We start from the raw sequence: 144,179 nt of genomic DNA on the forward strand, positions 1-144,179 counted from the left end.
CCGGCTTTTTTGCCATATTCAAAATGTTGCATGTTTTGGACAGACCACTGTGCCTTAATTTTTGTCTCTAATTTTCCTCTATAGGCCTGCCGTAGATGTTCAAGATCTTTATTGACTTGTTTCATTTTTTCATTTGAGTACTGGGGATTATTTGTCCTTTCGTCCTCCAATTTGCTTATATTATTTTCCAAGTTTTTAAAGGTTAATATTTCTTCTCTATTTTTTGAGCAAATCAAACTATGGAGTTGACCTCTTAGGTTTGCTTTAAAAGCATCCCAGACATATTCCAAGGAAGTGGAACCCAGATTAAATCGGAAATAATCTACTGTGGAGGCTTTGAGTGCATTAATAATATCAGTGTTAGAGAGCATTGCCCTTTTTAATGTCCATCTAGGACTGGGGATTCTCCTTCCCCCTGAATATGAGAAAGAAAAAAATATAGGTGCAAGGTCCGAGAGGATGGTGGGTAGAATCGAGATATAAAGAACATTCTCCAGGACAGTCCTGTCAACTAATAGATAATCAATTCTTGAAGAATGACCATGTTTCTTACTGAAGAAGGTAAAACCTGTCTTGTCTCCTTGCTTTACCCTCCACACATCAGCCAACCCGAGCTCATGCATCATATTAATCATCCCCCGACGAATATTAGGATTTCCAACATAGTGACTGTTATTGGATCTATCCCGAATGGGGTTAAGAAGGACATTAAAATCACCTCCAATAATGATTGGGGAGGCGGTTTCTGTTAGCTTAGCCTGTAGTTTATACATATATGCTGGATCATCGAGATTTGGTCTATAAAATGATGCTATGGATAACTCCCTCCCTTCAATTTCAATCTGTGCAGTAATCCATCTACCCGACTGGTCTGAGGAGACTGATTTAATACTCACTCCAGTACCCGTTCTAATTAGAATAACCACCCCTTTAGTATGGCCTGCTTGCTCAGATGGATAGAACGACTCAACCCAACGGAATTTACTAAAAGAAGCCCTGCTTTCCAAAAGACTCAAATGTGACTCCTGAAGGAGGAAGACCTGAGCTGTAATTTGTTCAAGATATTTCATTACCAATCCAAGCCTCCGTGGGCATCTGAGTCCATTAACATTCCATGAAATGAAATTTATACATCTATTCATTGTAACTGCCCCTTTAACCGAGCTTTATTCAGATAATCCATATGCTGCTTACTTATTACCAAATTTACCAGGTTTCTTTGAGAATGAGGATATTTTTTTGGATTTTTTCCCCTTGCAACCCCATCTGTGCTCCCCATCTCTCCCCCACCCCCCCTTACATCCGTGCCCCTATCATGCCCCAATACCCCTACCTTGCTACCCTGGGAAACCCTCCCATCTCTTCTGAGCATAAGCTCTTAGGGCAAGATCCCTCTGACACTATATACACGTAGAGAAAAAAAATATATATATATTAATTTCCTGAACCTCTCTGTGAGGTACTCAGCAAGAAATAGATGTAAGGGTGACGATTGTCGACAATTGTTACAAGGAAGCTTCTCCCTCTTTTTCGCTTCTTATTTTCCCGATAAGGTCATCAACTTCCTCAATCTGATGTATATTATACATGTGATTATTCCACATTATTCGTAGGAGAGCCGGGAATCTTAATTGAACCTTAACACGAAGGGTGTTTAAAATTGTCATCCTTTTACCTAGCTCCCATTGTCTCATAGCCGTAATATGGGAAATATCGGACCTAATGGTGTAAGAAAACGGGCTGGAGTATAGGCTGCACTTCACTGGACCTGTTTTCAACGCAAGTGATAACATTTTCTCTTTAGATGTATAGGTAAGAAAGTTTACCAGGATTTTCCTCGGTTTTGGCCTTGTAGGATTCCTTCTATAGGGATCACGGTGAACTCGTTGTATATCAGAGGACAGGTCCAGATCTGGAACATCCTTAAGGATTGTTCCCTTTAAGACTGCAATCACGAATTCTTTTATATCGCTACCCTCCAGGTCCTCCGGGACATTCAGAATTTTCAGATTATTCTTCCTGGCATGGTTCTCGAGCCGTTCAATGTTATCTTTTAATTCTCTATTTTGGAGGGCTAACTTATCCATTTCGGCAGTGGAGCTGTGTAGGGCTTCCCTTAACTTGGGGATTTCCCCTTCCAGAATATCAGTCCTCTTAGAGACCTCTTCAATCTTTTGTGCCAAGACCTCACATGAAGATTTAATATCGGCTTGGTTAGTCTCGGAGATTGAGAATCTCTTTCCAATGTCTTCCTTTAAGGCCAATAATATATCCGCTAATGCCCCAACTCCTTCATTCCTATTCCTAGGAGCTTCACACTCTGGTAGACGGGGCATTTCAGCAACAAACATCGGCGTTGTCACGACTGAGTCGAGTTCCATTACTGTTTTGACTGTTCCTGGGGAGATCTCCTGATTTCCACAACTGTCTGGGCTGCCTGGAATTTCTAAGGCTGAATATCTGTTTGACACACTAACCGAGGGGTGTATGTCCCGGGCGTCTGTTAGGGGTACTACACTATCTCCCTCGGCTAGTATCAACTGAGTATCATTCTCTGAAGATAGAGGTGAGGGTGACTTCTCGGATCGTAAAGTCCGTTTGTTAGGGGAAGCCATAGTACTTTTATTGTTTACTTATTTGCCTCTGTCTAAGGGGTTAGATAATACCTTATAAAAAGACTTTAGAGAGGGAGTCACTCTGACTTTAGACAAAGAAGCTTTCTTTGCCCTCCCTCTTCCTTTCCCTCCTTCTCCAGAGAAACCCTCCGTGGCCACTTTTTTCTCTCCCTGCCTAGCAGAGACTTTGATCTTAACAGCAGGGGGAGCACCAGCATTAGGGTAGACAGAATCCATATTTATATCCAGTCTCGCTGCTCTGTTTCGCAGAGTATATCTACTGACCGGAGTTATAGTATTATCGCGATTGGCATTTAAAGTTGTAGAACCCTGCTGTGAAGTAACACTACAGAGGGCACTCCGGAGGCCACGCCCCCTGCTATCCATACACCCTCGAAATACAATGTTTGAAATAATAGCTCCTCTCGCTTCCTTGAGAGCAACCCAACCAGGTTCCAAAGAAGCAAAAAATATACCGTTACTCAAGGAGTCAGATTCCTGAGCTTCCTGGGCTTCAATTGCGGGGGTAGCCTCACCTCGAGCTTTCCGTTTCCCCCAGCACACCAGCCCGCTCGCATACCAGGTCTTCCTCCTCCACTCGCCGTAGCCGAACTTGCTGGTTCTGTCTCTGCCAGGATTGGCCTGGAACTGGAGCTCCAAGGCGCGCTTCCTCCACTCCCGTACTGCACTGCCCAGCCTAAGCTGCAAGATCTCCGAAGGCTCCGCAGGCACCATCCAGGTATAGTGAATCAAAAAGATTAATATTTAGGATAGGGAGAGCTTTCAAGAAGTTTCCGTTAAAAACGGAAAAAATGCATCTTACTGTGTTGCACGCAGGTCCAGGGATGAGTGTCAGGGGGAGCTCAACCACGGCCGTTAGCTTCCGGCCGCCATGTTTCCCCCCTGGACTCCTCTTGTCCTGAAAAGCTTTGCAAAATATGGTACAAGGGAGCATAGTAGGATCACCGTGACTCCTGGGAACATGTGAGTGGGGGAGTGACCCAGAGAGACTTTGGAATGTGCTCTATAAGTAGATGTAGTTAGGTACCTATCGCTAGTAATAAGGCCGCAATCACAATATAACGTCCAGTCAAGGTCTCAATTTATTATTGCTCAATCGTTGGTAGTTGACTGCGAGCAGGCAGGCTTAACTTAGGAGACAGGTCTGTAAAGCATTTAAAAACACCAATACTTTCAATAATCAAGACACAACATACAATAAAAATCCAACACTAATTTATAAAAATAGGAAATATAGATATGATTAAAATGACACCAAAACAACAAATATCCAAAGTAGGGAACCGAAAGTATGAATTTTTAAAGATTAAATACTTTATAATGACTAAAAACGAAAAGCGCCAAATTGGGACATCTGGTCATGCCTGATTAGGACAAAGTCAAAGTTTGAGGCTGACCGCGATGTGAGTGCAGGTCGGATAAACAGAGTGGTAGGCCCCGGTCAAGTTTTTCCCTTTGGACTTAATCGTTTTTCTGTAGCTTTTTCTATCGAGCAAGGCACCTCATCAGGCTGGGGTTTGAGTCGTCGACGGAGACTTGGTTCAGCTCGAGGCCTCGGTGAAATACTGGAAGTCCTGAGCTTCAGAGCTTTCAGCAGGGCAAACCTGAAATCCAGGCTAAGTCGTGGTTTTGCCGATGGTGGCTTCACAACTGTGACTTGACTCTCAACAACAGGTCGGTCAACGTATGGAGCATTTTACCAAAAATTCTTGAAAGTTCTCCAAAGTTTTGAAACTTCTTCCAGAAGGTCCTTTTGGCATTCCAGAGTGTCCACAACACCAATCCAATGTCCCAGAAGCTCTGAGCTGCTCCTTGGGATGTTGGGTCTACGTCTCCCACAATGCCCCGGCCAAAGGCATAAAAGCTGGCTTCTTCTTGGTATAGATGATGCTGATGGTGCTCTTTTAATCTGTTGCTTTCAGGGAGTAAAGCCCTTCAACTTTCAAAGCAAGGCAAAGTCCTCCGTAGGCTGAAGACCAAAGTGTGTAGCAGGTGATGTTTTTATGAGTGCAGTCCTCTCTTGTGCAGTCCAAGGGCCCAGCAGGGCAGTCTTTCTTCTTCTTGTAGTTTCATGGCAGGGATCTGAGTTGCTGGGCAGCTCTCCCATATTTATCCAGTGTTCCTGAGTGACATGCAGGTGGGCACCCCTGGCCAATGGGGTATAGAGTACCACCCTCTGGGATGACAACTTACTCCAAAGTGTGGCAGATTATTGGCCCAGAATGCACTGTCCCTTTAAAATACAAAATGGAGACACTCTCTCTTAGAGCTGGCTATCCATTCCCCCGGATGTGGCTAAGTTTCCCTAACACTCCCTTCCCAGCCCCTCTGCTAATTGAGTTACTGAGGCTCCTGTCTACCTGGGGGTGCAGGATGTGGGGATGAGCCTATGTCCTGTCCGAACTGTCATTCCCTCTTGGAAGACCAGTTTGGCTACTCCACCCCCATCAGGCCTTTAGCTCTGCAGCTGCAGATCTCCTCCCACCAGACTTCCTTTGAATCTATGCAGGTCACTTGACACCTCAACAAAGCTGTTTGGCTAAGCCTGTCAAAGGCTGGCCAATCAGCAGAGGCTGCTGGAAGGCTGGATTTTGGCACATAAGAAAAGCAGGTTGTATAATTTATTTTCTGTAAAAGTTATAGTAAATCTAACGTAGACAAGTTGTTGCATTTTTTCTAACTATCATTTGTAGTATATTTCTAGCTCACTCTTATCATTAGCTATACTTTATTAAAGTATTTCCATGTTAGCCTATGGACCCGAAATTGGCAGTTTTTCCGGAACCAGGGCATATAAAACATCTTTTAAAATGTCCCTGTTTATTTGTACATGGCACCTTACCCTAGGGGGACCTAGGGTAGACATTAGGAGTGACCAATATGTATAAATAGGGTAGTTTAAGACTTTGGGGGTACCTTTAATTCCAAAGTCAAATTTGCATGTACTTTTCTTTTAAAAGTAGCCTGCAAAGCAGAGCTGCCTTTAAAATGACAGCAGACAACACAGAAGTACACACTTAAGTGCATTAAATTCTCTAAACCTACATGCTCTAGCATATACTAGGGACTTATAGGTAGGTGGCAGCGGCAGCTCCTCTGTTACGGTGCAGGAGTGTCACCCAACCTGCTGCGAGTGCAGCAGGTACACACACAGGTACACACAGAGTAAGAAAATTGTCAGAACCGTACCATTTTATTATTTTGTGTGCAGCTGGCTGTGCTAGCACAAGTGTTATGGTAGGGGCGGAGCAGACAGATTTCTGAGTATTTTAGGTAGACTGCTTCAAGGGGCATGACAGATTGGCCGGCTGTCTACAGCCAACCAATCTGTCATGCACACTTCAGAGCCTGCAAACCCAGTGCTGTAAAACAGCTAAAGGATTGCAGGCACAGGACCCCAGCCTCAAAATGAGCACTGGTTTGCTGGACTCGGAAGCAAGAAGTAAATCATCTTCCTTTCCTGCTTGTCGTCATCGGGAAGGGCAGCAGGCAACGAATTGGGGAGTTTTACGACACGCCACGCCCCACCGAAGTTGCCAAGTGCCCTAGATTGTCTGTATCAATTCTATTTATACCTAACTAGCATGCAATTTTAATCAGAGTGCGGGCCCTGGGTCTGTTTAGCACAGCCCAGGGCACAATCAGAGTCTGAAAACCAGCATCTAGTGGTCAAAAAGGGGGTAGAAAGTTGGGGGACACTTCAAAAAGTCCTGGTTTCTCACAGAGACCTCCCCCCCCCCGGCCAAAATTGCTAAATAGACTTTTGTTTGTGACACAGGTACTGTGAGTATGCGAGAACAGGTTGTGATGCAATCAGACTTTAGTCTGGGGTTAACATATCTCCACAGACTATATTCTCTGTGTGTCTAGGCCAAACTCTTCTTTTTCGGGATCCTTCTTAGAGAGATAAGCATGTTACATTTAGAAGTCTTGCAGTTAAACAGTTCAATGTCATATGTAACATAATGTCGTTTTTTTTCCAAGCCGGCAACACTTTGCATTGTGGTACTTGTAGCTTTGTTTTTATTAATATTAATATTTTATTATGCTGTTAGGTAGAAACTAGGCCTGGGCTAAAATTTCGTTCCGTTCGCGGAAATTGCGATAATTTGACATTTTCGCGTTCCGCGGAAAGCGCGAAAATGTCAAAATTTCCGCATTCCGCAGCTTAGCGATAATTTGGTTCTTGATCGCGCTGTAAAATAATACATTCTCGCGCGCGCGCGATTGCCTTATCTGAATCCCTGCGTTCGCCGACAAGTTTTCTTGATCCGGTCGCGTTCTCCATGAGATGTTGCATTGTTTTTAGCCATATGCGCTGTCTCGCGACAGTTCGCGCCCGCAGTGACGTCATGCGTCGCGCGATCATGTCTTTCTTCTCGCGATCATGCACCGCGAGACAACTGAAAACAAGATGCCGCGCCCGCGAGCAACCACATGGGTAAGTTGGCGAGCCGCAACCATGCAGAAAATCTCGCGAACATGCGGGAAAAAAACTTCCACATCTTCGCGATATTTCCGCGTGTTTGTGATAATTTTTAACATTTTCGCGATAATTTGCGAAAGTGGATTTCGCAAATTCCGCCCACCCCTAGTAGAAACCGGTGGTTGCTGCAGGTGTCACACATAACTATGCTTCACTGGCAGATATGCAATTTGCTTGCTGGGATTTTAAACCCACGCTTACATCGGTAACAATGACAAAGCCGTACAAGACTACATCTCCCTGTTGAGTAAGCAGACGTTATTGGCAAAATGTGTTATACATGATATTGTGGCAGTTGGCAGCTATGATGTAGTGATAAATAGTTTGCTTCCCAGGGTTAAACAGGTTCTGATATTGTTCTGGGCATTGTGAGTGGTGTTGCTATTGTTCACACATTCCAGAAGCAGCCTATCAATCAGGGTACGCTCATCAGAAGGTAACAGCAACTAGCAGCCCACTTCATGAAGAGCAAATGTTCCTCCACCAACACTCATCCAGAATGTCCAAATGCCTGTGTTATCATAAACCTCCCAATCTGGGAGGCACACCTGGTTAGATCTCCTCAGTCCTAAGAGGATAATGCATGTCACACCCTCCTTTCAGAAAAGAAGAATGTACATTTGTCTGCTGGATTTCATTTTAATAAGCAACTTTATTGGTGTTCAATAGTATATAGCATACTGGACAGGTATCCACAATACATTTAAAGAAAGTGTACAGTGATGGGAAGACCTCATCAATGCATAACAAATCTGCAACTGTTCCACATGTTATGCCCCAAATCTTGGTCTAAAATGCCTGGATATCATATAATTGTGCAGCAACAGGATCCTAGACCCCACCCCTTGTTTTAATTTCACAATACCTCTATGTTGTTTTTAATCGTTCCAAATTTTGTGGGGTTTCTGTCGACAACCTCTGCTTTTAGAAATCTGTTTTTTCAGGGCAGTCCATTCCACTTATACTGCAGTCCAGGCCTCTGTTTGAACATTGAGCTATTTCTATGCTATGTCTCTTTTGCCAATAATGAGGCCAAAAAGGTATTTTGTGTATCTGCTAGCCTTCAAGTCAGGAAGGGTACTAAGTATGGAATCTTTGGAATTAACTGTCAGCAATTCCTAATGCCTCCTCTAGACATTGAGAAACTCCATGTCTCATGGGCTCATGGACTTTGACACAGACTCAGACTGTGGGCAATAACCCTATTAGGTCTTTACATTTGAGGTATTCTGGAGAGATTCCTAATCGCTGGTTGTTTTGGAGCCGTGAGGTACTGAACCAGGGTCCTCTTCTGAATGTGTAGAATGTTTTGATAAATAAGTATATGTTAAAGAAATGTTCACCCAGATTCACACATACTTTGAGCTGGTGCAACATGACACAAAGAGGTGCAAAGTCATGCAAGTTTACTTTCTAGCCCAAAAGTTACTTTGTGGTAGAAAGGTGCTCTTTTCTTAGCATAATTAGCTGTTTGCGCTGTTTTGCACCACTTTGCATCAAGGGGGCACAACTTGGGTGACACACACCATTTGGTGGATCTGCGCAAGCATTCATAGTTTTTGCAAAACCTGATATACAAAGATAGCCAGATGGGGATTAGCAAGAATAAAAACAACACCTCTTTGAAACAGATTCTAACAAGGGGAATATTTTTAATTTCTTCAAACATTCACTGCACTGGATGTGTGCGGCACTGCACATCACACATACAATGCTTTGACTGTTTCAGTATTTGTCTAGGTGCAGGATTTTATTCTGGAACAGTATACTTCCAATTAAAATCCTATGATAGACAACACATTCACAACTCTGCACCATAGTGCAAAGGTTGTACATGGTACTAAGCAGCCCCAATGGTCCATCATTGCAGAGAATGTCAACAGACCATAGGCTATTTTAATAAATATGGCCCTGCACTGCTTCCCCCTTGCTTAATGTAGCACAACAAATGTGGTTGCTGTGATGCGGTAAATAGTGATAAATCGGTGTTTCCAAATCTTTCCATTTCTCCCTCCACTATTGTGGCTTCTAGTAGATTAAATTCCAGGATGTCGGCCAAACGATTTATATGGGTGAATATGCATGACAATGCTGCAGATCTCTGAAACCCTGGTGCTTAAGTACATCAAATTCAAAATTAAGAGTAAAGAGTGAAGAGTGTTATGGGACATGATATCTCCTAGTTTAGATATATGTCATCTTAGCCTTTAAAGCCCTGCAACTCTAGAGGTGTCTCCATTCCTCAAGAACCCACATAGGAGGAAGTTGAGAAAGGTAAGGAAATGACGAGGGATCTTTTGCTAGTATAGTTTACCACATATACAGATGGTTTGAAAGGGAGACTATATTCATGATGGCATTACCCGAGGGATCAGCATTTATCGGGCATGAAAGGTTTCCACATATAAATAGGGAGTAGCATGCATATTTTGTCTCAGTGTTTACTAGCCATTTTTTTACCCCTCACATTTTAGATTAGATCTGGTCTGCTGATGTTCAACGTCAGGCATTAGAAAACTCTGACTGACTTATAATGGGGGCCCTGCCCAAACAGGTATTTGAGAAGGAGTCGCAATTTACTATGCCACTTGTAATGAAGGTCTGGCTTAAAATACTTCTATTCATCCATCCTCGAATAACCGTGAAGACTTGGCCACCCTTGTCTTGTCTTCATGTACATTAATCGAGAGCCGCATGACTACGTGAGTGTCTATGGTATAAATCGAACAATACATTTCTATTGCAACTCTATACTTGCATCCAAACAGAAAGAAATGAAGCCAATTTAAAAAACTACCTGATACAAAGCAGCTTCAGTAATCCTGGATATCCTTGTGTTACTTATGCTGAGAATTGCTCATTGTACATAAATGAAAGCTGGGAGGAGTCCAGATTGCTTATCGCCCAAAATTCCATTATACTCAACATGATCCTGAAATTGATTGGTTTCTGCTTTTTCTAAGCTCTTACAGAACAATGGAATTTTAGAAATCAGATGATAATTCATGGGATTCAAAACCTCTTGGCCTGACTTCTGTGTCCCTCCCTGAAAAACAGTTCACAATGTCTCTGACGAAATGCTTTAACACCTCAAGACACTCTTCCACATATTTAGAAAAGCATGAATCTCACAAACAAGAACTTGGTTTAAGATCCTCCATAATTGATAAGGTCTTTTCTATGGAAATATCCATGAAAGAAGCTATAGAAAGGCTATACTCCTCGCTCATCGGATCCACGCTTTCCACTATGTACCTAACTACTGTGGTTGGAATAGTATCTCTAATTTTGTTGATAAACTGCTCCTGAAATACAGCCCACACATTAGCTGGCAGATCCTGGAGCAGCACCAGCATTTTGAACCATTTCCTACCTTTCAATACCTGAAAGAGGGTTTTCAATGAGTTTGCAAATCCTCTAACTTGTTCTTCATACTTCTTGGCCATCCAGGTTGATGTTTGATGTAGCTTTCTTGTGCTCTTTAATTCAATTTTAAGTGCCTCACTAGGATCCCTCTCCTGTGCACATTCTACTCCTACTTCTTTCTGCATAGCCCTTAGATCTTTATTGAACCGTGCTTGAGATGTGTTAACCCTATTAGAACTGTTGTTTTTTAAAGGGGCAAATTCATCAAGAAGAGAGGTGAGGATGTTGTTGCACTATTGCACAACACCCATCTGAGGCCAAGTTCCCCCTTTTTTAAGTATGTTTGGGCTAGGGTGGACTACAAAGAAACCTTTATATTTGTTTGCAATTAACAGGATTGGAGTGCTACGCATAATACCAAGGCAACTCAAGCAATAGTCTGAAAAGTCCACCCATATCATTGTTAGCTTAGTAAAATAAAGCTCTTGCAATGGTAGCCATCCCTGCATATGCCCTTTTGGGTGTATGGTGCCTCTTAAGTTTTGCAGAATTCCTTAAGCCTAGATACATGCAGCTAGGCTTGTGTCAAACCTATATGTTGAAACCCACCCATAAATTAAACTCACTTAAAATTAAAATTTAATTCGGGCTTTAAGAAGAGAGGGAGACAAATGTCTATCAGTCTATGAACTCCTCTTGTTTCCATGCTGTGATCAATTATACATGTTTTAATGATGGGTTGTTTTAGGCATTTTATTCCACAATACTATTTGCACTTTATATTTATTGCACAATACAATTTGCACTCTATCTGCCCGCCTTAAAGCTTAGATTTAGCATTCTATGTGCATCATTAATATTGCCTTGTTTTAGCACTTTCACCCAAGGTTTTAGACAGTTCAGACACCCTTAAATAGAAATTGTATGTGAATTGATGGTCTGTTTTTAACCATCATGCAGTGTCTCTGATTTCAGTATTTATTGTATCCTCTAGCCACTTTTATGGTTTTTGATGGCCGAATAAAGATTTCTTTAACTGACTGTCTAGCAGGTCATTTTCAAAATCGTTCGCGAATTTAAGGGGGCTATAAATAAGTAGAAAATCAATTGACTGTATGTCAGAAGTACAGAACTGGATAACCATATGTTCAAAAGCATTACTCAAGCCATAATTACAAGTTGTGGTATTTCACCCAGACAATAACACTGGGTGGAATACCCCAACTCGCAATTCCAGGTGTCTTCGAGTCCAGAGAAGCCAGCGCCTTTTGGGTGCTGCAGCAGGGCTGCAGAATTATTGGCCCTCCGTTTCCCCCATCCACCCACTGCACCAGCTCAGGGGGAGCAGACAATTCTTCAGTGGGAAAGGCCCACATCTGTCCTTCACCACTGCCCCCACGTCCCACTCCCTCCACCCCCATCCCAGCCTGCCGACCTGCTGACACTTTCTGATTACACAGAACAGGTGGAAAATGTCAGTAGTGTTTTTATTGGAATCAGGAAAACTCACCTAGTAAAGTACTCAGTATCTCCCAGCCTCTGTGTGTGTGTAACCCATTCTGGAGAGGAATATCTGGAATGTGATGTGGGGGATACCAGTTACAAATCAGAGAATCCATGTATCCCTACTCAAAATTCTGTCTAAAATGTAAAGACGGCCTTTGTCTTTGGATGCCTGTACATCGTTTTATTATTTTGTTTAAATAACTGCCAGACCACCCCTCTGTCATGACTGATAATCTATCATCATAATAAAGTCAAATTGTGGGATTGCAAACATGAGATCTGGTCACAGAGAATGCCCTAACGACATTTCAGTTAAACAAAATAAATCCAGAAGATAGCTACAGGTTGTGTTAAAGGCTTCAATTGTATGCGCTGGCAGAGGCCTAGCTTTAATTAGGGAGCTAGTGTAACTACCTAGTTTGGCCTCTGCCCTCAATTAAGCTTCCTAAGGTTTGTGAATTGACTCTCCCTCTTTCTTGATGTCTATCCGTGAAATGAGAAAATTTGCTTTATATATACCAGAATATAATGTTCTGGCATGAAAAGCCTGCGACACATGCCATGGGTTCCATCTTGCTTTTCTTCCATCTCACAAATCCATCAGTCACACTAGGAAGTACTTTCGGGTAACAGCCTCTTTCCATTGCACGCTTTTGACATGATTGATGAGTTCAGAGAGGATTGTACTACTGAATATAAACTAAAACAACATCAAAGTTAAAATGTAGAAAATAATACTAGCAACAACACCATACTTATTGTTAAAATATTAAATCCAACATATTCACCTACAAAAATATCGGCATATAAAAAATATCTAAGACAAAATATTAGAGTACAATACTATTAATACTTTGCGATCGCGCTTCTTTCCTATCTTACTCCCTCAACTTATTCTAAACTTTTCTATACACTCCCACCTTAAGCATTCTCTCTTCACTATATGAAACGAGCTAACAATGGGGAACTGGCATAAAGTAAAAATATACTAACAAGAATACCATGTAGCCCAAGGGCGTCCCCTACAGACAAATGATATGTATGCCATGTTTAGGAATAAAATACCTGATAAAAATACTTAAAAAAAATAAATAAATGCATTCTAAAAATCACAAACATTTCCAAAAACTAAATATATTGTTAATAATATATATGTATATGTTAAAATATAAAATGTATTTGATTAAAATTAATTCAAAACTTTAAAAAGTTGCAATCCTTTTTACAAATATATTTTATATTATTAAAATAAATGTGTCTTGTAATTAGTCTTTAAAAAAGATATGCTTTAATTTACAATTAACAAAAACATGGTATAACTTGTAGAGTAAAAATTATTTCATTTACAGTGCATAAATGATTTTGTTTTAGAAAGATCAATTTAAATGCAAATATAGTTAAAATTAAATGACATGCTTATTTATAAATGTTAAACATGTAAAATCATTACATATAAATGTACAAACATATAGAACAAATATTTACCATATTTAAAAGATGAAAAATGTGCGTATATATTGGTTGGGTAGTCATATATATCACTTCCACTCAAAACTAAACAACATTGAGGAAGGGGTTGGCCTCATAAGGGGTCAGATTTACTATTCTCACTCCAAACTAAGCAACTTTGATGAGAGTACTTGACTTTGGCAGTTGGCAGATTTTCTACTCCCACTTCAGCCTAAACAGCATTGAGGAAAGTATTAGGCATCAGAGGGTAGAGGGGTCACATTTACTATTTACAATCCACATGAAGCATAATTGGGGAAAGCATTGGCTCTAGAGGGGTTTAAATTACTATTCACATTTGGTAAACGGTTGGTCTCTGTGGTGGCTTAGATTTACTATTCCGACTCCAAGCTAAGCAACATCAAGACTACTGTTGGACTGGGGGTGTTGAGATTTACTATTCTTGCTTCTAACTATGCAACACTGGGCAAAACGTTGAACCCTGGAGCGGTTATATTTACTATTCCTATTGCAAAGTAAGCAATATTGAGGAAAGTCTTGCACTGTTTGGTGTTGAGGCCGATTTACTATTTTGGTTCTAACTAAGTAACTTCAGGGAAAATGTTGGACTCCAAGGGGTAAATCCCACTCAAACTAAGCAACACTGGGGAAAGCATTGGACTCTGGGAGGGCTGATTTACTATTCCCACACCAAGCTAAGCAACATTAAGCAAAGTGTGGGATGTTAAGTTTCGATGGAAGTCAGACTTATTATTTCCACTCCAAATTAAGAAACATTGGGGAAAGTATTAACTCTGGAGACGTTAGAATTACTATTTTTGCTCCAAACTAATCAAAATTGGGCTATGCGTTGAACTTTATTATTCCCACTCCAAACTATGCAACATTGTGGAAAGTGTTGGACGGTGTGGCTGGGGAGGGGGTGTTAAATATACTAATCCCATTCCAAACTAAGCAAAATTGAAGAAAGTGTTAGAAGCAGGGGGGTTTGGTTTAGTACTTCTTCTCAAAATGAAACAACATTGGGGAAAGGGGCAGACTCTCAGTGAGGGGGTCATATTCACTATTATCGCTACTAACTATTCGACACTGGACACAATATTGGACCATGGAAGGCTCTGATTTACTATTCCCACTCCAAACTAAGCACCATTTAGTAAAGCATCAGGTGATAGGAGATGGAGGGAGGACAGATTTACTATTCCAAATCCAAATACCCCCCCCACACCGGAGGGGTTAGAATTACTATACACATTCCAAACTAAACACAATTTGGTAAAGAGTTAGACTCTGTGGGGGTCAGATTTACTCTTACCACTCCAAACTAAGCAACACTGATGAACGTATTGGAGTGTGGAGTAAGGGGTTAAATGTACTATTCCCGATCTAAACTAAGCCAAACTGGGGGCAGCATTACACGAGCGAGGATGTCATATTTAATATTCCCACAGAAAATTACACAAAATTGGGGGGAGCATTGGACTCTGGGGGAGAAGTCAGATTTACTTTTAAGACTTCAAACTAAGCAAACTAAGCAACATCAGTGAAACTGTTGGACTCTGGGGTTTAGATTTACTATTCTCAAACCTACCTATGCAACTCTGAGCAAAATGTTGGGCCCTGCAGGGGTCAAATTTAATATTCCTACTCCAAACTAAGCAACATTGGAGAAAGCATTGGATTCTGTGGGGAGGATCATATTTACTATTCCAGCTCTAAGCAACATTGGGGAAAATGCTGGACTCTGGAGGGTTCAGATTTACTATTCTCATTCCAAACTAAAAAACATTTGGAAAGCATTGAACTCAGGGGAGGAGGCAGATTTACTATTGCTACTCCAAACAAACAAATTTGTGTAAAGCGTTGAACTCTGTTGGGTTTCAGATTTACTGTTCTGAATACAAACTAAGCAACATCAGGGAAATAATGGGATTCTAGGGATTTACTATTTTCACTTGAAACTAAGAATCATTGCAGCAGACATTCATTCTGGAGGGGTGAGAATTACTATTCCTTCTCCAAACTAAGCAACATTGGCTAAAGCTTTGGACTTGGGGACAGTGGGGTAGATTTTCTATTCCCAATCCAAACAAAACAACATTGACTCTGGAGGGCTTACAATTACTATTTCAACTGCAAATGAAACAACATTCAGGAAAACGTTTGACTTTGTGTGGGTCAGAGTTACTATTTGTAGTCCTACCTAAGCAATATTGGGTAGAGCGATAGAGTTTTGGAGAGTTCAATATATTATCACGACTCCAAACTAAGCGAAATTAAGAAAAATGTTAGATGCTGGGGTGTCATATTTACTTCAAGTGAAACAAAATTGAGAAAAGCATTGACTCTGGAAGGTTCTGTTTTACTATTTCTGCTCCAAACTAAGCAACAACTGACTGCTCTGCCAATGCTGAACAGAGTGCGGCAGATAAAAAACTAAGCAAACTACTACAAATAAAATGGAGCAAATGCATATTCCTGATACAACTGGTCTAGTTTCAAAGACATTTTCCGATAACACTTTTGGTTCATAATTAGGCTGTCAAGAAATCGGATAAACCTGATTGCAGCATAGAATGTCAATCCTCCCTTCGTCACAGACCAAATATCGCAATAGCACATTCACTCAATACATTCATTGGTGGGGCCCTTAACACCAACATTGCTTGATCTGTTCTCACGGGAGGGATAAGCTTTTCCAAGCGCTGTAAATAAAAGGAATACCTTTTCACCTAAAGAACCTTATTTACATAAACATATATTGAAATACCTTTATAAACTCTGAATCTCTAGATATTCCCTCCATTTGGTCAATGGATCAATTAGTTGATTTTGATAATTGGTGACTCAATTCTTCTATTTTATACTCAATCTTAATCTAATTTCTTCAATAAACAACTCAACACATTTGGTTATTATTCAAATCTTCATTTATCTAATTAATTGCAAAATTGAATAAATCATTAGTCAATCTGCGGAACATCATATTTACCTAATCTGGCTAATAGTCGTCCTCTAAGTCAATCAAGTCGTGGAAAAATCTCTAATTCATCAAAGTCAGATCGCCATTCAGTCTGTCAAAGATTCAGGGAAACAGCTGTCCAGCAGTGTCACCGTCCTCTCCGTCAGCGTAACGTCAGGGAAAAATCAGCGAGAGCGTCAACTCAACTATTCTATCGTCTTTTATAATGATTTTAATGTCAAAATGTATCAAGAATGTGTTTTAGACAGTTCAGATTGGTGGGTTTGGGGTCGTTCGGTGAAGTTCTCACATAGTCTATTCCATTGAGTCATCACACTTGCTGGTTTCGGTTTTAAAGACAGTCCTTTGTTTCGTGGTCCTAGCAACTCTCCCAGGATGACCTTGGTTGGTACATCTTGCCTGGGGTCAGGACGAGGCCATTGTTGCTTGCTGTTGCGCAGGAGCTGTAGTTTTCTGCTGCTCCAGTAGATTTTTACTCGAGCGGCAGCGTACTCAACGCGAACTGGTAGTTTCTCATCGCGAGCGGTCGCGAGCATACGCGACCACTCGCAATGAGAAACCTGACCTCCTCGCGTTGGGAGTCTCGCCGGGAGGTTTATTTTCCATGCTCGCGATCGCCAACTTGATGTTGCTGATCGCGAACAAGGAAAAAGTCTCGCCGGGATGTCATTTTGCTTGCTCGCGGTCACCAACTTGACGTTGAGGACCGCGAGCAAGCAAAAAATGACCGCAGCACTACGCAACACTATGCTACGCGTGTTCGCACTGTGCTACGTGCAGTTCGCGTAGTACGAAGTAGCGCGAACTTCGCAAACTACGCGAGCGTAGCGTAGTGCTTTGCCCAGGCTTACAAAAAACACAATTAAAACATAGAAATGGCTAATTAAATGTTAAACCCTCACTAAATCCCCTATGTGTATGTAATTACCTAGCATAATAGCAACATTCAAAGCGTTTATATTCACCCAGTGATGTCATCTGGTGCGACTTACAATTACGTCACAAAGCAACATATATCATGCAATATTCTAATTTTCTAGCATTAGTATGCGCACTTATATTAGTATACAAATTAATTTAGCCATGCAAAATGAAATCCCACGTGTAACTGTTGATTAATTAACACTGCAATCAGATTAATAATATTATAATTAATAATTAATAATTTATTCGGATTAATATGAACATGCAGAAATGGGGGGTATACAAAATTTTTCACTACCCGCTCCATCAGTGCCCGACAGTACCCTACCCGATGAAAATCAGCTGACCCAATTTAAACCGAGTGTCACTGATTTTCATAGTTGTTGCACCTCTTAGCCACTTGATGGAGGCAAAGCATTACAAAACAAACTGCAATTTTGGCCCGAGAAGGAAGCAGCTCGGAACGTGGGTCACCCCCATTAAATTAGGGGAGACACATTGGTTGGCAAGGTTGGTGGGTGGGGCCAGGTCCTATTGAAATTACTGACCGGACTTTGTCTGGCCCCACACACCTCACCACACTTCAGACGACGACGAGATGACGACCACCAGTGCTCCAAGGCCCAGCAGGTAAGCTCCCTGCAGGCTGCCAGAGGGAATTACCTTCCTCTGTATGCCCCGAAAGGTCTCCACCTTGCCTTGCCCTAAGCAAGGCCCACGCATACTTCTTCCCCACCCACACTGGCCTGCCTGTGGTGGCCTGGGGCGGAGGGATCGGGGGAAAACACTGTTGCTGGGCCGGTCCGGCACATGGGGAGCTGAGGTGCTCCATGGGGTTGTAGTGTATTTAGTGTAGAGGTAGGTGAGGCGGACATAAATATACCTGGGTGTGACGAGAGGTATTTGTGACGCCGGTAATGCTACGTGACTGAACACCTCTCTCGCTGCCTGCCATCAAGAACTCCGGGATGAATGTGTGTGTGAATGTGCAGCCATCGTCTTGGAAAGTGCTTGTTATTGTCCCAGACCTGTACTTGGTCGTGCTTGGTCGTGGCTCGAGGCAATCACAGCCTGCACAAAACACATGTGTGGCTCTCAGGCGTCTGGAGTGTTGGAAGAGGTACGAGGTGGAATGAAGGCCCAGCATCCCTTATATCCACAACCCCATTGGCCTGCCTGTGGTGGCCTGGCACACTGCTGCTGGGCCGGTCCGGCACATGGGGAGCTGAGATGTGAATGGCCCAAGGGCCAGAGCAACACCAGGCCCCCTGCCTGGCTCACGTGGGGGGGAGGGTGTTACTTAGATGAAGATGGGGGACTGGGAGGACAGGTGTCACACATTAACAATACATGAAATTCAGAAGAACGCAGATTGTTTAGCCTAACATGGTTGAACCGGTGCGAGCTTTGTTAAAAAATCTGTCACTATGATAGCCTCATCTCAGATATTCTCCCAGACATCCTACTGCAGGTCTAGAACAAAGTAGACACAAACTCCTGCAGATACTCCTGCATAATATCAGCCTCCGAAAAGAAAATAACAAGGGAGACATTCCTTTCATGCAACTAGTCTCTGCTGGTCACAAAACTGGGGCGGCTTTCTCATATATATATATATATATATATATATATATATATATATATATATATATATATATATATATATATATATGGCAGCTTATCTCCAGGCAGAAAGTCACAAACAGCTAAAAAACACTACAACCTTTCAGAGACCAGACAGAATGTGTCTATGAAATTACCATAGGAATAATTATGGAAGACCAATTAAGGGCTTACACACACGAAAAAAAGTTTCAAATTATATTTTGCTAAATGCGCACGGAGAGGTTACATTTAGTTCATACCTTTTTTCAATAACTCTTTCACTTCCCTAGTGCTCACTGTGCGCCATGCCCACCCTATTCTTTCAGCATACAATTCCTTGTTTCCGTGGGAAAAGCTGTGTGCAAAGTTAGGTTCGATACATGCATTCTATTTTTTAATGCAGTATGCCTTAGTAGAGGAGCCACCACTGCTGGGTATACTTATTGCTCTATGAGTTTTTTGCTCTGCAAACCTTTTGCTATATGAATTGGTTGACCTGTGTATAATCATGCTCAGTCTGGGTTTGTTGATTAGTATGGCTTTGTTGGTCATTGTATAGTACTTAATGTATATTTCTTTCTCAGTCCGTATTTAATGCATTGTGAGAGTTGCTGTTTTCTGTGTGTTTTACTAATTGTTATTGCTCAGTGTTTGTTGCAAATATTTGTTGCTCAGTTCATGTCTGTTGCTCCATGTGTACATCTTGCTCAGTATACAGGTGGTGATCACAGTGTTTTGCTTGGTGTCTTTGTTGATAACTATGGAGTATTACCAGTTGTATGTTTGTTGATGCATATTTGTTTCGATGCATGCTTTTCTTGTTTAATGTATTGCACAATGGCCTTGTTGCTTAGCATATTTATTATTCAGCATGTGTTTGTCTGCATGTTTTTGTTTCTCAGTGTGGTATTCTACTCATTCTTTGTTAATGCTCATGGTGTATTCGTTGTTGTGTGTGTTTGTTTCCTGCTTGTTGCTCAAAGCTTGTTTTATGTTTATTACATGGTTTGCATTTGTTGCTGGGGAGCCGAGGTGTGAATGGCCGAAGGACTAGAGCAACACTAGGCCCCATGCTTGGCTCACGTGGGGGGGAGGGTGTAACTTAGATGAAGATGGCCCAACGGATGCTGCTGTACTCTCCCCATCTCCTCTGCCCCAGTTTGTCAGCACGAGGAGGGGAGTGGGACAGGATCGCACAAAAGGTTCTGTGGGATGTTTATAAATCCACTTGTGTTATTTTTTTTATAGGCAGGCTTTGTCTTGTGTATTTAAATATGCCTGCTTTGCTACTCTGCGTTATTTTGCGGAGCGTGTGCCCCATAGATGTGTGAGCTTGCACAAAATGTTTCACACCACTACTACAAATTGGGTTCTACCCCCACTCATCCTGGATCTAACCCTTCCTCTCTACATACCTTTCTGCATCCCTACTATCTTTTTGACCAGGGCCACATGCTAGGCCACATGAATACCACCGAACTAAAATGCACCATTGGAGCCTGCTCCTACAAAAGCCACTCACCTATGGCGAGTTGTAGACCCTACGATGAAACATGCCGTCTTAGGTGGGTGATAGTCCTTTTTCCATTTATTTAAACGTTTCTTTTGGGTAAGACAGGGTACATTAGGTAGGATCTCTCATGGTCTCTTGAGTCCTTCCTGGTACTTCACACTGCCTGCAGTCATGCATCCTTTATATTTGTTAATTTATCTTGCTGGTTGCAGATGGTCAAATAAAAACACATTCAGATGTTCAACTTTTATTTGGCAATGAACGTAAACAAGTTTGATAAAATCATGAAGACCATGAAAATGTTGTCTCTTTCATTATTTTGTCAAAAGTATGCAACAGGTTCCTGAGCGTTTTTTTGTATTGATCTAGTTTGCGCAGAACAACATGCCCCACAGAATAAAGACGGCAGAAGATTATGCGCTTGAAAAAAAAGATTTCACGTTTGAAGAAGTGCGTGGGCAAAAGATGTTAATTTGCAGATTTTGCAGAGTGACTGTCCCAATAGTAACTGGGAAGAATGCAAGCCGAATTACTGAACATCTTGTAACCAAGACCCACTTGAAATTGAAAGAGACACCTAATAGTGACAGCCTATGCCAGATGTCTCTTGCTGAGACAATGACATGCTTCAAAAGAAAACGTGAGGAAAAAAAGGATGTGGTACTTGAATTTGTACGTGCCCTAGTGCAATCTGGAACCAGCTTACACTAAGCCAATGGACTGGTTGGGAATCTGTTCCGCAAGCGTGCACCAGCATGCAAAACATTACCAGAAGCAACACAAATGTATGAGAAATACCTACCAGAGGTGTTCCTTGCAGATATTGAACATAGATCAGAGTTACTCCAAGGTGATGTAAAGATCTCTGTTACCATTGATGAAACTCCAGAGATGCGTGGCGACCCAGCAGTGGGAGTGCTAATCACATTTTGTGATGCAAAAAATGGATGGTACAGACATACCATCATGGCAGATCTAGATGTACTGGAAACATGCAACAGAGTGTCACTTGGAATACTGCTGAAGAGAGTTCTAACCAAGCTTAATAAAGATTGGAGTGATATTATTTGTATTTGCAGTGATTCTGCTACGTATATGACAAAGATATGTGATGACCTGTTAAAAGCAATACCGGAGCTGAAGTGTTTCCCTGTAAGAGATTCTTGCCACTTGTTAGATGGTATGCTGAAAGCATCTTTACAATCTTCGGATAAATGAAGAATGCCATTGATTTTGCAGTCCATTACGGTGCACTGTTTCGTTATGCGAGGGAACGAAAATGCAAATATTTCCTTTTTTGTGTTTTGTGTGGCAGCAAAGAAAGAGTCATCCAAACTGTGTCATTTCGTTGGTGGTTCTCAGTCCTAGAGGCCGTTATTGGAATATTTTCTATGTGGCGACCGTTTACAGAATTTTTGCTTAGTTATGATGCCAAAGGTAAGAAATGTGAGGATCTTCGGGTGCATATTGATAGTGATGTGAAAAAAGTACTGCATTCTTAGATTTTTAAAGGAAAACATGACTGCTGTAGTAGACATAATCAAATAACTGGAGTCTAAAAAAACCCTTATCTACCAAATGTTCAGCATAGTTGGTGTAGATGTGGAACATCTCCTTGAGAGTAGGCTAGGTGACACTTTTAGTGACTTTGGCACTGCAACATGTTCTCTGTTGGAATGCTTGCCACTTGGTAAGCAAAGAAGTGTTGAGAACCATTTCAGGAAATTTTATTTTACATGCATGAGAAATGGCTAGCAATGATGCATAGAAATGTCTCTTCACCAACCACGGCGTTTGAAGTCAATGAAGCCTCACTGTGGTACTCTGCACAAGTGTTAGATCCCTTCTGTAAAGGGGAATTTTCTCCAGACTTTGAAAAGTACAGCTTAATTTTTGACCACTTTAATACCTCTGAGGGCATATGTACCCAGTTCAACGCATATGTTGCAGAACCTGTCCCAGAGAATCTCAACCTTCAGGCGCACCAGTATTGGCATGGAAAGCTACGTCAGTGGCCAGAGTTGGCAAATTGCGTACTGGCTGTTTTGGCATTGCCAGTCTCAAGCGAGGGCCTTTTCACAAATAAATGTTTACATGGGAAGGAACAAGAAAGAGCGAATGACCAAAGACTTACTGAAGAAATTTTGTATGGTGGACTACAATAAGTTTGACTTGTAAAACATTTTTTGGACCTCATATACACTGTCCGTACACTGTCTATATACCATGCATCAATGAAGAAAGCAAGCAATAATAAAAGCAAAGCATTCCATAAGCACCGGTAAAACACTGTTTCAGTTATTCTTTTATGGCGCAAAAAAGAGTAACCACTGAAAAGCACTTTTTTTGAGGTATTGAAATGACTTAAAAACACTGAAAAAACCCCACCAGAATTTACCAAAAATAGAAACTGAAAACAGGAAAGCCTATTCATAATGAACCATTCAATTCACTACCCAGAAGTTCTGCCAAGGCACCTGTACACTGCCAATGTGCCCTAATCGCTGCTTTATCTATTCATAGTAACTGCAGTTCCCATGCTGCTCAACAATTCTGCAGGTTTACCATTTTCAGTACCACAAGCTATTGCTTTGCATATTAAGGACCTAATTATGCGTTTGGCTGTTCGCTAGACCACCAAACTCGCAGTGAAGGTGCAGTGGCGGTCAGGGACTGCCACACCAGCTGTACAACTGCCTTATTAAGAGTACGGCAGTCGGACCTCCATGGGACTGGTGCAACCATCAGGGATCTACGATCCCTTGCATTGGCACGGCTATCTTGAGGCCGCAATATGCTTGGTGCTGCTGCTGCGGCACCGTCAAGTATATTATGAGTTTACTCACTAACAGTAGTCTCATAGCAGTTAATACGCCATGAAAATGCTGCTGGTTAAAATACCTATGGGGCCCCACAGGGCCTCCTGTTCCCTTGGGGCCTAGGGATGCATGTAGGGGCGAACATTGTGTGTCCCTTGTCGGCATGAACCCACAGTTCCAGCACAGCATGGACTTTACAGTCCTTGCCGTACCGGAACATGCTTTGGCGGGCCCACGGCGCTGCCTTTTTAAGGCTCTCCAATGAGCCTTTGAAATGCAGTGCTGTAGGCCTGCCACCTTAGGACCGCTCATCCGGATTACAACTTGTAATCAGGCGGGCAGCTGGCAGGGGATTTGGTGGTGTGGGAGCAGGGCAGAGGCGTGGTGTCCCACTCTCACACCACCAAAGTCGTTATCAGGTCCTAAGACTGGTTGGGACCAACTGAAGCAGAGCAAGCCAAAGTGTTCTAATTTGACCCTAGCTCCACCCCAAAAGACTGAAACAAAAGGAGAAAATTGACTAAATCTGTGGGGGAACAACCTTTACAACGCAACTTTTACAACGCACTGCCATTACAACGAAACTGTTACAACGCAAATGCATTGACAACGCATGCCATTACAACGCAAGTCTTACATCGACTTGCACTAGATGGCGTGCTAACATTAAAAATAGTGTAGTTTACTATCCAAACACCTTCCCTACTGTTACGTGGACTGGAGTTAGAATAGTAAATTACACTTTTTTAATGTTAGCACGCCATCTAGTGCAAGTCGATGTAAAGACTTGCGTTGTAAAGACTTGCGTTGTCACTGCATTTGCGTTGTAAAAATGTTGTTGTAACAGCATGCGTTGTAAAAGCATGCGTTGTAACATCATACATCCAAATCTGTGTCACCGGTGACTTGTCTCACTGACACTTGGTGCCAGTCTGATTGAGGAACTAAAACTTAAAACATTTGCCTACAAGTGTTTGAGATCTCATTTCATCTTTTTCACTAGGGCTGCACTGCGGGAATAACTTTAAGATTCCTGTACCCGAATTTCATGTGCATGTGTTTGCCTTGGAGAATGATTCCACAGGACCAATGCTGCATGCATTTGTTAGACCTACCCCTATCAACCCCCTAAAAAAAACATGACTTATTCCATGAATGTGTGAGCATGGCTATGCATACTTTTATGGTGGTCAGGATGAGGATTAAAGATTGTAAAAACCATTCATTAAGATTGAGAAATCTGTATGGCAAAGACCCCCCTGGGCAACGTTAAATCAACTTGAGGCAATTAAGAATCCATTTCCAGCTTAAGGAAGAATAATACAAGTTGATATTGCAGAGGAAAACGGTGAATAAGAAAATAATACCTAAAGACTTAAAACTTTCAGTGTTCACTGAGGACCATAAGTCATTTTGTAAAATAAATAGTTGTTTGGGGTTGTTATAAAGCAAGCCAAGCAAGTCAACTTCATATTTCTGAAAAATTGATGGTTCTAACATTTTTCCAAAATACATTTGATATAAGGTTCCGAAAGTGCAAATGGCCAGCTCGCTATGTGAATCTGCTACTCGTATGTCAGAATATAATATGTTGCCATTCATACTTGATTTGGATCTGGATGCATTGATGTGAAATGAGGATTGGCTTGGGCATGGCTAGTATGACTAATGACTTGTATAGAATAAAATGTCAACTATGGGGACCTTACAGCGTTTGGATATCAAGTTCAGCAACACAAAGTGTCAGAATAATTTGATTGTATTGAGTCTGATAGTCATCCAATAAAGGGGCCTATTGAAAAATTGGCTAATAATATTTAGATTTAATTAATCAATGCCATTGCTAAAATGCTGTGATGGTGTATGCGTGTTACAGCAAACAAATGATGGACGGAATGCTGACAATGCAGACATTCTCCCCCAGTCAAAAGATCTGGGTTAAATCTATCGTTCTTTTGACCACTACGTCACCCCAGTTTGGACCTTGCCATATGCAAATCAGTCATGACCCTGTGACCCATGGGATCAGTCCAGACCAACTGCCAGGCCAGGTCCTCCTTGGCCTGGCAGGAACCTGGCAGCTGTTCCAATGTTCCTGGCAGCAACTGTACAATAACTGACAGTAGAGTTTCGGTTAGTAAAAGTATATTAGAAAAAATTCCCAAATTTTCATTTGAATGTGAAAAAAATAATTACATTTGCCCAACGTGTATCAAACGTCATATAAACCGTGGGCTGAATTTCAGGTCTACACAATTTTAAACATCAACTTTGTTTTCTGAAAATTTCTTTAAATGGAATTTTCTTTTTTTATTAGAAACCACTTAGGTTATGTATGATGATAAACGTAGTCACTTCAAGTAAGGATTTTTTTGTGTTAATGCAGTTCAACATTTCTAAGAGTGCGTTTTGGCGCACATATTCAACTGGCCTATTGAAGTGAATCAAACTCGTTCACAGAGCTTTTTATTCAAATTAACTGTTGAGTGCTAATGCGTTTGCCCACTTGACTCAAAGGATTGCTTCAGAAAACATTTTCCTGATGCCTTTATTTTTTTTATCTGATATTTTGTAGCTATACTTACCCAGTAGACTTGCATTGCTTTTGCCGGTATAAGTAACCACAGTGTTTCCTTGTTGAATATTTATGTTAAAAAAATCTGATTATATTGGCTTGTTTTCTTCTGCTGTAAAGTGTATAGGATTAAAGAAGGTTAGATTCATAGGAGCAGTATTACAACATCTAGTGCCAGGTTTGCATCATAAGTGACGCAAACTAGCGCAAAATGTTTGTGAAGGATTTACTTTCAATCAATCAATCAATCAGGAGTTTACATAGACAGGACTAGGCTTGGCAGTTCAGGCTGAGCTGATCTTATTGAAGCAGGCTCAAGGTTGATTTGCATATGGTTGGGCCTAATCTGTGCTGGCATTGTGGGCAGGAAAATGACGGACTGGGATCTGACAGAGAGTATTTACCACTGGCTGAGATTAATTCAAGTATCCCATCATCATTTTTTCGTTTACGTCAGAGGTGGGCCCCATGCTCACTGTGGCACTGGAACCAAGCTGCACCTGACTGAAGAGCCCCAACTAGGGTGAAACCAATCCTGGGTTGCTTGTGTTCCAGTTCAGAGAGGTCCTGGCTTAGCAGTTCGGACTAGACTGTTCCTATTGGACCTGAGATTAATACAAGTATCCCACCCATCACTTTTCTTTACATGCATGTTAAAATTATGGACAATGATATTCAGCACCTGATTCAAATTCAGCAAAATAGGGGAAAGACCTGAGCTTTATTGTGAGACAAGTTTCATCAGGGACTAGGGGCCATATGTAGGTAACCTAGAAATACCGATTCCTAAATACCGAATTTTACCGAATCGGTATTTAGAAATCGGTATTTGCTATGTACCTAATTTTTCGGTAACACGTACCGATTCGGTAAAAATCGGTAAATGTTTACCGATTCTACAATACCGACCGGTGTTTCTGAATCGGTATTTACCGAATCGGTAAATACCGATTAGGTATTTTCCGAATCGGTAAATACCGATTCGGAATTTACCGAATCGGTAATTCAACTGAACAGCAATTGAGGAATCAGCCAATCCTGTGCAAACCACACCCCACCCAACCAGGAAGTGGCCACACCCAGGCAGGTGCACACAATCAGCAGACTCTGGAGAGGCTGGGAGTGCAGAGGAGAGCAACAGAGCCAGTGGCTGAACTTGCACAGGAAAACTGACACAATGGCCAGCCAGGACACAGAGAGAGAGGGAGGGGAAAGGAAGAGGAAACTCAAATTCAGCCCAAAAGAACTGCAGGTACTTGTGGAGGAGATGGTGAAGCAGCACAATAAGCTGTTTGGAAAGCAGTCCCTGCAAGTGGCTGAATCCGAGAAAAGACGGATCTGGCTTGGAATCCAGGCGCAGGTAAATGCCATCGGAGTGACCCCCCGGGACATTGATGTGCTGAAGAAGCGCTGGTACGATATCCATATCATCACAAAGAGGAAGATGGCAGATTTGAAGAAAGAGGCCAGCCGGACAAAGGAGGAGGCAGGAACAGGGCACCTGCCCTGACTGAACTTGAGGAGCTCGTGGAGACCACGATTGAGCCCGAAAGTGTCTTGGGGTTTGGGGATGCAGACAGCTCTGCCAGAGCTGCTACCAAACAAGGTAAGACGCATGCAGAGCAGTGTGCCCCCCCCTTCCCCTATCCCAAATCCCCAACTGTGCAATGTGAATCCCACTCCAGTACAGGTGTTTGTGCATACCAGCAATGCATTATGGGAGATGTAGTCTGTGAAACCCCTATCATGACAAGATTCGCACAGAACAACAAGGCATGTGACACACATGAGCGATAAGCAGGCAGAGGACAATGAGATAGTGAAGTAGAAATGTATTAGGATGTAAGCAATGCAGGGCTGCAGGTACACTGAGCTGATGTTGAATTTCTGTCCACAGGCGATACTTTGCGCAGGACTGCTCAGGAGAAGGGAGAGAGGGCACCCCGGAAGGACAGGACTGAGAAGGCCACCACGAGTGCTGGGCAGACAACAGCACCACAGCCAGCATCACCACCACAGCCAGCCACGCCACCACAGCCAGCCTCGCCACCACATCCACCCTCGCCACTCCTGCTGGCCTCACCCGCATCAACACCGCCTGCATTAGTGAGGTCTAGGAGGCGTGCAGTAGCCAGACTGCTGGTGTCAGAGTCCTCATCAGAAGACTCGAGGGGGGAGGACACATCCACTGTGCCACTGGATGGTAGCAATGCCGGTTTGCCCTCCGCCTCAGAGGGTGCACACACAGGGGCCAGACGCCGCCGCATGGCTCAGGTGCGCAGCCCACCTCCACAGGGTGAGAGCCATGGTGTGTTCTTAGGGCTGGAGGCCACCATGGTGAAGGTGCAGCGCCTACAAGGCAAGGCAATCCAGTCAGTACAGCGCCAGATGAAGGGCCTAAATGACACAATGGGCAACATTGACAGGGGCATAAGCTCAATGGCTGAGGGCATGAGGGAGATGGCTGCGAGCATGCAGGACATGTCCCAGTCCGTCATGCTGCTGTGCACAAAACTCGATGAGGGCAGAGCAACACGGTGGAGGGAGAGGCAGAAAATTGATCACCACACAAGGGCAGTGAACCGCCTAGCAACTGCCACTTCTCTGCTCTGCAGGCTCTCCGTGTCAATGCAGGAGGGGCTTGCGCACTGCAGCAATGATGTGTCAAGGGGGCTGGTGAGGGTGACCAGTGCACTGGAGGTGCTGCTTACAAGCCACTCTGCCACCACTGGTGCTGTGGATGCTGGGGACAGCGAGGACACCACCAGTAGGAGCAGCATTACCCCCCCTGTCACATGCACACGGAGGAGCAATAGACAGCATGGGGCTACCACTGGTCCCACAGCCAGTGAGGACACACAATCACTGGCATCCCGCACTGTAGTGCGTGAGTGCAGACGCTGATGCTGCACACAATCACAGGACACAGTTGGGTGAAGGAACCCTTGACTTCCAACTATGGATGTCACCAATTTGTTAGGCCAGTTTTGCCGTTGTGTCGTGGCGTAGTGCTGCATAAATAAAACTACGTCATAGCATCCAACTACTGGCTGTGTCCCCTTACTTACTTAGAAATAGTTGCATGTGATCTCTGACCGTCTCACTCTCCCATCTGTTGCTGCTGTCACTCCTGCTGCGTTGGGCTCTGGCTGTGCAAACTCATCATCATTGTCCTCAAAATCTGTTATTTCCACCTCTGTACCTGTCTTTGTAGCAAGGTTGTGCAGCATTGCACAAGTGGCAATGATCTTGCAGCAGATGATGGGTGTGTACTGGCGTGCGCCTCCGCTTTTGTGGAGGCAGCGGAACCTGCTTTTCAATAGTCCAAACGTGCGCTCCACCACGTTGCGTGTGGATTTGTGTGCCACGTTATATCGTCTCTCACTCAGGGTTGATGGGTGGAGGTAGGGAGTGAGGATGAATGACCGCACGGCATATGCACTATCGCCTAGGTGAGTAAGAGAGTAACATTAGTCACATACCTCAATACACATTGATATGCGGTAAGTATTAGGGAGTGTCACAGTGATTTACCTAGCAGGTTTCCTTCTCCAAATTCTCTGGCAACCAGGCGTGTGTAGATCCCACTGTTCTGGAACATGTAGGAGTCGTGGGTGCTCCCAGGAAACTTTGCTACGATATCAGTGATTATGTTGCCTGCATCGCAGATTACCTGCACATTTATGGAGTGGGTGGACTTTCTGTTCCTGTAGATGTGCTCAGTGGCTGCTGGTGGGCAGATTGGAATGTGTGTGCCATCAATATAGCCTATGACATGCGGGAACTGTGCCATCTGGTAAAAGTCGGTCTTTGTTTTCAGCAGTTCAGCCTGTGTGTTTGGGAAGCTAATGTAGTATTGCATTCTCTGCATCATGGCATCCAGGAACTTCCTGAAGAAACGGGACAGGCAACTCTGGGATACCCCGCCTACCGCAGCTATCACCCCCTGGTAGCTGCCAGATGCCAGTAGATGTAGGCTACAGAGCACCTGCACATGTGGTGGTATGGCATGCGCCCTTGTTGTTGGCTGGTCTAGGAGTGGGTGCAGGTCCCTTATCAGGTCCATGATGGTTTGGGGGTGTAGCCTGTACCTTTCATGTATCTCAGCCTCAGTCTGTTGAAAGAGTGTGATGCGCTGTCTGTAAATGCGTTCCTCCCGTCTCCAAATCCTCAGACCTGCTGCCTGTAGACGTAGGTGCCTTGCAATCACATACAGAACCGCCATGGTGTTCAAGCTGTTGCATTTTGGGATTGCTTATATGCACTGTGGCTGATTACCACCTGCTTTCACTCTGTGATAATTACCGACTCTTAAATACCGAATTTCATGGAATTCGTAAATACCGATTTTACCTACATCTCTGTTCTCGTTTTACCATTTCATATTTACCGAATCGGTAAATAAGAATTCGGTAAATATGAATCAGTAATTTAGAATTCGGTAAAGATGAATCGGTATTTACCGATTCATAATTACCGAATCCTTCTTTTTGGACTCCTACATCTCAATTGCCTAAATACCGGTCGGTAACGGTATATTTACCGAATTTCGGCCGTTACCGACCGGTATTTAGCTACCTACATATGGCCCTAGATGGGTAAAAGTGTATGATTAATTTTTCTCCCGTGTAACTGAAATGAGTACATAATTTGGATGGAAATAACCTACAGAAACGAATGATAGGCACATGAAGTATGTAATTACCAGGAGATAACACATATCCAGCAACATTTCTTGAGTACAGAAAATATTGGGAGTGAGGCCTCCCTTTGAGATGCAGACTATTGAAATAACCTTACTTTGCTCTTGTATTTTTGTTTTTCCTTAACTCATTATTGTTAATTGGTTCAGACTAAAAAAAACATTTTGGCCATTGGACGAGGGGATAAATGTCAAACACTTTAGACATCACTTTAGTCAGTCTACCATCTTCAAAACGAACATCCTTTTCACTGTGCAAATCATAAATAGCTATTTTTAGTTAAAGATCTTAACTCGTGAGTTGTTTCTATTTAACGATTAACCTAATTATTCACCTACGGTATGGAGTATTTTAGTCATGTCTTATGTCACAAACTCTTTTCCCTTCTAAATGTTATACATTATATAAAAAAGCATGGTCAGGTCTTTAATTTGTGGCCACAAGGCTACTGGATTGGCCAATGCTTGTTTGCGTTGGCCTATATAGAATCTTGTACCATTCTATGATGGCTAGTGCACGTACAAGTAAAGTTGCTATTTTTAAATGGTTTTATACTTTGAAAACAAACATTTTAAGTTTGCTGTATGTGCAAGTGTTTGTGGCCATTTTGGAATTGTTTTCGTTACAGGGAATAGTTAAAAATGGAAAGATCGTCATCTGTACATCTACACACACTGGCACCAATCTCAGAATGGTTCTTGATATTCTTGGTTCCTATAAAAAATGACAGAGCTCATTGCAAGATGGTCTTTGCTAGCAGTGCCCATGCAGGACGCAATACTTTGCAACAGAAGCGAGAGCCTTGAAGTATCATCTGGGAAGGTGCTTTGACTTCACACAAGTGACATAAATACATAAATAAATCACAGCTGTGAGGAAAAGGTTGCTTTTTTTCTTTTTTTACAAAGCACACAGTTTTGGCACCTAAGGAGACTATTGATTTGGTGGATGCGCACCTTGTGCCCAAGCAAAATGTCCTTCCTCACACAGAGGGCAGCCAATGACTAAAGTGGGCTGGCCCATTGCCCCATGCTGTATGTTGCTATGGGATTGGGAGGAATCAATGTGTGAATGACAATCTAACAGACCAAAGTAAACGACTGATGACCCAAACCCCTACTTCAAAGGTCTTCAAACTTTGTGATGCCCCTCCTGCGCCTATGTAATAAAATACATGAGAGCCCCTCTTAAAGACAAACATATTTTCTCACAATTATGCTATAACATTGGCCGCTTTGGACATATTTAAAAATTCAAACAATTGAGTTGTGTTTAGTTATCCATTTTAGAAATGCAATCAGATACATTATTGCCAACATGCTATTCATAGTTTGGTTTCCCTAAATGTGTAAAAGTATCTACAGTGCAATCCTTCATCGGAAATGGGGAAAGGGACTTTAAGGTTCATTTGGAGCACACTCTCCGGCCTGCCTCGGCCCCCTAATGTGGCACCTACTCCCACCAACGAACTTGGGGAAATATTAGCAAGGGCTGGCGATATAATTATCGCCGTTTTAGCGTCCGTTTTTGGGCGAAAAGCGGCGATAATTATATCGCAATATCATCAAGGACACGCTAGTGCGTGTTTCCTTGATGTAGAGCCCGTTTTTTCACAGCCTCGCCTCGCTAATGAGATGCAAAAGAGGCGTGGCTATGAAAACAACACATGTTAATATCGTGAAGGCGGCTTCGCGATATTAACAAGGAGGTGCAGCGATAAAAAAAATCACGCTACCTCAGCCTTAACTCAGGAATTTAGCACCTGTTAAATTCCTGACTAAGGCATACTTTTAATGGGATATGGATTATGCTGATAGGACCACAGGGTCCTATCAGCAATGTTATCACTGTTTTCAATGGAACATCGCTGGAAAACCGGCGATGTTCCATTGAAAACACCGCTATCGCTGAAATATTATCGCCATAGCGCTATGCGTTGTAAATATAGCGTTATCATGGCGATAATATTCCGCGATAGCTGGCGATAATTTTTCTATCGCTATGAACGGCCAGCGATAATTATCGCTGGCCGTTGATAATATGCCCCTGAGTGACAAAAGATGTTGATAATGGACTATTGCAGAGATGCTCACTGCCCTTCCGTTGCATTTCAATTAAAACACAGCCCTGCTTTCAGCATGATGCTAGTCTCGGTTTCCCAGCGGCATTATAAATGCTCTTCCTGGCCAAAGTCTGTCGTACCCCTTCAGATCAATTCAGGCCCCCAGGTTGCCCTGTACACCTTTGCCAAACATGTATGTAAATTACATATATACATATATTTTTGAAAGAATAATCTGCCAAAACCATTGTGGATTAATTTAACGAAACAATTGAGGTTACCTCAAAGGTCAGAGTTAAAAAAAATGGACACTTACTGGCCTCATTCACTTAGGTAAACTTACACTGTTGTGCAAGTTTATTCTTTTTTCAGTATTCACAAACTACAATTGAGCAGTAACTTTACGACTGCATAGACTCTGCAGTCAGGGTAGCCCTATATTTTTATGTGCAGAGTTCTCTGTCCCGACTGCAGGCCTGATTCACAAAGGTAAAATTACACTTTTGTGTAAGTTTACTCTTTTTTGGTATTCACAATCTACAATTTAATAGTATCTATATGACTGTGGAGACTCCACAGTCAGGGTGAGCAACTCAGCACATAAAAGGTAGGTCAGTCTTGTTTCTATTAGATAAAGTATAAATGGATTAAAGTGCATTCTGCCATACATTAAAAGGATATTGGTGGTCATTGAGGAGTTCTGTGACCATATAGAGAAACGATTCCAAAGGCCGAGTTAATTATGAGGCCATGGACTCCGAGGTGTCTTGCAATATTCTTTTAATGGACAGCAGAGTTTTTTTTATTTCTTATAATACATGATCACCATTCCAATAAACAGCTAGTCTCTTGCTTTTTCAAGTTTCATTGCAGACAAGAGCAAGAGCTGAATGTGTACTGAGCAATTAAACAAATCACAGTTCAGAAGCTGGTGTCGGGTGACTGGCGGAGGGACTCACCCTGGTTGATTTAAGGAGTGCACAGCAGCATCTGCGGGCCCTCTCTCTTGTTTGGTGATGACGTTGGGCCAGTGATTGTGGCACGCTTGGATGGTCTGATCCCAGTGGGCTCAGCCCGGGATTCGCATAACCTGTGTCCCACTGAGTGGGTCTGCGGTCGACGCTAGAATCTGTGCCTGAGGCGCGGCTTCAGGGGCCAGGCAGATCGAGTGTCATCGGCGACTGGGGTCTTACAGCGTGTCCTATGCTGTGGTGAGCCCACTGGTGACTACAAGACTATGTCGAGGCCGCCTGAGGAGGCGAGGCCGGCAATAGTGTGAGAGACGGGGGGCCATCCCTGGCCTGTCTGGTGGGGGTGCTGGAGCCCCTGCAGGCCCCCTACTTTGCCAGCAATGACGTGGGACCAGTGATTGGGGTAGTCCGGTGCAGTCAGCGGAAGGTGATAAAGCGGCTCCAGTTGGGCCTCAGTGGTCACAGTTGTCCGCGTAAGTGCCATCCTTGTGCAGTGAGGCTCTATAGGGTGTGGCAAGTGGTGACTTCCTATGAATGTCCTTCTGCCTAGGTCCATTTGGGAAGTTGACTGACCAGCGGTTGTAGTGGGGCACGCTGAAGGGGTTTCTCTGTGTCTGCCCTGATACTTTTCTACTGTGCCTTTTAATCTGTGGGGTCCACGTGTAGTGCAAGCAGGACGTTTTGAACTCATTGGGGCGTGTGAAAGGGGGAGAAATCGCAAAGTGCGCACCTGTGGAATTTGGTGATCAGCGACAAGTCACGGGGGTGGCTCGCAGTGGGCCTGCACGGTGGTGAAGTGACTCTTTGTCCCCAAACATCGTGAACCTGATCATGACAAAACTAAAGGGGGCCCGGCAGCTGTACAGATTAATAAACTGGATAAATATGCTGTACCATGTCAGCTGGAGTCCGAGGAGAGGGCGACTGGAGACAAGCCAGCCAGAGAGGAGCCATCCCTTGGTTCAATTACGTTGGCGATCCAATCCTTGGGAACGACTCCGGAGAGGAAAATTGATAAGGTTACCATCAAGATGAACTTGATGAGGGCAGACATGCGAAAAACCTCAGAGAGGGTCACAGCGACTGAGGAGAACTTAGGGGAGCTCCAATCTGTGACGCGTAAGCTGGAGGAACGCGTACAGAAATTGGCGCACCAACATAAGCTGATAGCCTTGAGGTTGGCCGACCAGGAAGGGAGGGCCTGCTGCAATAACAACAAGGTGGTAAGAGTGCCTGAGGGCACGGAGGGCCCCAGCATGGTTCTCTTCATTGAAGACCTTTTCTTGAACCACCTTAATCCTAAGAGACTGTATACCCTGTTTACTGTGGAGAGAGCACACAGGGCTTCGATCCCCAAGCTGAAACCCAGGCCCCTCCTCGGACAATCATTGTGGGCCTCCTGAACTCCAGAGACCAGGAAGCAATTTTGCAGGTGGCTAGAGTGAGTGGCGATCTCCCTTACGAGAACTCAACAGTACGGTTTTTCACGGATTTCATTCACTATGAAAGTGCAGCAGGAGAGGCGCATGTTGGATGGGGTGAGATGTGCCCTTCGAGAGAAGGGAATAAAATACATGATGCTTTTCCCGGCCAAGCTCAAGGTCCTAGACAACAACAAATCCTTGCTCTTCACATCGCCTGCAGAGGTCCAACAATGGCTGGATGGGGGACCCCCCCCCCCCGAACACACAGGCATCACGATGAAGTGGACTGGTGCGGGAATCGCTTCCCCACTCTTGAGTCTCCGCCTCGACACAGAGATGGGGGAGGTCAGAATCCAGATCCAGGAGCTCCCCTCTGCAAGCCCCATGAGTGAAGCAATGTATTCTGGAAAATAAGGGAAAGGACTCTCCTTTGCGCACTGTTGTATGATCTTTGATGGGCTTAAGGTGCAGACGTTAATGTCCGCTAATAGAGCTCATCTTCAAGTGACAATGAAGTCTGGGACACGTCCGGACGGGACAATGTTTCGTATGCTCCAGCTTTACTAGATGTTGTGGGGTGAAACTGGGGGCCCGGGAGAGGGCGCTATTGGGTGGTGGTGCCAGGCAGCCCTACACTAGTTATTTGTTCATTAGGGCTACAGGCGCTCTGCTATTTGGGATGTGGGTAGTTCTAGACCTACAAGACAGGGTTGCAGGGTGAGGGGACACTGTTAAGGGTTTTTGTATTCTTTGTGTTATTCAATGTTTGGTTCTTGCTTCAGATCTGATGCTTCAACAATTGTGTTAGGTGACGTGTTTACGGGCCGGGTCGTGCCACGCATAAGGGGGCTGGTCTATACTTGCTGGGAAGGTGGTTGGCATAGGCTGACAATATGGCCACACGACCTAATAAAACGCTGACAATCCTCTCCTGGAATGTGAATAGCCTGGGGGACAAAATTAAATGCACTATGGTTCTACAATATCTGCACAGACACTCTTCAGACATTGTCTTACTTCAAGAGACACACCTCAAAGGTAACCATTACTTAGCCCTTAATAGACATGGCTATACACTCCAGGCACACGCTGGTTTCACGTCAGGGTTCAAGGGCACGGTCATACTCATTAAAAATGCGATACCTCTGGTGATACAGCGCACATGGTGTGACCACCTGGGACAGTATGTGGCTCTGTCAGGAACTTGGGAGGGACAGGTGGTAAATATATGCTCTGTGTATATTACCCCCCGACTGCATGAAATTACGTTCCCGGACCTTAGTAAGCTTATGCTGGAATTCCCACCTGGACTTTTGCTTTTAGGAGCGACATAAATGATAGGTTGACGCCGGAAATGGATAGGGAAGTTCTCCCCCCTGGGGTATAGGGGACCGGTCCACTGTACACATTTGAGCGTGCACAGGGACTGGTGAAGCTATGGAGATGTCATGTTCAGGGAGGGTGCCATAAAGCGCGAGGGATATCAAACCACTCACCGGTTGTGATGCAGCTACATGGGCCAGTACGCGATTGGTCCCTCCCTACGAGACTGGATCCCTATATGTTTCACGATCAGGAATTTTGGGAGCGCTTTGAGGAGTGCACTGACCTATACTTTGCTGAAAATGTCAGTCCTGTAAGCTCCACCAGAATCCTCTGAGAAGCCTACAAGGTAGCGGCGAGGGATTTTGTACAGGCGGCGAGCGGTGCTCAAAGTAAAGAAAAACGAGTCCAGTGTGAGGAAGTCAAGCAGGAGATACAGAGCGCACATTAAGCATGGAATCTGGGGGGTGTCGGTGGGCTCAAGCCTTCGCTCAAACTCAAAGATAAATCCCTTCGGGACCTAGCGGAAAATCCAGCTCACGTGATCGCCACACAGCGCAGAGTGTATGATCTGGGCAATAAAGCCAAAAAACTGATCGCATGGCTGGAAAGGAGGGACAGGAGTCGCAATTGGGTTTCTGAGATTCGGTCCGCAGAAGGAACACAGGGTGGTACCAGGGTGGCCCTGACAGAAATCTTTGCCAAGTATTAAGAAAACATTTATCAGCCTCAATCCATGTGGGGGGAGTCTGATTGTACTGAATTCCTACGTGACATTTCTCTACCGTCTCTCGGGTCAGAGGACAGGGAGGCGCCAGATTCTGACTTTCATCTGGAAGAAGTAGAAAATGCCATGAGAGACTTGCAGTCTGGGAAAGCGGTGGGCCCAAATGGGCTCCCCACCGAGCAGTTTAAATGTGTGGCGGGCAAGCTAGCCCCTTACATATTCGACATGTTTACGGAATGGGACAACTCCCCGAGGACACGAGAATGGCGACTATATTGGTACTCCTTAAGAAGGGCAAACCGCATGACCTCTGCAGCTCCTATTGCCCTATCTCCCTCTTAATCTTCGAGGCCAAGGATCTAGCCAAGATTATCACTAAACGTTTGAGCCCGGCCATGCAATCTCTGATTCACCCAGAACAATCTGGCTTTATGCCTCATTAGAGCGCGAGTCTCAATTTGAGACGCTTGTATAGAGTCATGCACATGACTCAAAGGCAGCCAGATGTCCCAGCCACTCTCCCTTCACTAGACGCAAGGATGGCGTTCGACAGCATCAAATGGTCATACCTTTTCGCTGTGCTGGAGATGGAGGGTATTGGCCCGCAGTTGCAAAAGTGGATACGGTTGTTATACACTGCCCCGATGGCTCGCGTTAGGGTTAACGGGTTCGTCTCCAGAGCCTTTGCGTTACAAAGGGGGATGCGCCAGGGGTGTCCACTGTCCCCGATGTTATTCGCGCTGGCGCGGGAACCACTAGCGATGTGGATCAGAAGAGACCTGGTAGTGAGGGCCATAGATTTAGGGAGGGCTGGGAAAAGCGCATCTCTCTGTATGTGGATGATATCCTTCTCTATGCGCACCGGCCCCGACAAACATTTCATAGGCTCATTCATATAATACGATCTTTCGGTTCCTACTCTGGATATTGTATCAACTGGGACAAGTCATTGGTATTTTCATTTGCCGGGGACCCTCTGGTTCTGATGCCAGCATGCTCGGAGATGGTACTGCAAGATACGTTTAAGTACTTGGGCATCTGGATTACCAAGTCTGTGGAGGAGTTTACACAACTGAATCTTCAGGTGCAGTTTACCAGGTTAGGAGATGATGCGCTGCATTGGAGGGGGCTCCGGATCTCCCTGACGTGAAGGGCAGTCTTCTATAAGATGATGGCCCTCCCGTGTTTACTTTACGCTGTCCAGAACACTCCTTATCGCATTCAGAATTCATTCTTTCGAACGATTGAGTCCAAGCTACGCAAGTTGCTATGGCGGGGGGGGGGGGCAGTCCCGGGATTGTGCTCAAGAAGCTACAGAATAGGGTGTACGAAGGGGGGCTGGCAGTCCCGGATATTAGGAAATCCTACTGGGCCACGCACCTCATCAATGTCAACGGATGGGTTTTTTCCCCACTTGAGGAACCAGCCTGTAGGGTGGACAGACTGGCCTTGGGGGAGCATAGTCATTTGGGTGAACTGTACCGCAGGGGTAGGGGCTCCTCACATCTGCCGCCACACACAAAGACAGTCATTGACATTTGGCATAAAGCAACTAAAATGATGGGGTGGGAGTGGAAACTCACTGAACAGACTCCACTATGGGAGGGAGACTTTCTGAAAGAAGCATAAAGACTGCAGGGTTTCCGGAAGTGGAGCCTGATTGGTATTGACGTGCTTGGGGACGTCTGGAAAGGTGGTAAAATGGTGACATTCGATAGCCTGCAGGAGGGCTTCCAAATGGGGGTAGGTGAATTTCTTAGATACCGACAGCTTCGTTCGGCACTCCATTGTCAATCGAAAGAAGGGACTGTGATTCCTGAATATTCCCCCTTAGAGGATAGGCTCCTCTTGGATCCCATGATTGAGAAACTGGTGTCACTCACTTACAAAAAACTGGTAAACAACGCCCCGGATTGCCTGGGTTCCCTGCGGGAGGCCTGGAAAACAGATGTGGGTCTTTTGGAGGATGATGATTGGGCAGAGACCCTCCAGTGCCCCAAGGGAATAGCTATCAGAGCGCTCTTTAGAATTGTTCAACTTTGCATCCTTCATAGGTCTTATGCCTCGAGAATGGTGCAGGTCCATATTAATGGCGGTGGCTCCGAGTTATGTTCCAGGGGAGATGGTGAGAGGGGGTCATTCTTCCATATTTTGTGGTCCTGCCCCAGGATTCATAAGTACTGGAGGGACATCACCCATAAAATGGAGGCTGTGGTGGGTGAGCAGGTCCCGTTGAAGTCCAGAAGGCACATCCTCGGCTTCACGGAAGAGATCACATGGCCACAGTGGGCCAAGCTGTAGCTACCTTTAGCGGGGGGGTTGCTTAGAGAAACATTGCATGTGCATGGGGGGCGACAGAGTCCCCGACAGTAGCAACATGGTTATGTGATAAGGACTGGTGTCATAATGCGGAGCAGGTAGTCTATCAAAGTCGTGGATGCCCTCACAAGTGGGAGAAAATATGGGGGCCTGTGATGGGATTCATGAGGTGCGTTGTATAGGCTATCCAGGGAGTGTTCAGTAAAGTATTCCATCGGGTGGTGTGCAGAATTGCATAACATCTACTTGTGTATTGCGCGCTACAATGGCTGGTAATTGTCCTTCGACATAAATTGTATATGTATATTGGGATTTTCTTGTATCTGGAGCTTGTTCTTTGATTCAATAAAAATAAATTATGAAAAAAAAGATTGGTTGGGGCTAACTTGTGCTTGGCCCTGTTTCATAATAATGTTTATTGGGGTTGAAACCTTGACAAATATGCTAGAGGACTGACTTTACTCAGGATCTTTCACACTATACTCTAATTTTGAGTTGTGCCATTGAATTTTGCATTCATGTCAGACACTAGCTTTTTACATATAACATGTGCACACTTTAATTCACTTATTCACCGTCACTGTGTCGTTACTTAAAGCACCTTCTGACATACAATGTGTCTATATACGTCTATATACGTCTTTGTATATTTTGTATATATTTTGAGAATAGTCTCATTATTGTCCATAATAAACTAAAATAACTTCCCCATAACAAGCAATCAGTTGGCCTTCTTAATATTGCCAAGGAAGTAGAGGCCTACATTCCTCAGAGGGGATTATTGTTTTGTTGTATCATTGCCCTGCCCCAGGTTCCCAGGGTTCCAGGGTTGCCCCTCGTAATTTGCACACATATACTAATATACCAAGACCGGACTTTGCTTCAAATTGTTTTGCCTCCGGGTAGGAGGGGTTTAACACGGGAAATATGTTAATTTCTAAAATAAAAACTCATTGTTTGCGTGCTGCAGGCAACAGCACACACTTGAAGCTTGGGATCCTTCTGAAATATGTCTGGGTATAGAAATTTTCAGAACAAATCCCATGCTAATCAGCACACGCTCAACTCTGTTCCACATTGTCAGGTTGTCCATCGCCCAGTCTTCTTTGAACGCCACCTAAGGGAATGACAGCACCAGCAGGCCAGGCTTAGTAGGTATACCTCAGGGTCGTGTTTACCCCTGACACAGCAAATGTGGTTGTTACATTGCAAGAAAAATTAGTTAATCTTGCTGGCATGTCAGTCACACAATTTCTCTCTCTCTCTCCCTCCTAAATAAATGTATCTGATGATTTGGCTTCTCACACAAAGATATTTTATGTTCCAGAATGTGGTCGCTTTTTATTATAATGTAGGATTTCCTTGAGTGAAAAACCATCTGCCATGGAGAGTGACAGAAAAATGAAAAATAAATTGCCCGCTTGACTAGCGCCAGAGTGTTTAAATACAAAACATGCTCCTTCAAATAAATCTGGCACTCTCGCTGAGTTAATCTTATAGGTTCCTCACTGGGTTCCTGGTAGGATATTATACTCCTGCTGAATTTTCAGCTTCTCTGTTTACTACTGACAATGTGCAAATATGATGCTTTGTCAAGAAATGAAAGGCACTATCAAAAACAATTGCTTTTTTAATTGAAACTTGAGTCTGAAACAGTTGCTTTTCAAAGGAGAAATAAATGCAGAAGTTTGAAGCCTGAGAAAGTACATTGCTGAACCGAAATTAATTGAAGGAAAGCGCTTCACCTCCCAGCGGCTTTTGAAGTCGTCAATCAGAGTTTGCTGTGTCAAATGATGCTGGTTTGAATTAAACATCAATGGGCCCCCTCTGATTATTTTTTCACTCTAAAATAAATCACAGGGTAGATGGGTAAGAATGAAATCAGTGACATACCACAAAATGGTGGGGCACCCCAGCAGAATGTGATGAGAAGTCCCCGAGTCTCCCTGTCTCACAGATGGCTTTAGCCTGAATGGGGGCCTCTCATTGGTTAGAGGCCCCATGAATGTTTGGAGGCCACGCCCACTAGCGAGAGTTGAAAGATTGCAGGTGGTCATTTCTGGGTAAAGTGGAAATCTCCTGCACACTTCACTAGGTCTCTCTCACCCGTTGGAATACCTGGGTTAGCAGCTAATTCGGGATTACCACGATGCTGGTAATGACGCAACACTGGTGTAAACTGTGTTTGATTGGCTGACATAAATGATTTTCGCTTGAGTACTTCAGAGTTTATTTGGGGCTTGATTTGAGCTTTTGTTGGCAGATTTTGCAGGTGTCAGTTTGACATATTTACTTTCTACACTTCTGCTGCAGTTGAAAATACACCTCACTTCACCTATACTTGATGCGTTGCACCAGGGATTCATAAACTCTTACAGTTTTTCTTTGCCATCTTCACTGGTTCCCATTAATGCTGTAGTGAAGATCTGTAGTATTTTTCCCCTCCATATTACCATGTTGTCACACACATAGCGAGAACCCTAATCACCAGTTTCTGGTGCAGGTGGGTAATAAATGGTTTGAAAACTGAATTTTGCAACTAGCTTTAAGTGGGTCGTCTTACAGCACAAACCAAGGACAAAAGTAGAAATCATATTTGTGACTTTATTTATTTGTTTATATTTTTATTTATAGCCACATTGACTCTTTATAGAGTAGAGCTTTACTCAAGATTGTTCCCCAATAATGGCAGATTTGATCCCACCCACTTCTAAGACACATGTCAGAATCACAATGTTAAAAAAGGAGGAAGGTTGGTTGTTATCTTTAGGTTCCACTTAATAGTTAAACCTTTATCTAGTTACCGGTACCTCTATGATTCTCAGAATTGTTTAATTTATATATATCAACCTCTAATGCTCCATGTGCTTTCATAGTTTTTTTTGGGGGGGGGGGGGTTAGTATCTCGGGGGCCTTTTCTCAAAGGCATATTTACACATGCGCAAATCTATATGTGTAAATTTACTCTTACACTTTGGAGTAAATTTACTACTTTTGGCTATTCACCATTTCCAAGTGAAAATTTACTCCAAAGAGTATACTTCCATGTCTTTTCCTCCTGAAACCTGGGAGATGGATCAAAATTTACGAGTGTAGGTTTTCCACTTGTAACTTTTCATACATAGGTGAGATCTCTGCCGCCTTGGTGGAGAGATCCACCATAGTGGAGATCTCCATCATCTGATTGGATGCCCTTCATGTATATAGGAACTACTACTATCTCTAAGAATAGATTACGTAACCACATAGCCACATATGCATGCTGTCAGAAACCTTTTCAGAGGTCCAAACAAGGGCTACTGAATCCAAGCGATGTGGTTGATGTCTTTTACTCTTGATGTCCTTGAGTCCGACCTACTATGGATCCTGAGCAACTAGACCAGTTACCCCTTCTCCACTTCACTCTCAGTGAACAGGACTCATAACTCAAAGTGCACACAGTAAAAACAATAAATCAATGTCCAGTCCAATGTTTACTTTTCCAAGAAAAATAAGTATTTGATTTCTAACTCTACACATTCAAAGGAATAGCAACATTCACAAGCAATAGCACAATCCCCTTGAGGTCAGGGCTCCAATAGTTATCATGCACAACCTTGTCTTACCTTCGCACTTATAACGTGGTCGGGATTTATCCTCCATTCACTGGTGGCTTCACTAATAGGCCATACTCAAGAGTTCCCCTTTGACTCTTAAGAATTAGTCCAAAGTATCTATGGTGCCACAGAAGCTTCTGTAGTGAATCCCCTGGGGCCCACAGGCCCAGTTTAAGTTTTACCCACTCCAGCAGCATGGAAGCATTCGGCGTTGCAGCAGGTGCCTGAGCACTTGCAAGTTCAGATGTTACTCGGAGAAGTTAGGGTGCTTGCAGCCCATGTGGCAGCACCTGGCAGATGCAGGCTTACTTGCCGTAGTGTTATGGCTGTATCTTCCCAGCAATCAGAGCAGCTCCCAGCTTGTAAAGATGCAGTAAATCAATTTCTCCCCAGGATGGGGTAATTCTATTCTTTGGCTCTGACTGTAGTCCAGCGGGGGCTCAACGTCCTCCTTGCTCTCCTCTTGGCCCTCGGAGGTCAGTCAGGGCAGATCAGATCTTATTGGGTGAGCTTGACCTGCTAGTCACTGCCTCTCTCTGTCCCGGGAGATGGCCCAAAAACCTTGGCAAGTTAGTAAGGGCAGCCCCTCCTGGCAAATGGGGTTGCAGGGGTAGCTACAGACACAGAGTAGACTACTCTAGTGCAATTGCCCACACAACAGTGGTCCCTTCTGGTACACTGGGTCACCACTAAGGCATTCATGAGACCTGGCAAGCGGGTCACACAAATATTTCCAAAGTGGCCCGCTCTAGCATATGGGGTCCAAGGTGGTACGGGATTGATGCTCTTCTTACAGCGCTCGTAGCATGGCTCAGTCTACAGCAGCTCACTCCGGGCATACAGGGGTTACCAAAAACAATCCTGCACACAGGCTACAACCCAATCAGTGCACATCCGAATTCTCACACCTCCCACAGAAAGTCCTCATGGTAGGGCTCCCTACTGAACCTCACTCCCTCCAATGCTCTCCTCTTCTTCACAGTGCACACTGGTCTTGGCAAGATAGCAGGCACTGGTGTTCCAGGCTCCCGCTTAGAAGAGGTTGGTTTTCCCTGGGTGATGTACCCTCACCCATCAGGGAGGCCAGCAGGCCTTGGCCCCCAGACCTGGTACCAGGCAGAAGTCAATCAGAGCTTCCCCTCCTTAGACTGCTTGGCAGATGACAGAGTTTTGGAGTCTCTACATCTCCTTCTTAGAGTCCTTTTCTGGACATCTAATGTGATTTACGGTCAGATTCTTTGAAGATGTATTTTGACGTTCTGCCTCCTTTAAAGTGTACATTTCTTCCTTTCTTCTTTCCTTCTGAAAGGATGTTTGTCACAGCAGGCGAGACTCCAAAGCTGATTGACCCACAACACTATTCATGGGAGCGACCAGATGTCAGCCACAGTGAGACCTTTGACCCTACCAGGTAGGTCGCTCCCCCTCCGCACAGCACCGCCTGTGTGTACCTGCCCCAGCTGCCGCTGCTGTGGAAGTTCGAGGCCCTCCTCCACACAAAGGCTAACACCTGCGCCTCATCCCTGGTGGCCAGTGGCAGGCAGTAGGTTTGTTCATCTCTGCTTTTTTCCGCTAGTTATTGTATTGTAGTGTATTGTTTTTATTGTTTTCACTGTATTTCCTGTATTGCCATTGTCTTCATTACTGTGGCTGTGACTGCTGTTCCCCGTCTTTCCCCGCTGCCTGTGCCATTTTTCCCTCTGTTCCCCTCGCTGCCCCGTGCCTCTCTGCCCATTTTTGCCTTCTGTCTCCTAGTTGCCCCTGTATTTCTGTGCCCTCTTGCCTTCTGTTCCACTCATGTCCCCCTCGTTTTTTAAGCCCTTTTGCCTTCTGTACCACTCGTTCCCCCTGTATTTCTGTGCCCTTTTGCCTTCTGTAACACCCATTTTTTGAGCCCTTTTGCCTTCTGTACCACTCGTTCCCCCTGTACTTCTGTGCCCTTTTGCCTTCTGTAACACCCGTTTTTTGAGCCCTTTTGCCTTCTGTGCCACTCACTTCCCCCTTGTTTCCTGTGCCCTTTGCCTTCTGTAACACTCGTTTTCCCCCTCATTTTTTGAGCCCTTTTGCCTTCTGTGTCTCTCACTTAACCCTTGTTTCCTGTGCTCTTTGCCTTCGGTAACACCCGTTTTTCCACCCGATCTTGTGCCCTTCTCTTTGTTCCCTTCGTCATCCCTCTCCTCCCCGCTGCTGTGTCCCCTGCAGCCCCGCCCCCCTGACTGCCCATTCGCTGCCCCCGCCTCCCAGCTACTCCTCCCTCCCACCTCCCCATATATGCCGGGCGCTGCGCGGCTGCGCGGCTGCGCGGCTGCGCAGGGGATGCGCTCAGCGGGCGCGCCGCTGCTGTGCCGAAGGTGCGCCAAAGGCAAGCCCGTCTGCGCCCGTCCACGCCTGGACTGCGCCCAGCGCCAGAGGCCCTGTCCCCCGCTCCCGCCACGATGACCGCCACCGCTACGATGCCAGCACACTCCACGCTCTCAACCCTGGACGGACCCTCACCTGCTTCAAGGCCACCACGAAACGCACACACGGTCCCTTCACCTGCCGGAACTACAGCTACACCAGCCTCAGAGCCGACGGACCACCCACCAAGAAAGACCGCACCCACCTGCGATGCATACTACTGAACACCCACTCCGCACGCAAACACGCCGTCGAGCTCTGGGACTTGCTCAACACAACATCCCCGGACGTCACCTTCCTGACAGAGACCTCGTTGAACGACTCCTCCGCACCCGACATCACCATAGCCATCCCAAACGGCTACAAGATCACCCGCAGAGACCGCACCAATGGAGTCGGAGGAGGAATCGCCATCGTCCACAAGAACAGCAACAGGGTCACGACTAGCACCGATGACACGCTTAGCACCGCCGAACACATGCACTTCCAGATCCACACAGACCCCAACTTCACCCTCAGAGGCACCCTCGTCTTCCGACCCCCCCGGACCCTGCCCCCAGTTCAGCGACTCCATCGCCGACTTCATCAGCATGCACGCCCTGACATCCACCGACTACATCCTTCTCGGAGACTTGAACTTCCACCTTGAGAACAACGACAACAACTCCATAACCCTAATCGATAACCTCGCCAACCTCGGACTGAAGCAACTCGTAACAACGCCCACCCACTATGCCGGCCACACGCTCGACCCCGTCTTCTCCTAAAGCCCGCATGTCTCCATCAGCCACACCACCGAACTCCTCTGGACCGACCACCGCTGCATCCATTTCACCTTCCAGAAACCCACCACACACCACTGCACCCAACAGATCCCCCGCTGCTGCTGGAGCAAAATCACCGAAGACCAACTACATGCAAACCTCGCTTTCAGCCCACCCACCGAACCCTCCAACACCGACGACGCTGCCCACAGCCTCAAACGCTGGCTCGAGGACTGCGCCAACACCCGCACCCACAGAGACACCAGCAAGAGGGCCAGCTGGTTCACCCCAGAAATCCTAGCCTCCAAGCAAGCCTGCCAGGAACTTGAGAAGAAACAAACTCCGGACAACCGCGCCGCACACAAGGACGCTATCCGCAACCACCACCACCTCATCTGTGCTGCCAAGAAAACCTTGTTCAAAGACCGCCTCGACAACAACTCACACAATAGCAAGGAGCTCTTCAACACCGTGAAGGAACTCTCCAACCCCAGCTCCAACACCAACGACATCCGCCGTCGCAAGCCCTGTGCAACTCCCTCACCACCTTCTTCCACCGCAAGATAGCAGACATCCACGACAGCTTCAACATCCAGACAGCCCCAACAGACAGCAACACAACAGACCCTCCGCACACCATCGACCACGACCTCCTGCTAGCCTGGACCAGCATGAGCATCGATGACACTATCAAGACCATGAGCACAATCCACTCCAGCTCCCCGTCAGATCCCTTCCCGCACCACGTCTTCAACAAAGCAAGCAGCTCCATTGCACCCCACCTGCGCAACGTCATCAATCTCTCCGTGACCTTCCCAGAGAGCTGGAAACACGCCGAGATCAACGCCCTACTAAAAAAAATCAAGGCAGACCCAAGAGACCTCAAGAACTTCCGGCCCCTCTCTCTGCTCCCCTTCCCGGCCAAGGTCATCGAGAAAATCGTCAACAGACAGCTAACCCAATACCTCGAAAAAAACAGAATCCTGGACCCTTCCCAGTCAGGGTTCCGCAGCAACCACAGCACCGAGACTGCCCTCATCGCCGCCACCGACGACATCAGGACCCTGCTTGACAACGGTGAGACCACAGCACTCATCCTCCTAGACCTCTCCATCGCCTTCAACACCGTCTGCCACCACAATACTCGCACGCCTCCACGCCGCAGGGATCCGAGACAAGGCTCTGGAATGGACCACCTCCTTCCTCTCCGGCAGAACCCAGAGCATCCGCCTCCCCCATTCCGGTCCAAAGCCTCCGAGATCATCTGCGGCGTACCCCAAGGATCCTCCCTCAGCCCGACACTGTTCAACACTTACATGGCCCCGATTGCACACGTCGCCCAACAGCACTACCTCAACATAATCTCCTACGCCGACGACACCCAACTGATCCTCTCCCTCACCAAGGACCCCATCACCACCAAAGCCAACCTCTACGAAGGTATGAAGGCCATCGCTGACTGGATGAAGACCAGCCGTTTGAAGCTGAACTCGGACAAGATGGAGGTCCTCATCCTCGGCACCAACCCTTCAGCCTGGGACAACTCCTGGTGGCCGACGGCACTGGGAGCAGCCCAAGCACCCACCGACCACGCACGCAACCTGGGAATCATTCTCGACTCAATGCTCCCAATGACCAAGCAGTTCAACACCGTCTCCTCCTCCTGCTTCAACACCCTCCGCATGCTCCATAAGATCTACAGATGGATCCCGACAGACACAAGAAAGACAGTCACCCAGGCCCTCGTCAGCAGCAGACTCGACTAAGTAAACGCTCTCTATGCGGGAGCCCAGACCAAGCTCATCAAACGACTACAACGCATCCAAAACGCCTCGGCACGACTGATCCTCGACGTGCCACGCCACAGCCACATCACCCCCCACCTGAGGGACCTGCCCTGGCTCCCCGTCAGCAAGAGGATATCCCACTGAGCCTACGACAGACCCAAGACCTGCTGACCTTCAGGAGGATGCTCAAGACCTGGCTGTTCGATCAGTAGCAGCCCCCCCAGCGCCTTGAGACCCTCCCAGGTATGTAGTGCGCTTTACAAATGATTGATTGATTGATTGATTGAGATGTGCATCAAAAGATTAATCCCAGGCTCCTAGCTCTATGTTTGATGATACCCATATCAGCCCATCTCCTTTTCTGAGATGTGTCCAGGCCCCCACCTTGTGATCAACCACTGAATCAAAGAGCAACCTTTTGAAGTGGGAAGGGAGAGTCTCTCTACCCCCCTGCCTCCAGTGTGTCCCAATTAGCTCACAGGAATTAAGCAATACCCAAATCTCTCTGGGGGGATTCTTCTCCTCCTCAAGTCTTCAACGGGCAGGTCTGGACTTCCTAAAATGGAACCCAGGGTCCTCTATGTAATGTACCATTGTAAGCAGACTTGCGTTCAGTGTGCTTTTCCAGCACACTTACTCTCCAGCACTGTAACCTCCATTTACTGTGCCATAGCAGTCACACATTCATTCAGCAGACACGTTCAGTCTGTGTACACTGCTTAGTACTGCAGCCATTCTGTATTGTACCAGAGTCTGCTATTCACAAACACACACTCTGCCAGTACATAGACCCACAATGTGCGCTCTGCACAACACTTCACCCTTCATTATTGTACTTCACACAAGCACACATACATCCAGCACATGCTTCCATTGCACATGCACAGCACAGTGCTACATATTTCATGTCATATATTTCTCACAGGCATACATCCAATGAATGCATGCACTAATGCCACATGTCCTACAGAGCACTGCTCTGTCTCTGTATGTACCCTTCCCAGGCACAAATACATCCAACACAGGGCCACTACTTCTGCACTGCACAGCACTCCACATCTACCTGATGTAGGCCAATGGTGAGTTAAACACACAGCAGCAGAACTTTTATAAAGGTGAGTGAGGTTCTGGGCCTCACTCCAGTGACACAGGTTTAAAAGGACCTGTTCACTACTAATCACTACAGGGTATGCTACCACCACCATGCTTGTGCATGTCAGTAGCCTTCCACCATTATGAGGCTAGTGCTTTGGGCACCCCTCCTGGTCCCAAAAGACCTAAATCTATGAGACAGGCCTATGTCATGTTGCAAACACATATTCTGTGTTCGCCTATGAAAAAAACTCAGCATTTGGGAACCAGACAAGTGTACAGTTGGGCATTCGGGCAGGGGTACACTTCATCAACCAAGAAGAGGACTTCTCTGTCCCAACACATGCTTAATACAGGATAGCTGGGACAATAACAGGGCAGTGGCTTTGTTTGGCTTTAGGTTCTAGATAGCATCAGAAACCGCTAACACCCATAATGTCATGCACTGGGGCATGAACGGAGGGATGATATCAGTCTGGCCAATATCAGTCCTTATCAAATTGAGGTACCCTGATTTATTGTGTCACCTGCTATCTTCCTTTTTATCCTCCTATGAACTGCTTCAAAGATTCTCTGTCATTCGTTGGACCACAATCATCCAGAAAATTTCTACTACTGTTGCGTAAGTTACGACTTTGGTGCAACTCTACAATGGGTGCTTTCCCATCCATAGGTGACACAGGTGAACTTGGTTCACTGCACTACAGATGAATGTAAATATAAAAGTTATTGTAGCCCTGTATTATACTATGCAATGTGTAATTGACATAGAAGTATTCCTTTTGGGTTAGTAACAATCCCATATAGGGATCAGGGGCCCCATGGACCAGCAGCAACCCTTGTTTCGTTATTCACAGTATCCCACACGCTGTACTAGGAAGAATAAACACTTTTACGTTAAAGATATTTATTGCTACAGGGAGAATCTGTTTATCAGAATTTAAGGGGCATATTAACAAGGAACAGGGAAAATTAACGCTAAGGGCGCTTCGCCGCTTAGTGTTAATGTTTTTAGCGGCAGCTATCGCTGGATAATATCGCTTGGTTATCACGTTATTGACAACGCTAACCGCCTAGGCGATAAAAAATCCAGCGATAGCTGCATTTTGGGAGGTTATCGCTGGTAATGCAGCGATAAAACTACAAGGATAGGGATATCCTTGTTGATAGCCCATGGTGGACTTAGCCATGTAATCCACCTCCCATTGGATTACATGGCTAAGTCTGAAAATTAGCAGACGTAAAAACGCAGCGTTACCCGTGGTTAGCGCTGCTTTTTTTGTCTCTAACAGGGTTAGGGTGAAGCTCGATAATAGGGGAATTCTCGCTTAGCGACATTTCTCCTATTATTTTTAACGGTGGGCGCAGTGCTCCGCTCTGCCCGCTCTGCCCGCGGAGTGTGCGTAGTGCTGCCTATTTCGCGCTTCGCAATGTAGGCGTAGCAGGCAGACTACGCACACGCCACAGCGGAGCAGAGTTGCCCGCCACCCGCCTCCAGCCCACCATCATTTTACAATTACTTACAACCTTAAAAATAAAGAAAATTACTTACCTGAACTGCGGCGTCCCGGGGCTCCATTCCTCCTGCTTCCTCGCTAACTTCTTCCTCACAAATGCACATGCATTTCTCGGGAGAAAGTACCTTTTCCTTAATAGTTATCATATTTTAAATGTTGCCTTTAAATTCAATTTGAAATAACTATTAAAAAGAGTGATTGAATTTTATTTCTAGCTGTTTTCTAACCAAAGTTAGTATTAAGAAATGTAAGAATGTAATCCAGTGCTTTTTCTATAGAAGAACCAGCCTTGCTAGAGTGAAATAGCTTCTGGGGCCTTTTTCATTGTGAGGACATGTGTAACATTAAATTTCTACATGGCCCATTTTGTAATATCATGTACCCTGTTGAAGGGATTAAAAGGCCTACATAAGGGTGATTATAATATTTATAAGGAAGGTTTTGACCTGTCAAAAGGGTTTATTTAAAACAAATGTCAAATTGCAGTTTAAAACTGATACAGCCAGGCTACAATGGTAAATCTGCAGTTATGTTTTTACTGTCACTGTAGTGAGTGGCACAATGGGTTCTGCAGTGCACCAGTGACATATAACTTACAGGCCCTGTGTACACATGTGCCATATACCAGGGAATTGTGGGTAACTTAACTGTGCCAATAAGGGATGTAAACAATTTCAACATGTTTAGGGGCCAGAGCACATGCACTGGGGCCTAGTTACCAGATCTCCAGTGTGTAGACTGAAAAAAAGCAACATCAGTCAACAAAAAAGGGGGTGATCATGCAAGGAGAGGCACTTTCCTACAGGCACAATTTTCTTCCACCATGCTCCCATGCTCATTTATCTCTTTCCCACCACTTATAGTGCTGAATTTTACCACCAGCTTTGACATCTCCCCTTTAAGATTGGTTTTGAGCTTGGACCACATAAAGCCCTAAGTAAGACTGGATTAGTGTAGTCTTCTTGTTTTTCTCCATTCTGTTTAGACCCCAAAACTATTGGATATGATTCTCTCATAGATTGTCTACTTTTTATACAACTATTTAAAATAGTAGCCTCAACAGTTAATTTTCTTTCTTCGTGGATCTTGTAGCTGAGGCTGTCACTGTCTCTTCTGTCAACTTGGATTCACACTTCTCCCAGAACCTCAGTACAAGAATATCTTGTAAGTTATCTGGTGTATCTAGCAAGACTTCCATTAATTTCAATATATTTTCCCAGTTTAGAAGTTCTGTAAATTGGAGTGCACCTTCTCTGAATGCCTCCATTGAATTATTCTTGAATTTTGGTTGGCTGGCCCCCTTAAACCATCCTATAGTTGCACACCATCCAGCAATTGCACAGCAATTGCAGGGCAGAAGCTTGTTTGTGCAACGGCCTATCCATTGATTTCGGGGGGAAAGCTTTAGATTCTGGCCTGAGATTTGCCAATAATATATGTCCTTCTTCTTCGAGTAGTATTTGACCTATGGCCAATCGTCTATGGAACAGATGGTCACATGAAGTACCCACCAACACTTTGTGAGCAGTTTTATTGGCATTAGTCATGTTAGTTACAGCAAGTGCTTTTTCTTTACCTGCCCTCTCATTATCCTGAGATCATTGTCCTGTGCCACTTCAAATGTCATGCTTTGGATGATTGGAGGAAAAGCATTGCTTCAGACACCTCATGGGATCCTATTTATGTGAGTGTGCAACATACAATTGTCATTGCATATAAGGCCTGAGTTGTTACTACCACAGGGGTCAGAGTTCGTGATTTGGTTAATTGTCTCTTAGAGATGAGGGAGTGCTTCAAGTATTTCTACTGTAACATTTTTCCTTTTAGATTTTAGTGCTTTAACCATAGTTTTCCTTGATTTCTTCTTCTTGATTTTATATTTCTTCAGTATCTTGAGGTAAGCTCCAAGAAGTGGTGTTCTTGATGTAGCAATGAGTATTGCTGATTCCAACCTTTTTATTTCTCTCTAGAATGTGGTCATTGTTTTTTCTCTATGATGGAGCCAACCCCAACTACCAAGGATTTGCAATACCAGCAACCATTCTTGATCATTTCTGTGCAAGCCCTTAAAATGGCTTGAAATATAGTGGGCACTACTCCAAAATTACTGATATTATGGGCTGTACATTTCATTTTCTTGAAATGCTTCCTAGATCACTGCGTGTTGTGTATCACACTCAGTAACTACTGTTTGTTGTTAATCTATGTAAGAAAGATATAATGCACAGCAATTCTTACCTGAACTACATTCATATGAACACATTGTCTCTCTCAATTCTTTTCCCTTTCTGTGTTTCCCCTGTCTCAAAGCTTCCTTTTTAGCCTCCTTCTCTTGGTTAGAAGCCATTTCTGATCAAATCCATCAAGAGTCTGAAAACACGTTTGATATAAACCTAGCTAAAGACGATCAAATCAACTGTGTAGTGGAGGTATGCTTCTTGCAGCTACACATCCTGAAAAAAGAGTATTCATCTGTTGTCACTGCAGTCAAGAATACAGATGTAGAACACATTCATTTCTGTGAGGATGGGCTACGGTAATGCTGATAATGCACTATAACTTGATATTCCTGACAAGGCATTAAATAAGCTCCAACATGTCCAGAACTTTGCAGCTAGACTGATATTGGATCTTTAAAAATTTGACTCTATCACCAGGCTTAACCAAACTTCACTGACTTTCTGTAAGGCAGAGACTTATGTTCAAATCTCTCTGCTTGGTTAACGAATTGATTTACGGTGAATGTCTTAATGCTTCATATCTGAGGTTATTGTTTTATAAACCGAAATACTGGCTTGAATCAGAAAAAGAGTTTGTGTGACTGTTCCCTGACTCAAACAAGACACTCTAGGCTGTACTCCCTTCTCAATTGCTGTGCCAAGACCACCTATCAAGTTGTGAGCTGTATCTGTTCTGCTGAACTTCAGGAAGCTATTGAAGTCCTGGCTTTTTCCAGAGCAATAGTCACCCTTGACCTTACCTACGTAGTGGTATTATTGATTTCCCACGTAGGAGTTCGAACAAGGTAAGTTGGGGTGAATGATGTGCTTTATAAATATTAAAATAATACAGTTTAAGGGCTACATTTCTCAACCAAATGATCTTTAGCTGCTAGAGAGTTACAAAGCAGGATTCTCTGATTAAGTTACCACTGTTATCCCATTTTGTCTGGTAGGTCTTTATTGGAAGTTAGGAATTTTGTGGATGTCTTACCACCTTGGGCCCTAATGAAAGGTTCAGGTAGGTGATATAGCTGTCTAGTGAGAGATTCTCTCGTTCGTTAAGGGCACAAAAATAGCACTATGCTAAACATTGGCACTATCCATGCCCTTAATTCTAATCACAATGATTTACTGTAGAATAACCTAAAAACTCTAGCATACATTTTATTTAATTCCCTTTTCGGGTAAGGGGTAACTTTAATCATGTCCTGAATGTTACTGTTCACATGTTGACTTTACATTAGAATGTATTACTGCGTTGAATCAGTCAAGAACTCTAACTTTAATCTAATGGGTAATATTCATGGAACTCTTCCACTGGCCTTCACCAGCACATGAATAGAGACTGCAATGTAATCGCATTTTGAGCTAAATTAAACACCTGAGGGGAATGATTCAACATGAATGGATATTTGATATTTTCCTCTGATATATATGACTGGAATGCTACAGGGGATGGTCAGCAAGGCAACCAAGGATACCACTAGGGGCTCATTAATTTCTGTGGAAGAAAAAGTTGAAAGGTGGAGTATCAATGTTGTCTTTACTGTTGGGCTACTTAATATATTATTAAGGTAAGATTAACCTCATCCAAAGTTCCTAAAGATGTTAACCGTTTAACCAAAGCGAAATATGTTTGATTTGAACTGAAATTCTCAGCTACCAAGCACAACTGCAACAACATCTATCAGCTTATTAGTATGAAATAAGTAAGCAGTTTCATAGAAGCTCAGGTATACAAGTGAACAAAGTGGAATGCCTAACATAAATGACCAGAAAACAATGCCACAAGAGGAAACCAGGCGGGTAGCAACACCTATAGCAACAGATACCTAGCCCAGATACAAACACTGGTTACTCCTTTTTGATACACAACCAAGACAGAGCATTGTTAAACTGCCAAATGGAAAACTGCAGGCGATTGACAGTAAGGTTTTGGATAAAGCCCCATTAAATGACTAGTTTGTTGCTTCCTTTTATAAGGCTTATAAATATGTATTAATATTATATTTGGCTAAAACAGTTTACCAGCACAATATTTAGATCAATACGTGTTGCACAAATATGTGGAGGTTTTGTTGTACTATCAACTGTTCTGAGGCATCATAAACAACAACTCCTGACAGCCCTTCCACTTATGTTTAGGAAAGGAATGGTATCCCAACATTCCCCAACATTGTGGATTTCAGTATACTTGTGTGTTGCCTTAACTATTGTTTGTATCAGTAAAAGAACCTTAATCATGTTATGTAAGAGAATTTTACAGTTCCCCAGATCTGGTTCAGAGTGAAAAGAGGATACATGATCAAACTCTAGCACAGACAATTCTTTCTGTTTCTTATCATGTTGTTATGTATACATCTCGTTGAGCGCTGTAAGTGTGAATTACTGGATTCTAAATCCAGCAATTCATTACTATAACATAGCAATAGTGAGTAACAGAACTGGTTAACCACTGTTGCTATGTAAGGCACTCTGAAAGCCTGTCAGAGTAGCACTGAAAAGCAGGGAGTACAACTTTCTAGAGGGGAGAGTAGGGAAGGTACAGGGAGTTGTGGGGGTGGATAGCAGGAGGCTATGTGTTTTTCGAACATTAGGCACAAGAAGGAGAGGTCATGTTATGTATGGATCCCACATTATTCCTGTGCCACTGTTTGCAACTTATATTAAAGTTGCACCACTTTCAAATTGTATATTATCAAATAAGTTCATATTAAGTCCATCTGATCAATGAAATTCCTTCTTTATTGCTTTTTATTCTTCTTTTTCAATGAACCACAGCCAACGCATTTCGTTCTGAAATCAGAACTTCTTCAGGGAATTTATAATTTTTACGGCGCGGGTATAGTGTTTGGGTCAGTACAATTCATCTCCAAATCGATGATTCTTATATATAGTAATGATGTAGTCCTATGTCTGGCAAATTGTATTTATATTTTCAGTCCAAAGTCGATTCCCTTCGCAAGTATAATATCCTGATTTGATAGTCACTTTAAAAAAATTACTGTCCGGATCTATTTCGGACCCATCATTTGTCGTGCCTTGCAGAGGAGCCCATACGCCCGACTCAGCGATACATCCTTTCAAAAAACTCACCAATTCAACTCGAATTGGCGCTGTGGAAATTATAAATGCCCTGAAGAAGTTCTGGTTTCAGAACGAAACGCGTTGGCTGTGGTTCATTGAAAAAGAAGAATAAAAAGCAATAAAGAAGGAATTTCATTTATCAGATGGACTTAATATGAACTTATTTGATAATATACAATTTGAAAGTGGTGCAACTTTAATATAAGTTACAAATACGTTTGACCCTGAGGACAGGGTGGTGCTCTTGGACAGAGAGCGCTGTTAAGGTTTGCACACGGAAATACGTTGTCCTAGATAATATATTGGCAATATTTCTGATTTTGGTGCATTTTTCTAACAAATTGGTCCACTGTCCTGTCTTTGTGTGTACAATTCCTGTGCCACTGTGTAGAAATTGATACCAGGGGCAGATGATTTTGTGGAGCATACATAACATAAAATTATAGATGCATGAAAAGTTAATTACAGGGTTGTCTTCCACCTTGGGGTTCTGAGTGACATCATAGACAACTCCAGCTTTACTCTTGTTGTCCATTTGATGTCACATATTTCCATCTATCATTCTATATGTAGTCAGAGGAAACAACATTCATGAAATGTATAATCATACCCTAGACATGCCTATAGGGTGTCTCTGAAACCATATTGAAGAATTCAGCACATAGAATGCCATAATTGTATCAATCATATTATCCTCAAGCTGTACATCATTCTATAAAGCTATGTCACAGGACCACCAATGGACCATATGGTGTCTAACCCTGACTATATGTTAGCAGAATATGAGTTTAGGGGGCTGCTTTTAGATGGATTATCTTGCACACTCTTTTTTCCTGCATGCTTCCCTCCCATAGCCTTCATTTTTTATTTTTAAAAAGCGATTGCAAATGTTATGCTGCAGAAAGATTGTGCATCATTTACACGTTTTGCAAACCAGTGAGCTTTCCACTCATGATTAAAAAATATTTTTCCCACGTAGATTGCGGCAGTGGTTGTCCATGTCATCTATGAAGAGAGAAACACAAGGAAGCGGGCATATGAAACCCTCATTCAGTCATTTGTTTGTATTGGATGCATTACATTATGAAAATGTTATGTTATGTCATGTCATCCTATGTTATGTTATGTTGAACTTATTTGCCTAACAAATATATCCCTAAAACATGACATGTGCCGAACATGAAATTACCCTGGAAAAAGTAGTTATTTAACCCTCCCCCATAAAGAAATGAGGGGCATATTATCAAGGAAGGTGTTAAAAATTAACGCCGGTTTAGCGGCAGAAAACTGCTGCTAAAGCGGCGATAATGGGCTTGATAATATGCCCTTGAGAATTCCAATAGAAGTCCATGTTCTGGTGTGAACATGGGCTTCTATTGGAATTCTCTAAGGCAAATTATCAAGCCCATTATCGCCGCTTTAGCAGCAGTTTTCTGCCGCTAAACAGGCGATAATTTTAACGCCGTCCTTGATAATATGCCCCTTGGTCGTTAGATGGTCTTATGTCAAGTGGAAGGTCACCTTTCCAGTAAGCACTGAAAAGCTTCTCTTCTCCAGTCCTACTCTGCTTAACTTGCTTATGTAACTTGCTTGCAAAAAACAGAATTTATTTAGCATTACACATGTATCAAGAAATTCATTACATTATTCACATAATGCTGGGATTTCAGTTAAGTGATTGCCTCTGTTTTTATAAAGCAGCGTTGAATAAACAAATGATATCTAATTATTCAGTTTAATATAATTCGATTACAGGAGGTATTTTCTCTAAAAGATGAGTATGTTGCAAGCAGTTTTCAAAAAATGTTCTACATCCTTGGACCAGCTCTGACTGTGTTTACGGAACAAAGGGCCTGATTACAATGTCAGTCGGTCAGACCGCCGACCACTATTGCAGCTGTCAGGAGACCACCCAACAAGCAGACTGCGGTCTGACTGCCGAATTACGATACGACCCCTGGGCTAGCGGTCGTAAAGTGCTCCTTTACACAGCGGCTTGTGCTGTGACCCAGCAAAAGGGCTGCAGCACAAACCGCCCGGTAAAGGAGCACTTCCTGCACACCATGGACAGTATGCTGTGCACAATGTGGTGCATGGCGCATGGTGCATGGAGGTGTGTGGGGGCACTACATGTGCAACCATTGCCACTTTAAAGTGGCCCAAAATGGAAGGGGGCCCTGTTTGGGACCCCAAAATCCATTCCCGACAACCTTTTCATGGCAGTCTTTCCAACAGAAAAAGGCTGTCAGAAAGGGATACTGTAATTCTGATGGCACCTTCATTCTGGATTGTGATTCCGACCCTGGCCCCAATGAGATCCCTGATCCTGTTAGAGGTGGCGGCCTTCCTCCCCCAACCATTTCGGGTCCAACCGCCTGGATTGGAATCCTGCAGTCAGACAGAAGGGCTGTCAGTCAGTCGGACCGACACCAACGGTCTGTTAGTGGCAGTCTGACCGACTTCGTAATAAGGCCCAAAGTTTTAAGCATGAATACAATGGATTACATTTGATATTAATAGCACTCTTTTTGGAGCATTTAGAGATTAGAAAGCTGTATTATACCATCATTTATAAAACATATTATTATTACTGCCATTCATAATTGTTGTTGTTATTTCTAATAATAACAATATTATTAGTACGTTTAGCAACTGATGTTGCTGGGTAGCATGCAAAGTTCTTGGGTGAACACAATGGAAACTCTTCATCAGCCCTTTTAAAAGTGCACAGAGAATCTCAGAACAGAGGTTATTTGCCAAGATCAGGATACACTTTATCGTGGTTGCACTTATGGTTCTTTATGACTTTATGGTTTATTGATTCTTTAGAGATTTAGAGTTTGTTTTTCATTGAACTATATAAACCAGTGAGAAAATCCTGCACAGTCCTTGGTCCAGTAACAACTCGTGTTTGTCAATATTTAACTTGTTTCAGGAACTTTGTATTAGAGGCAACAGCTCATGAATTATTGGAGTGCTGTTGCTACACTCCCCTGGAGGCTGCTTGAATTAATTGAGCAACCCCTTGTTAAATGACAACTAAAAAATCTTGAGCAGTAATACTAGCCATCATTGGTGGAGATCCTCTACCGTAAACAAACCAAGGAACCAAATGAAATCAGGACGTGGGTTAAACCCTTACTTCCTCTACTCCCCTGTATTGAAGCTGGTGGAAAATGACTCAGAAATAGCAGTGGGGAGAAAATAGCAGAGGTTACTACAGTAGACCCACAAGAGCATCAAGACACCCAGCAGCCGATCTTCCTGAGATGCCATTGTGTAAAGCACAATATATTAAGATAGACCTGTGCTGTGACCTATGCCTGAGTCTCCGACAGAGCTTAATTTGTGTTGGTATGTACTAATGGTGATTATCAGGACACTTCTATGGGGAATGGAACACTTTCTAATCATTGACCATCAACGATAATCAATGTGTTGGTATGTACTAATGGTGATTATCAGCACTCTTCTATGGGGAATGGAACACTTTCTAATCATTGACCATCAACGATATTCATTTGTTGGTTGCCATTTTGAAGTTAGAGAAGCTCAGTGGAGTCATAATGTGTGATGTGGTGACACAAGACTAGAATAGATTTACTACTTCACTCCAATCCAAACTACATTAGGGAGGGTTTGATATTGAGGGAGTTAGAGTTCCCATTCCTACTTCAATCTAAGCTACATTAGGGACGTGTTGGATTTAAATGGGAGTAGATTTACTATTCCCACTCCATTTAAAGCTCCATTGGAACACACAGTTGGAAATTGAGAGGGGTATATATTCACTACTCCCAGTTGAAATCTAAGCTACATTGGGGAAAGTGTTGGACTTTGAGGAGATTAAATTTACTATTCCAACTGCAATAGAATCCACACATAAATAGCACATTAAAAAATAAATGTTGTTAAAAAATAATTTTATTACAACTATGTTGACAATGTAATATTTATATTTATCCTCTAGTTTTAAAATCTTAAATTTAAATAGTTACAAAAAGTATCTTTTCAAATATTTTTAAAACCTAATATCACCACTCCAACTAAAAATTATTGCCCTCAACAAATAAAAAGCATAAATTATATATGATTTAAAAAATGGTTTCACTTCACAAATAATTTTCAAATAAAGATATCAACATAAAAATAAATATATATTTTCATAAAAAATGAACTTCATTAATTAATAAACTAAAGACATCATGTAAATTAAATAAAATGTAAAAACATTACCTTTACAAAATTATAAATACCATGACATTAATTTATAATAATATGAAAATTAAATATAAAGCAAAAAATATATTTTTATAAAAATGTACACAAATAAAACGATATTCTAAACCACTTACCACTCTTGAACCCTTTTAGACTCTACTTGCTGCCATAAAAAACAATTAAACACAAACATTCACACAAAAAGGAATATAATATAACCAAATATTTAAAAAAATCAATTAGCCAAAAATAGTTTACATTTACAATTAAAAAAAATATTAAAACATATTTTTTAAATTACTCAAACCCTTACCCTATTAACAAAGACTCTGCTCCTAAAATATGTAAACATTATATAAAAAAATATAATACATATAGCATTACAGTAATACAGAAAAATATTGCATATATCTATATCAGTAATGTGGCTCTCCTGACCTGTACATGCAGCCCCTTGGTCAACAGTAGCACTGGTCTGCTGTTTTCTCGACTCAGCACTGACATCAAGAAATAAGTTTGATAAACAGACAAGCCTTTATTTAAAGGTTAATTGAATGTAAAGGAAGTAGCTAGGTTATCCTGCACCGACTTACTTTAGAAACACCTTTATTTTTTAAGACATCTTGCATCAAAAGTATAAAAATATGATAAGGTTTCTTCAGAATTCAAAAAGTGTATTTCATTAACATGCAGAAATATTTCACCTTAGTACTTAACATTATATCAGTACATTGAGAAGTATTTTTTTAAAGCAGTAGTTTCCAAACATGAATTTACAAACATTCATTTTTCCCCCCACCCTGACAATATTGTCAATAGAATCCTAAGATGCAAGTCACTTGTAAAGTAAACTCTTTAGGCTGGGTTTCTAATATACATGAAAGCATTATAGTTTATGAAATCAAACACAAGAGAAGGTTTTGTACAATACACATCCAGAAGTCATGTGTTTCAATGTCCTTTTATATATGATGATGAAGAAAAAGGATGGAAAGTGAATTTAAACAATTGCCTAGGATCATACAGTTTGGTAAAGTGGGGAAGCCGGGATTAATCTCAGGTTTTCTGGTTTTACATTGTGCAATTTAGCCACTGGATGTATATGCTTCGTTTTTACTACCTCCACATTACCAGCACAGCCCCCCGGAAAACCCTGCCCCAAGCCCCACCCTGCTGACATCAATGTGGCCCTCTGTCACATCACAGACAAAACCTTTTGATCCCTCGGAAAATGTTCTTGAGTACTCACGATCTTTATTATATACAATATTATTGAAACCAATATTGAATCCACAAGTTAAAAACAATAATAATATCTGTGCTATTCCAAGCAATTATATTTTTGATATCACAATATAAAGACAACAATATCATTGTTAGACAATATTTCCTACTCCATATTTTGTCCATGTGGCAAATGCAGTTCAGTGATGTTGAGCCCTATGTGGTCAAGTGATAGCTTGCGAGCAGCTCCGCGACCTGTGAGCCCTTTTTCTGTATAATATAGGAAAGATATGTTCTTTGAGTGCAATGGACTAAAGTTAAATATGTACCTAGCTCCTACAATGTCCCTTCAGGACATATCATCATTGAAGATCATAAATCTTTGGTGCATACAACATGCCTTCACTTAGCTCTGTACTTATGTCAATTTAATAGAAGTGTTGAGTGCCGATGTCAAGGAAAGATTCAGCAAAGGTGGGTACTGCACCTAAAATACACTTCCAACCTTTCAGGATATGAAGATGCATATGGTGTTCACTGGTGCCCACAGTGGAAGTAGTTTCCCACTTGGTAAGGGCCATGGGTTCTGTGCTTTGGTGTGATATTAGATAGTCCAAGAATCTTAATTTGCATTAATGTCCTGATCACAAGTTTGTCGGTCCCAAGACCACTGTGGTGTCGACGTCGGATCGACCACTGCACTGCTGGTGGTCTGAACCCCATATTTCAGACATACCGCCTCGGTTCCGCCACTACCACCAGGCAAATCCGACTGTGGTGGTATCGGAATAGGCCAATGAGTCTATCAGAGGCTTGCACTGCCACTGTAACCGCCGGCCCAATTACAAGTTGCCTTACAGACGGCGTTACCGTGGCAGTCCAACCACCAATTCTGAGCAGGCAGAAAGGGAGGGATATAAGGGTAAAACTCACCTCTACTCACTTCTCCACATCTTGTACCACCATGGAGCCAGTCGTACACTTCCTCCCACTGCTGTACCTGCTTGACACAACTGGCTGTATGTCATACTACTACCTGTTTTCATGGACCCCTCAGCAAAACGATATCCCGCCATGGGCCAGGCAAGGGTTTTGGGGTGGTTTGGTCAAAAATATTTACTGGGACCCTGTTTGCTATTGTTTAAATGTATAACCAAAATACATCTGTATGATGCCCTCTGTGCCCAAATCACTGTTACTGCACATGCACATTGTATACAAATGGGCATGTGTATGCAACTCATAATCAGTGATAGTGATGTGTGGATACAATTGTGTCATACAACAGCACCTCCTCACCAATATCACACCAATTAATCTATGTGGCACACTCACATGCTACACATCCCAGGTCCTGTTGTGCTGTCAAAGATACATCTGTATGGAGGTGTCATTAATGTGAGACACACCTTCTCTTCTACAACTCTGTATTGGACTTTCACCCTTCACCCACATGAAAATGCAATGTCAGTAAATGGGATTACAAAATATATGTGTGAGCAGCATTCTAAGGGCACAATGGACAGATTCTCTGCAGAATAGGTATGCCTCTATCAGGCGGAAGGCTGAGGTCCAGGGGCACAGCATATTTTACACATGCCTAAAAAGCTCAATGTACACTGGGCCTTCTGAATTGAAGTAGATCAGGGACAACCAATTGTATAACCAAGTGCCATGCATGTGTAGGTAATGTGTAAGTGCAAGTTATGAAAGCAAATACAGCACTAATAGCCTAAGTCACACATCTAGATAAAGTAGGAGTAAGGTGCACACACGAAAATGGGCACATCTTCATACAAAACTCTACAAAGGTACGACAATTTAACACCCTCCATGTGTGAATAACAAATATCTAACTCGAACACATCAAACACTTATACAACCTACATCATAGGGGGGATGTTGTTGACACTGGCCAGGCCAAGCTTAAATACTTACCATCATATATGTCAGCCAATGCTATGCCTGACCCAATTTGATTTCATCCCACATAGACATGCATCCAACATTTCCCCCTGTCCTGTTTAAGTACATCACTGGGTCCCAGGTCACATCATACTAAGCACTTCAACTGGTTGAGCAATCAGGGATGAAACAAGCACAACTGTAGTCAGTCACATATCACTAACTATACAATAACATCAAATAGTTAGAAAATTGATAGTAGGACCAATGTGTACAAAACTATGAAAAGATCTTAATGACAGTATGTCACAACAGGATGTAAAACAAAGGCCAATGGCCAGTCCATTGTTGATCCAGGTGCCACAACACAATGCTGTGCCATCAAACTTGCCATGCCTGACACTGCCAAGGAACCTCCTCCAAAAGGGGCATCCATTGGGTATAGCAAGCACCTTCAAGATGGTACTTGAGGGTGGGGCTGCGGGTTAGGGCGGGTGGGTTTAGTTTTGGAATGGGTTTTCTTGGTGGTTTTGGGCTGGGTTCAGTGGGGGTAAGGATTCGGTTTCTCAGGGGTGGAGCGGTATGAGGAAGTGATGGGTTTGTCTTTGGGAGGATTTTTTGTCTTTTTTGGTTTTGGGCTGGGTGTTGTTACCCGTCAGGCTTCCTGCACCCTGTCCCTGTTTCCTGTCAGAGCACTACCTCTCCCCTAATGCACTGTTTTGGAGATAGGGTTGTGTGCCATCCCATGCTGCATTGCAAGGAAGTGTCAGCTACTTCAGAGGCTTTAATAGGAGCACGTTCCTGAGCTCTGTGCTTGGTTTACCACACCCTCTTATGTGGATCGAGAGTGACCGAGCAAAGTTTTTCTGCCCCATCCTCCGTTGACCCTTCTCTGGAATTTTGTTACTTCCCCCCCTTTATTGGATCGTTATTCATCTGGATACCTGTTCGAACGTCGTAAGGAGCTGAGCTCTCCTAAGCATCTCAGCCGTGAGTTTCTGGCTCCACCTGCTCTGCCGTGAGGACGCGCCGAGCACTCATTCTTCCCTTTCGGCTGGTATCCCAATGCTGAGTGCTTAGAGCGGCTTCCTTCTGTGTCCCCCTTTTTTAGAACTACACACTGGCAGATTTCTTCCTGCAGCCGCGAGGAAGTGCTGCATTATACTACACCGCTGTCAGGGCATTCGCTCCCCTTCCCTGAGACTGCATAACAGTGAAACCTAATGTCGGATCATCACGTTGGTTTCCTGATTTTGGGGACTTTGAATCTTTGTTATTTTTGCACTAGCATGAAGCGCTTTGGTTTGTGATATTTTTATTTTTGAGCACAGTCTGTGGCACACCTACCAAAATTACAAGAAGAGACTACTGCCTTTTTTCTTTGCTCTATTTCACTCAACTTTATTGACAAGAGCATACTTTGCTGGAAAGTGACTTTCAGAGCCTATTAATTTTTTACTAAGCGCAGGCAGTTTTTGCAAGATAGGCAGACGTATGCTTTCGCCTTATGTTTGATGCCTCTCATGCTCTTCAGCGGGATCAGTTTCATCATTTTCCTTTTGGCTGTTTACTGGCCTATTTACTTAAGAGACTTTTTGTACTAAACAGAACCCACTCGCTTTCGCTTGTAAGTATGAGATGGTACACAACCTAAATTCTTGGCGTTTTGCTTTATCCCTGTATCTCTCTTGTTAAAGGTAAAGGCAAATTTTGTTAACCTTTGTCACTGCTTCTTTTCTCTCTTTTTGTTATTTTCGTGTTATACAGTTCTTGGGACAGAAACTCCTGATCCTCACTCTATTGATTTGCCGGCGCTGCGGAAGGTCATCCTGGTGGTCCTGTGATTGTCTTTTCTCTCCTAGGGGGTATTAGGCACCATTCTGGTATCCTTTTCCTTGACCAAAGATGACTATACCACAAGGGAGAGTTGGGGCCCCATCTTCGCTCCCGAGGATACTGGTTTTTGCTACTCTATTGGGAGTAGTCCCGACAGAAAGCCAAACCGACGTAAACCCATATCCCCTGAGCGAAGATAGATAAGGGAGCCACATTTGATGCACTCATGGATGGTTCCCTGTCTATTGAAACACCGGAAACGACTATGAACGAGTTGGCCGCCGCTGTAGTAAATCTACAGACAGAGCTTAGAATTCTAAGAACGGAAAAACCAACGTCTAGTATCAGAACTAGTTGTCCTGAAAACACAAAGACAGTTAGAGGCTAGAGTAGCGGACTTCACCCCTAAGCATACGAAGAGTTTCATACAACCTGCTCACTTCCATGTTCCTTCTTCCTCTTCTGTTCCTACTCTTATGGGGGTGGTGCTCCTCCTATCAATGTGACTGTGATGACGCCTTCTCCGACACCCCTAGCCGTGCCTGAGAGGTTCAATGGGGATAGCAGCAAATACAGGGTGTTCATGAATCAATGTCACCTACAGTTTCTGTGTCGAGCCGCCTCCTTTCCAGACGATGCAGCTAAGGTTGCTTTCATAATCTCCTATTTAAGTGGCAACGCCGCACTTTGGGCAGTACCCCTTGTCAAGAATGACGACCCCGTTCTATATCATTTATCGCAGTTCAAGGATAGAATGAAGAGTCTTTTTGCACGTCATTCATATATACAGGCAAGCGACAATGAGTTACTGGGACTTAGACAGGGCTCAAAGGATCCGCTAACTTACATTACTACCTTCAACCGACTAGTCACAGAAACTCATTGGCCTGAAGAAAAAAGAACTTCCCTGTTCTATAGAGGCTTGAAAGACGAGTTAAAAGACATTTTGTCCCAGATTGTTGATCCTCCCAAAGATTGTTCGTCGTTTAAAGATCTGGTAGTGAAATTAGATCATCGTCTGACTGAAAGAAGGGGAGAAAAAACGAAAGGATATTACCCCCGTTTTTTGTTGGCAAGGGGAGAGAAGAAAGAATCGAAAGACACTAGTGAGCCGATGCAAATAGGGGGAATTCGAGGTCCCTTATCTAGTGAGGAGCGCATAAAACGCAGAAAGCTTAATCTTTGTCTTTACTGCAGAAAGGGCCCCGTTAAGCCAAAGGTGATATTGAAAGTCCCTACGGTAAGATCTGGGTACGCTACCCAATCGGAAAACTGAAATACTTGGGGGACACTGGGATCGATCCTCCAAGTCCTTTTCTCTTACAGATCTCGCAATTTCTAGCTAATACTCTGACTCTTGTGCCTGAACACTTTACCCTAACTATAGTACTGATCCTGCCATCCCAACACAGAAAAACCATGCCCATACTCTTGAATTCCGGAGCGACTGGAATTTTTCTACTAGAAATCTCTTTGGCCAAGGCACTTGGAATAGCCTTTTTTCCAAAGCCTCAGCCTGAAAAGATAAGAGCGGTTGATGGTACAGCATTATCGTCAGGCTTACTGGCCTGTCAAACCCCCGACCTCACTATGGTATGTGAGAATGGACATTCAGAAACTCTTAAATTAGATTTGATAGATACCCCCAACTTCGGTGCAATTTTAGGGGTAGCTTGGTTACAGGTACATAACCCCCACATTTACTGGGTCTCCAGAAGAGTAACTTTACGTTCCCATTACTGTACGTTACATTGTTATCAGGAAGCCTCTAATTCACCGTCTCCCGTCTGTTGTGACTCAGAAGGGAATGCAGCTTTCAATCTGCCCCCTGAGTACAGTGATTACAAGGACGTGTTTGATGAAGCGAAAGCAGGGGCCTTACCCCCGCACCGATCCTATGACTGTAGAATCGATCTGGTCCCTGGGGCGGTTCTGCCTGTCAGCAGGGTATACGCTCTCACTGAGCCCGAAACTACGTATCTTTATGAATATCTGCAGGACATGCTTAAGACAGGGTTCATCCGTCATTCGACGTCATCAGTCTCCTCCCCTATTTTTTTTATTCCTAATCGGGAGGGAGGCTTAAGAGCCTGCTTGGACTATCGCGCCCTAAATAAAGTTACTATAAAAAAACAATACCCTCTTCCGCTCATCTCCAACCTTCTGGATCAGGTGAGAAAGGCAAAGATATTTACCAAGCTTGATCTTTGGGGGGCCTATCACCTGATTCGCATCAGAGAAGGAGATGAGTGGAAGACGGCCTTCCGTACTAAATTTGGGCTTTACGAATACTGCATAATGCCTTTTGGCTTATGTAATGCCCCGGCGGCCTTCCAGTTTTTTGTAAAGGAGATCCTGAGAGAATATCTTGACCTTTTTGTAAATGTATATATAGACGATATACTGATTTACTCACAAACTGAACAGGAACATGTGCAAAATGTCAAAATGATTCTCCAATGTCTCAAGGACAACCATCTCTTTGCCAAGCTTGATAAGTGCCTCTTCCATACTACCAAGGTTGACTTCCTGGGTTTTGTCATCTCTCCCGAAGGAATCCATATGGATCCTTCCAAAGTGCCTGCCATAACCAACTGGTCCAGTCCCACAACAGTGAAAGAAATACAATTCTTTCTTTCTAAGGTTTGCCAACTTTTATAGGAGGTTTATAGATCACTTTACTAACAGGCCCGTCTCGCCAGGAGTAGCCCCTGTGCTGAGAGTGATTCCAGAGGCTGTGGATCCGGTCTGTGTTTTGCATTCACCCCAACCGCCAGTTGCGAGTAGAGCAGAGAAGTGAGTGGAGGAGGAGGTGGTGGATGGGGGATTGCTTAGGAGTGCGGTTCCGTTCGGCTCAGAAAAATCATTTAAAAAAGCCGAGACGAGACGCCGAAACTCGCGGTCATCCCGCCACCCGAGGATACCCTCGGCCATTGCCCATGAAACAGAGCCGACGTGAAGCTACACCCGGAGCTGGACCTGGAGCAAGTAAAGTGTGCAAAAAGTGAGCACAACGAACTGGAGTGGTGGCACCTTATTATCCCGCATTACACAGCCATTACCGGTGCAATTTTAGTGGTACCTTGGTTACAGGTACATAACCCCCACATTTACTGGGTCTCCAGAAGAGTAACTTTACGTTCCCATTACTGTATGTTACATTGTTATCAGGAAGCCTCTAATTCACCGTCTCCCATCTGTTGTGACTCAGAAGGGAATGTAGCTTTCAATCTGTCCCCTGAGTACAGTGATTACAAGGACATGTTTGATGAAGCGAAAGCAGGGGCCTTACCCCCGCACCGATCCTATGACTGTAGAATCAATCTGGTCCCTGGGGCGGTTCTGCCTGTCAGCAGGGTATACGCTCTCACTGAGCCCGAAACTACGTATCTTTATGAATATCTGTAGGACATGCTTAAGAAAGGGTTCATCCGTCAATCGACGTCATCAGTCTCCTCCCCTATTTTTTTTATTCCTAAGCGGGAGGGAGGCTTAAGAGCCTGCTTGGACTATCGCGCCCTAAATAAAGTTACTATAAAAAAACAATACCCTCTTCCGCTCATCTCCAACCTTCTGGATCAGGTGAGAAAGGCAAAGATATTTACCAAGCTTGATCTTTGGGGGGCCTATCACCTGATTCGCATCAGAGAAGGAGATGAGTGGAAGACCGCCTTCCGTACTAAATTTGGGCTTTACGAATACTGAATAATGCCTTTTGGCTTATGTAATGCCCCGGCGGCCTTCCAGTTTTTTGCAAAGGAGATCCTGAGAGAATATCTTGACCTTTTTGTAATCGTATATATAGACGATATACTGATTTACTCACAAACTGAACAGGAACATGTGCAAAATGTCAAAATGATTCTCCAATGTCTCAAGGACAACCATCTCTTTGCCAAGCTTGATAAATGCCTCTTCCATACTACCAAGGTTGACTTCCTGGGTTTTGTCATCTCTCCCGAAGGAACCATATGGATCCTTCCAAAGTGCCTGCCATAACCAACTGGTCCAGTCCCACAACAGTGAAAGAAATACAATTCTTTCTTTCTAAGGTTTGCCAACTTTTATAGGAGGTTTATAGATCACTTTACTAACAGGCCCGTCTCGCCAGGAGTAGCCCCTGTGCTGAGAGTGATTCCAGAGGCTGTGGATCCGGTCTGTGTTTTGCATTCACCCCAACCACCAGTTGCGATTAGAGCAGAGAAGTGAGCGGAGGAGGATGTGGTGGATGGGGGATTGCTTAGGATTGCGGTTCCGTTTGGCTCAGAAAAATCATTTCAAAAAGCCCCGACGAGTCGCCGAAACTCGCGGTCATCCCGCCACCCGAGGATACCCTCGGCCATTGCCCATGAAACAGAGCCAACGTGAAGCTGCACCCGGAGCTGGTAAAGTGTGCAAAAAGTGAGCACAACGAACTGGAGTGGTGGCACCTTATTATCCCGCATTACACAGCCATAGTTCACAGTGGAGGGCGAAGGTTGTGCAGGAATGCCGGATAGCTGTACATTGTGAGTACAGCAGCTGTTAGACAGCGGCTGCTGAGAGTGGGCTGCAGATGGTTGCGGAGGCGGCCCGGTCAGACCTGGTCAATCCCAAGCGCAGCCTGTACCCGGTCCGCTGGCCACATGCGCTCTGCTCCGGCCCCGCCCTGGTCCCACGAAAATTACAGGATCTAGGGCAGAAACAACGTGGGACAGACTAGCGCACAGAACCTGCTCCTGCAGCACCTCTCACAGTATCACTGCAACACATTCCTATTTTAGTATCATCATCAGCCCCTGAGGGTCTGGGGTCGGTCTCCACTCGGATATAAATAAAGGATAAAGGAAGGGTGTATAAAGAGAAAAGCCTCCAGTGCAGTTAAGAAAAGTTCACTAAGGATACTAAAGGATAATAAAGGACACTGTAGTCAATAAGGCATGCAGCACAGTCCCCATAACACTCAAAGCATAAGCCACGCGTTGGGACTGGGCTAGGGCCCGGCTTGGAGAGCCCATTCAAAGTATTTGGCCCCATCAAATGGAATAATAATTAACCAACGTTGTTCAAAACTTACCGCATTTTGCTTTTGCCAGTTTCCAGTGGACATAGCACGCTGCCCTTTCCTTCTGAGGACTTCAAAGCCCAGGAACCTGAGCGCGTAGTGGCAGGAGCCGTACGCGTCACGGCAACAGCGCCAGCACACCTACAAAGTGTGCTCCACCCACCACTACGTGGGACGTGTGCGGGCACGCCGGGAGAAGCCCGGGCCAAGGGTAGGCCCGTCTGATCCCGGAGGAGACTGGGCTGGGCCACGGTATTGACATTTTGAACTATTTGTATTTCTTAGCACTTTGATTTCCTGGACTTTGGGTTTTATCTTTTAATCAGGACTTTAAGCCACGTACAGAATTCTGGGAGTAGAAAGTATGAGCAAACGCAAGTCGTTAACAGGCCAGGAGGTAGTTGGGACCTTAGATGCCTTCTTATTGAGGGCGGAATCAGCTCTGATTCATAAAATTTCCCTAACGGAATGTAGACTGTCACTTGATCCCCTAACCTCTCTGCCCCAGACGCAAAATGCCATGCTCGCCCCTTTAAGTAAAACTACGGACACAGTTAAAACCCCTCCAACTGACATGGGCCTCTCTCTAACTACGGCCTCTGTGGTTAATGTATCGCCGGCCTCACCGGCACCGGCTGTGCAAGAACCACGAGTATCAACTACCAAATCGAATATAGTCAATCGGGGTCAAAAAGTTAAGATTAGTCAGGGGAAAGGCTTTGCTCTCCCACCCAAAAAGAGGAGGGGGCAGGGAAATAACAATAATAAGTCAGTACCTACCCGGAACAAACATCTAGGCCTGTGACCGAAAATGGAGTAAGTGTACCAATTCAGGAGCACCCCTTGATTCTAGCCGATAGGGGGCCCATGAGAATGGACCATGTGGATTTCTGGGATAAGCTGGAGGACACCATATCAGTACTCCTAAGGCCGCTGATAACTACGTTATCCTCCATTGAGGAAAGGCTAGTCATCCTGGAAGGGATAGTTAAACGCCCGACAGCTCCTCTGCAAGTTTTAGCTCAAAAAAGATGCGAGGCTGGACCAACAGATAGTAGAGGAGGCTCCATTTGAAATAATCCACAGGGAAACCTTTTAACTGGAGGGTTGCAGCACATGCAAGTACCTGACACCTCGACCTCAGCTAACCACATGTTGAGACCTGGGTTGTCAGGTGATACTACCTTGGCTCAACAGCAGAGTCGTCCAGAGCCTCCCGCTAGCAGACAGGGTGGAAGTAGAGGGGAGGATTGCCCCAATCGCACCTTAAAACAGGTAATTACAGCTGGGGTGAGTCATAAATCTAACTTGGGGAGGCAGACCCTTAACAGCTTAGCTTATTCAAACTCGGTGAGGGGCAATTTTTCGGAACCCAGACAGCTGCACCTCCCTCCGGAAGCTACACCATACACAGTGGTTTTAACTATTGTCCCTTTACTCCCGTATGGAGAACTTGAGCATTGGTCAACCCTGAAAGATAAATCGTTACACTTTTTGAGCATGAAGAGAGGTTTAACTAACTTGTTGTTCTCTGAGTTTAAGATGGTGCGAAAAATTCCCTGGGTTGGAAGTTCTACCAAGTCGCTGCCTGGGGATTGTGTAGTGATTACATTTAGGTCCCCAAGTTTGGTTAAAAATATATTTACTGCCCGGTTAGAAGCGGGGGGATAAGTGTAGTCCCCCTGGGTTTCTTCTATCAACCCCCCTTGGCACCACAATATTTCCCAAAGGAATGAAACATCTTGGGTTCATTACAGCGAAGATATGACGTTCCAGTGCACAACTTCTTTGACCCTCTTTACACCTTGGAAGAGGTTGACTGACTGGCATTCCCTGTAGTTAGGGATGGAGGGTTGGAAGAGGGCAGAGTTATCAGTCTTCTAGACTTGCCTTCGAATACCGGTGCACACATAACGGAAGAGTCAGAAGGGTTTTACCTCTGGTGGGTGTTAAGGACCATGCAGGGAGGGGAGGTTGCTTTGTGAGTCCGACTCACTTGTTGAAACAACTCGAGCATCCTACTGGACCGCTTGTGCTATCTAGTATGGCTCCACCCACCGCCGCCACGCTGACTCAGTCAGCCTTTCGCCTTTGCCGGTTACCACTACCTGTTCTGTTATTTCTTGGAACATTTCAGGGTTACGTACTAAGTTACAGAACCCAGTCTGGGTCGAATCTATTGGGAATACTGATATCTTATGTCTGCAGGAAACTTGGGCAATCGAACCTCTCCACATAAATTGTTTTAAGACCTTTCACACCCAGGCAGTGAAGGGTGTGTAGGGAAGACCAAAGGGTGGTATCTGCACTTATATTTCTAACAGATTGACTCTAAACAAAATTAATTTTTATACGGGGAATGTTATTACCATCTAATTGAACTAACATTAAATGCAACCCACCACATTATACTGATAAATTTCTATAACAATGCTCCCCGTGATTGTCTTGGATTAGTGGTAAAGAATCTAAATGAGGCCCTGAAGGCCATATGCACTGGGAATGCTAAATATACAATGGTAATGCTGGTGGGGGATTTTAACTGTGCTTTGTGTAACTATGTGGATAATAGAATGTGTGGTTTGCCCAATGAAGAAGAGAACAGTGCCCATTTTTGTCACACAAGGGCGGGGGATTTGTTTTATGAGCTTATTTTTACAATAGATCTTGGTTATGTTAATGATTTACTGGCCACCCCATTCTGTATGCCACACACTTTCAATGGGCGAGGGTTTGCAACCACTATTGATTTTATACTAGTCTCAGACACCAGTGCACACATGGTCCTCTCCTTTAGGGTAGGGGACATTAGTCTAAGTGATCATTTCCCCCTTTGTCTACTGCTCATGTTATCTACTCGCAGACCCAAGAAGTTTACCTTGCCTACTCAAGTGTTGGGGAACATTGTACTGAATAAAACAAACGGCTACACCTTAAGGTGGGCGAGCATAGACCCTGATTTACTGACCAAAAAAGTGATATTGAATTGTAAGTCTGCATTTGACATACATTTGAGTGATTCAGCGTCTGACGCTGGTATTGTGCGCTCCTTTAATGATATCTCTAAGGAGGTTAAGAACTTGTTGATGGCTCAGCATCCTAACCAATTGAAAACTTCTGGGTGGTTCAATAAGAAATGCACAAGTGCCTATTCTAACTTAATAAAAGAACTGCATAGGCAGCCCAGATCCCAAACCAAAATAAGACAGGTTAGAGCAGAATATAGAGGGTTCATTAAAGAGAGGAAGCATACATTACGAAATGAAACTTGGGAGGCCATTCATTGTGTTGCCCAGCTGAAAGATAGGACCGCGTTCTGGAAGGTCCTGAGGACTCCCTTTCTATCTCCCAGTAATGGCCCCTCTGTTGAAATAGCAATGTCAGAAGAAACCTGGATTAGCCACTTTTCTAAGGTAGTGGCAAATTACTGATACCTTGACAAATAATAGTGATCGGGTTGATCTTCAAATTACATTAGAAGAGATGAATAGGGCACTGGCACTCAGCTTGGGTGGCAAAGCCCCTGGACCCGATGGGGTTCAAGTTGATATGTTCAAATGTAATGTTCCTTTATGGGGGCCTATTTTACCTCAAGTTATCAATGCCAGCATTAAGTCAACTTTTCCAGAGACCTGGGCACAATCAACAATTATTCCAATCTTTAAAAAGGGGGGTTGCCAGGATCCAGGGTGCTATAGACCGATCTCCCTTTTGTACTCCATGGTTAAAGTAGTAGGGGGGGGGGGACATCCTGCAGCGCCTACAAGATTGGGCAGAAGAATCCCAGAATTTATCAGACTTACAGTACAGCTTTCGTGCCGGGCTTGGCACAACAGAACAGAGTCCGAATTTGTCCATCTTGGTAGGCGAGTAGACCAGAGTAAAAAAACGGGTGTCTATTTTTGGCTTTCATTGACCTCACCGCGGCCTTTGATTCTGTAAGACACAACAGGCTATGGGAGGTTCCTTGAGGCAGTAGGGGTTGATCCCCAAATTATTGTTTTTCTAAGACGGTTGTACAGCGGAGCTGCCACAAGTGTCCGGTATGGTTTGGGGGGGAATGCACCCAGGCCTTTCCCATTAGGAGAGGGGTCAGACAAGGCTGGCCCCTTTTCTTTTTAATCTTTACATCAACGGACTAGGAGAAGCGCTACTTTAGAAGGGCAAAGACTTTCCCCAAGCTGGAGGCCGGCCCGTACCCGCACTCCTTATTGGGATGATGCTGTGCTAATGGCACGCACGCAAAACGGCCTCCAGAGAGCCTTGGATAGTTTCAGCGATTTTATGAAGGATTTAGGTCTTAATACTAACATCTCTAAGACCTACATCATGAGATGCAGACAAGGGACTCAGAGGACACAAGAAATGTTTGTAGACAGGAAGAAGTTAGCTTCAACTAGAAGTTTCTCCTACCTAGGTATTTTATTCAATCCGCATGATTCATGGGTCCAAGCCATTTCTGCTAAAAATTGGCATTTACTAGATCAACATCAGCCCTAGTAACATTTGCCAAAAAACTAGGCAGGAAACCACCCCTAGAACTCCAGCAAATATATAAACCTAAATGTATTACAATGACAACCTATGGGTCAGGGGTGTGGGGTTTTGCAAACACCATTCCACTACAAACGGTTGAAAAATCTTTTCTAAAGTATATTCTTTCTGTACCCCCGAGTACCTCTTTGTATGTCTGCCATGAGGAGCTGGGTCTCCATTATATTGCCGATCTTATACAATTAGAGCCAATACTCTTGTGGCACAGAGTTTGGTGTAAAGATCAGACTAAGTTAAACAAGGAGATCCTGCAAGATACCTTGAGGTTGGAGGGGGCTTTAATGATGCATTGGATTAGATTTGTCCATGACTTCATTAACGATCTGGGTCATCCAGAATATTTTTCAAACCCAACCTCCATGTTGGAGATTCCTAGAAAGACTTTAAAAAAAGAGGGCCTCCATTTACTGGATTCCATCAGAATGGCAGAGGAAATCTCAAAAACTAGTGTGAGGCAACATCAGTTGTTACATACAACCCTGGGGTTGGAGCCTTACCTATCTTTTGTGCCCGGAGAGTTCGACAGATTTCGTTTAACTAGGTTTAGATTACGAAATGTACATAGATTAGTGTCATTGCTGAAAATGAATGATTGGTTCCATGATTTGTTGCCGTGTCCCTGTGACAAAATCTCTGAACAATCAACTATGCACTTAGTCTTGTTCTGTAAACTCTATACTAAGTTAAGGAAAGTCTGAATTATTCCCTTTTTTTAAAACCAGGGGCTTAGGCAGTGTCGCCCAGCCATGTTTTTACTCCAGCTATTAGAAAATTAGCATATTGCATGGAGGTTAACAATGTTTTTAAAGAAGGTGCTTCATCACAGGAAATGTTGTACAATTACTGAGTTGTAATTGGAGTACCCTGTATAAGATGAGCGGAGTTTTATTGTTAAATATATTATGAAATGATAATGTTTTTTTAATGTGCTCTTATGCCTGTCTTAAAAAACAGCCGAATAAAGCTCTCTTTGACTTGACTTGACTTGACATTATTACCCCTATCACGAGACTCCTGAAAAAGGGGTGGTATTCAAGTGGATGAGGCTGCTGAACAAGCCTTCCCAACTCTGAAGAATAGGTTTGTCTCCGCTCTGATCATACGACATGCTGATGGGACTTTTATGTGGAAGCCGATGCATCTCAGTATGCAGTAGGCGGGATGCTGTCTCAAAGAGACATTAAGACTGGGAGTCTCCATCTGGTGGTTTATTTCTCCAAGACCCTCTCTTCTGCCGAACAAAATTACACCATAGGAGAACGAGAATTACTAGCCATTAAACTAGCATTCCAGGAATGGCGAAACTACCTACTGGGATCTCCGCATGTGATAGCAATATTTTTTGCTCATCGGAACCTCCAATTTTTTTAATCGGCCAGAGCTCTTACTCCTAGGCAGATGAGGTGGGATCCTTTTTTTAGTGAATATGATTTCATAATAACTTTTCACCCTGAAGTGAAACAAGTGAAAGCCAACGCATTATCTCATTTGGGGAAAGAGAAAAGACACCTACCCATCATCCCAGATATCAAAATACTAGCTGCAGGTGAACTAGTGAATGAAAACTCTAACTCCTTTTCCAAGAAACTATCCCTTGAGTATGCCACACTGAATGCCAACAACTGGTTAGCAGATCCTTTGAACAAAATAGTGGATGATCTGTACTATCATGACAGTGGTTTGTATATTCCCCCGGACGACCTTCATGCACTGATTATGAGTTGGTGTCATACCTTGCCATTGGCAGGACATCCCGGAAGGGAAAAGACTCTGCAAACATTTCAGAGATGGTTCTGGTGGAAGGGAATGAACCATGACATCAGTGATTTTGTAACAGCCTGTCCCACCTGTGCCCGACAAAAATCCCCGCATTTCGCGCCAGCTGGTTTATTGCGTCCTTTACCCATCCTCCGCATGCCCTGGTTTTCCATTAGCATGGATTTTATTATGGATTTGCCTGCCACACTGGGTTTTACCACGATATTAGTGGTGGTTAGACATGTTATCTAAGATGACTCACTTTGTCCCTCTTAAAAAACTACCTAAGGCAAAGGAACTCACTGAAATATTCATACAACACATGGGTTACCCTCAGTGATTATTTCTGACAGGGACCCTCAGTTTGTGTCCAAGTTCTGGGAGGGCATGTGTAAGGCCTTACACATAGACCACTACCTTTCTTCAGCCTATCACCCCCAAACTGATGGGCAAACAGAAAGAACCAATCAGACACTAGAATAATTCCTGCGATGTCTATTGAGCACTGTTACTAGTGATTGGGTACAAGCCCTTCCCTTAGCCGAGTTAGCCTACAATAACACAACACATTCAGCCACCCAGATCTCTCCCTTTTTCTTTTCTTACGGATATCACCCTCTATTCTTACCCCTTCACCTTCCTTCCATGATATCAGGGATACCTGCAGTCACAGAACATCACACAAAACTCACCACAATATGGAACCAAGCTAAAGACAAGCTACAAGAGGCAAAGGAGCACATGAAAGAACAGGCCAACAAACATAGATGCCTTGCACATTAATATGTAGTGGGAGACCAAGTGTGGTTAGCTACCAAAAACCTCAGGTTAGCGGGACCAAGGAAATTACAACCCCGATATATAGGGCCATATAAGGTGTTACACATCATGAATCCAGTAGCCATCAAACAAGAATTACCCCCCAAAATCCAAATACATATACTTCTCTGCTCAGAGCATATGAACCTCCTTCTTGTCCAGAACCACACCCTCCCCCCATTAACATAGATGGAGAACTGGAATTTGATGTCCGACGAATAGTCGATTCCCGCAGACATAGGGGTAAATTGCAATATCTAATAGATTGGGTGGGATACGCTCCAGAAGACAGGACTTGGGAACCCGCTGACAAAGTGCATGCACCCCTTTTGGTAAGGAGATTTCATGCCTTGCACCCTTCCAAACCCCGACCTGTGAATAGACCCTTGGGGGGGGGAACTGTTACCCGTCAGGCTTCCTTCACCCTGTCCCTGTTTCCTGTCAGAGCACTACCTCTCCCCTAATGCACTGTTTTGGAGATAGGGTTGTGTGCCGTCCCATGCTGCATTGCAAGGAAGCGTCAGCTGCTTTGGAGGCTTTAATAGGATCCCGTTCCTGCGCTCTGTGCTTGGCTTACTGTTTCCTGGTGGACCACGCCCTCTTATGTGGATTGAGAGTGACCGAGCAAACGTTTTCCTGCCCTGTCCTCCGTTGACCCTTCTCTGGAGTGTTGTTACTTCCCCCCCTGTATCGGATCATGATTCAGCTGGATACCTGTTCGAATGTCGTAAGGATCTGGGCTCTCCAAAGCATCTCAGCTGCAGCGTTTCTGGCCCCACCTGCTCTGTCGTAAGAACGCGCCGAGCACTTGTTCTACCTCTCCGCTGGTATCCCGATGCTGAGTGCTTAGAGCGGCTTCCTACTGTGTCCATCTTTTTTGGAACTACACGCTGGCAGATTTCTTCCTGCAGCCGCGAGGACATGCTGCATTATACTACACCGCTGTCAGGGCATTCGCTCCCCTTCCCTGAGAACTGCATAACAGTGAAACCTAACGTCAGATCGTCACGTTGGTTTCCTGATTTTGGGGACATTTAATCTTTGTTACTTTTGTGCTAGCATGAAGCGCTTTAGTGCGTGATATTTTTATTTCTGAGCACAGTCTGTGGCACACCTACCAAAATTACAAGAAGAGACTACTGCCTTTTTGCTTTGTTCTATTTCAATCAACTTTATTGACAAAAACATACTTTGCTGAAAAGTGACTTTCAGAGCCTGTTAATTTTTTACTAAGAACAGGCAGTTTTTGCAAGATAGGCAGACGCATGCATTTGCCTTATGTTTGACACCTCTCACGCTCTTCAGCGGAATCAGTTTAATTGTTTTCCTTTTGTATGTTTACTGGCCTATTTACAGAAGATACTTTTTGTTTTAAACAGAACCCACTCGCTTTCGCTTGTATGTATGAGATGGTACACAACCTAAATTCTTGGCCTTTTGCTTTATCCCTGTATCTCTCTTGTTAAAGGTTAAAACAAATTTGGTTAACACTTGTCACTGCATCTTTTCTCTCTTTTTGTTATTTTCGTGTTATACAGTTTTTCGGACAGAAACTCCTGATCCTCACTCTATTGATTTGCCGGCGCTGCTGATGGTCATCCTGGTGGTCCTGTGATTGTATCTTCTCTCCTATGGGGTACTAGGCACCATTCTGGTATCCTTTTTCTTGACCGGAGGTGACTATACCTCAAGGGAGAGTTGGGGCCCCGTCTTCGCTCCCGATGATGCTGGTTTTCGCTACTCTATTGAGAGTAGTCCCGACAGGTGTAGTTGCTTCTGGGATCCTGTTTCTCAGGGTTGGAGTGGGATGTGGAAGGGATGGGTTAGGCTTTGGGAGATTTTTTTTATCTTTTGTGTATTTGGGTTGGGTGTAGTTGGGTGAGGGTCCTGTTTCTGAGGGGTGGAGTGGGGTGTGGAAGGAATGGGTTGGGCCCTGGGAGAGGTTTTTGGGACTTTGGGAGGGGGGCTAAGGGCAAGAGCAAACAACACATCTTCATACGGAAAATGGGTAGGATGTTCTGGATGGAGTTAGGTTTGGGATGTAGAGGAAGTGGAAGTGTGAGCTGTGTATTCTGTCTGAACTGTGTGTTGGGGAAACAACCATTACAATGCATTCATTACACTGCACTACCTTTACAACACAGTTATTACAACGCAACATCCTTTACATCGAATGCCATTACAACACAGCCATTGGTCAGATCATGCGGCCATCTTGTTTGAGCTGACTTTCCAGAAAGGCCAAGGCAGGGACCCTTCCTTTGGGAAGCATAAGGAAATTAGAGCCTGGAATAAGGTCGGAGGGAAAGAACTTATGGAGTTGTTACTTTCTACGCAGAGATCTCTGCCCGCGGAGGTGGAAGAAGCCTCCTCCTGGTATACAGAATGGGTAGAAGATGCCTGCTCTATTCTTGCCCCTAAGAAAGTAATTATCCCCAAAAGGACACAGCCCACGGCTCCTTGGTATTCTCAGAAACTGAAGATACAAAAATTGAAATGTAAACAACTGGAACGGGCCTGGAGGAAGGATTATCTTCCAGCTGAAAGAGCAATATATAAACAAGGCCTTCTTTGTTATAAACAACTGCTGTTTGAAACTAAGCATGAGTTCTTTGTCGAACAGATTAAACTGGCCAGTAACTCATCAAAAGAATTATACAAAATAGTTACCAGGCTGGCACACCCACTGCCTGCAACTATCATAACTAGTTTGGATTTTAACGAGGAAATCGTTACTTTTTTCCAGACTAAAGTGGAAGCCATTTTCAATACTTTTAAGGATCCGGTGGGTAATGTTCCAGGATCTAAGGTAGGTCCTGCATTAAAATATAGTTTGGATAGCTTTCCCCCTATATACTCAGATACACGTAAGCTTCTTTTATCTGCTAAATCAGGTTCACCTCATGATCCATGCCCAGTAGCAATAGCAAAACTGGCTTCTGAACCCATAGCCTTGACTTTGACACCTCTTTTCAATGCTCTGTTTTCCGAAGGGCTTTTTCCCAAATTATGGAAAATGGCCTCGGTGCTACCGCTCTTGAAAAAACCTAGCTTGGATACTAATGATCCAAGCAGCTTTCGCCCCATTGCACGCCTCCCTCTGCCCGCTAGATTGGTGGAAAAATACATGAACACTAAATTGAGCGCCTATCTATGTGATGCCAAAGCCTTGGATCCCACCCAATTTGGGTTTAGAGAAGGGCATAGCACTGAAACTGCCCTTCTTAAATCCACGGACGAGATTAGGAGAGGGTTGGACCAGGGAGGTAAGGCGGTGTTGATCTTGCTTGATCTCTCCGCTGCCTTCAATGCGGTCCACCATGGAGTGTTGATGGACCATTTGTCGGCCTGCGGAGTAAGGGACAAAGCTTGGTCTCTCCTTAATTCCTTCCTTTCTGACAGACGTCAGACAGTTGCTTTGGGTGAGTTTGTCACCAAACCTTTCTCCCTTCCATGTGGGGTTCCTCAGGGATCTTCCCTGAGCCTCACGCTTTTTAATGTTTACGCATCTCCTTTGGCCCCTTTGATCAAGTCTTTCGGCTTCTGTTTAACCTCATATGCCGATGATACTCAAATTGTAATTTCTTTGCAACCAGGGCAGTAGAAGGCGTCGGGGGAAAGGCTACATGATTGTATGGGAGCAGTGGGAGGCTGGATGACGCAAAATTGCTTAAAGCATAATGCTGGTAAAACAGAGGTGATTTTGTTTGGTAACAATGCTAATCTCTGGACTCCTTGCTGGTGGCCAGAGGCTATGGGGACTCTTCCAGTACCTTCCAGAAAAGTTAAGAACTTGGGTGTAGTACTGGACGAACATCTCACTATGCGTGACCAAGTGAATGCCATGGTCTCTGCCACCTCCTATGTCCTTAGGACCTTAAGGAAAGTTATACCTCTTTTGCCAGCAGACTGTAAGCATACAGTGGTTACGGCCTTGATTATGTCAAAACTTGACTACTGCAACAGTCTTTATTTGAAAATGCAGGAGTGCAATTTACAAAAACTTCAGATGCTCCAGAATTCAGCAGCTAGGCTGCTTACTGGAACTCCGAAATTTGCCTCTATTTCTGGCTCAATAAAAAAGCTTCACTGGTTGCCGGTAAAGAAGCGAATTCTATTTAAATCCCTCTGATTAGTTCTCCGAGCCCTTCAGGATACAGGCCCACTTCATCTGAAACAACAATTTCAGTGGTATGTGCCAGGAAGATCGCTACGCTCTCTGGGAGCAAAACTAATTGTACTTCCCATCACAAAGAGAGCTAGATGGGGTGGTAGAAGTTTTGTCGCGGGGGCAGCCAAGGCCTGGAATGAGCTTCCTTTTAGTTTGAGAAACTCTAAGGATCTATTGTCATTTAGGAAAGCGCTCAAAACATGGCTTTTCTGATTTGCTGGCTTATCGGTTGTAGGGAGGACTGCAGCAAGCGCCGGGACACCTTAGGGTAGCTGTGTGCTATAAAAGTCTTACTAACATAACATAACATAACATAACAATGCATGTCACTACAACGCATGCCACTACAACGCATGCCACTACAACGCATGCCATTACAACGCATTATAAGGTTAGTAATTGGAAATAGTAATCTTTACCCCGAACTATCTAACACTTATGCTACTGTTGCACTAACTGGAGTGGGAATAGTAATTTTTACCCCTACAGTATCCAACACTCACCCTACTGTTGCACTCACTGGGATTGGAATAGTAATTTTTACCCCTACACTATCCAACAATTACACTACTGTTACCCTAAAAGTATTATGCTTTGTAATGGAATGTGTTGTAAGTGTAGTTTCTAAAAATGCGTTGTGATGGCATGCGTTGTAAAATCATGCTTTGTAATGGATATTGTGATGTAGAAACAGCGTTGTGAATACATGCGTTGTAAAAGTTTGCGTTGTAACGTGTCCTATTCGTGACTTCTGTTGGTGTCTGTTATGTAGGTGACTGTGAGCATTTGCGTTTTTTGCCTGTGTGTGCTGTTGATGTGCTTGGCATTGTAGAGAGGCCTGTGGCTGTTGCTGTTTTGTCTTGGGGGTATGGCTGTGGATGTATAGGGGTCTGTGGCTGCTGCTGTGTTTGGGGGTATGCAAAGCACTATTAAAGCATGAATATACACTTTTGTGGTCATCTGCTGACTCACCTCATCCCAGGTCATGACCTACATTGACTGACCCAGCCCATCATTTAGCCCAGGGCCATCCTACATGGAATGTAATGTGAGGTAACATGACACACAACACTCATTATTTACCTTCTGAAGGGTAAAATACATGTGCATGACTGTACTGACATCTTTATTGCCAGGCCCATTGACTTGATGCAGATGGTCCATACAGATGATTACCACAGTATACACAACATCCTAAGACTAAGGCCACAATCATACGGCTGGCACGTGTGTCACTGAGAGATTTCTATCTGAGGGATGTGTGGACATGTGGACTACTTCTTGGGATATCATAGTACATCAGAATAGGTTTGTGTGGTATGTACTGTCATCAAAGGACACACCTTTTGCCATATGTGGCACTGTAACAGGGATTCCAAGATCACAAAATAAAATGATGGAGAGAGTGCTGAAATTTTTCAAAACACTCACACCCAGCCACAGATCTGGGTTTGATCCATTGTCATTTTGCTTGCGACCTCACCACATTTTGGACCCAGCCATATGCAAATCAGTCTTGACCATACTCCCCATGGGAACAGTCCAGCCCTAACTGCCAAGCAAGGTCCGCCCTGGACCAGAAACAAGAATCCTTGGACTGGTTTCGGGGAATCTTCCCTCATCAGCCAGGCTATATTGAATCCAGTGATTTGTGCCATATTTATGGTTTCTGAGTCAATTTCTATGTGTTTTAAATTCCTTCACCATGGGATCTTCATTTGGGCAATTCAGAGTTGTGACAACAGTAGGCATGTGATGCTGTTCAGCTGTACGAACTGAACATGGATTGGCTCTGGAAACGTCTGTCACTGAATTTGGGTGTACAAAGTTGGTGCTAAGACAGGTTACACAGCGATAAGATTGAATTTACTTGGCTTTCATTGGACTTGTTCCTTGTGATGTTCTGGTCCTAATGCAATATGTGTGCCATCATATGATCCAACACAATGTTGCATTGGGTCCAAATGATGGAAATGTGCCTTTTTATTGGCTAAATCCTCATTGTGTATGAACTGTATGTAGCTGTTGATGTGTCTCCTCATTGTAGGCCAAAGTGCTTGTGGTACATCACTGACATTTGTTTGTGGCATTACACCAAATGCAAGCAACACCGGATTGGAATGACCTAGTATTCAGAAAGTGTTGTACTGGCAATGGTTGTTTATTTGTTTTATTGATGTGGGATTCCTTTTGTGTGGTAGGCAATATGGCTCCAGCTGGAGATGAAAACCTATTTTAGTTTTGCCTATTGTAGAGGATGGTGTCAGATGTATATTATCCTTCCATGACACGTTGTCTAGATCTGCAACTGAATATTTGATCACTGACACATAAAAATTGAGCAATCTCTTATTTGCTGTTTCTGACATCATGTCAGCCTATGATTTGAACAACGGAATAAAGATGTAATCAGACCAGGCACTTGTATGTATGTATGTATGTATGCATGTATGTATGTATGTATGTGTTGTTGTGACATGGTAGTGATCCAGAGTAGAACATGGTTTACATACAACATATCATACTTCCATAAGTACCTAGTTTTGGCATAGTAAAGTTCACATGGTAGCACATATACATTGGTAGATTTGAGAGTTATAACAAGAGACAATGATTTGCTGGCTTGTGCATTTATTGAAGTGAACAAGGATATTATCAAAAAGTGTACAAAAATGTAAACATGGAAAACCAAAAGTGAAGTAGTCAGTCATTGTGGATGAAACCATTGATATAGAATACAAACTTTCTGGAGTGCAACATACTACACCCATCAGAATGGAAATGTGTCCAGAAATAACCCACAAAGTGAATGTGTGGCACACACTTGAGGAAATTAGTGTTAAGGTCTCTCACTGGCGGTAGTGAGAGTCTTGCCATCCCTACCTCCTGAATCTTTGGGTTGACTTCCCCTTCTTTTGTGGAGAGGGGATCTGCTGCTGCTGAGACAGGGAAATGTCTGCAGACATGTTTTCCTCTGACAGGGCCTCTCTTCCTGTGGCTGCAGCAGATACTGATGGCCTGGATGTATTTGGACCACAGGAAGGGGTAGGTGCAGGTAGAAAAGTCCTGCCAAGGGTGCTGTTTATTTCCTGCAGCACCCCAACAGGGAGGCCACGTTGGTGTTGATGATGGCCACCTCCTGGTATGTGTCCCTCTGCAGCTGCTTCACTTCCCAAATTTCAGTAAATACCAGGCCCATCACACTTTGGGAGTCCTGGTAGACTCCCAGGACTTGGGTGATGGTGGCCTGGGTGACGGTGGGCCCCAGTGGGCTCACTCTGCGGGCCCACAGTTACCCTTTATCGAACCTTACCCCCACTGGCCTGTGGCTGAGGCACAGTCAGCATCCTCCCACTGGTGACTAGTTACTCAGTGATTGGGGTGGTGATAGCCACCACAGACTCCAGCACAGGGAGGCACCAGATGGTACTGTGTGTGCTAGGTACACAGGTTGGGGGTGCAGGGGTTGGTTGTGTTGTTGCAGCTGGGGTGGGAGATGTTGCTGTCGGCACAGTGAGCCCCACTCTTGTTGTCTGCCTATGCTGACCAGATGTGCCAGAGCCATTATCCATGTCCAAACCCTGAAGTGGAATGACAGTCTGTCCGGTGGCCAAGCTCTGGCCTGGTGCTGTGCCTGATCAACCTGTTGAGAAATAGAGAACATTGTTAATGGTGGAAGTGTGGTATCTACATCCACGTTGTTTGTGTCACAGTAAATAGAGGCCTAGGATGAAAGAAAATAGGTAGAGATTAGTATTGTAATCTATTTGCATGGTGTTGTAGTTGTTTACTAGACAATGGGAGACGTTCAATACATGTATTAGAATTGGTCATCTCATTAGATTTGCAGATCTGTGGCATTTTGGCTTTAGGGATAAACATGACATCTCCAAAACATTTCAACCAACACAGTATACTTGTAATGTGTATTTGACCATTCTAATGCCTTGTTGTGTATAATAGAGGCAAACACACACCTTGGTTGTATATTTAGCATTATTCACCACACGAGGAATGTAGAGTCAACAGGTCACCTGCCACTGCTAATCAGCTGAGTTTCCTTCATGGCTTACATATGGTGGAGGAACACAGTTGGTATAGTGTCACTCATGCCATCAATTGTTTTAGTTGAGGAGACCAGAAAATCATCATAGCAAATTAGTCAGACATGTATCTGAGTAGAGAATTGTATGTGCACTGCACAGTTCATGATTAATGAACATCAGTTGTAACATGGCAGGCAGGTGAGAAGGGGAAAAAGGACTATGGCATTTTGGTTAGAGTTATAGTCACAGGGCCTCATGGCAGTTGTAGTAATTTCTTTGTAGACTTATCAACACTTGACAAATGATAACCTGAATGATAAGTAAACATTGGTTGTAACATGACAGACAAGTGAGAATCAGCAAAAGGAGTATACCAGTTTGGTTAGAGTTACAGTCACAGGGCCTCATGGCAGTAGTGGTAGCTTTTCTGTCTCAACTTACTAATACTTGACAAATGGTAACCTGCATTGTGAGAAGTTGGCCACTAACTAAAGTGGGCACCTTGCACCAGTCCAAACAACCATTAGGGTGATTTAAGAGGTCAAAGATAACCTTAGAAAGCTATCCAAGTGGTAGCTGTGGAGCGCAGCCTTCAGGCTTAGTCTTGAAGGAATGTTAAACAGCTTGTTTTACCAGAATGCAACCTTATAGTATTGGTTAAATGAAAGGAGAACCACACAGTAGTAATAAAGATAAGCAGATAAACACAAAGCACACAATACTGTAGCACAGAAACAGTCGTAAGTAGCACTAATACACAGTGGGCTCCAGGGGGAGACCAAGCCATATACTAAAATAGTTGTTTAAGAACCACAACTCGAGTTTAGACAATGTCTAGAGGATGTAGAATCACTTAGACCTCGAGATACCACCCATGGTGAGTAAGGAGGGACCCCACAGAGGACGGGTGCAGTGTGAGAACACAACCACATGCTACGTACAATTCAATGGGAGAGTCGCGGTTGTAATTTTATAGTTTATGGACCCTTCCCAGTGGATTACGAAGAAACCCTTTGGAACTTAGAAGGCTGGAGAACCACCCCATCAATGGATACCAAAGTACCAGAGTTACCTATCCCAGGGAAGCTGGGTGCATAGGGTGGAAGTGGCGTCGGAAACCGCTGTCGTTCTCAATGAGAGCCTTCAAAGAAATGCCACTACTGGAAAGAAGAAAAGTGTCCGTGGAACCCACAGGTGGATTCTTGAGGGAAGGAACCTGAAAGCAGAGGGGACGGAGTCTGAGACACTCAAGAGTGACCAGGGGCTCTGTAGTCGAATGCCCACCGATGTTGGGTGCTTCAGGTGTAAAGATGGAGACCTTGACTCTACAGCTGCAGGGACCAGGAGAATTTGAGGATGACCAGGAGCTGGATATAAGCTGTCCCACAAAGGATGTTGAGTGCTGAGGGGTCGGTGTCTGGCAGGAGCACCAACAAACCTTGGCAGCGGCAACCCACGAAGGAGGTCAAACGCAGGGTGGGCTCTTGAATTATACGCTTTTTGATTTCTTTCATGATAAGTTGGTTTTCGTATTTTGGTGTTTTATTTGCAAATACTCACGGGTCCGCTTTGTGATTTCGCAGGGTGGGCTGTTGAATTATACGCTTTTTTGACTTTTAAATGATAAGTTGGTCTTCGTATTTGGCGTTCTCAACCGCATATACTCATGCTGTTTCGCTTTAACTTTTATCAATGGGCGTACAGCGGATTCTATTATCCTTGCTTGTTATATGTGCTTTGTGTGTGCTTTTTAGGAAATTTGCGCTGTATGATACCTAAGATACTAGGTTAGTGTGACTGCATTTTTAACATGGGCCATGGGGATTGTCTTCATTTATTCCCTTTACGTAACGGTTTCCTCTTACTTTGGAGGTTGCAAATACATTGTTACGGGTGTTCTCGTTTCACATGGACCCCCCGTTTGGCACCGTTTCGTGTAAAGGCTCCTATTTGGGATATGGTTAAGGCTTATGCTTACGAGGACCCTCCGTGTTTGTGATAATCTCACATGACCTTAGAGCATGTAATATTCAAACATTGCCCACATGCTTAATGGGTACCTGCTGATTATTGACAAAGTTGTTCTCTGCAATGCCACTTAGATGTATATATGTGTTTCAATGCGCATTTATGGTCACTTTCTGAATCCATGAATATGGTGATTTATTCCATGATTTAAGTTCCTTATCAACACTGCATCTTTGGTGCATATATGTGTCAATATGCATATTCAATTTTGAAGCGATTAATACGTGTTTCAGTTTATGAATGTTAATATGTATTATATCATTGTATATCTTTTGGTGGGATTATATATCTCCCTTTTTTTTTGGTTTTTTCTCTTTTTTTAGAATTATTGATCTAACAATGGATTCCCTACCACTTTGAGTGAATAGTGTGCACAACACACGATTTAATCCCAATAAGAGATTTTACGTTCACTTTTAAATTTGCGGGTGAGTGTTTTTTCTGATGACCTCAGATTTTTATGCATATACTTGGGTCATGCATATATACTTCTTTACTCATGATGCAATTGTTGTCTGGTGTGCCCATTATATTATTGGGCTGTTTATATTTGTGTTTCAGACGTGCTATTATACACCAAATGTGTGATACGTCATTATGATTTGGGTATTGCCGGATTCAACGAATATGGAATAAGATTTCTCTCGTGTTATCTACTCTGTGGTGAGCCCAATCCCTTGGTTTTTGTTTTTTTCCCTTTCTCTGTTTCTCTAGCTTGGATTTAGTTATAGTTTTTTGATTAGACTGATATATTTTTTGATATATATAATAATGCATTTGTTTTTTGTCTCTGTAAGTATTTGCGTCTGCTACTTTGAGTTCTTTTTGCTTTTTCTGGCTTTTTTTCTGTCTTTTTTACCCTGTATTCTTTTTTCTCCGCTTGTTATTTTTCCTGATATAGAAAGTTGGTATACACAAATCTTGCTTTTCGATCTTTGAGACAGAATTATATAAATCAGAAAAAGCCTACACTTACAGAATTTTAACTCTTTGATATGTATTTATATACATGTTGTATTTTAGGTTGGTTTTGTATTTCATTTTGATTTGTGGTTATTGTGGATTTTTCAGTTATTTTTATATGTTGTGATGTAAATGTATTGTTTATATATATGTTTTTGTTTATATATGTTGTTTTATGTATTGATTTCAGCCCTGAAGAAGTTCCTGTGTTTTAGGAACGAAACGCGTTGGCTGTCATTCTCTTTAATAAACAAGAAGATCAAGAAAAATTCTTTGGAATATATATCAATTTGGACTTTGTCTTTTGAGTGCACCTTCCTTTGTGTTAAAAACTTTTTGTCCTGCCCCGCATCTAACAACGACGGATGTTGGAAGTTGTTGCACCACGTACACAGACATAGTGTACTTTAACAAGAAGGAAAACAGTTGGAATCCAAGTGCTTGACCTTAGTCCGTCGTTGGGTTTGCTTTGTTTATGTATGAACATTGCAGTGCTGCTGTGTCCTACGTGGAAGATCAGAACAACCTTCACTCAAATTGCTGTACACTGAACCAAAAGAACTATTATTAATACATCTCTCTTCATGTTCTTTCACACCGGTTCTAGTATCACATTCTTGCTGATTCTTCAACTTGGCCACTTTGGCCATGTTCCACCAATTCTTGTTATTAACTCTAATGGCATTTCCACATACCTTATCTACAATAATAATACTTATCTACTAGCCCATTGGTTTCGGGATGATATAGTGAACTCTTGTGGTGAACAATACCCCCCCTGTTTAAGAACGTTTTGAAACTCAACGCTGACAAATTGTACACCAGTATCAGAAATAATGGATGACGGAAAACCTTCCCTTAAAAAATTATCCCTGTAAATTATTGATGTTCTTGGAAGTTGGCTCACCAAAGAACCGAACATCAGACCACTTAGAGTAATAGTCAATAGCTACAATAGCAAACCTCGAAGAGGCAGGAAGTAAATTATTGAAAGGACCGATGAAATCGATACCAATTTTTTCCCACGGTCTATCTGGGAAATCAACAGGTTGCATGGGAGGGACCCTCACTTTGAGACTTTTCTCAGCACTCCCACAAACCACACACTTATCCTTAAGATCATCAACTCAAACGTCTGTAGCAACAAGAACACCTCTCTCAGTCTGCATTTAGTTAAAGTCTTACCTAAATGTCCTTCATGTGCACCACACAATACTCTTTTTCTTAAACTTTCAGGGGGTATCAACCTCTCTTCACGCATCAGGATGCCATCTTCCACGGTGAGTTCCTTGGAAACTTTAACAAACGTCTGAAAATGATACGTGATATTTTTCTCTTTTGGCCACCCTTCTTTGACATACTTGATGACCTGCACAAGCACATCATCCTTAGCCAACTCTCTCCTCCACTCTGATTCACTTGTAGCACCCATATCCTCCACATCAATAGAGGCAACAAAACAATCATCCTGATCTTCATCTTTTAACAAATCAGTATCAGACTCTGCTACAGGTAATCTTGACAAAAAGTCTGCTCCCACGTTCTTAAAACCTGGTAGATATACCACATCGAAATTGTGTTGCAACAATTTCGATGAGAGTCTTGCAATTCTAGGTGTATGCTCCTTGATCTTTACTCCTGAAAAAGTAGAAACCCGTGGACTGTGAACAGTTTGCAACACAAAATGGTTGCCCTAAATATAAGGATGAAACTTCCTGATTGCCCACCAACATGCTTACAATTCCTTCTCTATAACAGAAACTTTTGTTTCTGATTCTCTCAGAGCCCTGGAGGAAAAACCCAAAATGTTTTCTGTATCACTATTAACTTGAGTGAGAATAGCCCCCAACCCACGTATGCTAGCATCAACAGTGATGGTACATTTTTTGCTTGGATCAAACGGTTTGAGAATTCTATCACCAACTAAATTTGACTTTATCCAACCAAACACTTCCTGACAGCCTGTGTCCCATTTGAAAGGTACATTTTTCTTTAACATGTTAGTAAGGGTTTTAACTTTTGAAGCATAATCTTGTACGAACCATGAGTAAAATTCACAGAGACCAATGAAAGACTTCAAACTAACCTTATCAACTGGTGCCCTTGCATCGACGATAGCTTGGACTAAACCTGGTCTTGGCTCCACACCATGTTGAGACAAAACATGTCTGAGATACTCTACTTTATCCTTGAGGAATAAACATTTTTCACTCTTAAAAACCTCCCCCTTTCTCCTGCGCGATACCCAAAGCATGTTTGAATGACTTATCATGACTCTCTCTAGTCTCACCAAAAATCAATACATCGTCCTGAAAGACTGCAACTCCAGTAATACCCTTCAACATCTGACTCATTATTTTTTTTAAAACAGCTGCCGCTGATGTTAGGCCAAACGGCATCCTACAGTATTGGTAAAAACCAATGGGTGACACGAATGCTGTTAAATGCCTTGAAGATGGATTCAACACCACCTGGCGATAGGCTGACGCAAGATCTAATTTAGTGAACCATCTGGATCCTTTAGTCATTGCCAACAATTCATTTATTCTTGGAAGGGGATGCGAATCAACCCAGATGTTCTTATTCAGACTACGAAGATCAACACAAACATGTAAATCGCCATTTTTCTTCCTCGCAACAACAAAAGGTGAAAGCCATAGGGAAAACTCGAAGGGCTCTATAATCCCCTTAGCACATAACTCATTGAGTTCTTTTTCCAAACTTCTCTAATACTAAAAGGCACACTCCTTAATTTGTGTTTCACAGGGATGGCACCATCCTTTACTCTGATTTCATGTGTGAACCCTTTAATTTTGCCTAGATCCCCACCAAAAACTGTAGGGTACTCTCTAATAATGCTTTCAGAGTAGTACATGGAATAAACCACACTAACTTGTTCCTTAGTACCAGGTCAGTGGACCATTTGAAACAATCCTTGGTGGAACCACTCTTCGATAGACAGCCCTTTGATAGCCACATAGATTTTACCCAGAATTTTCCTTCCTTTGAATTCTAGAATGTCTTCAAAATAACCAGCCAACTCGATTTTGCGCCCTTCATAGGAAACAGGTGCTCTGTAGGGGGTTCCAAACAGTGATCACACCAAGTTTCTAAAAATAACTCTTGAGTAATCATAGTAATTCTTGTACCAGAATCCACTAACAAGTTCGGTTTTTTATCTCCCACACCAATTTCAACATAAGGATAAGCACATGTAGAGGTATCCCCAGCAATAACTTGCCCATCGTTCACAACCATAACCATATCTCTTCAATTGTCCTGAATTTTCTGTATTTTCTTAGAATCATTATGTATAGATTCTGTTACATTCACAACCCCAACCGTACTGCTCGATCTCTGTTTACTTGCTCACCACCAGTATGTTTACCACTTTGGCATATTTTTGCAAAATGTCCAAATTTGCCACAATTTCTGCACATTACACTTTTTAGCTGGGCAAAACTTGTTTCCTTTTGAGTGGGAACCATTCCCACACCTAAAGAACGAGTCAGGTTGTTTATTAAAGAATTTATCTTCGGTACGTGGTATTTGCATTGCCTTAAAATCTCTGACCCTGACAACTCCAACTGTCTCCTCTGTCTTCTTTTCCAACTCCTTTACTGACACTTTAGGCAGTTCTATGCTCTTTGCTGTGCGAACAGTTTCTGCTAGCGAAGGATTCCCCAGAGATGATAATTTCTGCTGAATCATCTTGTCAGAGCACTTGCAGATGTACTGATCCCTAATTAACTGATCTGTAAAACCCTCAAACTGACAGTCTGCGCTTAATTGCCAGAACGCCGAAACAAAAGTGACCATATCTTCTCCTGACATTGTTCTCTCTTAAAAGATGAATGACAAATAACTACTAGGCTTGGCTGAACATCAAAACGTAGTTCAAGAAAAGAGTTATTTATAACAAGCAGGTACTGCACAGCAGTGTGTTGACACAAAAGGCACCAGCAACTGACAACATAGCTTAAGGTTCTAATAGAATACAGAAGACAAGATTCCACAGCTGACACTGGGCGTCAAAGACTTAAACCTATAGAAAATACTACAGACTGCCTTAGCTCACAATGGTGTACACAGTGTGTCCTGTCTTGTGTAGTGCAGGTGGGAAGCAAAGGATACTGGTCAGGGATGGGGTGTGTTTCATAGTGTGATTTGCAGGCATGTCCACTTGGCAAAAGAACATCAGCTGTGTAATTTTTAAATTCATCCAATGGTCTATGTTGTGGTGCTGTGCTGCGAGCATACGGCTGTGGTCTCCTGCCATTGGGTAGCTGCCACAAAGAGACCACCAATACGACTGTGTTGTCGTAATAGGCTCAGCGGGAAACCGCAGCAGAGTACACATCGGCAACATTGCAACGTCCGTGACCCGTTCTGCTTTTTAGGCTGCACAACTCATAATACGGCAGGTGGAAGACCCCCAGCGCAGTGGTCTTTTAAGAACAGTGGCTGCAGCAGTGAGACCGCCAAACTCATAATTGGACCCTAATGTGTTTTATAACGAGTGTCATTATCACAAATGTTCTTACTGCTAGTGTCATTAGTACTTATGTCTTTTACCACTAGTGTCATTACCATGAAGATGTTTACCACGTATTAATATGTAAGTATATGGGTAAGTATATAAGTAAGTGTACGTTATAGGTATTTGGTAAAAATTTATTGTATAATTCCTTTTTATATAGTTTTAAAAAAATTATCTTAAGTTTTAAGGATGGGATGTTAGGGATACAGAGGTATTGGGTGGGGATGTGCATTAATACTCAGGTATTTTAGTACCCTAATATTAATATTAATGAAATGCAATTGTAAATTAATAATAATTTTAAATTATAAAATATTTTATAAAATTGATAAATTAATATTTAGGGATGCAAGGGATAGATGGGTATTGGATGGGGAAGTGTATTATTAATCAGGTATTACGTTTAATGATTTAGTATTCATATTTATGGATTGCAATTGATATACCTTTCTAATTAATTTAATATTAGCATGGACAGCGGTGCAGGGCTTTCCATGGCGGAGACCCCGCCATGGAAAGTCATGCAGATTTTCCATACAGGGGCCCATCGTGGGCCCTCAGGGTATTGGGGGGATGGGGGTGCACATGGGGGGTACCTGTGGTACCCCCCTACATTGTCACAGACAAGGTGACAGGCACCGCGCGGTGCCTGTCACCATGTGCATGACAATGCACAACGTGCATTCCCAGCATTGTGGCGGGAGGTGCTGGGAGCATAGTAATTTTGCCCTTAGTCACTGTCCAGCACCTGCCCTGAGGTAAGGTTTTTGGTGGAGTTAGAATAGTATTGTTCCCCTAGTCACTGGCCTGCACCTGCCCTGAGGTATTTACCCTGTGGAGTAAGAAGTGTAATTTTGGCCCTTAGTCACTGTCCAGCGCCTGCCCTGAGGTACTTGGTGGAGTAAAAATAGTAGATATTCCCCTAGTCAGTGTCCGGCACCTGCCATGAGGTAATTACCTGGTGGAGTTAGAATAGTAATTTTGCCCCTTAGTTACTGTCCAGCAACTGCCCTTAGTAATGTATTCAGTGGAGTTAGAAAAACAACATTTTATAAAGCTGTCATTTTGGGGCCCGACCCTTGTTGGACAGGGGACAGACCACCTCCTCCAACACGATCTAAGGATTGCGAGAGGTGGCAGTTGGAATCGCAGTCCCTAATGACAGTGGTGAAGAGGCAGGAACTGCTGTCGGGATTACAATGTCTCTTTCCGCCAGCCATTTAATGGCGGTCCCAACGCCATGAAAAGGCTGTCAGAAATGGAGTTTGGGGGCCTCAAACAAGGCCCCTATCCCTCGTGGGCCACTGCAAAGTGGCCATGGGGTCACATGTTTTGCCCTCACGCACATCCATGCACTGTGTGCCATGTACCACATGGTGTATGGCACACAGTGCATGGATGTGCACAAAGTGCTCTTTTATACTGCAGTTTGTGCTGCAGGTCTTTTTCAGGGCCTCAGCACAAGCCACCATGTTAAAGAGAACCTTTCTGACCACCTGCTGGTGGTTGCATCATAAGTGGATGGTGACACTGCTGCCTGCTTTTCGGTCAGTCTCCTGACCAACGGGATAGCAGGCGGCAGTCCGACCTCCCATTATTATATTTAGGCCCTTTGTTCTATATAAAATAATTGTAAATATACGAATCCAGAAAGTGTTTGTCAGGCCAACTTTTGTTAAATTTATGGTTGAAATCTGTAAGTTTAGGTGAAGATAAATGAAAATGGGAGTGCAAATATAAGTATTTTCTTGTGAAAGTTCTACTTACTTGGATGGGTATATGGTATAGTTTGTGGTAATTAAGTCTTGCTTCTGTGAAAATTTCAGTACAGTAGTGGATGTCAAATGGTGGGTGACCCTTTTTATACATGTTTGGTGTGGTAGATGAAAATTTAAACAAAGATATGTGTTGGAATGTAAGTTTTACACTGAGTTTAAATGTATATGGGTAGTTTGTTATTTTGTTTGTAAGAAGAAAACCTTCATTTTACTTCCTGTTGTAAAACGGGTCATTAGTTCTCGCCTGACCCAGCGCATGTGCTGGTCTGGCGAAACTTTTAGTAAGGGCTTCAAAAAATGCTACCATGCCCTGCCTACAGCTTGCGTGCATGTACGCGCTTACAAGCAGAGGCGCCATATGGCTTTCCTCGTCATGCTCATTAAGCGCCGTGCACATGCACGCAAGCTGTAGGCCGGCCATGGTAGCATTTTGATCACGCGGCGTGCATCATCGCTCCTGGTTAATCTCTCCACTTCCTCTGTAGCCGTCTCTCTCTGCCTCACTTCCACTTCTGTATCTCCTCTGTGCCCCTCAATGCACAGCCCTCAGCAAGCCACACTGCCAGTGCACACAGCCCTCAATATGCACAACTGAAAGTGCATGCAGCCATTGGTGCAAAAAAGACAACGTACTCCTCACCTTGCTTTGTTGCACTGATAGTGTAAGCTGCCATCAGTGTGTCTCGCTGACAGTCTTCCCAGCCCGCACCACTGTCAGTACACTGAGCCCTACATGTGCATAACACTTGAAAGTGCAGGCACCATCAGTGCACGTCGCAACAGTTCTGAGAGCGCATGCGACCCTTAGTACAGAACTTCATGTGACCATTGACCACGCCTTCTGTGAATCCCTGTGACAGTCGGCACTGCCGTCAGCAAACATGGGCTGGCGGTGCACAGAGCCCTCACAGTGCAGCACAGCTGAAGATGACACTCACATTTATTCTGAGTAAACCGGACTCACTAGTGCAGCGGCATAAACATGCACACGCCTCTGTGTACAGCTACCAGCACTACACATAGCCTTTACTTGACAAAACATGACAGTGTACCCAATCCTGCATGTCAGTATGCAACATTGTTGCAAACTGCAGAAAACTTGAGTGCACACACATCTCTCTGCGGACAAAGGCATCTGTGGGTGCACTCTGCCCTAGTGTGCAACAGAATATCTGACAATGCATGCCGCAATAAGTGTGCAACTCTCTACACACAACAATCGGAGCTCCCAGTGAATGCTCACACACAGCCCTAGCAGCCCCAGTGTACAGCAGAATATCGCTAACATTACACATCTCATTAAATGTGAAAACTGCACACTGCAATCTGAGTTCCCCGTAAACACGCACTCACTATCTATGCATGAGGTGCAACTCTAAGAAAATACACGGCCCAGTAGTTACAAAACAGTGAAGCAAGACCTGTTGTACACTAGTTATTACAGTGCACAGTCCTGCTCATATGCACAGCCCTACTTGTGTTTGTGTAACAGCACATGCAATACAAGTACACATGTCTCAGAATGCAGGCAGCCCTCTCAGAGCAACACACTGCTCACAGCAGAACCTAACGCGCACCAATGATGGCATTTGCAGTTTATTTCCAATATGTACTCGTGACTGTGCTTAGCTTGCAGGATCATGTGATATGAATTTATTTATAATTAATAAAACTTTCTCAGGGGATGGAATGTTTACAGGAGAAACACATAGTTTTTATTAGGATCATTTATTGTTTATTGAGTTAGGACCTGCAGGGCTACTAACAGTGTCGCAGCCCTTACAGCCTTTTAGGCTTAAACACAATGGCTAAACCAGTAACTCTTGCTAAACACTTAAACGGCGCCACAGGCGAGACCTATTGGCTTTGCCAATGTTTTTTTTTTGGGGGGGAAAGGTGAAAGTAAGGGGTTAAAATATAGATAGGACTAAGTTGCAAGCGTTGTATTTGGGCATGCGCTTTTTCAATATCAGTCGTATTGTGTCATATTTCACTTATATTTATTTGTAGAGTGTGATTTGGAAGATTTTAGTTTCTACATTTTTTGTTGTTATTTTTAGAATTTCTTTTCATTTTTTTAAATTTTGTGAAATTGAAGTGCTTTTCTGAATTGGTTGCAATGGCGCATTGCAACGGTATGCATTCTGATGTGATATGTGTTAATGGTATGCGTGGTAATGACACATTTAACGATACTTTATGTACATGCATGATAGTGTGTTTCATTGTGAAAATGTGCGTTGCAAAAACTGCGTTGTTTAGGTGTACGTGGGAAAGGCAATCGTTGTTCCGTCATACACCCCATTAGGATGACTGTAATGCATAACTAGGACTCAAAAACGTGAAATACTTTAGCAAATGATTAATTTACACTATAGCTCTCCTATTTGGACCTGTGCTTAATTAGTTCATTAGTTAATTAATCTTAATCAGACTATCGGTACCTCGGTGAAACCTCATAATAAGAAGAATACACAAGAGAGAGTGAGTTAAAGTTCACAAAGGTTGCTTGATTTGTACTTTCACACTCGTTCCTGACTTTTTAATTTATTTTGTGTAACCCAAATATTTTGCTGCACTCTTAATATTTTCCACGGCTTTATTTTATAAAGACACCTTTAATAAAAAAAGTATTGTTTAATGGCTCTTGCTTTTGTGAGTTAATTTCAAAATTGGTCATGTGTGCATTAGCGATGTGACTGAAGGGTTGCATTTCCTATATTGATTAGACGAGCGCAGTGTTACAATTCATTGTGAACAACTGATTACAGTGGATTAAAGAATGTAAATCATGTGCAGTAGTTTGTCAACCTGCAGTTAGTTGGGATCAGATCTATTCTGGTTTTAAAAGATGGCAGATCTCCCCCAACTCCACATTTCCATTTTGTCAATATACACATCGCTAAGTAAAGGCAGGTGTACTGCCCAGTTTGGTGCGAATAAGGAATGCAGAGTATTGTCATAATTGCGGGACGGCTAGCAGTTTTATTGCAAACCTTTCTTGCAAAATCCTTTTACAAATCCTTTAGAACAATAATGTGCTAAAACTATAATCAACTGAAATTTATCTTCACAAAAAAAAAAATCATACTATTTGGATTTTCATCACAAACCAGAAGCAATGGCAGCTGTCCTTAAATGCCTTTTCCTTACATGCGTCATTTTGGGTATTTCATACCATATCAAATTTAAGAGATAATTGCAAATAGTCTCCCCACAAAGGATTATGGGGCCGATTGCGATGGTAAGGGAACTGCAGTTGCTTTTTGGAGGTCCAACCGCCCGCTTCCCTGTGGTCTGACCACCTGATTATGAGGACAGCGGGAAGTCAACCTCAAGGCTGCCACCACCGCAGACTATCCTGCCACTGCGGCGACGGCGGGAGAGGCAAAGGCGGCCCATGGAGGCGGTGCCGGCATTACTATGAACTGCCTTTCTGCCTGCCTTTCAGTGGAGGGAATACCGCCATGTGTGAGTCGGCAGAAAGGCAGTAATAGTGCCCAAAAACGTGCCAAGGGCAATTGTGTCCATGTGTGCTGGTAGTGGTACACATATTAAGCGCTCCAATACCTTTTTTTTTTCTGGCTCCGGGATAGTTTGCAGCTCCTCTACCAATGTACACATACGGCTGACTGGCTGGAATCATGTTGTGGGCGTGTCCAGCAGTCAGTAGTCTAGCCAGCATGGCATTCTGGTTTGCAGCGACACGTACCGCCGTCATCACACCGCCTCAGTAACACCACCAGCACAACGGGAAAGTCGTAATGCAGCATGCTGGGAGGCATCCTGCTTGGCAAATTACTTGGTCCAGCTGCTGCCACGTGCACCTACTCTTAGTCCATCCACATGGACTGGGACATGCACAGCTCTCTCACTGGAATTTGAGAGGGGCTTCCTCTTAAATGTAGTTTGTATTCATATCACCCACATCTATGACAAAATTACAGAGCTGACAGGAGCGTTACTGTTTTCTGGCCGGGGTGTAGTTTAAAGATTGTGCAGAAACACGTAGGTAGGAAAAGTGTCTTCACCATGAAACCTGTTTTTATGGTTTGACGATAGCCCAAAAGTGTGTCATGTAAACGCACAATATACAACATTAGGCCTACTATATATTTGAAATAGGTACCGTCACCGTGGCTGAAGGCCTAAAAGATATTTCACAGTGGAGGTTTCAGCTAGATTTTCGAGAAACAATTGAAAATTGCTAGACATAATAATTTAAAGTTATTTTCCAACTTGTTTTAAAAATCAGTTGTAATGATGAAATCAGATTTTCGATCAATTTAGTGAAAACATTACTTTACAAAACAGAGTATGTGCTTGCTAAGCTAAACTGACAGACCAGTTTGTCCACTCATCTCAACTTCAGAAACTGAATAAACATTCTTGGAGTTAATGACCATGGTCTCCAAACGACAATGGCTTGGCTGTTCTTCCTATAAAGGCAAATGTATGGTAAATAGCTAAGTAGATCGCTAATCCACTGAGCAAGGATTAGCCACATAGGAGGGAAAAGGAAGTTTGCAGAATAAAGGACAGCCTTAACACCTTTTCTTTTGACTTAGAGATGCCAAATGGCATAGCTTCCTTTAATTTCCAAAGCATTGTTAGACCCTATAGCACAAACCCAAGCAGGGGAGGGAACCAGTTTTGGCCCTGATAGAGGGGAGGACACTGCCTCTAAATAGGGGAATGGTTTTAGAGAAAACCAGAGTCACTCCTGGGGAAGAAGACTTCACCCATGGTGAAATTCTAGCTTCGGATAATTTTTACTGTAAGGAGATGAGAAAGTGCTGCTGAAGAAGGAGGTGAACATGGACAAGAACATTTTCTATTTTGAGTAGGAAAGGTTCTCCAATCACTGGCTAATACGCAGGATAAGGCTGGCACCTTGCCACAATTCATCAGAACTACCCTATGCCTGTCTACTACTGAAAAGAAGGCCCTGCAGGAAGAACAAAAGACATCTGAATTCTGCCTCCTGCCTGGCACCCAGGGACTGGACCTGTTCTCAAAAAATAAGCTGGCTAATCTCCTGATTGCCTTTCCATGGGCACAAAAGAGAGAAGGACTTCGATCTCCCAAAAGGCCCCACTGACTACAGAGTTCTGGCTTTAGAGAGACCTCCTGCCTAGAATCCTGGGGACTTCAGCACTGACCAGACATAAATTTCACGGCAGGCAGAGAAAAGAGAGACTTAAGTAACTTTTTTTACCTGTTGAGAGAACTAGGACAAGGTGCTGAGGTATACTGGCCTCAAACGTGGTGAGAGGGGAGGGCAGGGCAGGGCTCAGGAGCTGTGGAAAATCACCACCTATGTTGCAGAGGCCACCGAGTCCGGAGGAGCTCAGGATCTGCAGACTGGTTGTCTTAGTTGCGGTGCCTACAAATGCAGGGGAGTGACTCCTTCACTCCAAGGGAGATTTTCTTCAAGTGTCTTTGATGTTTCCCAGGCTTTGAAAGGTTCTGGTATACTGCACCATAACAGACGATGCAGCAAACTGGAGGGAAACTAAGTCAGGCCCAAACAAAGTCCAGCAAAGTACAGAGTGCCTAGACGGTAGAAGTGCAGTGGTGTCTGATCTGAATCTTATCCCAAGAAAAATCTAGGGACCTACACCCAGGTTAGCCCTTAAGTACCCTAGGAAACGGGTTGGGAAGATTCAGGGGACCCTCCCAGGGGAGGGTCTGGACAGGGGTGAGGTTACTCCCATGTCCTTCTTTGTCCAGTTTCTTGCCAGAGCGGGAGCCAATGGCTCCCAATACTGGTTTGAACTGGACTATGCACAGGGACACCATATGTGCCCCTCATGCAGACTGAGTGACACTGGCAAGCACATCTACCCCATCCCAATACACTAAATCCTGTCTGGAAGGTGGTCACACCTCCCTGTGACAGGATGCCTATTGTACTGCCTTCACCTGCTCGAGCTTGGCTCAGCAGCAGGAAGGCAGAACACTGAGAGCCTAACAGAGGACTCTTTCAGTGCTTGGAATCATACCTCCCACACTGTTTATGGTGTGGGGGTTTGATTCCAACATTTTTGATACCGAACATGATAGGATTCGTTGTAGCCATTTTAGAGATGGTCATCGCTTAATTACGTGGTGCCCCCTATATTATATATGGCTACTTCACTGACAACCCGGCATAATGGACTCTGTAGGCTGCATGGGTGTCCTGCTCATGCTGGGGGACCCTCTCACTTAGAACCAAGCACCCTGCCTTTAGGATTGCAAAAAGCCTGCTATACAGGTGATTTACAGTTTTTATTTGCAGTGACCCTAGATATAGGAAACCTATATCTTTAGTAAGTAGTGCTAGCACCAGCTTACACAGGCTGCAATGGCAGGCCTGTAGATCCATTTTGAATGGTCTCTCGTGGATGGAAAAATACATGCTTCAGCCCATAGCAGACCTCTGGGGTACCAATGCACTGGGTACCTTAGTACCATATACTAGGGACTTATAAGGGTACTGCAGTATCCAATCTGGGATGTACCTAAGTACTGAACACAACAAGTTAAGGGAGAAAGCAGATAGACAGGGGTCCTGATTAGCAGGATCTCAGTCAGACTAGTCAAAAACAGCTTCGCACCAGGCAAAAAGTGGGGGTAACCATAGAAGTAGATCCTACTTTCCTACAGAGACCAAAAAAGTGCCTATAGGCCTGATTTAGAGTTTGATGGATGGGTTACCCCATCGCAAAAGTGACAAATATCTGAGCAGTCGTATTGCAAGTTCATTATAACCATTGGCATTTGCAATACAGCAGACGAGATATCCATTACATTAGTGACTGAGTAACCCATCCGGCAAAATCTATATCAGGCCGAAGTCTGATGATTAAACCAAAAACTGGGGTGAGGCGGCAAAACCACCCCAGTGCCAAAGAACCTCAGTGGATAAATAACCGAGCTTTGACCTGCTCTGGTCTTTCAGGGCCAAAATCACCTGCTTCAGCTAGACATGACAATAACATTTAAATTTAGATAGACCTTGCCTGTTGAAGGATTTTGACTTCCGATTAAGAGACTAACTGGCACATGCATCAACGTAGGCTTTTGCGATTCCTTAATTGCGATAATTAAGGAATCGCAATTAAGGAATCGCAAAAGCCTATGCATGTAGGAATCGCTATAAAAATAGCGATTCCTACACATTCCTTAATTGCGACTCGCAAATAGCTAGTCGCAATTAAGGAATGCTGTCCCATTCATTCCTATGGGCCTCCAGGCCCATAGGAATGAATTGGAGATTGCATGAGCAATTTGCAAGTACCTGTAGGTACTCGCAAATTGCTCATGCAATTTCAAGGGTGCAAGGGTGTCAAAATGACACCCTGTTGCACCCCTGAAATTGATATGTGCACATATGTTGCACCCACACACATGCCCTAAGGGCATGTGTGTGCGCAACATGAAACTTTGAAAAATGCACAAAAGTACATTTTTCAAAGTTTTGCAAATTACCATTAAGTTCAACTTCATGGTAATTTGCTACTCCTATTAGCGAAATCGCTAATTTTTACTTTAATGCATTGCATTTAAGGAATCTCAATTTGGGATTCCTTAAATGCAATCTCAATTTAAGGAATCGCAATTTAGAGATTCCTTAAATTGTGATTTTTGCATTTGGGATGATGCATCCCAAATGAAAAAATACCGGTCGCAAAGGGGCAGATACTGAGAATCTGCCCGTTTGCAACCGGTTTTTCCTTTGATGCAGGTGCCTGCACATGCATCAAAGGAAAAACCTACTGGTACTCGCAAATTGCTCATGCAATCTCCAATTCATTCCTATGGGCCTGGAGGCCCATAGGAATGAATGGGACAGCATTCCTTAATTGCGACTAGCTATTTGCGAGTCACAATTAAGGAATGTGTAGGAATCGCTATTTTTATAGAGATTCCTACATGCATAGGCTTTTGCGATTCCTTAATTGCGATTCCTTAATTATCGCAATTAAGGAATCGCAAAAGCCTACGTTGATGCATGTGCCAGTTAGAGTTTAGTGGATGGGCACTCTGTCACAAAAATGACAGGTAACTTGTTTGCCTTAATACAAGTGTATTAAGATATAATATACTTCTGATATGGCTGATGGAATATACCTCATATTTGTGAAGGAGAACATTTCTGCCAAGCTCTAAATCAGGCCCAAAGTCCTAGAGTAAAAACTGGGACCAAGATGACCCGCTTGGTGTAGTTGTCCTCAACTCTATCGCCTCTGCCTAAATTTGCACCTATGTGCTAGTCAACAGGAACAATTCTTTTACAGTGGCACTTTGCTTTAGTGTCTTTTTTGCTCATGGAATCTTTCTCTATATTTCTAAATTGATTTGGAATTTTTGTTGTGGTGTGTTCTTTACTTTATAGTTTTCAGTACTTCCTCCACTTAACACACATTTCTCTGGGGGATTGTATGCAGCTTGTGACACAACTACCAGGACTTGAGCAGAGTTTATCTGAGACTTTTCTTGAGTTCTAATAAGGGTGTGTATCATTAGTTAGTAAGGATCTTCCTTTGCAAAACTGCATCACACTTTCAAACATGGCTTTCACTATTTTGAAATAAGAGTAGCGATGTGTAAGACAATGCCTCTTTTAGCATGATCATTCTGTTTTTTTTTGGACTGCTGCTGTTATTTTTTGTACTCTGTACACTGGGATCTAATAACCAGGCCTCAGTGCATGTGTTCTGACCCCTAAAAACATGTTGACATTAGTTTAAAATTGTAACTGCCACATTTAACTTACCCATACGCCTCTAGTATCCTAGGATATGGCACCCAGAGTACCCAAGGCCTGTAAGTTAAATGCCACTAGTGGATTGCAGAACGTATTGTACCGCCACCACAGTGAAAATGAAATGAATTGTCTTTATGCAAGCCCTGCAACCTGAGTGTGCAGTTTTGAAATGTCACACTCAACCTGGCAAAAAAACATTTGCCACATCTAAACCTTCCTTTTCAATACTTATATTGCCCCCCCTTGTGGCAGTCCCTAAATGCCCATGAAGCAGGGTGTATGGCATTTAAAAATTAGTGCATGTGTAAGTGAGTTTTACATGCTCTGGCTGGGAAACATCTCCAAAGTCGTTTTCACTGCGGCAAGGCTCGCTTTACAATGAAAAAGCATAGTGTTAAAATATAACAGCTTCTAATGCATACCTTCATTTTGGGAATAGCTAGAACCACGATTCAAGGACTCAAAGTAATTCTGAGTAATTTAAAATCCAATCTAATGGAAAAGTCTGATTTTAAATTACTACTTCTAAACTACCACTTTTAGAAAGCTGTCATTTTCCAGTCTAAAGCCTCTAGTAATATGTTCATATTTAATCCCCAACTGTCACGTTGCTGCCTGCTGAGAGGTGCGAAAGGGAACAAAATGGCTTTGGCTGGGAAAATGTGTGACCTCTTCCTGACAGGATGGCCTGGGGGATGTGCCCACCACACATACAAGCTTTAGAGGGACGTTCCTTGTCACAAGCAGATGTAACTGACACCTAGGCCTGGCCTTGCCATTTTCCAAGTAGCCAGATTGGATTGATCCCAGCGGGGGTAAGGGGAAAACCTGTTCCCGAAATTGCTTTGTCAGGGGAGACCTTAGGGTGTGCCCACAGCCCTGCACATGCAAAGACAGGTTCTGCCATATTGGTTTTAGGTAGAGAGGGGCACTATTGGATAGTTTACAGTAAAACACACAGATGTGCTGCAAAAGTGGTTAGGGACACACTTGTTAACTTTTACATCATTGGTTAGGGAGTGGCTAGGTGATTACCCCACCCAAAGACTGGCCCTGGGCATACACGCGGCAACCTCAGTGTCCTCTTCTGAACACCTCTGGACCTGTGGAAGATAGAAGAAAGGCTGCACCTGCTGTTAATCCTGTGGAGAGAAACCCCAATGGCTGGATCTGCTCCCCACTTCTACCCAGGACAGATGAGTGGACTCCAACGGCTGGTTGGCCACATCCTGTACAGCTCCAGGAACACAAAAGCTGCAAGGAACCCAAATCTCTGCTAAGTACAGCTGAGCAGTTCCCACTGGATTTACCTTGAACCCTGCTGGTGACTTCTGGGTGATTGTGTCCCAAACCCCCAATTGGTGCCCAAAAGGTCCTTGACTCTTGGTGGATGTTAGAGTGTAATCTTTCTCCTTTCAAAATTGCAAGACTGAACATTTAGAACCAAAGGCTACCACTAGACTCCCACTGAGACAAACTGCTGGTTGGATTCAACTTGCTGTGTTGCCCCGCTAAAAGAATCCTGACTTACAGAAAAGGTAAGTTTCTAAGTTGAACATAGAGGATTTCACAGTGGCCAAAACAGAGCAGCACACTATCAATGATGACAACTGCCCTGATTTTAAAGTTCATCTGCTTAGAATATTCCCACCATTGACGTTGAGATCATTGACCTTTTCCCTGGGCCCGAGGCTCCCACCGTGGTCCTGTGACTCACTCAGCCACCATCAACGAGTCATTCTTTGGGTCGAACTGGCACCCCAACCTGCAAACAACCTTGTTGATGAGGATTTGTTACCAGAAAAATCACTAAGCGCCTTATTTACAGATTGGTGTATGGAATACACCGTCACATTTGTGACGGATATCCAGTCTGCAGTATTTCAAGTACCGTAGGATATTATGCACTTGTAATACGGCAGATGGGATATCAGCCACGTTTATGATGGGGTGCCCCATTGACCAAATTCTAAATCAGGCTTTAAGTCAGAAGGTACATTTTTCACTGGGGCAACCTGGTCCCTGTATTTGAGCCGTGCCCCATTGTAGTTACCTTAACTCTTTTGTTTAACTCGGTCTAACATGACCAGATAGCTGCAGTTGGCGCTTTGCGCTTTTTGGTACTTGAAAAAGCATTTCTCCATTTCCGCTCATCAGATTATTGTAATTTTTGTGTTTAATTGATTATTGAAATGTTCTCTATTTTCATAAAATGGAGTGGGATTTTTATTGTGTTTTGTGTTCTACTTTTTAATTGTTTTGGTACTGATAAATGCTTTACACATTTCTCCTAAGTTGCTTTCTGTCTGCTCTGTGCTACAGATACCATGGGTTGAGTTCAGGTTTAAATTATTGAGTCCTAACTGAACCTATTATTACTTGAAGATGACTACCATCCACTTCAACAAATAATCCACTTTCTTGCAAAACGCAAGCAGTAATCTAGCACAGAAAGTAAAATTTTTATATCATAATCTGTTTCAAAATTTAAATTACATGTTACACAAATTGATCTCTAATTTAAAACCTTTCCACTCTCAGCTTCATCATTGTCCACAGTCGTTAGTTAGTAGAGCAATTTATGTGCAATGTCTTGTCTCTGGATTCAAATTAAAAGGAAGGCATGCAAAGGCCATTTGAGTGCTAAGTGTACATGTGAACAGTCTGCCCATTCATGCTTGCAAATTGATAGTGGAGGGTAGAGGATGGAAGGACTATTGGATGCCAATCATTCTAGGGTATCTTAAGTGGACATAAAGCTTTCACGATAATGCATCTTGGAGATCTACAGTCTGGAGAAGGTCACAAACCGTGATATATTGATCATCAGTTTTAATATGATCCAGGAAGCTGGCTCTTGAACATAATTGCGATCTGATGGCCTTTCAGTGACCTCTGTGAAATGAGTTGGTGGTCTTGATGCTCATCTTGATATGGAAGTTCCATTTTGCTCACAAGCTGCCTCTTTAAAACATGTCTTCAATGTTCTAAAGAGGCAATGGAGCATCCGCTGCCATTAACTACTCTGGGAATAAAGTTATTAAATATAATAAATGCAGTCATCAACTTCTGCACGTTATGAATGCCAGAGGACAACAAGGAAATCTATCTCTCTAAAACCCAAATAAGAAACACAATTTCCTTTAACCTTACAGACACTGGTTTACACGTATATATGTGTGTTTTTAGATATGCACACATCCATTTCTGTAATATAGAGAAGGTTGACATCTCACTGCTTGATCTTTGAATTTCACCTTTCAGCGTGCTAAATGTGGTGCAGATTGGTCAAAGGGCCACCGATTACATCGCTGACATTAACATTTACCATCAAAATTGCTTCACTGTCACTATGAACAATTTGAAAAAAACCGGACTAAAAATCCAAGAAATTTTGTAGGCCTAACCCTTAGCTCCAATTAGTGCCTTTTCTTGGAATTTTGTCCAGCTGGTTTTGAGGTATAAATAAACAAGCATTGGCATAGCCAATAGGTCTCGCTTTTGGGACCATATAAGTGTTTAGCCACGCAGCACATTATCCTGGGTGCTGTGCTGCCAGGGATTGAAGAGCTATACAATTACTACACAGTGGCTCATGCAGTCTGAAATAAAAAAGACATAAAAACGGGTCTATTTTTTTACCCTATATTGTAGTCTTTAGGTTTACTGGCAAAAACGCTAATAGATATCTCAATAATGACCGACTCTAAAATCCTTTCAGGTAATCTCTAGCAGCAATGCAACCTTTTTAAATCTTCCCCTCATCTTTAATTTCATCAAATACTCTCCTACTGTGTAATACGGTACTCAAAGTCCACCCTCAGTTGTTCATCCTTGCGGGCTGATGAAATGAATACCACTCAGTTGTGTAATAAATACACCCAATATTTATAGCGCCATTATAAAAGTGGAATAGTCAATTGTGGGGAGGGGTGCGGAAGCAAGAACTTACAGTAGAGCATTTCAAGCAAAAGATGAGCCCCACCAGGGAGCACTCGTGATAAAGAGCAGTCCTAACAATTTTTAAAAAGTGCAGTCCGCCTTACTGAGTTATTACAACACACAACCGCTTGTTTTGGGTGGCCAGATCTTGAGAACCAAAAACCAGGACATTTGGGGAAAATGGAAGAAGGACTAAAAAATTTCATCCACGGAATGGCGCAGAATGACAGCTGTCATCAACATAGGATCACAGAAGATGCATTAAGAATGTAAATACAATATAATTTCTACAATCAAAATCATACCTATTAATTAAATTGCTTACTTATAACAGTTGGTAACTAGCAAAGCTTTAGAACACCCCAAAAGTGCCTCTCACTGTTTTCAGTCAACCCCTTCTAAAAACCGGGACCAAAATCTGCCCGGACAGCTGGTGAAAAACCGTGACGGTTCTGGCAAATCCGGGACGTCTGGTCACCCTACTGTTAAATTCCAACCTAACACGTTCTTACACAGAGGGACAAAATAACAGACAAACAGACCCCGGCTGCTTCCGCCTGTCAAAGAGAGCGGGGCTGCAGAGACACCAGGGTAAGATAATATGTGGGGCGGAGGAGAGAGAATGCCCCCGCCTCCCCCTTACCTCAGGGTACCAACCCTACAATCTCCCGTATTCAACTCTAACTATAACCAAACTCAAACAGGCTTTTTTTCAGGTGTCCCGGAACAATCCGAGGACCGAAGGTTCGCCGAGAGCATGTTGCTTTTAACTACTAAGCGCCAAACATTTCACGCTGTAGGCACCGCGTCCACCTGCACATATGTAAGGTATATTTCACGTTCTGGTGCTTGAGGAATTCAAATTAGCTGTGATAGTGTTGTGATTTTTTCAATTTCTCCAGGAGCCCACTCTTAACGAAACACAGGAGTGTTTTTATGATTATACATTGTTCTCCTAGCTTTTTATTACTCGTAGAACAGTGCACCCCATCCTTGATAACTAGTGCTCAATTTTTCATAACTGAGAAGATACAATGGGGCATATCAACAAGGGCTTTATCTCTGCTTTTTTGGCTTTAAAAGCCAAAAAAGCAGAGATAAAACTAGCGCCCTATCAACAACAGGGTGCTAACATGCAAATTTGCATGTTAGCACCCTTTTATTCTACGGTTCCCCTTGCATCTCTAATGAGATGCAAAGGGGGCGTTCCAGAGTAAAATAATAGGAGAAATGTCGCTAAGCGACATTTCTCCTATTATCAAGAATGTCGCTAACCCTGTTAGAGACAAAAAAAGCAGCGCTAACCGCGGTTAACGCTGCTTTTTTACGTCTGGTATTCTTCAGACTTAGCCATGATATCCTATGGAAGGAGGATATCATGGGTAAGTTTGCCTATCCCTATCAACAAGGTAACGTGAGATTATCGCTGGGTTTCCAGCGATAATCTCACGTTAGCCTGTTAGCGTGAGGATTTTTATCGCTATTGAGATAAGCGTTGCTAATAGCACGCTATCTCAGCGATAAAAATTCACGCTAGCCGGCGATAATTATCCTAGCGCTAAGTGCGCTTAGAGATAATTATCGCCGGTTGTTGTTGATATGCCCCAATATGAGGAAGAAACTGATACATGAAGCTATTTGGTGTGGACCACTGCAGACTGAGTATGCATTTGACTAGTGTGCTGCATGCCGCATGTCCCAAGGTATGGTGACCAAAATTATTGCCGGGCTCAGTTGTCTTCTATTTGCATCTTGATTGAAAATAACCTGTGAGAGTGTCACTGCATAGTCTTCTGTGATTTGGTACATGCACTGGACTTATGCTTTTATTGTTTTTGGTGCCTGCAAACCAAATCACGACTCCTATCATACTATCAAAGATGGAGCAATTTCACATTAATGATGAGGACATCTCATTGTAATGTTGTGAATAATATTTTAAAAAATCAGGCGGTGCCAAACATGACAGAATGTGATATATATAATTTTTCGTACTGTATTTGTGGTAAATCATTAAAGAAACCCGTTTTTTGAGTTTGTTGTATGGCAATTGAATGTAATGTAATAGTTTCATGTTTCACTTGACTTAATTAACCCATTAATGTCAGGTGCAAACATTCTGACTTGCTGAAACTAGGTGCAGGTATGATTACTTTCCCGTGCAAATGGACCAATTCACAAACTGCTTTTCTGCTCACTTGAGTATCGTGTGATTCTAAGCAAATAATGTAATCTCCCTCCGTGCCTAAAATTACAATATTTCCTGTTGCCTTTTATCAACGGCCACTATTGTTATCCAGTAGGACTTATTTCAAAACCTGTTTGAGTTTTTTTGACGGCTGTGGAGACCTACATTCTGCTAACCTGTTTGATTTCTGACTTTCGAGCGCACTGAAACCCAATTGAGCGGTCTGTGTGCTATATAAGCCAAGGCATAAATAAATGCAGCCCCAAGACTAACAAAGGAATTACACCAAACATCGGATGAGGAAGGAGGGGGGTGGGTGCGGGAGAATGAACGGATGAGAAAACACGGGCGTGGAGCGGGGGTGGGGTCTTCAGAGGCCCTCAATTCTTCAATGGGGCCCAGTGCGCCTAAGATGGAGACAGAGAGATGGTCACACGGGCGGGAGACAGCGGCTGGGGATTGGAAGAGATGTGACAAGTAGGTGCCAGTCAGACAGCATGAAAAGGGGACGACACGGATGAGAAAACACGGGCGTGGAGTGCGGGGGACCCTTCAGGGCCACTCAGTGATTCAGTGGGGCCCTTCAGCCCAAAGACGCTAAAAACCTGTGAGATATGGAACACTCCGGAGTCGTGTGTGCATTGGGGGGGGGTATGACATGATCTGAGGGAATCCTGCCAGAGGACTGAGCATCTAGCCCTAATGGGAAGAGACAGTGACCAGGAGGTAGAAAAGAGGGACAGACAGCTAAAAGAAATACCAGAGGGGAAAAGAATGACAATGAATGAGGGGGCACCGACCTAAGAGTAAAGAATGTGACAGCTGAGGGTAGATACAGGCAGAGGAAGCGACAAGGGCGGGGGGGGCTGATTTAGAAAGCAAACAAGTCATTTAACGAGCATTGGCCGTGATCCAGCGGTAATCCCACGGTAATCTCGCTTTGGAAAATCTAGGAAATGTGACACCATTACCTCTGATTACTGTTACCCTGATTGCCGCTAAACGTCAATGGATCTTTGCCAGCGTTTATGACCAGGGAGCTTCTACATAAACATGAGCAAGTCATAAAATGCAAATAGACATTTTAGCCAATAATGAGAGTTATGAGCAGTTTTAAAGGGATTTATTTTCCAATCAAAATTTAAGAATCTGACTCTTCATTCAGTAGTCAGGTATCAATCAGGTTACAGAATTGATAACAGAAAAATGTGATTAGCACAAAGCATCATAATTTGCAAACAGCGCGTTCCATAAAGGAAATAATACCTATTCTAAGACAATGGGGCTCAAAAGATGTCAGTCAGAACTCCTGAAAAGTTCCCGAAGCAAGAGTGAGTTAGCATAAGCCAATCAATAATTAATAATTGCAGAATCTCCCATGAAGGGAAACAAAGAATAGAGCAAATAAGCCTTGGCAAAGCCCATGAGTCAAAGCAAAAATCAGAATGAAACTAAAACTACATCTAATCTGCCTACGTCTGCCTACGTTCTGCTCTCCATCAAAGGTCTGCCCTCTCCTTCACTGCATCTATAAATCACTTCTGCCCTCTCCTTCGTTTCTGCGTAGGAGTCTGAAACTCTCCTGCAGCTTTGTGTCTCTAAATCTCTGTCTGTCTGTCTCTCTCAAAGGGCTCTGAAAGTCTTCCTGCCTGTGTTCTGGAAAGCGTCCTGTCTCCTCTTCTTCTCTCTCCTCTCTCCCCCTCTGCTCTCTCCCTCTGCTCTCTCCAAACTCCTAACTAGGAACGCGTTTATCAAATAATTATGTTACAAAGCATGTGGCCTGGCTTTCTCTTCCTCCAACTGTAATCCAGCATTCTCCAAAAGGATGCCTCCACCCATCTGCAGATTTCATATGTCATCTCTCAGACAGGCAAAGATCCTTCCCACGGTACATTCTGCATCTTATTTAATACAATTTCATCTCCTAACCAACCTTTTAAAAGAGACATTTTATTTCTAACTACACACATAACGTGAACTGCAAAGAAACCTTTTTTTACCTAAGCAAGAAACATTAAACTTGGTATTGCACTTTTGAAATACGTGATTTTCTGTTCTCACTAAAGCTAAGAATTAAATGAGGCTTTGTTCAACATTTCCAGCAACTACAGAGATAAAGCTCAGACCGAGGTCACAGCTGTAAATCATATCACTGTTCACTACGCAGGGAGAGAAAAACATTCCTTTGTTTATCTTTAAGGTCTGACAGAAACTAACAGACCAAGCTGAATCAGGAGCTGGTTCTGTTTTCTACATTATAAAATGGCGTGCTAGTTCAAATGCAAGTTATTTTCTACTAATGCACATTTAACAGTTTTCACAAGTTAGACTCACATTTTCAAAGTGAGAACAACGTCTAACTAAACACATTTAAATCAAACTATGAATTACTTGCACATGGGTTACATAAATTGCTAAATTAAAGTGTCTGGCTGAAATCTGTGAATTTCAAGGGCTCATGTTTTCACTCTGTGGCACAGAAATGTGCGTATCACCTTTTAAATGCAGTTCTTTATTTCTGAAGCAAAGGCATGATTTCCATTAGTAAAGAAAGCACAGGTTTAGGCTCTTTCAATCCTCCCTCTGATGATTTAAATCATCACACCTCTGCGGATTTCTAATCATCACACCAAGTTCATTCCACACGTGAGATCAATCAAATCATATATAGCCAGGTTCAAAGGTTCAGGGTTCTGTTAGTAGCTTCTTAGAACAGTTAGTTTTCACAGAACAGTTTTTTTTTTTCTTTCTCTCTTTTTTTTTCCATTTACCAATACTTGTTTTCTTTTCAGTTTTGACACTTCTCAGTCATTGCTCAGCTTTGCTCAGTTCTCTTTTTGTCTCAAGCTTGAAATCAGGGTGGCTTATACGGTTCAAATCCTGCATCACACAGTTCATCCATCGTGAAGTTCAGTGCTTTGTCCATGCAACATGACCATTCAGGTGCTGGATATCTCCGACAGAGTACCATTGATCTTTTGGACTTTCTCAATCCAAGCCTTCCACCATCGCCTTTACTTTGTTCTGATTCAGACGTTTCAGCTAGGAGTGCAAATGTTTTTCCAGGGGACAACTACAGACTTTTCGTGTACCCCTTTAGCCAGCTTTCTTCCACTCCCACTCGTGGGCCCACAGCACTAATTCTTTCATCAGAGGCTGGACCTGGCTCTTTCACCACTTCAACACCCATATCATCCGAGCCATTTTACAGTTCTTGCTTTTCGAGTGCCACCTCGGTTTGCTTTAGTGCTGTTTCAAACTCAGTGTGTTCCCCTACAGCTTGACTGACCCTCTCCCATGGCCTTTCGACCATTGCTGGCATCTCTTCTGGAAGAGGAGCTGTTTCATCAAGGGGACACAGGACCCTACGAGCATGGAAGACATGCACCCAGTTCAGAAGGTCATCACTCTTCACAGCAATCATTGTGACCAGGATCATGCGGAACAGTCTTTTCCATTTTGGTTTCAACCAAGTCTTACGAATGTCATCATCTCTCAGATCGAGGTTATCGCATCGTTCACTATGCAGATCTTGTGTAGCCACTGCAACTTGGTGAGAAACTGCATGCGCCACATCACCCAATCGTTCACAGCAATGGCTCATCTTCTCATCTGCATTTGTCACAAGTGCTTTTACTGGTACATCATTAAGCCACTCCAGTGATGTTGAGACACAGTCTTTTGCAAAGCGAGACTCTATGATGTCTTTCTGTTGCTCAATTATACTTGAAACTTCAGGTCGATAGCTACAGTGCAATACTTGTTCAGTCTGTAGCTCTGCACATATCATTTTCTGGACCTCATTAATAGAGTGGGTCTTTTGATCTGATTTCAGAGAAACTTGCAATCTATACTTGGGGATCGATTTTTGCAGTAACACATCTGCTACCATGTGATTGTCAACTCTTCTGGTTGTGTAGGAACTAGGCATTTTGATGACAGTGTCCTTTTGCATTCCTTTGAAGGCACCTTCTGATCTCCCTATGTGACTCAATGTAGCGTGTGTTCTTTTCCCTGCATTCATTGGTTGACATGTCACATCTCAATGACACTCTTCTTCTGCGAGCTTCCTAAACATTTGCTGATATCTATATTTTCTAAAGAGACGTTTCATTGAATTCCTCTCTAAGTGTGTATGTCCATGCATGTATCGTGTCATTGGCAATGACAAACTGTCTGGCAACATTGATCTCCCATCAGCTGATAATTGGATATCATTTGCGTTTTTCTCAAAATCTGTTCTGATCCATCCTTGTTGTTCTTCCTCTGAAACATTTTCTTGTACACCCTGCAACTCTTCACAAGTGTTCGATATTGACATCAACATTGGCTAGACAGTGTCCTTTTCAGATTCACACGTGAAATTTCCCTTAAATGTGTAAGCTAGCAGGACACTATTGGGCAACCAAATTTACATCTATCTTTCCCATGACAATTGTTACTCCCATTTGAGCAGTTAGACTGCATTCTATGGTAAGGACTTTCAATTTTGTATCTTGTGCTGAGGTAAATTCTTGTAAACATTGGCCATCTACAAAATAGACATGATCGGGCTCAATCAGGGGTTCATCATTAACGCCTAACCTGGGCCTCATGCCTTGATTCATGACACCTAGGCATTCAGGTTCAACTTCATCACAAACATTTTTCTTTACTAGCAGTAGACTCAATACATTTGAATTTCGACATGTTTCAATCTCAAGATTTTTCAAGAACAATTCCACAAAACGAGAACCCATTTCAGTTATTGGATATTCCATCATTAATTTCTCACTCTTTTTGTGACTGACATCAACCACAGCTACTAAATTAAGGCAGCTGGGCATTTCTGTGGCTATGGGGTGAAAGGTCATTGAGAAAAACATCACAGACTTTTGAACATCTTCATGTTTTTGAACAGGCACTGAGAGAGCGCAGCCCTCCCTCTCACTGCAAATTGGTTGCATCCCTAGTGCCGGGGCACAACACATTTTCTCTTTCGACTCTAGGTCCAATGGAAGCGGATCAGACACATCCTTGTGTGTCAGCCTCAGAAAATGCTTAGCCACAAGGGAAAGGTTTGGTGTTGACTGTCTACAGTAGCCAACCATTCCCAACAGAATTCTGACTTCTTTCTGAATTCGAGGTGGATTCATGTGGTGAATTGCTTCCACTCTCTCTGGTGACACCTTTCTAGCTCCTTTTTCAATTATGTGTCCCAGATATCGATCTCCTCCTTGGCAGTACTCCTGACTATCCTCATTATAAACCTGACAGATATCAGTAACGGTAAGCCATTCTTCAGTACATGCAATTTGAAGAGGTATATTGGCTGGATTCGGTTCCACAGGACAACACAGACCAACTATGCTGCTAATCTTCTGCACTAATCTATACTTCTCATTGGGTTTCTGTAAACCCATGATCAGAGAGTTACATGAACTTCCAATCAATTCCTCCAAAAGTCCCTCGCTCAGTTTATCATCAATTACGGGTGAAATTCCTGGAACTGTCTCTCGTGTCGAATTGTATGATGGTGTAGCTGTATACATGGCATCTGATTCTAATTTGACTAAGACTGGTTCTGCACTTTTTATTAATTCGACATCTTTCGTTGTGAACTCCCATACTATTGGGTACACTGTTTCTTCCAAATCAGAGGGTAATTTTTTAACCGTCATTTCTGAAACCAATCCTTCAGCTGTCTCTTGTTGAGCCATTCTAAACTGTACATCCTCATCAGGAGTCTGATTTTTAATATCTTCCGGTGTACAGTAAATTGTGCAGTTTAACTTGCAAAACAATTGTTTTCCTGTCAGGCCTGAGTCACAAACAATAAATTGATAACTTTCCTCAAATGGACCTATTTGTGGTGCAAATTCTTCTAAAATTGGGTTTGTAATTTCTTTGTTTAAAACTCCTACAACTTCACACTTTTTCTCTAAATAAGATAGGTCTTGACCTTCCACTGTTCTCACAATAGATCTAATGATCTCAGAAATGTTGGGTCCAAAATTATCGATTTCAAATACAGTCGACTGTTGAAACGTGTTCTGATTTTGGTTCTGAAAAAAATCAAATTTGCTTTGGACAACTGATTTAAGTTAATCTGAGGGCTTCCCATATTTTGTGGGACAATCTGGGCTTGGAGAACTTGTCTCATTGGTACCTGTTTCTGAATTGCCATTTGCTTTTGCTGAACTGGCATCTGCATTTCTCCCTCTATTTGTGCATTTCCATTTACTGCATCAGGTTTAAGTCTACACTTCCTCTTCCAATGCTCAAATCTGTTGCTAAGATGGCAAAAGGTCACTTTCTTCAACATCGCGACCTCCATACTCGAATTTGGACCAACCAAAACTCCTCTATCTCTGTCCTGTAAAACACCAAATCCTCCTTCAGCACCTTGTACTCCTGCTTGTGGAACCACACCTTGTATCTCACCTTCATCCTTCGCAATCCCATCTATCAACTTTCTTTGCCAACCAACCACACTTTGCTGAATGTACACACTGATCTGACCAAAGATTATGAATCCAATAACAAATTGAGACACAAAAAATCTCATGTCACTAACATCAGTACACTCTCTCTTGCTGTGCTGTTGAAAATCCTGACACACTCTTTCACAAAATTCAGTAACCACATCTTTTAGTTCTTGTGAGGTTCTCTTGATCTTTACCCAATTAAGATCTTTTGGTGGGACGCGGCCCTTCAGAAAAGTAATCACTGCTTCATTTTTCTCCATAACAACATAAGATGGTGCATTAGTGCAAGACTGTCTCATTGTCTCCTCACTTGGCCCTTGCACAACCGCTTTACATTCAGAACACAATTCAATTAGCTCTGCAGTGTCAAAGAACATTTTGAAATCAATCCACAATACATTTGAGATTTCAAGAAATCCATCAACTTGTGTGGTACGCACAGGTTTGTCTCTCAGTTATGGAAATTTGTTCACAAATGCTGCAATTTCACCTTTGTCCCGTGGAACATGGACATGCACTTCTTCCACTATTTCTCTCAATGGATAAGCTGAAGTTTCTCCCTCACCCTGTTCATGGTTTTCCTCAACTAGGTCTGGTGGTTTCTTTTTCTTCTCCCATTTCCATGCTCGGTCTGGCGGTTTCTTTTTCTTTTTATGTTTCCTTGCCCACTTGTCTCCTAATTTCTCAAAACCCTTCCATTCACAAATGTATTTCACCCATTCTGCAATGTGTAATTGCATTTGTGAATGTGAATGTGAATGTGAATGGGCTTTTGTAGAGCGCGCTTACACTCCAAGGAGCATCTTGGCGCTAGACATCACTGTCTCGACAGAGAAAGAATAGGGCAGCTGCTAAGGTAGATCCTACTCATAGATCCTGGTCAGTGAGTAAGAGAGTGGATTTATACTAGCGCTAAGCAGATTGAATCTTCGGTGTTGAAAATCCAGGTTTTGAGCATTTTACGAAACAGTTTTTCGGACTGAATCAGGCGCATTTGTGATGGGAGCTTATTCCAAGCCTTAGCTCCCAGTACTCCGATGGATTTTCCACCTTTTGTGGTTAGTCTGAATTTGGGGACTGCAAGTAGGTTGAGGTTGGATGATCTGAGTGATCGTGGGGGAGTGTATCTTCCAAACCTTTGGGACAGGTATATCGGTCCTGATTGGTGGTAGGCTCTGAACGTAATGAGCAGGATTTTAAATAGCACTCTTTTGTGGATGGGCAACCAGTGCAGGGTTTTGAGTGCTTTTGAAGCAGATGATTTCCTGGGTAGTCGTAGCACCAGGCGAGCAGCGGCGTTTTGAACTATCTGTAATTTGTGCAGAATAGCTCTGTTTGCGCCTGCATAGATGCTGTTGCAGTAGTCTAAGCGAGATGTGATAAGGGCTACTGCCACAGTCTTTCTAGCTGTTAGGGGAAGGAAATCAAAGAATCTTCTAAGACGTTTAATGATATTAAAACAGGACCCTGCCACAGTACCTGCTTGTTGCTTAAAAGATAGTGCTTCATCGAACCTTATGCCTAGATTACGCGCCGACGTGATGGTGTTGGGGGGAACTTCGGCGTCTTGAGGCCACCAGTTTGAGGGGGAAAAAAGGTTGTTTTGGCCGAACGGGAGGATTTCAGTTTTACCTGAGTTACATTTGAGGTGGTTTGTTCGCATCCAGTCAAAGGTTGCCGTCAGGCAGTTTCGTAAGTTTTCCTCTGCTATAGAGGAGTTGTTATCCAGTACTAGGATAAGCTGGGTGTCGTCAGCGTAAGATATCGTGCTGATGTTAAAGGATGTGATGAGTTCTATCAGGGGGGTCATATAGAGGTTGAACAACACCGGGCTCAAGCTTGAGCCTTGCGGTACCCCTGTTTTTATCGTTTTTTCATCCGAGCAGTAGTTTCCTAGCACGGTTACTTGTCTCCTATGGCTTAAAAAGTTTTTCAGCCATTCGAGGGTGGTTCCTGCTAATCCTGACTCTGTCAGGCGGCCTATCAACACGGCGTGTGAGACCGTGTCGAAGGCCGCCGACAGGTCAAGTAGGATCAGGACGGCCTTTTTCCCGTGGTCCAGTGCCATCTTGAGGGTTTCTACAGTATGTAGGAGGGCTGACTCTGTGGAGTGTTTTGCCCTAAAACCAGCCTGGTTGGGGTGGAGTAGGTGGTTTTCCTCTAGATGTTTTGTCAACTGTTTATTGACTGCCGCTTCGGTCAATTTAAACAGTAGCGGGAGCAGTGATATGGGGCGAAGGTTGGAGAGCGTGGTGGGGTCAGGTAGGGGTTTCTTCTGCAGAGGCTTGACTGCCGCGAGCTTCCATTCAGCCGGAATGGCTGCAGTAGATAGGGAGGAATTTATAATGGAGTTTATGGTAGGATTTACCGTGTCCACCAGAGAGTGGAGCAGCATTGGGGGGCATGGATCGAACGGGGAACCAGATTTATTTGAGAGGATAGCTTGTCGGGTTTCATCGAGACTGATAGGAGTGAAATTTTTCAGCTGGGGTTTGTTGTTGGTTCGTAATGTTTCATAGTAGGGGGGATGTTCAGAAAGGTCAGGGAAGTCTGCGGTGAGTTTAAGTATTTTTTGTTCGAAATAATCAGCTATATCGTTACAGAGAGCTAGAGAGGGTGGTATTTCTTGCCTGAGGATTCTGGGGTTCATGAATTCGTCAACAATTTTAAAGATTTGTTTCTGGTTATTGTTGGACCGGTTAATTCTTTGAAGAAAGTGGTCTTTTTTGGCGTTTTTTATCATGGAGTGGTATATTTTCCTCGCGGTTTTATAGGTTAGAGCTTCCTTTGGATCATAGTTACAACGCCATTTCTTTTCGAGAGATCTGATCTCTGTACGTTTTGCTTTAATTTCGGGGGAGAACCAGGGTGCTGATTTTCTGTTCTGCTTTTTCCTGACTTTCTCTGAGTTGGCCGTACCACAGCACTCCGAGATCCAGTTGCAAAATAATTTATAATCGGATTCTGTGTCTCCAGACAGTGAAGGTGTAGATTTTTCTGCGGTAAGCAGGAGATTTGGTGAGTTCGCAAGCTTTTTCCAGTCTCTTTGCATAGGGACTACGATTTTTTGATTGACGGAGTTAGACCTTTTGTTATTGGTGGTTAGAGAAAAAGGGATTAGACAGTGGTCGGTCCATGTTTGGATCAGTGGGTCTTCGACGGTTAAGGTTTGGGTATTGGTGCAGATGCAGTCCAATATGTGGCCTGCTTTATGCGTGGGCAGTTTGGTCAATATTTTCATTCCTAGAATGCTTGTCAGCTCGTTGAGCCACATGGTGTTGGGGTCGTTGGGTTTATCTAGGTGGAAATTTAGGTCACCCAAGACGGTGAAGTTTGCATATTTTAGAGTGAGCGTGCTGAGAGCCTCTTCGAAGCTTTCGAAGAAACCGTTTTGGGGTCCTGGGGGGCGGTAAATGAGGGCTCCCGCAAAGGTAGTTTCCTCAGTTAATTGGATGCAGAAAGCCATGCTTTCTGCCCCTTTTACGTCCGGGAGTTCGGTGATGGTACATTTCAGTGAGTCTCGATGGATGATGGCCAATCCACCACCTCTAATTTCTTGTCTGTCGATCCTCTGAATGAGGTATCCTTGGGGGACAGTTTGGGCAATGATCGGGTTGCACCATGGTTTAAGCCATGTTTCAGTTATAAAGAGCATGTCCAAGTCATTCTCCGTAATGAGATCATGAATGTGCTCGCTATTCTTGCACATGGACCTTGCATTGATCAAGGCTCCTCGAGGCGATGTTGCGTTAATCCTGTTTGGTAACTGTTTTACCGGGGTAAGAAGGGTCCTGCAGTAGTGACAGCATACGGGTCCTAACCATGTCTCAGCCTTAATAATGTTGAGGCAGTTCTTATTGTTGTGATTTAGAGCAAGCAAATCAGCTCGGGTATAGGTAGATGGTAAATCAGTACGTACCTTCGGTTGGGCAGCGTGTCCGGCCCTGGGCCCGGCCGTGGCACGGACGGGCACAGACGGGCTTGCCTTAGGCGCGCCTTCGGCGCGCAAACGGCGCTCCCGCTGCGCTCGTCCGCTGCGCGTCCTACCCAGGCACATGCTTTGTACAGGGGAGTCAAGGCGTTGAGGGGGCGTGTCTCAGGACGCGCCTCGCCCTCGAAAATGGCAAAGAAGTTTTGGGGGATTTCGTTGCAGCGCTACCGCTGTTCAGGTGCCAAGGGTGCTAAAGATGTTTCAAGAGTGAGGTAAAATACACAGAGTATCACAAATAAAGTTTTTTAAAAAAATTGCGTCTTGGCGCTCCCGGCTTCCGCCTCAGGAGACCGATGTCATGTGAAGTAAAGCGACGGCGCTTTATTTATATGCCTGTAGGGGGGCGTGGCCAGCAGAGGGGGCGTGTCTCAGGACGCGCCTCGCCCTCGAAAATGGCAAAGAAGTTTTGGGGGATTTCGCTGCAGCGCTACCGCTGTTCAGGTGCCAAGGGTGCTAAAGATGTTTCAAGAGTGAGGTAAAATACACAGAGTATCACAAATAAAGTTTTTTTTTAAAAAATTGCGTCTTGGCGCTCCCGGCTTCCGCCTCAGGAGACCGATGTCATGTGAAGTAAAGCGACGGCGCTTTATTTATATGCCTGTAGGGGGGCGTGGCCAGCAGAGGGGGCGTGTCTCAGGACGCGCCTCGCCCTCGAAAATGGCAAAGAAGTTTTGGGGGATTTCGTTGCAGCGCTACCGCTGTTCAGGTGCCAAGGGTGCTAAAGATGTTTCAAGAGTGAGGTAAAATACACAGAGTATCACAAATAAAGATTTTTAAAAAATTGCGTCTTGGCGCTCCCGGCTTCCGCCTCAGGAGACCGATGTCATCGTGTCACGTGAAGAACGTGTTGTCTCAATTGCTTCATCATCCGCCTGTACCCTGAAGCTTTTCTGAAATTGAAAACTTCCTGAAACATCAATTTCATCTTTTCGGGCTAAATCAGTCAGTCTGTCACGTATAGTTTCTGCACATTTAGTAATTTCCTTACTCAAGTAAATTAAGTCTTTTTCCTGATACTGGTTCAAATTCCCAAGATCTAAACTTTCTCTGACAATTTCGTCAAGTTCAATTTTTAAATTTGAAACATTGTGTGGTCTCTCTTTTTCAGGTTCTGTGTCAAATTGTTCTACCCTGTTCTCTGTCCTTTTAATCCCTGCTGCTTCCTCAAACCATGGTCGAAAAATGCCATCTTCAATTAACTTTGTTTCTCCCTTTGCTATTGGTGTTGTAAAGACAATATTTTCTCTATCTTTCAATGCTTGAACTGTCTGGGGCAGTTTCTGTTCTGTAATCTGTGAATTCTGAGATGTCGAGATAAACCCTGATGAAATTACTCCTTCTACAGTTCTTTGAGTTTCTTGAGTTGGGACCATATTAATTTGGACAGTCAAAATTTGTCTACGCATTGTTTGTGCAGCTACAGTTTGTAATTTTTGTATCGAATCTGTCACAATTGGAGCATTAACGCCTGGAGGAATCACTATCGGTATCGAATCAACAGGTGGTGGGGCAATCTGGAACGTCTGTAAAGTTTACTCAATCTGCATTTCCTTTGGTTCAACAGAAGCAGTAGCCACTGTTGTACTTGCTGGTACACTACTATCAGAATTTGTACTGGGGACCACGGGGCATATGTATCAACATCTCCATTTGCGATTCTCAAATAGCGATTTTTAAAGAATCGCTATTTGAGAATTGCAAAACGGGATGTATTTAAACAATTGCAAAACTTTTGCGATATCTTAAAATTCCTTAATTGCGATTAGCAAATTGCAAAATCGCAATTAAGGAATACCTTCCCATTCATTCCTATGGGCCAGGAGACCCATAGGAATGAATGTGAAGTAAATCTCAAATTGCGATTCGCAATTTGCTATTCGCAATTTGTGAATAATTTCAAAGGTGCAAGGGTGTCATGATGACACCCTGATGCACCCCTGATATGAGCATGTGTGCGCATATGGCGCACATACATGCCCTAAGGGCATGTATGTGCGCCACGTGGCACTTTGTAAAATTCAAAACAGTGCATTTTGAAAGGAAATCGCAAATTACCACCAACTAGAAGTTGGTGGTAATTTGCGATTTCTTAAGGATAATTCACACAACTTGGGTGCGTGTTACATATCATTTAAGAAATCGCATTTTGCGATTTCTTAAATGCTTACGCAAAATTAAGAAATCGCTAAATTAGCAATTCCTTAATTTTGCGATGAGATATTGGCTCATACATCCCGATTAGCGATTTTTTTATCGCAAACGCTGTTATTTTGCGAATCGCAGCGTTTGCGATTCAAAAATCGTTTGATACATATGCCCCCAGATTAGGTGGAGAACACTCAGTTAATAATGAATCCAATATTCCATCCCCTAAATCACTATCGGTTTGAGGCTTTTTGTCATCTATAATTTCCTCCTCCTGTATCTGATTCTTTACCCGTTCATCCTCTCTTTCCATGTCTCTTGCTGTCTTTTCCCACAAGCTTAAGGCTTCAAATTGTGTGGCTCTAGATGGTGACTTTATTTCAGATAACATTTCTCTTAATCTGTCAATACGTTGCAGTTCAAAAGTACCATATTTTGGAAAACTAAAAGGACCCTCTTTCTCAGTAACCTTGCACCATTGGCGAATCCACAAACATGAAAACAATCCCAAATTCGTTAACATAAAATGTGCAGGCGTTCCATCAGGTGGGGTCTCATCACCGACCCAAATCGAATTTGTCGATTTACCTCTCAAAAATGTCTTAAAACCTTTAAACAATTTCATTTCTGCAATAATTCAATCCAATATTTGTATTCAATTCCGCAAACGTCAAATTTTTCCCCTCCAATCCTGTTACAGTTTAAATTTTTGAAGACTTTCAACCAATCTCAATACAGTAATCACACAACGAACCTATCACAGCGTGGCACACTCTGATGTCACTTTCCCCCGCTCGCAGCAGTTCACCCTCCTTTACAATTCTCTCGTACTCACTCACACGTCCCTTTCATACGCTGAAATAACCGTTTGTCCCAAACAAGTTACTTCTCTGACTGTCTGTCCACAGTCTCTCGAAATTGTCAACCTCGGTTGGCAACTGTCTGTCCACGTCCGACCAGACAATCACCTCTGATAGGTTACAAATGCTCAAATTCCACGTACAACAACCCACGACCAGCATCGGTTTCTCACGCACTCACACATTCGCACCCCCTATCTCGTTCCAGGTGATCGATGACGTCTCACGATCCCCTTTCGGTGGTCAACAAAATCTACCTCGAGTGTCTTCTACACCACAATCGCTTAAGCTACTCGTCGAGCCTAAGACTTTCCCGGGCTGCGCGCGCTCACAGCCTGATCTCACAATCACTCCACACTCACTCCAACTCCGCAAGACATCACACATTCAAATCAACACCGCAATCTAACACCCTCCATGCAATTACCACAACCGCCATTACCGCAACTGGAATTACCACAACTGAAATTACTGCATACCACAATCTAATCCAATGCAATTACCACATATGCCATTACCGCATACCATGATCTATTCAAACGCAATTACCGCAATATGCAATTACTGCAATATGCAATTACCGCAATCAGAAATTACCGCAAATACGCTGCTCCCTATTAATACTCACACCTTCTTTAGTAACCGCCTTCTTGGACCGCCTTCTAATACCGCTTTGCCAATCTTCAAGTTCTGGGCATTGGAATCAGGAATCTGGGGCTTGGGCCTTATTCTAACTTGGGCAATTTTTTTGTAGCTCCTTCCAGGGCATTAACCTAAATTCTGCTCCTTCTGGTCAAGGTGTTTAACCTTAACTCTGCTACCATCCTGATCCAGCGGTAATCCCACGGTAATCTCGCTTTGGAAAATCTAGGAAATGTGACACCATTACCTCTGATTACCGTTACCCTGATTGCCGCTAAAGGTCGATGGATCTTTGCCACCGCTTATGACCAGGGAGCTTCTACATAAACATGAGCAATTCATAAAATGCAAATAGACATTTTAGCCAATAATGAGAGTTATGAGCAGTTTTAAAGGGATTTATTTTCCAATCAAAATGTAAGAATCTGACTCTTCATTCAGTAGTCAGGTATCAATCAGGTTACAGAATTGATAACAGAAAAATGTGATTAGCACAAAGCATCATAATTTGCAAACAGCGCGTTCCATAAAGGAAATAATCCCTATTCTAAAACAATGGGGCTCAAAAGATGTCAGTCAGAACTTCTGAAAAGTTCCAGAAGCAAGAGTGAGTTAGCATAAGCCAATCAATAATTAATAATTGCAGAATCTCCCATGAAGGGAAACAAAGAATAGAGCAAATAAGCCTTGGCAAAGCCAATGAGTCAAAGCAAAAATCAGAATGAAACTAAAACTACATCTAATCTGCCTACGTCTGCCTACGTTCTGCTCTCCATCAAAGGTCTGCCCTCTCCTTCACTGCATCTATAAATCACTTCTGCCCTCTCCTTCATTTCTGCGTAGGAGTCTGAAACTCTTCTGCAGCTTTGTGTCTCTAAATCTCTGTCTGTCTGTCTCTCTCAAAGGGCTCTGAAAGTCTTCCTGCCTGTGTTCTGGTAGGCGTCCTGTCTCCTCTTCTTCTCTCTCCTCTCTCCCCCTCTGCTCTCTCCCTCTGCTCTCTCCAAACTCCTAACTAGGAACGTGTTTATCAAATAATTATGTTACAAAGCATGTGGCCTGGCTTTCTCTTCCTCCAACTGTAATCCAGCATTTTCCAAAAGGATGCCTCCACCCATCTGCAGATTTCATACGTCATCTCTCAGACAGGCAAAGATCCTTCCCACGGTACATTCTGCATCTTATTTAATACAATTTCATCTTCTAACTAACCTTTTAAAAGAGACATTTTATTTCTAACTACACACATAACATGAACTGCAAAATAACCTTTTTTAACTAAGCAAGAAACATTAAACTTGGTAATGCACTTTTGAAATATGTGATTTTCTATTCTCACTAAAGCAAAGAATTAAATGAGGCTTTGTTCAACATTTCCAGCAACTACAAAGATGAAGCTCGGACCGAGGTCACAGCTGTAAATCATGCCAATGTTCTCTACGCAGGGAGAGAAAAACATTCCTTTGCTTATCTTTAAGGTCTGACAGAAACTAACAGACCAAGCTGAATCAGGAGCTGGTTCTGTTTTCTACATTATAAAATGTTGTGCTAGTTCAAATGTAAGTTATTTTCTACTAATGCACATTTAACAGCTTTCACAAGTTAGTGTCACATTTTCAAAGTGAGAACAACGTCTAACTAAACACATTTAAATCAAACTATGAATTACTTGCACATGGGTTACATAAATTGCTAAATTAAAGTGTCTGGCTGAAGTCTGTGAATTTCAAGAGCTCATGTTTTCACTCTGTGGCACAGAAATGTGCGTGTCACCTTTTGAATGCAGTTCTTTATTTCTGAAGCAAAGGCAGGATTTCCATTAGTAAAGAAAGCACAGGTTTAGGCTCTTTCAGCCGCGCGGCCGTGAAAGTGACACGGCCGCGCGGCCCGCGAAAGTGAAAGTGATCGCGATCAAAGACGGATGGCGGAAGCGCTAGGCCACCAAAAGCCTGTGGCAGCCCTTTGAAAACCCACACACTAAAAGTCTTGTCAGGCCAGCGATTGCGCTGGGTCAGGCGAGACCTAAAAAGGCACGCACCCCGTTTTTAGCAAACAAGAGAAATTATTTTTAAACCCGGGAAGTTGTTTAGTGAGCACATGTGTCAAGTTGGCAAATGCACTTTTAAACGCTTGAAAAAAAACTCTGATAAGGGGCATCAAGTGTCACACCTACCACACATTCAACATATCAGTTATATTGGGTTTGGAAAACAAACAAACTCGGATAATTGCGAAAATTCATTGGAACACTTTAGCAAAGTGTGAGAGATGGCCAGACCTGAAATTTCCAAATTTCACGGCTACCACACACACGCGCACACACTTCATAAATTAAAAAAAGAATACTAAATGTTCATGAACATCTCTTCATGAAAAGCCTAGGTGTACGCGATGTCCTTTAGGTCCCAATTGTCACCCAGACAAAATAGACACACAACACAATATCGTGTTAAAACACAATCATACTGCAACTTTCACGAACATCAAATAAGATACATCCATAGATTCTGGGTTGCCACAGCCCATGTCCTAAGGGTTTCAGCATTACACCTCCCATTTACACAATCACACCTTAAGTCATACTGAGTCGCAAAACCAAATATACTCCAGTGTTAAACAAATCGTACACATCACAAACTGAAAAAACATCTTGTGATCTTGATTTTTTTTTTACAAAGTCACATTCATGTGCATTGGTTTCAAATGCATATACCCTTCAGAACTATGTATTTAAACAATATATCAAGGATAAAACTGCTGTTGGCGTTCGCAAACATCTGCCCATTACATATACTACCTAACAATATACATAGCTATAAAAATGTGAATTTACATGCACAGCTGAAATATTTTTCCTAATTTGGAGATTTTGAATGAATTATGAAAGAACAGTAACCTTTGCATCACTGTATGGCAGCAACTAAGATGTGTCTTGTAGCCTCTAAAAAAAAGTAAATTAAACAGCTTATCACCTTTCTAATGCTTAATGTTTACAAAATGCTTTGATTGTCGACTTTAACAGGCACATGCATCAACCTTTTTTGCGAGAGCAAACGGTGCAATTTGCAAAAATCGTCCGTTTGCGCCCGCAAAAAGGGAATTGGGATGCATCAAGGTGTAAGGCACTCGCAATTTAAGACATCGCAATTAATTGCGATGTCTTAAATTGCGATTGCATTTAAGGAATCGCAATTTGCGATTCCTTAAATGCAATACAAGAACCACTTTTTAATAGCGATTTCGCTATTTGGGGCCGCAAATTACAGAGTAATTAAACTGGTCGGTAATTTGCAAAAACGTTGAAAAATTAACTAAAGTGCATTTTTCGAAGTTTCTTGTGGCGCACACACATGCCCTTGGGGCATGTGTTTGCGTAACATGGGTGCACATCACAATTTCAGGGGTGCAACGGGGTGTCCTTTTGACACACTTGCACCGATTAAATTGCATGCGCAATTTGCGAGTACCTATTGGTACTCGCAAATTGCGCATGCAATCTCCCATTCATTCCTATGGGCCTGTAGGTCCATAGGAATAAATGGAGAGCGATTCCTTAATTCCGATTCCGGCGGACGGTCTTTCCTTCCGCCGGGGTACCCCCCCCGCCATACTAATATGGCGGGGGGGAAATGGGTGGCGGGCAGAGGGAAATGTAGGGCGGATCACCACTGCCATGCGGGCGGTGGCGATCCGCCCTACATCGTAATCAGCCCCTAGGTGTGTATCCAAGTGTTTGTAACTGGGGATGTTCCCTAACTGTTTATTTTTCCTTTTCCTTTTGTTTTTTAGACATGTATTGATCGATTCTGACTTTATAATATATATATATTTTTAAAGCACGTAATTTGACGAGGAAGCAGAAACAATTCAAAGAAATACAAATTAGAATGTATAGAAACAGAGTATTACAGAATTGAGTATGTAAACTGAGGGACAATAAGGCAAGAAGAGCAACACTCAAACAAAATTAATATAGAGTGTGGTTGAGAAAGCATCTCCTATGAAGCGCAAATTATTTATTTTGAAACTAAACAGAATGAAAACTGGATAAAACAGTGTTGTTTGTAATGACCTCTCCTAAAAAAAAAGCTAATAAATGAAAGTAACTTTTGCTAAATTTTCAAAGGAGAATGAAAACGTACGTCTACTGCGGAGCCTTTCATTTAATAAAGAAAGCTACTTACAAGTGAATTAACTAGTGTATGCAGTTGGAATAACTGACCAGTGTTATGAAGTAAAAGACAGAAGTCCCATTGCAAAAGAAGATATGGTTCCTGGAAATGTAGAAGAAGAGATAGGTGAAGAGTTACAAGGAAGAAGTAGGCATGCTCCTGTATATAAATGGGAGTGCAGTAGGATTTGTAGTATTTGCAGGGAATAAATTGATACTGTAGGACTCCACCCGAGTACTTCCAGTGCTGCTGTCTATTTACTTTACCTCTGCAAATATTGGGACGAGTGAGTACTGGTATCGTCGTCATGTTGAGCTTCAGCGCATGTTGTGAAATTTCAGATCACCAACTTGGTTTCTAACCCTGAGTTGTGCAAGATATCCATGGGATCAATAACATTACTTTCTGAGATAAGAAAACTTTAACATTGTAGGCATCATCCACTAAGCTACAGAAAGGGCTTACAGGTAGAGTTGTGTATTTTCCTATAGATGTCAAACACAATATTGAAACTGTGGGTGTAGAGAGAGATTTGGAACAACCTTGTGTTATTCTAGTGAATGGAGTGTCCACGAAAAAGGTCTAGATCTAGGGGATGTTAATAAGGTGAATCAACCTACATTATATGTTAAAGACAATAACGTGTACTATAAAGATGTAGATGTTGTCTATCATGAAAATTGCATGGAGGAAGAAATGTTGCCTTCAAGTGGACAATTTGAAAAGCAGCATAGAAGTAAATCAGAAAAAAATTATGGGTATAACAGTGTCAAACCACTAAATTCAGAAGAGGTTATTGGGATGCCATTGAACTGTATCAAATGAAACAAGCTGAAACAACTCCAATGAGTGTCTGGAGAAACGTTTAGACGCTCAATATTTTCCTCAGCTATTTTGAACTGGACTAGGCAGACAGTATGGTGACCATCCTGTGCAAATACCTGCAGTAGGATACAAGTCAACAAGATTATATTCTGAGTAACCTAGGCTGCATAGAAGTAGATCTGAAAAAAATATATGGGCATAACAGTATCCATGCACTAAATCCAAAAGATGTTATTGGGATGCCATTGAACTGTTTCAAATGAAACAAGTTAAAAGAACGCCAATGAGTGTCTGGAGAAAACTGTTAGAAACATATTCTTAGAAACACATCAGTACTTTTATCAAACATTTCAAAAAGTACCTCCACAAAATCCTCCCAGCAGTAGTGACACAGTTTCGGAGTAACCCTGAATTTCAATCTGAACTCCTTTGGGGTTAATTCATACTTACTGACAAGGGCCTCCTTTATAGTTGGATACCTCAACCTCTTCCCCTTCTCTAGAGCCAGCATGTTGTCTCTCCCATCACCAAAAATATGACTTCAAAAGCACCTCTGCAATCCTCCTCTGACATCCACTGTATCTCTACAGTTGCGTCTTATGCCACAAAAAACCTGTCAATATCAACCCCCTCCTTAAAGTCGGGCACCTAGTCTCTGAATATATGAACTTTTTTTTTCTTTTTCTTCTTTCTTCATAGTTTTATATAGCGCAAACTTGACCCGAAGGTATCAGGTATCAGAGCGCTTTACATGAGCACCAGTTGTGTTACACAAGGACCCATTAATTTCTGGCCAGGTCTAAACTGGGGTGGCATGGTGAGCAAAAGAATGATGGATTTAACCCAGATCTCTTGACTGGGGGTGAATGTTTTGATTAGTTCTGCATTCCGTCCATCAATTGTGTGTCTTTTTCATTAATTTTTGTTAGGCACAGGGAGATTAAGTGATTTGCCCAAAATCACAGGATGTTGACCGTCATTGCTGAAACTTGAACCCGGTCCCCCAGATTAGATATGGACCGGCCCTAGTCATTAGGCTACATCCTCAACACCATTTTTGTTAGACTCTAACAGCTATTTGGCCTTCAAGTGCACCTCCTTAACACTTTAGCCAGCAAGACCTTTTCTCCTCCAAGGCTCTCTTAGCCCCACCTTTTCTCTCCTCTGCACCCAGCTGAGCAACTGCAGCCTCCGGTCCCACTCAGCCTGTCTGTCCTTGAGGTCCTCAGGGGACTAGGTTTGGGAGGAGACAGTACTTCCAGCACTGCATCCAATAGAGGAGTCTCTCTCTGGGGATCTCCACTCTCCTCTGGAGATAATCACTACCCTTTGGGACCGTGATTCTGAGGTCAACTACAATAGGGGTTCTCCCTTTTCAAGAGTTCTGAAGTAGTCCTCTTCAAACTCTTCTTGTAGTGCAGATTTCATCCTGTGATATCCCCCCAAGCTCTAAGGGCGAGCTAGTACTCAAACTTAGACACCACACACACATGAGTATATCGTTGTGTAAATGGTCTATGGGTGTTGAGTGAGTGTGGCAAACACTGTCTGGCTATATGAGTGATGGGTACATAACTGCTTTTGTGAGAGCATAACTGGGACTTTAAGTGCCTCCCTGACTGTGTGAGCATGTGCAAATTACATACCATCAAATTATATTCTATAAGCAAACACCCACCTTTGATTTGAAACAGATTCATTCATACTAGCATAATAAAATGTATATACATTCAGTATAGCAATTCCACTTTTCCTGCTCACTGTATTTTGAGTTAATATTCTCATTTAACCAGCCTCTATATTCCCTTCTAGTAATCTAATAAACATACCTGTAAAAGCTCTTTGCTGTTCTCTAAGCTCTATTTCTATGTCTGGAAACATCTTTTTTCATTTGAAATCTCCAGTCAGAACTCCAGAAAACCACCTCCTCTCTCAGTAGAAAAGCAGGTAAAATGGCTACCCCTCTCCATGTGCTTCTACTTATGCTGCTCTAGTTAACAAGTCACAGCATTCCTTTCATTTTTCTTTTTTGTTTTACCACTTCTAAATGGTCAGTATTTCTTTAACCCTTTCCATGTTTTCTGCGAAAAAGCCCAATCTGGTTGGGTTTTTTCATGACTGCGGATCCACGGCGATGCTCAGTGCGGCCCTCCGTTTAACTTTGTGACAAGATTCAAGTATTTAAAAGGGTGGCTGCCCCTAGCTCCACGATGGCTCCGCGGATCTTGTGAGTGATAAAAAATATTTTGGGGCATTTTGCAGCCCATTAAACATGCTTTCACCTCATTTATAACATACACCAGAGGTCAGGAAAGCTCTCACTTGACCTTTTTAATGAGTTTGCAAACAACTTTTCAGCCCCTGGGACCATTTCCCGAGATATACAAAGGCTTCTGAAAATTTTCTGTGAAGTTGGTGCCAGCCAATCAGGACCTTGCTGAGGTGCATGGAGCTGCAGTTTCACGGTGGGTGGATCCACGGATGGTCTGCGTCGCTAGATATGTAATTTAGTTTTCTTTTATTATCTCTATAAATACTCAATGGATTTACACCAAATCACAAAAAGGGCTCTTTGTGGTCCAAGAGCTAGCTTTCTGCAAAATTTGATGTAATTCCATGCAGCAGTTTGGGTTGTAGTCGTATTAAAAATTCCTATGGGAATTAACATGGAAAACACCTTCGCTTGATGGATCGTCCCAAAACTTTGCAGGCACAACTAGAATCAGTGGTGCAGTTTTGGGGGGAAAATTTCATGAAGATTCGTCAAACGGCGCCAAAGATATAGGCAAATCAAAAAATGCTTTTCCTATGAAAACTAGGCCGTCATATGTAGTAAAAGAGCCACTCTTGTGCTTTGGCACCCTATGCTGACCCTCAACTACCACCATTTTCCCTGACTTTAGTGTGTTATTTTACCCTATCATTAATGTAGGATGGTCCTGCATATGCCTGCTTCTCTTCTGTCTTGTAATCTTGCTGTCTTTTAGTGGGAGCTGTCTTACTATTGGATTTAACATGGCCTCATATCATCTTGCTCTCTGACTTTGACTATTGGCTTTGGCATGGTCTCATGCCATCTTGCTTTCTGACTTTGCCTTGCAGCGTGCACGGAATTATGAGTTCTTGCTTTTGGCTTTGACATGGCCTCATGTCTGATTTTGCCTTGCTCCTGCCTACACAGCAGTGCTTGCGATTCATATTCAAGGTCTTTTTCGCTCCTCATTTGTTTTTTGCACCTCACTGACCAGAGAGAACTGGATATTGTCTGTGGAATGTGTATACTCTGCCTCAGAGCCATAATACATGGGCCTAGCAAGCCACCGTTTTTGGCCTTGACGCAGACTGGTACAAGCCAGCTCAGTTCTTTCTAATGAGAAAGGGGGCGAGGTTTTCTAGAAGCTTCGCCTCACATTGAATAGTATTAAAGCCAGAGGGTTTGGCAGTCCAAGCTGAAGTTCACCACAGAATAGACGTATTGCTGTGGCTTGGTGACGGAACTTGGGTCCCGGCTGGTACTTCTTCCTGGGCTGTTGAAAGGGCTTCCCCAGCTGACGACGGAAAGAATGTTACATAGCCAGTCGGTGAGGTGTTCCTAACCACTCTCTCTCTCTCTCTCTCTCTTCCTCTCTCTTGTATATATTTTCTACTCTCTGCTACCTGTACATATTGAATTTTATTCTAATTGTTCATTGTATGTAATTGGCATTTGAGAATCTGCATTTACTGATATATTTGGCCTACCGTTTTCATTAATAAACTTATGTATGTTATATTACATTTGGATTTGTTTTCTTGCCCCGCCATAAGGAAGTGCTGCGTAATTGCCTTGTCTTTTAGGAGTGCTGTGCAAAGTATACTATTTAAAAGGTGCAGTGGTGAAAGGTACCGCACCATAGGGGAGTGTTGTGTTTTACCTCTGTCTTAAGGGAGTGTTGGGGTATTGGGTGTGGGTGTGGCTCGATGGTGAGCAGCCACATTCATTACATAATTATAACTACAAACTGGCGACCGCCAGAAGATAATATATAAATAAATATATATATTTATATATATAAATATATATATATTCTTTTCCTCCAAACGGTTTATTTGGAAACCGAGCCCGTTGTCAGTTGGTGCACGATGCCGGTAAACCAGATAACCAGCAAAATCTTTGTAAATCCAATATTGCACGTCAAAAAGCACACTCAGAGTCACGGGTATTCCAAAACGGCAGTAGTTTATTCTGCCGTTTTGGAATACCCGTGACTCTGAGTGTGCTTTTTGACATACAATATTGGATTTACAAATATATATATATATATATATATATATATATATATATATATATATATATATATATATATTACATCTTCAGGTACATTTGTCATCGATATGGCCGGTCCAGTTGGTATAATTGGACTTTACCCACTCGGGTTATATTTCTAATTGTCGAAATTTGCACAACGATGCCCATTTTGCACATGTAGGAGAGGATTTTAATTTAAATGTGATTTTTAAATTTTCTTCTCTTAGTTTTTACCTTTGGGATATAATAACTACGCTGACCGTGTGTTTTTAAATTTTTCATAAGGACTTTTAGCGATTTATTATGTGTTTAAATATTGCGTTGCTTATGACCATGCTTCTGTGATTATTTTTCCAACATGTATTTTTTCTATGTTTATTGTGCTATGTGTCAAACAGCCAATCGTGTCATAGTTTTCATTTGTACCAAGCACTTTAAATGCAGTATTGCAACACCCAAGGCGTCATGTGATCAAGGCCTCTGGAAGGCTGAAACGCGTCATGCAGGCATTGCTGAGATTTAATTAAAATAAACTACTCACTTGCACCTTGGGTCAGCTATCGCCTGTTCCTGTGTTTCCTTGGAAAACTTTTGGATTGCAGGAGCCCCCGAGGCGAAATCCCCGTCATTTATCTTACCGGGATTGCTTCTCCGGTACTTTAACTGACCCCTCCTCTGAAGTTGGCTAAGCAGCAGGAAGCAGCTCTTTCGGTGCTCCGGAAGTTTTTACTCGTTCCTGTCAGGATCAGCTGCTACAGCCCCCGGACTGCCCCTACTACTCCCGGAACCAGCAACGAGAGTGGCGCTGAGAGTCGGATGACCCTGTATGCACCAAGGTACTCGCTGTGGTTGGGATTGTGTATTATTGTTCGGTGAAGGAGCCCAAGGGTTCTGGACATCGGGATTATCCTATCTGTCCTTTTACCCAGTGAGTTCACACTAGTGATTTATTTGAAACAGCACCATGTCTGTAGATGCCTTGAGGAGTAGGGAGGAGGCGGCCATAGATCTGTTTGATGACTCACCGGCTGGTGGGTCATCGACAACTACACAATCAGTAATTACACCTAATGGGAGTTCTAACCTACGCGACATGTTTAAACGCTTGGAGAAGCTAATGAAAGCCGAACAGGCCAAATGGTGGGAGCATCGCTCCCAGAGCAGATATCTGGAGGTGGGGCGTATACCTCGTGGACTCAGAATCATGCCGGTGCCTAGTTACGACCAACCAGATCCTAATATACTCAATGAATGGGCTGAATGCAACTTGGAGTCTTCGCGCAAGCTGGTAGCTATTCTAGTAAAGTATGCGGAAAGTGATCGCGCAGCGTTGCAGGACAAAATTGATGAACTAAATAAAGAAATTCATGCATTTGACACTCCGGTCGATTGTACAAAATACAGGGATGAAATGAATATTCGTCTGCGTAAAGAGGAGGAAATCATAAAAAAGCGAAAGGCATTCAAATTTCAGCGAGATAAAATTGACTACCAACAGGGCCGTGTTTTTACTTTCGCAAAGAAATATGATGCCATCAAAGCCTCTAATATTCCATTGGCGCAATCCTCCACTGAATCAAGCACTAGCGCTAAACAAACACCACAATCAGCGTCCTCAGTATCGGACCTTAGTTCGGTACCTGATAGCGAGTCCGACACAGAGCTGAATAGAAACTCTACACGATTGGGGTTTACAAAGTTTTCCCTAGCGCAAGAGGTGGATTGCTTGTGACAGGATCGTTGCGATACCCTAAGACCCAGGAGGCCAAATCCCAGCAACGCAAAAGAAACAACAAAAAGCGCAGATTACGTCGACAAGCAGGCCTCAAATGCCAAGCCAAAAAGAAAAAACAACAAAAGATGGAACAAACAATGAACGTGCTTCATGCGGATAATGACCAAATTGGATCTTCATCAGTTTTAAATCTTACTGACATCCATTTGAGTCAAGCAGAGAATAAAATTCTCCATCTTGGTCTTACGTTTAGTCCAGCAAGCAATCTTAACTATGCAAAAACTCGGATTGACCTCTACAAATTTACCCGCAAATTGAAACTCCAGAAGTACTTTTTGCTCAATAGGACTGCCCCAAGGCCTAATCCAATGCCTATTGAAAGGGTGCCACATGGATTATGTGCTAACGATTCAGATTTATTACAAGATCTACAACAACTACACAATGAAGCCCCTAGCTCTGGCAACACGGAAGAACAACTGGTTTTAAATACTCCTGGCTACACCAAATTCAAACCTAAATCGGCTTTCACTCCTTTAATGCTGCATGATAACATTGACATTTTTCATGAACTGTCCATCTCAGGGATTAAGAAACTGTATTCATCCACCCTACGTGAAAAATACAAATACACAGCGCACAATAGCTGTTACACCCAGCTTGTTAAAAAATTGCAGGCCAACAATAACATAATAGTCCGCCAATCAGACAAGGGCGGCAATGTAGTGCTGTGGCCTCGAGAACTCTATCTGGAGGAAGCTTACAATCATCTTAATGATCCCCAGTGCTACAAGCGTTGTGATGCAGCCACAGTGAAAAAAGCACGAACTGAATTTTATTCTCACCTTGTTGCCTGGAGAAGTACAGGATTACTGAGTCAAGACGAACTTACATTTCTCAAGAATGACTATCCAGTAATTCCTGTAATTTATTTCATCCCTAAAATTCACAAAAATATTGAAAAGCCTCCAGGCAGGCCCATTATATCGGCACTTAAAGGATTGTTTGAAAATACGTCTGTGTATATTGATGCTTTCTTGCAGGAACATGTTAAGGCTTTGCCTTCTTATGTCCAAGACACAGGCGATTTCCTTAGGAAATTAGCCGGGCTGACATGGGACACCTCGTATTGGTTGATAACGCTGGATGTTACATCCCTTTACAACAGCATTCACCACCCAGATGGTTTGAAAGCAGTCAATCATTGCTTGGGTACCAGGCCCATTCAGTTGTTTAACCATAACAAAATGTTACTTGCCATGATCTCTATCTGCCTACACAATAACTTCTTCATGTTTGGTAATCAATACTTCCAACAGGTCAGGGGCGTTGCCATGGGGGCCTGTTTTTCTCCCAGCTATGCCTGTCTTCATATGGGCTGCTGGGAGGAACAGTTCCTCTATGGCCAGCACCATGACATCTTTACTAAACATGTAATTCAATGGTATCGCTACATTGACGATATCTTTTTGATATGGCAGGGCACTAAACAACAAGCTCTGGACTTCATTGATGTGATCAATACTAACACATTAAATCTTAATTTCACGTCCAACATAAGTCGGGACCAAGTGTTCTTTTTGGACGTAGAAATCATTGTTAGTAATGGCAAACTTGTGACACGACTTTTCAGGATACCTACCGCGGGCAATACCGTGCTGCATGCCACAAGTCATCATCCAGCGCACCTGATACGCAGCATTCCCTATGGGGAGATGCTGCGTATCAGGCGCATTTGCAGCACGGAGCTAGAGTGTCTTAAAGCACAGGAAGCCAGTAAAGAGAGATTTTTGGCCAGGGGCTATTCAACCTCTATGATTGATAGTGCGATTCACAAGGCTAACCGCATTTCTAGAAATTATGTCTTGCAGAATAAAACATCTAAAGTAACATTGGTCAAAACTAAAGAGCCAGTCAGATTGATTTTAACCTATAATCGCCAACACCAAGCTCTTCGGAAAATTCTAATGAAAAATTGGAGCCTGGTATGCAATGATCCTGTCATTGGGGATCTAATGACAGTCAGTCCTGAAATTACTTTCAGGAAAGCACGATCTATGAGCGATTCCTTAGTTAAATCTAGTCCTGAAATAGGCTCTAGTAAAACATGGCTACAAGCCAGCAAGGGCTTTAAGAGATGCACCAGCTGTAAAGCTTGCAGACATGGTGTCAGTAAAACTGAATTCAGAACTCCTTTCTGTGATGCCCTCCGACCCATCTCTAAACTGCTTACTTGCAAGACTGACTTTGCTGTCTATGTGCTGGAGTGTCCGTGTGGCCTGCAATATGTTGGTAGTACCAAGTTGCAGGTTCACAAGCGGGTACTCCAGCACATTAGGGCAATTAACGGTAGTGATGCCTCCTATCCGGTTGCGCGCCACTTCAAAGAACGACATGACAACAAGAGTGAACTTCTCAAGTTCTTTGTAATTGATTCAGTACTCCCCCTGAGACGGGGAGGAAATCGAGAGTCTGTTATGTGCCCTCGAAACTAGATATATCTTAGAATTAGACACTAAAACGCCGCAGGGTCTGAATTCGAGCGAAGATTTTTATACAACATATATATATATAGATATATATATATATATATATATATATATATTACCTACTGGCGGTCGCCAGTAGGTAGTTATAGTTAGGACCTATTTTCCATAGGAAATCCACAACATTCTATCGGGAATAACTTTGGCGCCCGTTGACGAATCTTCGCAAACTTTTCAAAACTTTTGGCCAGCTCTGGTCCGCTCCTATCCTGAAAGTCTTGGGATGATTCCTGCAGCGGTGGCTGAGAAAAAGGGGGGTCCCAAAACGTGTTTTCCCCATGCAATTTCCAATAGGACCTTTAGCCGCAGCTACAGCCCGAACTGTTGAACGGAATTACACCAAATTTGGCAGAAAGGTAGACCTTGGTTCAGAGTCGTGCCTTTTGCTTAAATGGTGTAAATCCGTTCAGTAGTTCCTGAGAAAATCAAAATCACATATATATCTGGGCGGAGCCTAACCACACATCTCATCGTGAGATCTGATTGGCTGTCAGTACTTCATCCAAGAAGTGTTAGCAGCCATCTTGGGACCAATATACATGATAGCACCTCATTAAAAACCATTGCAGTTAATAAAAGGTTTTAAGACTTTAGTTACATTATAAATCATTTTTTGATGGTACCATACTCATTTTAGGAATTGTGGTGTGTTCTAAGGTGATTTTACCATGTGAAAAAGCCTTCTGCTGTGATATCATGAATCATGTTTGAGAGAAAACTATCTTCTCATGCCTTTCCCACAGAGGTTTGGAAGGTGATCTATAAGCTAAACTGAGAGCATATTTTCTGTAAATTCACATTATCTTTCTCAGTCATGTGAGACTGAAGTCTGACATTCTCAGTAAAACATGTACATCCAACAAGGGCAGAGACTGTCAGTTGATTCCTTTGTGTTCTACTGCAGCTTCCCAGAGTGTTCTAAAGAACAACTAGAGCGCTAACAGTCCTACTTATGACAAACGTATTGCACACCTGAAGCCATCTTGATTGGAATAAAGTGGTAACTCTTAAAACATTTAATTTAAAAAGGAACAAAGTGAGGGTGTTCATTTTGCCATAGAAAGTATGATTAGTGCTGCAGAAAGAAAAATTAGGGCACATTTTGAGTGACTTCTCAAATCCTCTTCTATTTCATTAAAAAATTCTGACATGCAGACTGAAACATGACAATACCAGCAGCAGACTTCCCTGGTGAGCAGTAGCTTTACTACAGTGATCTAAAGAGCAACTAGAGTGCTGACATTCTGAATTTATGGCAAATGTGTGGCACATCTGAATGCCTTCTTGATGGAACCAAAGTAAAAAACTGAAAGTATTTCCTACTGAGGAGACTGCAGTAAATGAGGAAATTAGGAAACTTCATAACAAATAAGTCTCCCAATATGGCCACCAGAGACAAAAGAGCCCAAATATAGCCCAAATATCACCCAGATGTAGCCCACATGTAGCCCAATGACTTATTTTGTGTGTTTTTGCAGTTTTATATAGTGCACACTTGTCAGGTACTGGAGTGCTTTACATGAGCATTGGTTACATCACACAAGATCAAATTCATTTTGGTTGTAGACACGGGGAGATTAAGTAATTTGACCAGAATCACAGAAGGTTGAGCTGAAGCAGAAACTCCAATCTGTTTCCCCAGTTGCAAAGTCTGCAGCTCTGGAAGTAACACCACATCCTCTCCCCTAAGTGCAACATTTAATCAAGTGGCCAACTGGATAAAAAAACATAAAGATAACATCTAATTTAAAAGTGCTTTGTCGCTATTGAAAACTCAGAAAATATGCCCTCATTTTAGTTTTTTAGAGCACTGACTATAATTTTGATGCAAATAAGACCCTCTCATATATGTAATTTCTAAAGGAAAAGCTCTAGGTATTACAGTTTTGATTACATCAACATGACGTCAGGCGTTCCACACTTTTGTAATAAATATAGAATGTTAGCAATCTAGTTGTTCATTAGGATACTGTTGAGAGGCAGAGGCCAGGGACACGGACTCTGAAATTTGAAGGCAGGTAGGAGGGTGCAGTGGCAACAATTTGACCACACTGGGCGGGCAGGAAGGGCAGTGGCAGCACAACAGACTATGGAGGGCAGTGGAAAGGGGGGAGGGGCAACAAACCAACAATACAGGACTGGCAAGAGAGGCTGTGGCAATATAATAGACCATTGTAGGCAGAAGGAAGAGGCAGTGGTAGTACAACCATACATGCCAACAGACCCGATTCAGCCAGGAAACAGCCAATGTTTTTAAGTTCAAATGGGCTTTATTTGATCTGTCTCCTGTCTACAATCTCCTCTTTTTCAATGTAACTCAAAGGGGAAAATCAATACCCCAGTTTTTTTTCAAAATCTCCCTCTTACCAAGTTCAAAATGTTCGCAAGTATGGTACATTGTATCACGGAAGGCAGGAGGAATTGGGGTAGGGACATGGACTTGGATAACAGAGGACAGGAGGGACATGGAGAGGTGCACCAAACTGACCCTACAGGGCAGGCATCAGGGTTTGCAGCAGCACAATACACCACACAGGGCATGCGGGACGGGAGTGCAGCACAACAATCCATAGAAAGCAATTGGGAGGGGACAGGACCATGCACATGGACAACAGAGAACAGAGGGGAAAGAGGCAATGGTAGCTAGCTGACCATAATGGACAGACAGGAGAGAAAGCTGCAGCATAACAGACCATAAAGGGCAGGATGGACGGATCAGGGGCATTACAATGGAACAGACAAGCCAGGAGGGAGGGAATAGGGGTCTACACATGGAAACAGAGGGCTGGGGGCAAGGGGGCAGGGCAGGAGCAGCAAGATGACCATGGAGGTCAGGCAGGATGAGCACTAGAAACAAGACACACCATGGAGAGCAACAGTGAGACTATGATGGCATACACACAGACAATGGAGGGAATGTGGGAGAGGGTCAGGGGCAGCTAGCTGACCACACAGGCAAGGTGGGATGGGCCGTGGCAGCACAGAAGACCATGCATGGCAAGCGGGAGGGTTAGTGGCAGCACAATGGCTCTGATGGGCAAGAAGGAGGGTGCAGGGGCATGCACAAAGGACCATGGAGGATAGAAGTGAGGGTCAGGAACAGGGCACAGACAAGAGAGTTCAGGGGAAAGGGCCTCACAACAGACAGTGCAGGGCAGGCAGTAGGAGCAGTTGCAGCACAACAGACCAGGGAGGGCAGAAGGGTGTGGCAGTAAAATGGACCATGGAGGACAGGAGGAAGGGGATAGGGGCATGGCATGTGGACAGGCAGGGTGGAGGTGGCAGGGACAGGTTACAGTCATCTGACAATGCCAGACAGGTGGGAGGGGAGTGGCAGCTCAACAGAACACTCAGAGTAGATAGGAGTGGCAGGTCCATGGAACATGGTGGGCAAAACGGATGGAGCAGGGGCATGCACAAAGACATCGGCGGGCAGGGGGAAGGAGAATAGGGGCAGCAAGCTAAGCACAGAGGCTAAGCAGGAGGTCAATGATGGGGCATAGAATTGGGCAATGGAGGGCAGGAGGAGTGGACTGGTAAATCATGCTAAATGGAGGGCAGTGGCAGCACATCAGACCATGCATGGCAGGAGGGAGGAGGCTAGTCCATGGATTCAGACAACAGAGGATAGGGAGGAGGTGGATGGGGCAGCAAGCTAACTGTTCAGAGAAGGCGGGTATTAGGAACTTTATTGTTTTTAAAATGTGTGTCTGTGCGAACTACTTAAAATATGAACAAGTATACAGCATAATCTCACTTTTATTCAGGAAGAAGAGGACGTTTGTGACTGTGACTCCGGGCTCACTTGGCAGAAACACCCCCTGACCGTCCACCACCCATCGCAAAATGTAATGCCCGTGAAAAGGGTAGGTGAACGCAGTGTTATATAGAATATAGTCCTGAGAGCACAATTGAAAATGAAAACTAGATATAGTGTATGGTATAAACTATGCACCAAAAAGTGTGATATAAGATGAACCGGAGCGTGAAATATAAAATGCAATACATTGTGCGCAATGAGAGATTCATTGGAGAGCACGAGATAGCACAGGCACTAGCGCATGCTATGCGATATGCGCCTTGGAGTGTAATATGCACAGGGCAGTGTTGTGTAACCGAACTAGTCTCTAAAGTTGTAATATAAAATATGTGCTGGGGAGTGTAGTGTTGCATATGCACTGTGACAAAGATATGGATCCCAGATTATTATATGTATGGCATAGCAATCTGCGTTATATCATAGGCATCGAGAAAGGCACGTTAGATGGGGCAATATAACCCGTGCGAAGGCAAGTGTGGCATGACATATTCACGGGGTGGTGTTACAGTGCACATGGGCTAGAGAGTGTCATAGCATACGCACTAGCTGGTGGAATACAACACAGAGGTGTGTGGTACTCGCCGGGCACTGGTGGGTGTAACACAGCATTGGGCTCAGCCAGGAGTGCGCTGTGACTCTCAAGTGAGGTTCGTCTCCTTTCCAGAGAGTAAAATAAAAAGTATTACACATCCGACGGTGGATGTGTGTTTTATTAACCGTGAGGGGGGTTTCTTGCATAGTTTTGTTGAATCCCCTTTGAATGGCTTGGTGTGCGTGTTTATTAAATGTGCCTGTCAATAGCTTCCCATGTTTGTATAAATAAACGAGAAGGGTGTCTACTTGGAGAGTACCCACCGGCAGAAGCGCCGGGATTAGGCACGGTAGGGCGTCAGACACGTCAGAGCTTCACTAGTGGTGTAAATACATTCCACGTGGATTCATTGTATGCATAGTTGCTTTTTAATGAATATCACGCAAATCGTCATGGTGATAGGTACATACGGTTTGTCCAGCATGTCCTAGGTGTTTCTATAAATATATTAAAAAAATTTTTATAAAACAAAGGCTGTCCCCGGGGGATGGGGTCCCCGGGGCCAAAAGTGGCCTGAGGAGGGGGGCAACGCAGCCCCCCTCCTAAAGAATAAAAAAAAAACAAAGGCCATGCCCCGGGGGTTGGGGTACCCGGGGCCGATTAAGGCCTTGGGAGGGGGGGCACGCGGCCCCCTTGCATTTAAAAAAAAAATTAGGGGGTTAGGCCCTGGGGGATGGGGTCCCAAGGGCCAATAAATTAGAAAAAGAAGGGGGGCCACATAGCCCCCCTTCTTAAAAAAATTAAATAAATTAAAGTTCAGCATCACGCCGGAGGCCACGCCCCCTCCTTGCAGCACTCTGCAAACGCGCTCCCTGGCCAGTTGTAAGTTGGGGAATTAATTCCCCTTCAATACTGAGGGTCCCTGAGGGCCAACTAGCCCAACAGGTATCTCCAGTATGCGCCAGGGAGCTGAGTTGCAGACAGGTGGTTTGAGGCCATGCCCCTTTTTACACCTCTCTGCAACGCAGCACTGTGGCGTTTACTGGAGGTACCTAGTGGGCTAGTTTGACCCTAGGGACCCTTAGGATTCAAGGGGACTCAATCTCTCAACTTAGAACGGCCACAGGGCGCGTTTACACAGTGGTGAAGGGCGGGGACGGGGCCTGAGGTGACATGTGCAAACACTCCCTGTGGCGCATTTTAAGTTGGGGAAATAATTCCCTTTCAATCCAGAGGGACCCTGGGGGCCAACTAGCCCACCAGGTGCTTCCAGTAAGCGCCACTGCTCTGCGTTGCAGAGAGGTGGTGCAGGCCATGCCCCTTTTTACACCTCTCTGAAATGGCGCTTACTGGATGTACCTAGTGGGCTATTTTGCCCCCAGGGACCCTCAGGATTCAAGGGGAATTAATCTCCCAACTTAAAACGGCCACAGGGCGTGTTTACACAGTGGGGAAAGGAGGGGACGGGGCCTGAGGTGACGTGTGCAAACACGCCCTATGGCGCGTTTTAAGTTGGGGAAATAATTCCCCTTTAATCCTGAGGGCCCCTGGGGGCTAACTAGCCCACCAGGTGCTTCCAGCAAGCACCACTGAGCTGCGTTGCAGAGAGGTGGTCCAGGCCGTGCCACTTTTTACATCTCTCTGCAACGCAGCTCTGTGGAGCTTACTGGAGGTACCTAGTAGGCTAGTTGGAACATAGGGACCCTCAGGATTCAAATGAACTTAATCTCCCAACTAAAAACGGCCACAGGGCGTGTTTACACAGTGGTGAAGGGAGGGGACGAGGCCTGAGTTAACGTGTGCAAAAACGCCCTGTGGCACATTTTAAGTTGGGGAAATATTTCACCTTCAATCCTGAGGGACCCTGGGGGCCAAGTAGCCCACCAGGTGCTTCCAGTAAGCGCCACTGCGCTGCGTTGCAGGGGGGTGGTCTAGGCCATGCCCCTTTTTACATCTCTCTGCAACGCAGCTCTGTGGCGCTTACTGTAGGTACCTAGTGGTCTAGTTGGACCCTAGGGACCCTCAGGATTCAAGGGGACTTAATCTCCCAACTTAAAATGGCCACAGGGCGTGTTTACACAGTGGGGAAGGGAGGGGACGGGGCCTGAGGTGACGTGCGCAAACACGCCCTGTGGCGCGTTTTAAGAGGTAGTTTTAGTCCCCCTGCCCTATTATATACTAGGGGCTTACAGAGGAGGTCATGCTAATCACAGGGGGACCCCAATGCATAGTGTTCCCTAGCGTATGTAGGTGTTTTCACTGTATTCTGAGTGTCTTTTAACATAGCACTGGCTCTAGGATTGGTTAGTCAGGCTCAGTTACCACCAGTATCCGTCTGAAAAAGTTGAGGGTACAGGATGATTTTGCAACAAGGCTTCTTTCTGCTCTTCTGTTTGTTCTTTCTGCACGTTATCCTTCTTCCTGCACTTTTCTTCGTCTTTGAGGACTTCTGCTGCTTCTTTCTGCATTTCTTTTTTTCTTCTGTGCATTTTTTCTTCTTTCTTCACATG

The sequence above is a fragment of the Triturus cristatus genome, chromosome 9, assembly GCF_964204655.1.
Source record: "Triturus cristatus chromosome 9, aTriCri1.1, whole genome shotgun sequence".
Taxonomy (NCBI): Eukaryota; Metazoa; Chordata; class Amphibia; order Caudata; family Salamandridae; genus Triturus; species Triturus cristatus.